This window comes from Buteo buteo, chromosome 8, assembly GCF_964188355.1.
Source record: "Buteo buteo chromosome 8, bButBut1.hap1.1, whole genome shotgun sequence".
NCBI classification, from domain to species: domain Eukaryota; kingdom Metazoa; phylum Chordata; class Aves; order Accipitriformes; family Accipitridae; genus Buteo; species Buteo buteo.
Window position 1 is genome coordinate 17,321,597 of NC_134178.1, and position 119,605 is coordinate 17,441,201.

The 119,605-nt window shown below is 41.5% G+C and overlaps 3 protein-coding genes across 6 annotated transcripts in view; 1 reads left to right on the forward strand and 2 right to left on the reverse strand.

The window, feature by feature from the left end:
* The window catches only part of HUNK (hormonally up-regulated Neu-associated kinase), a 59,065-nt gene extending 24,667 nt beyond the window's left edge, over nt 1–34,398 (reverse strand). Inside the window, exons 1-4 of the mRNA XM_075034801.1 lie at nt 33,851–34,398; nt 14,123–14,415; nt 5,119–5,174; nt 3,314–3,443 (exon numbers count right to left, since the gene is read on the reverse strand). Coding sequence (XP_074890902.1) covers nt 3,314–3,443; nt 5,119–5,174; nt 14,123–14,415; nt 33,851–34,117 — 746 coding nt within the window. The 5' untranslated portion in view covers nt 34,118–34,398. The remainder of the gene's footprint in view (nt 1–3,313; nt 3,444–5,118; nt 5,175–14,122; nt 14,416–33,850) is intronic.
* Nucleotides 34,399–60,595: 26,197 nt separating this feature from the next.
* On the forward strand, nt 60,596–108,670 carry SCAF4 (SR-related CTD associated factor 4). Of its 4 annotated transcripts, none has more exons than XM_075033830.1 (21): nt 60,596–60,878; nt 72,555–72,638; nt 73,248–73,292; nt 74,185–74,346; nt 76,680–76,815; nt 79,281–79,420; nt 79,975–80,151; nt 80,518–80,615; nt 81,104–81,151; nt 82,307–82,415; nt 82,759–82,926; nt 84,306–84,391; nt 85,815–86,005; nt 86,957–87,057; nt 88,112–88,225; nt 88,943–89,099; nt 90,600–90,754; nt 96,742–96,904; nt 97,038–97,118; nt 97,218–97,406; nt 105,801–108,670. In XM_075033830.1, exons 1-21 carry the CDS (start codon nt 60,849–60,851, stop codon nt 106,640–106,642), a joined length of 3,276 nt encoding a protein of 1,091 aa, XP_074889931.1. In that variant the 5' UTR covers nt 60,596–60,848; the 3' UTR covers nt 106,643–108,670. The 4 variants fall into 4 exon arrangements, with proteins under 4 accessions (XP_074889931.1, XP_074889930.1, XP_074889932.1 ...); XM_075033829.1 differs by having other exon boundaries at nt 60,597–60,878; nt 80,515–80,615; XM_075033831.1 differs by lacking the exon at nt 81,104–81,151 and having other exon boundaries at nt 60,597–60,878; nt 80,515–80,615.
* Nucleotides 108,671–110,151: 1,481 nt separating this feature from the next.
* SOD1 (superoxide dismutase 1) lies at nt 110,152–115,667 on the reverse strand. Its single transcript, XM_075033833.1, has 5 exons — nt 115,466–115,667; nt 114,532–114,625; nt 113,976–114,045; nt 111,631–111,745; nt 110,152–110,719 (listed from the first exon to the last, which is right to left on the reverse strand). The coding sequence occupies exons 1-5, from the start codon at nt 115,538–115,540 to the stop codon at nt 110,609–110,611; spliced, it is 465 nt and encodes a 154-aa protein (XP_074889934.1). The 5' UTR covers nt 115,541–115,667; the 3' UTR covers nt 110,152–110,608.
* Nucleotides 115,668–119,605: the final 3,938 nt, after the last annotated feature.

The following is a 119,605-nucleotide window of genomic DNA, read 5'->3' on the forward strand; positions in this document are numbered from 1 at the left end:
CTCTAAATCGTGTAAATGAGCCATCAGATTCAAGGCAGGAGGGGGCGGGGGGTGTTGCTTTCTGGGACTACTGTGGCGATGCACAAATGCACAGGGTTGCAGAGTCAGCATTTCAGCTCTGAAATAACCCAGGGAGATCTTCGAGCAAGAAAGGGAATGTGTTGATTTGGCTCTCCCCTCCTCAGCTTCTGCCTTGAATTATTGTATTTCTGGCCCCTGGGTATATCTGACACTCTTTTGCTGGCAATAATAAGGGACTGGCAAAGGCTGGCACCACGAACTGATGGGAGACAAGAGGCAGCCTCTCTGCACCAAAGGAGTCTGCAGTTTCCCAAGTGCTCTCAGGCAACCCAAGCCCAGGCTGGCGCCGAGGAGGGTGTTCCCACAATCTCTCCCTCGTCTGCTCCAGTGCTGGTATGGCTGCAGGCTGAGCTGGGTTTAAGAAAGGGTCTTAAAAATTAAACCACTAAGCAAGGAAAGAAATGCAGACAGAGTCACACCAGCAGCAGAAGCGGCTGAGGGCAACGTGCAAGCCCACCCTGTCTAGTGGTAGCCCGTGCTTGGCTTGGGAGAAAGCAATTACGAAACTACAGCCTGACAGACAAGATGAGAAGGTGAAGAGAGGTTGCAAAGGGTCTTGAAAGTGAAGTCAAACAACTTGATGTGATAAAGGGAAGAAGCAAGACAAGCTTGCAAGGAGGATGATGACATGGGCAAAGCTGACAGGCTGGGAGAACAGCCTGTGCTGCAGGGCAACATATCCAGGAGCAGCGGATCTAGAGAGGTCACAATCAAAGATGCTTGCATTTATTAATAACTTGTTATTGATGACAGCTGCAACAACAAAAATACTGCTGTTAAGAACACTGACATCTGGTTTTTTCCTTTTTTTTTATCTAGTCTTCTTAAAAATTCCCAGAACGCATGCACGTTTAAAAGGAAAACTGTCTTATACATAAACGAGGCAGTCAGGAGAAGCAGACTGCTGAATCCTCTTCCTATAGACTTGTATCTTGCATCCATGTGTCTTGTAAAACAGCGTATTTCTGGGTGTGCTACCCACCTGCCTTGGTGAGCTAAAAGCATCACACCTTGCAGGCCAAATATAGCAGGCAACTGTTGAGCCCATGCAATATTCTCTCTCCACAGCCATTAATTTGGGTCTCTCTCCCTTATCTGCCTACTTATTTGCATAACACTTGAAGTAATGGCCTGTCCTTTAGCTTTTACCCCACCTTAAATTTCAGTGAAATCAGACAGAGTTCTTCAAGGTATTAGAAGCATCCTGACAGGGCAGTCACATAAGCCTGGTTCCCTTACAAAACCAGGAAAAAAATATAATGCTTACAAAAAAATACAATTATAAAGATGACTATGTGAGCCAGAGTGCCCAAATGACTGCACGGGGCTTTCCACTCAACTGGCTGCATCTCTGAGAGCGAGACAAGCACAAGAGAGACAAGAAGCACCGTATTCAACATGCAAACAAGCTGAAAGGGGGTTTGCTGGAGAACATTGTCAAAACTGAATGAGGATCAAGACAATTTCCTTGCCTCTAATGGAAAACAATTGTCTCTGGACACTGCTTAATCATCTCTGCTAGATAGGTATTATCCCTGGGGCTTATACAAATAATTCTGAGGATCCATTTCCTTAATTAACGTATTTATTAGCTATGCCCCGAGATGAGTTATGTCAATGGCAAAATACTTTTTAAAACTCCTAGAAATAATATCTCCACACAATATTATTCATGGTCTTTACCCTACTGTGTCATACCACCTCAAAATAACTTGACTGTAATATAACACTTTACAAACAAAATATATTAGGGTTACATTCTGTGATAGTGTAAATCAGTATCCTTTTATCATTATCAATGGAGGTATATTCTAGTGGAGGTTTTAATTATCTTATTTGCTTAAACTATAAACATCTTATTCATGTTTTTCAGCTCATTCATTTAATCTAGGCAGGTATAGTCTTTTTTTTCTACTGCCTGTTGAAATGCACAATGTGTGCAAACACATGCATATTGGGGACAGGGATTTTATCACAAAAGAAATGGGAATATTGTTATTAACGTTGTGGCAGCACATTGTGATCGCAGTGTCATTTTTATTAAGGATGCACTGCTGATCTTGATAAGAACAGCATTACCACCAGCACTGATAATTTCACTGCCATTCCTGCCGCTGTCTTGGGCTTCCTTTCAATAAGCTGAGCTAATTACAGAATTCAGACCAAAGGCCACACTTGGTTTTCCAAAGTAAATATTATGACATGGAAACTCCACCACCCCCACTGTTCGTACTATCGAAGTATCGCATTACGCTACTACTCTTTAACGCCTCCAGGAAATCAACATTAAGCTATGGATATATGGCTATCTCCAAAGCTGTGACAGTTGGAAATAACAGAAGCCTTAGCACAAAGCTCATGGACAAGTTTGACCAGCAGAGCTCCACAGAGCTTGGCAGAGCTACATATCGGGAGGGTCCTTTGGGTGCCACAGGTCCTCGAGCAGGACGCCGAGGACTTTGCATGGCCTGTGAGTGGCTTTTCAAAGCATCTTTATCAGATGCCTACCACCGTGGGCTGGTAGGTGAAGAGAAGTGAATTATTTCCAGCATTTCCAATCCTGATGTTCTTAAGATTTAACAGACAGCTATGAAAAAGTCCACTTAACACAGCAAAGGGAATTTTTCTAATAATACTATCTAAGACCATATTATAAACCACCTTAGCACATACCTAAAAAGAGTAACAAAAGCAAGGTGTCATTAAGCAGCTGGGTGAAGAAAGGGGCTCAAGGGATTCAGTTCTCGCTGAAATGCATGAACAAGCAGGGATTTCCAATGCCACTTCCTAGTATGTTTTTAATCTTCATTTCACCTTTTCTTTTTCCTTTATGGTGGGTTTTCTTCATTTCACAGTTATATTACAAGAGCAACATTTTTTATTAGGTACTAGTGTGTTTGCTGCTGTACAAGACACAGAGACCAAACTCCCACCCCAAAGCAGTTAACGTGAGCTGGTTTTGTAGCTTAGAGTCTCATCTTCTAAGCGTCGAAAGCAGCACGTAATTCCTCAAAACATGCTCTTTGCTATTGAAGAGCCTTCTTGGTTATGACTATGTAATGATGCAACTGATCCATCACATTTCTAGAAAGACAGGCTACGTAAAATATTGTACTAAGCACTGAATGAGCTGAGTGAAGGAACAGGCAGGGAGGAGGAAGAGGGGTAAATTATTTGGTCTATGCCACCAGCCACAGACGGGCGCTGGAAAATTCTCCTTGTCCTGTGAAACCGTGGTGGCAACGGAAAGCTGCGCAGCAGCTGAAGCACTACTTCTGCTACCACCTGGAAAAGAGGTGTTGGTGAGGAGAGGTTGCCCAGGGACCTGAGGCCGGTTTCTGCAGCCTCCGCTCCAGCTTTTCCTACAAATGCAGCAGACAGAGCATGAAGAACAGAGGCACTGCTTCTTCAGGGTGAAAAAACAGAGATCACCAGCATCACTAGCGAGATATGGCATGAGCTGACTGTGATATTAAATCTGTTTTTACTTACAGCAAAATTATTACTAATAAAGCAACCTTTATTTTTCTACAGTATACCCAGTTGGACAGTGGGATTTAATTGCTTTGTTTTAAAATACACACTGTGCACAATCCACTTTGCTTAAAACATCAGGCTGCAGACCTGAGGACAATTTATTTCAACACTAGTAAGGCTATGGAAGATCGAACTGTCTCTTTTCTTTGTTCTTCCCACACCACCCACTGCGAGGAGACCCTTCCATGCAACCGAAGCAAATGAAACTGCAGGAACAGCTCTGAAGTAATTTTTTGGCATGTGAGTTTTAATTGTACACATATCATCCGATTAGGTCTGGGTTTGGATGTCAAGTTCACATACTGTTGTGTAATCAAACACCCAATAACGGGGAAGTTATAGAAATTCTTTAAATCTATCAGATGTTCATATAGCACTGTTGCACACCATCTGGTCTCACTTATCCGCTAAATCAAGATAATGGGTGGTATCCATCATTACTGATGAATGATTCATGGTAACATATCGGTATCCTCTTGACCCATAGCTGAGGTAATGCAGAGTTCTCTTTTGCTGTTATTTTCCCAGAGCTGGTTGATTCGATACAGAGTGATGACTTAAAGTCAGGGTAATATTTCCAAAGACTGAATTCCTTAAGTAAATTTTGAATATTTCAGATTTCATTAAGCATCATCCTCTTGTTTGTTTGGAGATGCATGTGCTTTATATGTTACAGCAAGTGTCCATTTGACCTGAATGTTAAGTGGTTTTCATCACTTTTCAGATCATGAAACCTTTTGAAGAAAGTAAGTCAGTGGAGTTTTTAAGTCTGCAACCACAGACACTGCTGTTGGCAAAAGTGTAGGCATGGAGATAAATATAAACAGATGTTTGGGGTTTTTTTTTTGAAGGGAATATTTTCTTTTCAATGCCCACATTAACATTAATGGGAGTTACGCAAAGGCAGTGAGAGACTATACCCACCGATGATTAATCTAAAATGTCTGCACAACTTGAATGAATCAAGCACTGTGTACAACTGATACCCAAATACAATCAAGACTATCGCTGATCTTTTTTATTTTTTAAGAGCCCTCTAAACCAATTTTGCATTGGGTGCTGGAAGCAAATTTAACGAATATAAATATAGGACCAAATTTTGCCAGCTGCTAAAAATGTGTGCAACTCCCACTGACTTCAGTGGAAGCATATGCCTATGGGGGCAGAATCCAACCCTTAGTAAATATGAAATTATCAAGATAATAAAATAAATTACTTCTGTGGTGTCAATTCTTTAATTCTTTACAAAGTTCCCAATTTGAATATGAAAGCTGTTGGTTAAAAGATGTAGGATTATTCCCATACCCAGTTAAAGCTGAATTATTTGGAACATTTTTTTCACAAGATGCTCTCAGGAACAGCTTGATTGCTATCTATACTCTCTCAGCTCCTCTCTGCAGCAACATTAGCAGTTGTCACATGGAGGATTATGAAGTCTCAAAAACTCTCTTTATAAAACTACTGATTTTAATTACTGGAATTGCCAAACTGGTTTCATACCGATAAGCTTGATATTGTTGTCTTCATCTAGCAACAGATTTTCTATCTTCAAGTCTCTGAAAGAAATAAAATATTTTGAGTGAGCCTCCAAAATAATGAAGCAGCTTCCCATCACTCTCATCAGTGTATTTACAAGATTCATATATAACAACAACAAATATAATGAAAGCAGCGCACACAGTTCCACATTCAAAGCAGAAAGCCCCATGCATTGTATCCTCTACAAAATTACCAATGCTTTCACACAGAGTTTCACACCTGTTCTTCAGGCACAAAATGACTTTATAAACATTTGTCAGTACATCCTGTAATTAATCAGGTTTGTCAGATTTCTCACACACTTAAAAGTTTGCAGAAATCTTATACACCGGAAACATTTCAGATATATGGTTTTGGAATTAGAGGTCACTTTCTCATTACTCTTCACAACCAAAGGCTCTTCACTGGCCACTGCTGAAGGATAAACCATCTTCTGCAGAGATCTGACGAGTCAAACGTCTGTCTGCTGCTATTGTCTGCAAGGGAGACCAGAATCAACCTGCCCTGGGGATGAAGCATCCAAACTCCTTATAGCGGTGGTCAGCATTGGTAGTCCCATATTGTAGAGGTGAAAACTGAGGCTGAGGGATTGAAATGACTTGCTCAATGCCATCCAGAATGCCAGTAACAAAGCCAAGAGAAGAAGCCACACAGGTTTTCTGAGTGCCATGTTAGTGCTTTCTCCACCATGCCGCCCTGCCTGACCCACAGATCCACTGCACAGATCAGGGCCTGGACCAGTTTTGGGAGAGAGAGGATAAAATGAAAGCAGTCCCCTTCTACAAGACAACCAACCCTTCTTCTGATATCTACGTCAGCACATTGTTCCCTTTACATGTGCCCTTCGATCACTCAAGAACATGGCTGTGCTTTCCTAAGCCATGTTCTACATAAGAAAAATATCCCAGAGATCACACACACATACAAAACCACCCCAAAAGCCCTAACTGTACAGACTAAGCATTAAGTATAATATGAAAAAATCATTTAGGTTGCTACACAACTTGTCCATGACTTCTAGCAGTTGCTGTGTCTTTATCACAAGAATTTTTCCCCCATCCAGACATAAAATATTTCTAACAATCAGCATGCCGGGATATCAATAGCTCAGACAGGCAGTGATGCTTCTCCCAGCACTCTTTGGAAAAATCTGGATAATAAAGCCATCAGCTATAATTATGGGAAGTCAGTGACGTCCACGGTATTTTGCCTTTGTAAGGCAAAGGGAGTAATGAAGGATGCCTCTATTACAGATGAAGATATAAGGCTTAATAAAATAAGACAAGTAAACCAACCAAACCAGACAAAGTACTTCCACAAGAAAGGATCCGGGAAAGAAAGAAAAATAGCTGTGACCAACTCCAAGCCTTTTTTAAAACGTTCCTCTCCATTTCATTTTATGTCCACGCTGTGTATCAAATAAACCTGAGGCAGAAGAGTACTTGCAGGTAGGATGCCACTCACTTCATCAATATGACCACAAGGATCTTCTCCAGACAGATGTTTCTACTCCCCAGTGAGCATTTCTTGCAGATTTTCCTTGCTTCGTGTGTGAAAAGAAACAGAGGAAATACTGTATAAATCTACCAAAAGAGAGTATTTTGCAAATTTCAGGTATTCAGGGGCAATATCCAGGCTTTCCTACGGCATCCAGCCAAACACTTCCTGAGGAGAGGACTGCCCTCTGCACCAGCCCTCTTCTCAGAGAGGCAAAGGAACTCCGTCAGTAAAGCACCAGCCTGAGAGACAGGAGGAGGGGATTATGTTCCCTCCTCTGGCAATAACCCAGTATGTTAACTTGAGGAAAACAGCCACGTTAAAAGTGACAGCTAATTTCAAATACCGTGGCAGAGATGTAACCACATTTGGCCGTGTTTTGACCAAGACGCAGCCTACAAAGAGCCCACTCTCCAGCCCTGCTCCCACTCCGAGGGCGAGCACCAGCTCCGGGCGGTGCATGCCATCGGCCCGGCTGGCATCCATGGCATCCCTCTCCTCATCCGCAGGAGACTCCACATGCCGTGACGGCACTGCAGACCCACCACCCCGTGTCCTCCAAAAGCAGCTTCCCTCATAGGGCAACCGCTGCCGCTGAGAAATGGCTTGCTATATGAGGAGGACATGCCCTGCCAGATGGATCCGGATCAACTCAACTTCCCTTTACTGCCAAAAAAGGACTTATTTCTTCACGTCTTTATTGCTTGCAGGTGGAGGTTTTCACAGACAGGGCCATTAGCCTCTAGAAAGATATCAGGGCCGGGAATTTAACAGGAGAGACTGCCAAAAAAACAGTATGGGAAAGAGGAAAAAACCAAAAAAACCACCCCCAAACCAAAACTAAACTGAAATCAACAGAAGCACATGGAGCTTCGGGTCATACACTGCAGTGCTTAGTACAACGTCCCAAAGGAAGGAGAAAGACCATTTGGAAGCTCTCAGTATATTAAACATTAGCTAAGAAGAGGTAAGACTTTTAAAAATAAAGGCAAGGGAATGGAAAGATGAAAGCTCTAAGGTTGAGGAGAAAAGACACAGAGGCAATTAGAATAATAAATAAGTGATGAGAGGGGTAAACATAAACACAAGAAAAGATATTTAAAAGGATTCAAGGTTAAAAAAATAAAACTAAAGGTAAATGTTACAGGGCATTTTAAAGCTATCAGAGGAAAAAAAAAATTAAATAAAGCCTCAGTATAGAATGCAATCAGACCTGGTTAATTAAAGATGTTTACCTATATGTCTATTCTCAGCAGATTTGCTGGTAAGTGGTAACTGATCTAATAGTCCATATGCACCACATTTTTGTCAACCCATATCAATATGAAAGCACTTTTCTTCGGTGTGACACTGCAAGCTAGGACAACAAGTTTTTACTCCTTGATACAACCTAACGAGAAGATTCCACATGAACCAGCCTTAGAAATGCGAAGCAAAAGCCATACGAAACCAAACCAAAAATCCCCAGACTAAGCCGTACTTGGAGAACCACTACTATGCAGATGTGGACCCATGGGTGGGCACCGGGCAGGACCCCCGGGCAGCCCGATCCCCGGCAGCAGGCCGGCAGCAGGGCATAGAGATGGCAGGACAGCAGAAGTGCAAATAGAGGCTGCGTGTCTGGACAAGATCCGGAGCCGTCAGGACAGAAGGGTTATTCAGTGAATGCTTTCGGTAACTTTAACAACGCACCAGATTATCCACTATTTCTTTCTGACAAAAAGTGCAGTGGTACAAGCCAATTACATATCTGCCTTAGGCTCATCGTGCAGACAGGACCGATTTCCCCAAACTTCTTAAATGCTTTATTACGTCAGTTCTGTCCGATTCAAACTGTAATTATTTTTTACAAAGAGAGGCTTATCTGAGTTGCTGCTTTGTTTGAATGTTGACATTAATTCATTGCAATGGAAAAAGTAGCACCACTGCACCCAAAAGCGTTAGGGAACCCTGAATTTCATGCACTATATTATAAATGGTTTAACAAATAAAAGTAAACATACTACCTTATTTATTTTAGTCAGTGGAGGTGTTTGTGTGTTTTTAATAGCTGCATACTGCAAGGGAGAATGTGAGTTACCAGCTACAACACACACAGCAACTGAAGTCCTTGCTGAAGTCATTGGAAGACCCAGAGCACTGAACATCAGGTACACGTGCTGGTCCCTGCGGACTCAAAGGTCCTCATAGTTTCGCATATGGCTTGCGCTTCCTGGTGGGTTCCTAGAGCTGGACACAGCTGCTTTGCGACTAGAAGGGCTGGGCAAGCACTCCTTTATGCCAGCAGCACGTGCCATGCTGCATGTGATTGAGGTGGGGAGAAGAAACACAGTTGCTGGAGACCTTCAGTTTCCCTCCTTGAAGTAAATCTGATCTTATTCCTTACTGTCGCAAAAAATGGGACTAAAGGATATTTTTTTTTTCCCCTTAAGCATATTTTCGACATTCATTGCTGAAAAACTTCAAAATACCCTCAGTAATTAAATATTAAAGAAATAAAAAAATTTACCTTTTCCTGAGGGGTTAGTTCCATGATGCTGAGAGTGCCTAACTATGGTACGAGTCAGTCAAATCTATGACTAATGACGACACTCAAGAAAGACCAAGCTGCACTACCACAATGTGGAGAATCAGCATATATTTATGCCTTGTCAGCTTGTGAAGCTAGCAGCATACAGTCAGCATTCCCCGTATTTGAAAATACGCCTTCTTCATTGGATGGTTTGTTTGGGAGTTTGTTCTGCTGTTGATGAGGCTGATATGTCTCTGGCTTTGCTCAGACCTTCACAGACCACTTTGGAAATCCCAATTCCAGCCAGTGACTCCACCGAGCAACACATGAGCCTGCTTCCCTGAGTGAGCTACCCCAGGCTTCAGCTGTCAGCTCAGTGTGCTTTTGAAAGAAGCTTATTCAGTGCCATTGCAGGCATCAGACAGCAAAACTGAAGTTTTTGCATTTCACACTTTATTTCTTGTCTGGGGGAGGAGGGATGAGAAGGAAGGTTTTACCAGCAAGCAGCTGCAAAGCAGCAGTGGTTGCTGCTGTCTCCTGCATCTTATTTTTAATCAGTACAGCACCATGAAAAATCGCTCCCTAACTCCCACCCCACAAGCCCACTTTCTAGCCCTATGCAAGAGCAGGAGGTGAGCTGGAAAGGTTGCAGAGATTTGAGTCCATCATCACATCAATATACATTTCAAAGGCTTTGTTATCAAAATACTACTTATTGAGCCTGATTCTTCTATCAGTCACAACGTCACTGAATTCAATGCGGTTGCCTCTGTAAAAGAGGAATTCAGTCTATTGTCTTCACTAAAATGATGTTTACTTTGTTTACAGCAGAGTACTCCAAAAGAGAATGCCCAAAGGTAATTTTGAAGTCTGACATAAAATAGAAAGACAAACCAGCTTTGCACTTCAAAAGGAGACTTTGTTCTGTAGTGCAGAATCTGTCATAAATATTGCATCAGCAGCCAGACTACTGGCACTTAAAATTAATAGATGGAAGTTATCAAAGCCAACACGTAAAAGTAGCAGGTACCAAAGCAGGAATCCTGTAGCACCCTGAGCAACTTGATTGTATGGCACCAACTTAGTCTGCTAGGGAAAGAGATCATGGAAAAATATATAAACCCTGCTCAAAACCTCAGGGTTTTTGTGTGTCTTTCAAACTCCTGATCTGCTTTTAATTACAAAATGGCAGTGGAAGGTATGAATATGTTGCCACGAAGACAGAAAAAGGGGGAATACAGAAAGCTATCTTTGCTACCAATACATTATTAAATTCTTTTCTTTGACATCCTGACAGTAATTGCACTGAATGGGATTGAATTTTGTTAAAATTACTTTAAAAGGGTTGTTGAGAATTTCCTGTGGGATGCAGTGGCAAGCACCGAGGCTTTCACTTCATTTTCTCTGTTGTCCTTACAGTCCCAAGGGGCTTATTGTTCATCCTGCTTTTTGACAGCATGAAGGCCTATGTAAACACCCTCTGAAAAGAGAAAGCTTCACCAGATACTGCCATTTGGGTTTGTTTTCCTCTGTCAGAGGGAAAGATAAATATTCCTACCTGATTCACAGCTAAGCTTGTCACAAGTATATTTTTAGCAACCAACCAGCTCTACTGATAGAAGGAATGAAACACAAATGATTACATGAAATTATACATAGCATAGAAGCTTTTTTTTTTTTTTAGTGAGCAGCCAAGGAGTTCTGAGCCCTGGACACCCCTCACTGAAGATGTAGCTCCTGCACTCAGGAACTTGGAGTCTTCATCCATCATAGTAGATGAAATATTTATAATTTAAAATACATCTATACAGTCAAAGATGAGTTTTGGGTTTTTTTCACCTCTCTAAATAAAATTCGGTTTCTTGAAGTATTTAAATTTTAGGCTGTTCACTCATCAATGCCTCTTAAGAGAAGCATTTCCATTGAGTTCTGGGTCCCAGCTCTTGTCCAAAGATCAGAGTGCTTTTCTGCCATGCCAAGTCTTGATTGTAAGTAATGAAGCTTACCAAGTAATATTCATCAAATAATGTAAGCAAATTTCATGCAACTTATTTCATCTGGCTTTTTTTCATCCTGAGTTATAGAACAGGGTAAGTCATCTATATTATTCCCTGAATAATGCAGACAAAACAAATGATTTTTTTGTAATAAAATAGTCAGTGAACACTTTTCAATGCCCTGCCCCATTCAATGTGAATGATGAAAGCATTTGGAGAGAAACAAACAGTAGACCGCTTTCTGGCCTAGGATGCCATGTTTTGTTTCACATGCAGTGAATGCGAACACCCACAGATCACCATGTAGATGAAAGTGCTGTTATTTTTATCTGCTTTAAAAATAACAACAATAACAACAACAGAACATTGCCATTTCATCCAGGGTGAGAATGAATCAGACTTCTGCACTATTTTTTCCCGCTCTTCAGTTGCCGATTGAGTAGTCTGTTTCTAGAGTTGCCATGGTCAAAAGCCCAAGATGCTGAAGGACAACTCCTGGGGTAACTATTATTCTTTCTCCCTCTCTTGCTCCCAGAGAGCCAGAAGAATAAATCTGGATCACACCACCAGTGTTTTTCTTGCATCTCTACACTGCTCTACATACTTTTTTTGCAGAATAAGTCAAGACATTGAGTGGTTAAGCTAGAGAAAATACTTGCAGATACACTGCCTGTGATTCTGTCAAATTTTATCAGTTTAAGCAGAACCGGACCTGCTCATTACCCAGACAGAAGACTCCCAAGAACAAGCTCAGTGCCACGCTGTGATTTGAGAAATAGAGTGGATAGAGTACGCTGCCTTTGGGGTAAGGATTAATCCAACGCCACGGGGCTGGACAGACAGAGCTCAGCTGCCAGATGCAGCAGAGCATGTCAGTATTTCCAGGGCTGCTTCCTCTCTCTGCTCACAAAGGTCCCTCATGCTTCAGTCTCTGTGAGCTGCGCTCATGTTCACAGAGACAGCAGAGAGAAAGAAGGGGTGAGGGCCAAAACTGCTGCGAGTGTGCAGCATCCAAACAGGAACTCAGGCTCCTCAGGCTCATGTCCTCTCTGGACTGCAAAGCCTTGCCTTCTTGCCACCACAGTAGCCTGCTGATTCTAGCTTGTACCTAGTGGACAAGCTATTTTTGTACAAAATATGGGTTTGAATCCTCTCTGAAAAAGAAGGGAATCAAAGCCAAGCCTACCAACCCCCCATAAGCACTTCAGCCGCTATGCAGAGGGTAAATTTTTCAGGGAGAGGAACTGCTGCTGCTGAACTCAATACTGCTGTTAAAAGCTAAACATGTTCATCTGTTCCTGCCGGGTTTTCCTCTGCCCATCTCAGAAACCTTGACCTTTTTCCTTCCTCTCTCTCTGTACATACTGGATATCAATTGATCCCTTAAAGCAATGAGTAGACTTCTTCCTTGTCCATGCTCCAAACTGTGGGGTTAATAATTTAAGGAGGTCAGCAGTTTAGCTGCTGATAGAGAACCTGCAGAATAGACCTGGTGGCTGCTCAAATATTTGTTGGCGATACCAGAAATTTAGCTCAAGATGAGACCTCAGTACACCCGAAGTTGTATGTGCACATAGCATATATCCCTAATGGATCACAGGGAACACGCAGAGAGACTCAAACAAAAAAAAGAAGTTTTCAGAGCGCATGGAGTTCCACCAAGACAGATGCACCCAATGGCATTACACAGTGGTAGGCAGCTCAGCGCACAGCTGGGCACAGCTGGAGGAGGGCTGCCTTCAGGCAGTTTGCCAGCTGCCTGCACAGCAGCCCTGTGGACAGGTATGTACAACAGCTCTCCATCTTCTACAGAGTGAGTGCAGCCAAGGAAATTAAGACCCAGATCCTCAAAACTATTCAGGTATCTAGCTCCTACGATGTGCCTACATAATGGCATAGAGTTATGGGGCCTACACAGCTTGCTCAGCATCATTTGGGAAGTATGTGGGAGTCCAGACTTAACACCAGTTGGCCCAAAACTAGAAAGCGGAGTCTACTTCTTAGACAATACCCTATAAATACACCTAAGAACAGAAGAGGAGACATACCAAAGGTCCACCCAGCCCACTGTCCCCTGTCTCCATAGCAGCCAAAAGCACATAAGCGGAGAAAGGTACAGGGACAGGCAATCTTGTGCGATACCTCCACCTGCACTCTCCCAGCCTCTACCACTTGCTGCTCAGGGACTTCAGGCAGAGGTAGCTACTCCTTATTCAGACTCCCTCTGCAGACTCCTCTCTGATGAACTTGTCCCATTTCCCCTGGAGCCCAGGTAAACTTTTAACTCTGTAGCATACTCCTGCTTATAAACCGATTGAACAAAGGTCCTAAACAAAGAAAGGGATGTATTGCAACAGCTCTGGATCTCTCCTGAGAAGACACTGCGAGATGAACTGAACAGTTGCATACTCTGCATTGTACTTCACCGTCTTCAAACTTGTGAGGTCCTGTTGAGGCAATACAACAAACTGAAAGAGCAGAGAAGCAGAAAGGGACTTCTGTGGTCCCATTCAGGCTTCGTCCCAGCTGTGTCACTGCGAGGCTTTGGGCAAATCAGTTTGTCTCCCTGCATACCGCTGCACTTCCACCAGTAAAAAAACCCAGACACAACCACCTCCTCAAAGAAATAGTGAAATGATTCATCAGTTAATGTTGGTACAGAGATTTGAAAAGGCAAAATAGTGCTTGCCTACTTTTCCAAAGCACAGGCTTATCTTTAAGGACATGGAGTCAGCATGGTTCTCGTATGCGAGCCTGCAGCTACACACTTACTTAAGGCTTTCTGCAGATACTTTCTAATTTGTAAAATATGAGCACCTAAACAATGTAATGAAGATTAGCCAAAAAAGCTGTTAGGAATATGTTTTCGTAACAAAGTCTCCTTACTATACAAATAAATGCCAGAATACCACTTAGAAGCTCTGAGATAAAATTTATCAGAGAGGGTTTTTAAGATTACCTGTGAACTACCCCTGCCCGGTGAAGATGTTCAACTGCCAGGATAAGCTGCCGGATGTATTTGCGTGCTTCATGCTCCTCAAGTCTTTTTTTCTCATAGATCTTGTGCATCAAGTTGCCACCAGGGCACAGCTCCATGACAAGGTAGTAGCTGTTTTCAGTTTCCAGTATATCCAGCAGCTGAGCAATATTTGGGTGGCGGATCATTTGCTGGATCTGCCCTTCCCGTCGCAGATTCTTAGTGACATAGGTGTCCTTTTTGGCTCTTTTCTTGTCAATTACTTTCACTGCCACCTAATGAAAAAAACAGAGGAGAGGGGGTTGTTAGTAGTCACACCAATGATTTATTGCTTTAACCTTGCATAAACAACCTCAAAAAAAAAAAAAAAATCAAAAGAATGTCAGTCTCAACTGATACACCATGGTTTCAGGCACAACTGCCCAGGTCAGAGGAATAGCTGTCTTTCTAACCCCACTGACAATTTCTTTCTTTATTCCCTTGTATGACGACGGACAAAAGTTATTGCAAGGAAATAGCTAACAAAGGAGAAGAGACAATCTCATTAACCATACCCAAAAACTTAGCACACTTCATGCTGGGCATTTATTTTATCTGTTTTCCCAGAAACTCTTCAGGCTCGTATTCACAAGCTTTAGGTGTCATTTTTGGCTTTTCCTGGCTTGGATATATGACTTGAGATGATAAGCTTCCATGACAAGTTTCTTAAACTATAGCCAAGTGTTAGTTTTGCATGATTAAACAGAATAGAAACATACTATGAAAACCAAAATAATTTTGGTACCACTCCCTTGGCACATTTCTTTTTCACCTTTTAAAATGTACACGAAAGATGATCCTCTTGTGACTTCTAGAACCGAGCCACTCTGCAAAATCCAAGAAGGCAAAACTTTTTTTTTAATGCAAGTTCTCAGTGGCACACCTGCTTGCAGCTGTCCAAATTAACTGAAGCCCATCATGAAAGTACATAATAAAACTAAGGAGACTGTACCACAATCTATTACGCAGCACATGCTAGCGGCTATCCAAGTGCTTTTCCTCTCATTGCTGGTGCAGAACACCACATGAGAACAAAAGGATGGGACCGACTAGGATATCGTTCTGTTCTACGCCTAAAGAATCTGGTTCCTTTTATTGTTTTAATGGATTCACTAAATAGCCGCGATAAAAGTATCTGCCTTTTTCTACCTCAAATTTATAGACACTTACTTATTTATTGAGATTTCTTATTTAGATTGGGTGCTGCAGACTTTCAGGTCACCTGCACCAGACAAAGATTTAACAGCTTGTGCCAGGCTGAGCAACAAAAAGCACTGCAAAATCCTCCTCCCGGGCTCCTCATTTCCTCAGAGCTCTGCCACTAAGGAAGTCCTTCACGCACCTGGACCCCACAGCTCGCCCATCATTACCCAAGTGACAGCTGCTTGTTTGTCAGGATGAGAGGGGGGGAAACACGGTGCTTGGTATTGCTGTGTGACACTGAATTTTACATGATGCAGAAGAGTCTTGTTTGCACGGGTACAGGTCCGACAAAACACACACAAAATGCCGCATCTGCCCCCCCCCAGACAGAGGCACAAAGAAGCTGCGTCCGCACCTTTGCTGTCTGCCTTGATTTGGCCTTGGAGGATCTCCTGCACTACCTTACTCCTACAGTGAGAAGGAATAACAAATGTGGGGAAAACCTCAGAGTTTTATTTACCCTAGCCTTAACACCCAGACAACAGCACAAGCTCAAGAGGCTTCCGTCCACCTCCAGCTCGTACAACATCCCTCCTCACGGCCGACAAACTAACTACTCAGCAAACTCACTTTCAGCCAGGGCCAACTACATCGTGACAACCCACAGCACTGCGGGCTGATGGGCTTCGCCAACAGGGAGACAAACTTATTCAAAACATATCTGGCCGCCTTCCTAGCTTGAGAAAGTGCCAAGCACACATCAAGCACATGACAGCTTCCAGTCTCACTAGCCGCACCTTTATTTTTTCTGCAAGCAAAGGAAAAATTAAATTAGGGAACATTTTGGTTTTCCTTTAGAGAACAAAAGCCACAAAAAATATGGTCTGGAAGTATGACAACAAAAATAGATCCATACCCTTTGACACGAATGCCTTGAATCAAAGTCAAATTTTATCAGCAGAGGAATTGAAGAATAAAACTACAGGAGTTGGGGCTTCATAGTCTGTCCTAAGAGCCAGAAGTCAGTATTGCTGAGTATATTATTAGCTGGATACATTTCTGCTGCTAAAAGATCATTCTGATGAAATACAGTTGATAAAGAGATAAGGCTGAACACCACACACGAGACAGCTGCCTGGGTGAAGCCCAGCAGCATCAGGACCGTAAACACCTGGAAGCTACATTCCTGACTAGTCACATTAAAGAAAGATCATTTAGTGGTAAGATAAAACAACAGGTAAATCAGAGCTTAACTTGACCATTTTTTAAAGGCTCAGGTGATTCACCAAGGAAACAGTCTTAAATTAGTACGTTCTTCCATCTAACGAGATAGAACTGAGAACACAGAGGCTTGCATGGATTATGTAGACAGCAAACCACAGAAGTTATTCTGGTGAGGACAAACAAATTCATGGGTTACAGAAACATGAGATGCCAGATCATTTGCTGGCAGCACAATACAATCTCTGAAAAAAAAAAAAAAAAAAAAAAAAGTGCTGATATTTTCCACAGCTGCAGGATACAAAACATGGAGTATTACAGTACGGAGCAGTAATCTGTTACCCATATCAGTAAGTCATCCCTAATTCATTGGCCAAAAAAAAAAGCACATTACTACACATGTGTGTATCTGCTGCCCAGGCTGAGCATGGCTGTGGAGACAGGGGCAACCACCTGAACCCAGGAGACAGAGCCAACTATGTGACTACTTGATGACTTTTTCACTACCACAAAGATTTAGCTTTCTGTGCCTTATGGACAAATTTTGTCCCTGATTTTGACAGATACTTGGTCAGGCACCCTACCTATCCCAGCAGACAAGCAAAGCTGCTTTCAGAGCCACCCTTGACTCCGAGCTACCATTCCCCCTTTAAGGCCCCTTGCATGAGGTCTGAGAGATCCACCAGCAGAGCTGACAAAGGTGGAAACAACAGTTATATTTTGGCAATAGCTTTGCACGGGGGAAAGAGAAAAGTAAAACACCAGGTAAGGCTATGGCAGGCTTGCATCTCCGACACCAGGCAGGAAACTAGCTTTGGTGTGATACTGCTTGCTCCTGGGACAGATGAGCATGGGACCTCGTGTCCTCTCCTAGGTCCATGCTGCAGCACAGGGCACCCCAGAAATACCTCAGACAGATGACCCCCCCCTCCCCTCCATCTCAGGGACTATTCGAAAGTCAGGGTCTTTAGAGAAACCTCTATATATCTAAAGAAAATATTGTAGCTGACCCTAACACACAAGCAGCCTATCAACTTTCATATGGATGTTCTCCATAATAGCTTCTAGCTTTTGTTTCTCTCTGTTCCTCCTGGGTCTTCTTCCTTACTACTCCTTTCACATATTCTCCTGTCCTCCTAGTCAATGTCCTTTCCCTTGCACTGCAGTTCTTTTTGCTTTTGCTTTCTTGTAGGACCACTTTGCTTTCCTAAATGAAATGCATCCCACAGTACAAGGGTTGTGCAAAGGGGTCAGCACTCTCAGGCAGAGCTCCAGTGGGGTTTTTTCACTTGTTTGGGTTTCTTGGATTTTCCTCTGATTTACAATTTCCTCTGAAGCATATAGAGGAAACCTAGGGATCAAACTCTGCACTCAGTTACTCCAGGGTTGACTTAGCTAAATATCCCTGATCTTGAGTTCATCCAGCCTTAGACCAAGGTAAGTGAAGACCGAATGTGCCCCAACACATTTAATATACACAGCCTCCCATACGGTGTAGATGAATGTGCCTACACCTGAAAATTTCATTCACGCAGAACGAAAAAACATTCAGTAGAGAAAATACTGTAGATGTTAGATAACCATAAAATAAACACATTCGAGCTTTCATAGCCTACTCAAGACATGGCAATTATTCAGTTTTGCTCTCCCAAGTTTCAAGTAGGGGCTCTTTGTCTCTGCATCATGCCTATCTCCTGACTTGAATTCTTGGCCAATACTGGCACAGAAGTAAAAAAATAAACGATAAAGCAAGTAATTACTCCGAATATGTAGCAACAGTGGCTCTTGACATTCAACACTTTGCTTTTGGCTAAACCTTTGCTATGTAAATAAATAAATGGTTTAGGTTATTCTGTATTATGAGATACAAAGATGAGTAATAGGCCATATTTTTGGTTCCTGAGTCCTAGAATTACACTGTTGGAATGAATTACTTTCCTGAAGTTTATGGTGTGACACATCATATGAGCAATTGCTGCTTCTCTCGATCGTTGCACTAAAATAGTTCAGGTTGGGCTAAAGCGTACTGAAGCGGAGGTGAGGGGGAAGTGCAAGCACCACTCTTCTCCACAGATCCTTGGAGAAGACGGTGACATGGCTTACAGAACCAAGCAGCTAAAGCACCATCAGCAAATACAGGCACGTGTCACCACCCAAACAAAGGCACACGTTTGACACACACGGGTGGAGGATTTTTGCCAGCTAGTGTTTTAGGAGGGTTTGTGAATCTGCAAGAGGGAGGTGGGGAGGTGGAGCTGACTGGCACCAAACTGCACAAAAACAGCCACAGCAAGGCGCTGAGAAAAAGCAAGAGACAGTTTAAAGGACTAAATCTTGCCTGGAGAAATCTGGGAGACAGGGCTTCAGTTGCTATATTGCTGCTACATCCAGAGAAAACACATTTTGCATCCTCTTTGTAAACAGTCATGCCTTGACATATGAAATTGCAACGAAGCATGGAAGGTGGCTCACACACATCCTAAGCATGCCCCAGCATAGCGTCCATATGTCCACGCAAGAGGCACATTTCATGTCGGGCAGCTCCCCAGATCTGTGCCCCGACAGCACACTGAGCCCATGGAACCAGTGAAGGGTCTGCTGTGCCAGGCAGGAGGAACCTCCAGGTGCTCAGTGTGCAGAAGTCAAAGTCATCTTTTCACCCTCCCCTTCTGCTGGCTACTTATAACCCCGCCAGTGACACTTGGAAAAATCACGGGTCAAGAAATAGTGCCTTTGTTAGGGAGGGAAAGATGTTTGCTTACCCAGTGGACATGCAAAGGTCTATTTAGATCATTGCCTGACTGCTCTGCAGCAGTGTCGTTTTGCCAGACTGCAGCTCAGTCTAAGAGATTTTTTTCTTTGGACCAACCCTCCATAAATACTCCTTGATGTTGGAAGTCTGCTTTGAAAACTCGTATTTTTCAGCTTCTGTTGTGCTTCAATAAGAAATTCAAGGCATGGTATGCCTACAGTGTACTGCTGATGGGAAACCAAAGGTTAGATACCAGGATGAAGCTGAACACAGAAACGTAATAATATTGGGGGGGAGGGGGAATCCAAGCCTGCTGTAAAACCTATTTTCAACTACATATAGAACTGATGGAAGGTAGTCAGGTTTCTGGTTTTTTGTGTGGTTGTTCCCCCCCATCCCAAAGCTGCAAAGAGCTTTATTCAAGCCATGCTTTTACAGTAAAAACTTCTATCCCTCTGCCTAGCTTTCCCTGGTGAATCTCAAACTTCAAAGACACATCATGATTCCACCAGAATAAAAACCAAGTAACAACCATATGACCAGCAGTGACTTCAGTCGCACAATATGTTAGCACTCAGGGAATCCAGGTCTGAGTTCAGCCTTGGGTTTCTTGCTTGCCAGATCAGATGTCTTTGCACAGGCTGTCTCTTGGCAGAAGGATGCACCTCAATGGCAGCAAGCCTTCCTGTTTGCCAGAAAACAGGTTTTCTCAATGCCCTGTTTGCTGAGTCAAAGTCAAGAGGTCTTGAACAATACTCATGTCAGACACTTGCAATAATATCTAGAACAGTTTCATAGCAGTGGCCCCAACTTGGCAAATAATGTTATAACATGTTTAACTTCACAGAGAACAGAAGATTGCATGTGACCTTGCAAAATCAGGGTATGACATTTTGAGGACTTTTTAAGAGTTTTCCCCACTTACCCACACACTTGAATTGTTTCCTTCTGCAAATTCTCTCCTAACTTTAAATAAGAGGAAGGCAGTTCCTGCATACTTCTGCCAAACAGAGCTCCAGCTGAATTGAGAGGAAACTGGTTTGAATAAGAATCCAGCAGGCACTGTGGGATTTGGCCAGGAGACCAACATAGCACAAGAGCAGCAACTTCAACTATCGGAGGGGCTATTCAACTACTAGAGGGACACCCCCCCCACCTTTTTTTTTTTCCCTTCTTCTTCCCCCACTCTTTTTTTTGCCAGAGTCTACTCCTGTCAGACCTGCTGGAGATGATGCCAAGCCAGGCAGCAGGGCTAACTCTCAGCACCATCCTGGACCATGGGCTGTGAGAGGCTTGGTGCACCCTGACCATTCAGATGAAGTTCAGAGCCGTAGGCTACGGGGTGCAGCTGGGGGACAGTCAATGGGACAGCCTGAGACTTGGACTTCTGCACCTAAACCCACAAACCTTTACTGCCTGGTTTAAGCTTAGCTAGGAGAATGAGACAAAGAGCCAGACCAGGTAGATATTTTACAGCCATCGTTAGTGCAAACCCATCTCCAGCTCTTTTTGAAGTGCCCAAGAAGGCTCATGCAATGAATTAATCTTCTTTTCTTTCTTCCTTTCAGCGACAGCTGTCTGGCATGACTTGTAGCTTGCTTTGTATTTACCACTGTTCTCACCACAAAAATCTGAGCTTAAGTTTTCAAAACCGACTGGTGATTTTGGGTGGCCAATTCAAATCATATTAAACAGACCTAACTTTGAAGCCTGCACAGTTGTCAGCACAGTCCTGAAAGCAATCCTTTCAAGGGTATCTCAGTTTGGGCAACCAACCAGCTTTTCACAACTGAATTCAAGGATTAGAAAATGCCTACTTCATTCATTGGGTAGAGTTTATTCTTTCTTTTAGAGGTTACAGCTTAGCAAATTTTACAGTACAGCAAAGGAATAATTTTTTAATATAGCAAGTTCCAGTATCTTAAGAAATAAAGCATTAAAGAAAAGGATTATCCAAGCAAATGCATACCAGAAATCAATAAACTGCACACCTTCAGGAAGGACCACACATGTCCCACTCAGGACAGAGAGAAATCACAGCTCTTCCGTTAGGACTGTCAGACACAGATGAGTCTAGACACCATCACACAAACACAAACTTACCTTTCACCATGGAACTAAACACAACAAAACTGTAAGAAAGGTAACATGCTTGATGTTAGGCATTTGCCAAATTACCTTGCAGCCCATACCACCCAATTCAGAAAATCTGTCTGAAGAAGCTCCCAAGGGTGGCATTTTTGGTGGAACTCCCTTCGGCTATCCTGCTTGGCTTCCCAGTTCCCTAACAAATGTTAGCATCTATTCACGTTTCAAAAACTGCTTTCAAAGAAAACCACAGAGCATTTCTGAAAGTATCACAAGAAGGTAAGCGCTTGTTAATCATTCTGCTTACAGCTTAGCCATTCACTCCAAGGAAGCCAGCAATTGTCCAAACCCACAGTGATCTGTAAAGGCAGACTCTTCCACAAGAATAAGGCCTGTCCCATTTATCAAGGATAGAAAAGGACAACCATTCAGTGATGGCCATCTGATACCTTTTGTATTTGCCCTGTATGCTTGCTACAAATGCAACAGGGGGGACAGAGGTCGAGTTAAACACGTGCATGCATGTGCACATATATGCACTGTGAAAAGGCTGCTCAGTAGCTATACTATCAGAGATGCATTGAGGTTTTACGTTAAACAAGCAGTATCATCTCTTTGCTTCATATTTGAGTGGTGATGTTTGGTCTTCGATACTTTTTGTATCTGCTCTTTGTAGGACAGCTGAATATAGTTTTTCTTCTGTATTTGCTCCGACATTAGTAAAATCAGCAATCAAAAGAGGTAGAGAGGAGTCACTTCTGTCAAAGTATTCTCTTCTCTTCTGAGTCTCTGGCAGCATAAGCCAAGAGTTTTGAGCTTAGCAATACATAAAACCAGCTGCTGTAAAGACGAGTACAGGATAAATGTCTCAGTAGGCAGGAGGCCACTCTCTCTGTTGGCAGACCAGATACAGTTAGGAAAGCTTGAAATCAGCCCCTGAAGCTGATTCTAAACTCTTCTAAATAAGAAAGTAGTTCCAAGTATGCTCACTTGTATATTTCAAATTCAAGGTGGCTTGAACAGAAAGAATCAAATTGCCAGGGGATGAAAAGAAAATCTTACCATTACCTACAACCCAAAGACAATAGTATCCAGCAATGCAGAAGAGGATTCAGGAGTACTTTAGATAAGCGAATGAAAATAAGCCCCCTTGATGCCACAGCCAACTTAAATATAATCCCTAAAAGCATAAGCAGCATGTATTTGTTAAAATAAGAAAAGTATTAATTACACCTGTCCAAGGCACTGGGGACTATTATTAGATTACTATATCCAGTTCTGGTGCCAGTAATTAAAAAATTATTATTAAAATGATTAAAAATTTGGAAAGAGTTCTGAAAAGCACTTCAGGAACAGTCTGAGGTCCAAAAACTGTTTATTGTAGTAACTGACTGAAGCTCAAAATATTTAATTAGGAGAATGTTAAGCACTGACTTGATGATTGTCTGCAAGTACCTACAAGAGGAAAAGATTTCTGATAATAGAAAGCTCTTAAATCTAATAAAATAAAAATCAACTTCCCAAAAGGTAAATTGGGCAAACTCAGGCTATAAACATGATCCATGTTTCTTTAGGTGTGGTGAAGTACTGACAGAAACATCTTATCCTACAGAGATGAATGTAGATCTTGAATTTTCCCCCCTTCTCTTAAAAGTATGCAATAGCTCAACAAAACATTGATACAGATACTCCTGAAAAGAATACTGGGGCTTGTCTTCTATAGTCAGGCTGTATGATTGCTGTGATCCCTTTGGGCTTCAGCGCCTGTACATATGCGAAGAGTCTCTCGTCCCTGCAGAGAGTGGCGGGGGACAAGGCGCGACACAGAAGATGGGGGTTGATCTAGGCAAGACGCTCTGGGAGCCGTCAGCAGTCACATCAAGGGATGCAAATTTTGCAAGCTCTTTCTGACATCCTTGCTGGAGCTCCCCAGCGCAGAAGACATGAAGTGTCACGAGGAGTCATGCAAATATTGCTGCTGCTGCAGACAGCCCAACTCACCCACGGCTCTGCTGCTGACTGTATCGGCACAGTCAAATTAGTGTTTCCACGGGGAGACAGAGTTTTGATGTGTTGAGGCACTGGTGTTTGTAAGGGCATACTACAGGGTTGCTCCCACTACGCTAAGAGCAAGGGCAGACCACACGAAGATTTTAAGACTGTCAATATCACAAAGCTGTGTGCACAGATTCCTCAGGGCTTCCTCACGTTCTACCTTAGTGCCCTTCCACGCAGTACGGCATTCCCCATATTTCTGCAGCTCTTCTTCCCTTTTCTTCTTACTTCAGGAAGGAAGGAAACAGTGGAGGCAATTACTGACTTAACACACGACTAACGCCTTGTCTGATGTGGTCCATTTCCACAGAGCAGCTCACCTTCACTGGAGGAGAGCCGTTCTTGGCCATATTTCTCTTCAATGTGCTTTTTACTTCACATCATATTTATGGGTAACTTCAAGCCATACTTCACGGGCAACTATAGCTACCTCTCCTGGACATGCTTCTGCACCACTGTTTCCATAAAGCCAGCTGGCCCCTTCCCTGTCATCTTCTGCTTCACTCCCTTTTCAAATGACTGACAGACAGACATACTCCTACCTGCTAGCAACTCTGCCACCTGAAATGGCCAGGCCTTCAGAGCACGGGGACCAGCAGGAGATGGTTTTGAGGCAAGGAGGATGCCATAATTCTGCCCCTGCCCAGACGCTCTGAACAGAAACCCCCACAAATTACATTTTTCCTTGGTGCTGTATGTCCAAAGCAGCAGAATTTGTACAACACATGGATGCCACAGCGTCAGAGCACAGCCTGGGAAGCAGGAACCTGTGTGGCTACAGCACAGCCCCATCCATGGGAAGGAACGCATGGCTTGTCTTGAGTGGGTCATGGAGGGGATCTATCTCCCTTCTGGCAGAAGGAAACCAATTCCAGTGACCTTTCACTGCTCTCCTAGTCAACTAATTAATGGGGTAGTCATAACTGCACCCTCCAAGGGAGAGGAGCACATTTTTACCTCCCTGGCCTCTAAAGATATTTACATAAGTCAAGAGAGATTACACAGAGACTGATGGAAGTAGTGGTGGCATAAAGCCAGACACGGAGATACATGAGGATGCACTAAAGAGGTTCCAAAAGAAATCCTTACGAGCTTGTCAAAACTGGCCTCCGGGCCAGAGACATCCCCTGCAAGGAGAAAGCATGTCTCTGAACGCCTGGGGCAGCTGGGTTTGCCTTGCCATTGACAGGTAAAATACTCGTCAAGTATCACTTTCCAAACATTAGCTGTTTTTCAGAAAAGGGCTTTCTGACTCCCATTCATAAGGTAAGACTGACATGCTGAAACACCACCCAGCACTTAACGTGAAAACTCTTTGAGCTCAAGGTATGACGAGCTAGCGGAAAAGACATTTTTCAGGGCCTGTCATACAAGCGCACGGGAAGCCTGACGTGCAGTCACTGCGGCAGATGGAAAACCCACTCAGACCAGCAAGGTCCTCATTTCACATCGACGGAAGCCGATGGCTCCTCACAGAGGAAGCCAGCCTGACAACTGCTGCGAACAGAGGTCCTCTCCAGCCAGGCCCAGCCTGAAGAGCCTGTCAGGACAAGAAGCAGCCACCGGAGCTGAGGCACAGCAAGGCACAGCTGACGCCTCGGGTCGCAAGCAAAGCGCGCCCAATCCAGCTGTTTCTGATAAACCATAACTTGCCTTCCTAATGCTGAAAACTCCTGCCACAGTGAGATGGATGAAGATCTCGGGTTACATGTGGGGAAGCAAAAGGAGAGGAGCAATACCAAATGACGTTCCTCCAACGCCAATCCCTGCGGGAGAAACCTGGTGGCTCGTGCCACTTCCCATTTTCCTGATCATGGACTCGTAACGTGTTTCAGATTAAACAGTCCCTGTTTCACATTTTAGTGATCAAATGCATAACTGGACTTACAGAAGACTAAGTGTCCCTGACTTAAGCACTTTAATACTGATATAGCTTTATGGCTTTAAGGAAGAAAAAAAAAACAACCAACAAACCAAACAAAAACCCATGAGCCACTGCTTTTGAGGCCCAGGTAATACCCTCCTTTGTAGTGATTTAAAACACAGCAAATAAAACATTTACAATTGTTGGGAGCCAAGAAAAAGGTGTCTCCAATAAAGTTTTTATATATAAATAATATGTTCTCTCCCTTAGCTCTATGGACATTATTCACAGAAAAGAAATTTATTCTGTTAAAAAAAATGTTTCCATGACAATCTTCCACAACAGGCAGAGAGCAAAGGAACTTTATTATATATAACTTATCTTTTTTTAGTTCTCTTTGTTGCAATGATTTTTCTCATAGCACTAGTAGCACTGATCTTGCACTGCAACTGAGAAGAGCCCTGGTGGGCCTAGCATTAAAGGTGTTGGACCTAGAGCTCAGCAGCAGTGCAATAGCAGAGCAAAGCATTGAAAGAAAAGGAAACTTCAGTCAGGGCAGCACCAGCTTTCTGTTCATTTTTTTGCAACTGGTCTCCCTGGGGGACCACAGTAAATCCTCCCAGGCTCTTTCCATGAGGATGAGGTTTGATCCTGCTCCCTGCAAGCACCAATCCTAAGTGGAGATCAACACACAGGTTTTGCAGGGATTCACCTTATCAGCTTCGAAACAGGTACCTCCGTCCTAGCGTGGGGTGGGCCCCAGAGCTGTGCTTGTGATGGTGGCTTCTCTCTTACTCCAGTAAAGCTTACTGGAAAAACCTACCCGGTTCTCTTCATCAGCACGACCTCCATCACGACATTGGCACTGCTAGATTCGCGCCTTCCAGGAGATCAGCCACCAGACAACCCATCAGAGAAGCACAGCAGAAGAAGTTTCACAGAGCCACAGAATCAAAAGGTTCAGGTCTTTGGTTCTTCAGCTTATCTGAAAAGAACAGCTAAGCCAATCTGGGGCTGAAGTAATGCAAAGTGTGGCTATGTGGCAAGCAGAAGAGTACTCGAGATGGTCTGAATCTAGCCAGTACTGGTTTGCTTTGGTTCAGTTGTATCCCATGCTGCTAGGTAAGCACCAACACAGCAATCCACCTAATTCTTCTGGCTGGTATCTACCCAATCAACCCAACTTTAGGCAGTTTTAGATGCTTCTCCATAACCTTGAAGAGTAGTGTCAGCATGTAAACTCTCAGCTAATTTTATATTATTGTTCAGTTCAGTTTATATTATTGTTCATACAACACAACAGCTTAGGTTTTAGACAGACTGTTACAATTCAGTTGCCAGGTGATTTGTCGCACCATCTCATGACTACTTTCCTTCTGGGGTTATATCCTTGTGAAGAGTAAGTGCTGCTCATTAATAACCTCCATTTTCCCGACTGCAGGCAAACAAATAACTCATGAGGGCAAAGATGCCTAATGTGTCACATCCGCTGAAATATATCAAGCTACAGTAGCATTCTCCAGCTCACTGGTATAAAAGGAGATATGGCAAACTGCAAGATGTAGAAAGCAAGACGTGTTTTAATTACCAAGACATTTACAGGTAACACATGCCTACAAAAACAGGCACACAGCTTTATGCGTCATTAAGTATGTTAAAAATACAAAACTTCGAAGAACAAATACAAGGATCCAGATGTGAGCATCGCATAAGAACTACACCTGGTGTCAATTCAACCTAAACATTCAGCTTCCCTCAATCCTGCATATGCCACTAAAAGTATAACAGTCTATACGAAAAGCAGCACATTGCTGACATGCACTGTTAGTGACGTCCTTAAAACTGCTGAATGTAAACTTGAAAGCAGATTATCTCAAGAGGATAAGCACCTGCCACATATGCATGAATTCAGCTCATTGCAGAACAAGTTGCAAGCTACAGCTGAAAAATATTAAAGCAACCTTCCTGGAAGACAGACTGCATTAATGAACAGGCTATTAAAAGCCTATTCCCACTTACGCCAAGTATGCAACATAGAAAAGGGTTAGAGGGAACAGCATGGCTTTATAACAAGTGCCTGACGCAACTGGTTGTTCTCCAGGTGAACAAACTGTTAGCAGGTAATCATATAGCAAACTGAGCAGGTAGGTGCACATCAGCAGTTTCTGATTAAGGCATTTATTCTGCCTTATGCTCAAATTCTTGCATGCTTCATAACACGTATCGGGGAATGCTATGCTGACACAGCAACTTATCTTCTGGTCCTACTTCCAGCCAAGTTCTCACTGATGCCACTGCAACCATGACACTGTCCTTCAAATAATTTTCTGAAGTATCATCTGTTAACAAAACCATATGTTTAGTAGCTTCAATACAAATTATGCATCTGCACACATACACACAAGCCTCTGTAGAAAGAATAGTGTCAATGCTGTGGAAAAAAACACTTAAAAGCAAGGAAATGTAAAAAATCAGGCTGCAGAAACACCCTCATTTCATTCCCTTGGTGCATATAATTAAGAACAGCATATCATCCAGGTACAACAGGTGGCAGCTGTTAATAAAAGTGAACAGCATCCTAGGAGGAAGCCACTGTGCAGATATGCAGTAAGCACTTTTGAAAACAACCTTTTTTTGGATAGAGAAAAAATTTAAAAATATGTAGAGAAACAGGTAAGAAGAGAACTACTAATTAAATACTCACAGTGAGAGAACAAACACATCTAGGAAACTGATATACAAGTATCACTGTAGGACGAACATAAAATAACAGATGAAGTTTCAAATTAAGATCCTGTGGCTTTACCCTCCGAGCCACTGAAATCAATGAAAACATTCCAAGTTTCACAGTTTTACCTACAACCTCATGATATTTGGGGGACAAAAAAGGAAAGGATTGTACTGAAAGACCAGTGACCACCTTAAAACCTCAACTTTTGTTTGCAATGAAGTAACTTCCTGGCCTATTTAGTTGGCAAGATGGTTTTGCAAGTGAAAGTGACCCACACAGACACAGTCATGACCCTCAAACCTCAGAAATTAGACAAAGGTAAAGATCCGAGAACTATATATGAGCATATACCAAATTTCCCAGGTTTTAAAAGCCAGTACTACTACTTGAACGACCCTGGATCTTGAGATGTGGACAAGATTGACAATGGCAAGTCCTGGCACAGAAGCCCTCAATAGGAAGCCTCCATCAGTGTTGGTTTCCCCAATGAAAGCAGAGATGTCACAGGGGGAGACACGCTTACCAAGGGCATTAACGGGGCAAGAGCTCACTTGCCAACACACCCAAAGGCCTTTGGCCACCAAGTCTCCATTCCCTGGAGTCTATGGTGGAAGACACAGGGGAAAGGTGAATTATTTCCTCAAGGCAAAATTAACACTGTGACATGTGAAAGTGTATATGGCATCATAGCACCTGCTGTTGTCTACTGGAACCACTTTTGTCCATATTTACCTGCATCCATCTGCCTATATTCTCTTAAACAGACAGAAATTGTGTGAAATGAGGCACTCCAGCCTTTGCTTCAGGTAAGAGGTCCTGATGGGCTCAGATGAGAGCTGCCTCCTCCGTCCTACCCAAGAAGAGGACAGAGGGGTCTGCAGTAGGAGGGGGCTTGCAATGGGAGAGGTGGGGCGCAGGGCCAGGGACTGATGCCACCGCAATATGGACTTCTCTATACTCTCACGTAAACGCTGCTTAAACTCACAGCCGGTGCCTAGTCACAGGAAGCATTTTAGGAGACGGCTGCCTCAGCTGGTGTAGAGCAGTCACACAACTTGCACGACCTGCATCTCACACAGACTCCGTGGCAGGCAGCCCCAGCCCCAAGTCGCTCCACACCTACCGAAAAGGCTGGGAGCTGCACCGTTCCCCCTGTGCTCATCGAAAAGCGCTTCAGAAGGCGAAGGCAGGGCATGAAGTTCGCACAGAAACACGCCTGCTACGCCAGTGTATAATTTTGCATAATACACGCAGTGCAATGTGCCCCTAGCAGGCGACAGCTGTGCAGGTGCCCTTTGGAAACACTTCATTCCTCCGAGGAGGGCCTGCCAGAGCAAAAGATGCATTTCCAGCTCTCTGCAGGGAGGCTGCTCTGCCCACCTACCCACCCCAGCACCTCCAGGGTGCCCAAATACATCTCTTATTTTTTTTACCTCTTTAATACAGAAATACATCCTGAACATGAACTCTTCTGTGAAAAGGCCACTTTTAATATTAATTGCTTTGCTTCCATAGAAGAAACTGGTAAATTATATTTTTAGCCACTGCTTCCCACTGTTGCAGAAAGCCACTCGACTAACTGCAACTAAAAATGTACCTTTTTCGAGCTTAACAATAGCGCTGAAGGAAACGATAAACAAATCTTTTGGTGGATGAGAAATCAAATGATTCAATTTGCCTCAATGACTTTTTTGTAGTGCTAAAGGTTATACCTAAAAGTAGGTAAATGTAATCCCAGTTCAAGTTTGTTTATAAGAACTTTGGCTCAATATATTGTCAATACATTGTCACGCCGCAACGCCATATGGAGTTATTCGGACATTTCATCAGGGTCTACAGCAGATAACACAGTCTATTAGGTCTATTAACAGAGCCTCATATCACCCTCACCGCAGTGATGGCAACGTAATCTCAGCTGTCTAAAAATGCAAAAAATCATTATCTTGTAATATCTGCCTTTGCCCAATTCCCGTTGCCCAGCAATTGACCCTTCAGAGCCCCAAGCAGAAGGCTTGAAACAATCCAAGAGTATATTGTGCACAGGCTCACAAAGTTAGCTGAATACAGCTAACTCAGCAGGTTTTCAGAGCCACAATTTAAAGCTAAATTGGCTTGCTCTTCATAGAGGAACTATGTTTCCTTAGGATTAGCAATAAAGACTGCCTGAGCTGATCTGACAAATCAGCCTTTTACCCAAAAATGTCAGATTATAGGCTGTGATAATTTTATTCAACAGCAATGGAAAGAATAATCTGTTCGACATTCTCCTGCGCTCAGCTAAAATACACTTAATTGCATCAGGCACTACCAAACATTTTTCAAGCCCAGAAAATAATAACATGCCTGACACTATGGCAACATAAACCGCAAGAAGTACCATAAAAGATTTGATTTAAAGTCCAATGCTAAAGACGTTCACAGGGAAGGTTTAAAAATCTCACCTTAGCTCACCCTCTCATGCTTGGGCGTTAGTAGGGGCTGCTGATTCCTGTCCCACACAGGTCACTCTAAAGGCATTGTCTATCAAGCTGTCCTCGAAGCAGCTGGTAAAGCAACTAGAGTTTGGCCCACAATATATAACATCTCATGCTCTCTTGAAGACCTCTTTAGCTTCTAGCAATTTCAGGGTGAGGTAATGGCAGATTTTTGGCATCCATTCTGTATTGCCTTGATTCTGTACAATGCATTGTGTCAGTGCGATGGATCTGAGCCTAGCTGGGGACTCGTTAATCCACAGATTTCATTTCTAAACACACAATTTTCTGAAACAATAATGCGCATTAACTCCTCTGGAGTTGCTGAAGTCTGGTGCAAATCAAAACCTGTTTGGTCCCCCCTTACTGAAGTTAGATGTTTCAGTGACCATAAGGGCCCGGGCTCTGCCAAAACAGCTACCAGACATTAGTAGCAAGACTTCTACTTTACACTATCATGGCAATTTTATTGAAATTTAGGCAATGCCCTTGCTCAACCACAGCTTTACGAGACAAAAATCAGATGTATTTTGAAAGCAAAAAAAAAATAAAATTGACATGCAGGCACTAATCCTGGAATAATAGGCTCATAAAACATCAGCTTAGAAAAATGCAGCAATTACACTGATCCAGTGAGCTGTCCACGGGAGACAGCTTTGTTTCCACATTTTGTTTTGCTGAACTCCACTTGTGAGCGTATTAAGTGTACACTGCTGCAGATTAACTTTTCTTCTGCAAGCAAGCGGACTGGAAGACTATACATGTCCAATTCCTGGCTCACGCCACGGACGGAGTGACAGCATCAGGCCCTTACGGGGAGCTATCTTCTCTTCCAGCCTCTGGAGAGGCACGGTGTTGCTCTTGCGGGGATTTTCCCCCCAAGACAAGGCAAGTTTAGGGACGGAGGTGGCTAGGGAGGGACGACAGGAGGTAACTGCCACGTGCGGCTACTGATGCCATGTCTCAGACAGCTCCATTAACTCCAGCCTGACTTTGGCTGTCTGATGTCTGGAGAAGGAGGTCTGTGAGGTCTGAGCATCGGTGTCACCCAGGCCCAGATGTGGCACTGTCATACCTAACTCTCCAGCACCTGGTCTGCTGTTCACTGAGATTTCTCAGAAGGCACAAATATAGCTTAATCAATGGATCTGGCCCTTCATGTATCAGAATGCTTTTGCGGAAGTACTTCGCCATGGGGATAAACCATTTCTTACGTAAAATGTCCTCTTCCCACAGAACCTCCTCCCATGACCTGCTGCCGCTGGTCCCTACTCTCACATGGCCTCACGCTTTCGCTCCCGATCCCATTCCCACCCTTGCCAGCCTCAGCCTCCTCTCCGACACAGCCTTGCACTCCAAAAGAAAGGAGTTTGGGTAAGCAGATGTTTTTCTTCTCCTCCTCATATCACAGGCAGAGCTCAGTCACCCATGGTGGGCTCCATGTAGGCAGAGCTGCCAGCAGCTGTGAGGCAGAGCCAGTTTGGGCATGTTTCAGCTGCCTTTGGCTGGAGGCCACGCGAAAGCTTGGCAGAGGAATATGCCCAGAAGAGCTGAGTGTCCATCAGCTCTCTACTCGGGGTGAAATTCTCCCACAGGGTCACACGTGGGACAGAAAGCATTCACCCCTCGGGTTAGAGGGAGGAACCTCACTGAGATAGGACCTCACCTGAAGCAAATAATTAATTACTCTTATCTCCTATCCATTAACTCAAACAGCTTATCCATAAATACCTGGAATTAAATAGGTGGATTTTCTGGGAAGATGGACCTTTGATTAGTCAATCTGAAACTATGCAACTGATCTTTCACCAGCTGAAGTTGAAAGCAAGAGCTTCCTTTGATCCCATGGTACAAGATCAGGTCAGACAGAGCTCAGAGATCATCATGCCTGGCCACAAAGGCAGACACGGCAGCTCAGCAGGAAGGAAGTGCGATTCTCCTAGAGTTTCTGCTTGTCACTTTGTCACAGTGCAAGTTATTCAAAACATGGAGGGGGGGGCGGGGGGGAAGCAGCAGGCCTGGGAGCTGAGACAGAGGGGCGTGTGGTGTATCTTTTTATTTTTTCCCCTCTTAACAGACTGAGATAAATGTAGCAATCCAAAAAGGTGGAGGTGGGAAGGACGTGTGTGTGCATGTGCCTTTTTATCAACTGGAGGATCATTGGATGTATCTGTTACCAAGGAGAAGCACATGCTTGGTAACAGAAGAGAGCAAAATTTTATTTTTTTTCGCATTCCTATATGATAACAATCACTAACCTTATCATTTTTCTCATGATGAAATTCAGAGCCCTATATTAAATTTCACTCCGTGACAAATTTACTGGAATGAAAAAAAAAGAAAAAAAATTATATCTGAGAGTGCAGGAATGCAAGCTACCAAGATGCAATCTTAACAGCAGCACACTTACAGTGCTGCTGGAGCTGGAGGAAATTACACTCTGCTTAGCCCCACTGGTCCAAGGAGCTCTCAGTAACAATAAAGCATCCTGCTTTGGGTAGCCCTCTATTAAGCATCTGATAAAACAGAGGCAGAAGTCAGATAGCTCCAACAATTCTTTATCGGGGGGCCCTAGCAGGCTTCTCCTTGCTCTGTTTACCGCCCAGCCAAGCCCCTACTAGTCTTTTTAAGGCTGTGACATATCCTGATTGATGGCTAAAAGCCTCCACTGAAGGGTTCTGGATAATAAACAAAAAGCAGAGACCCACCACGGACTTTTCTTCCCAGCACCCTAGGAAAAAAACCCCAAAACATCCAGGGTGCAGCTCGCATCTTTTGCCATGCCGCGATATCAACAACTTCTAATCGCTGAACTGTACCCCCTCCTGCAGGCACACGCAGCATCTCCCATCGCTCCGATAAGCAAGAAGTACCTGTATGTACCTACACGTGAAATGTCACGACTAGACGGCACACAGTGGTGACTGGTCATCCGCAATACAAGTCTCACCATTAAAAACACATTTCTGACCAAAAAATAAGCAAACAAATAGAAGAAAAAAAAAAAAAAAAGACAGGTCGAGGCGACCGAAGTATTCCAAGAGGAAAGCAACATTACAGCCACGGAAATCTGAGTACGCGAGGGAGAAGCGCCGTTTCCACGCCCGCAGCGTGCGGCAGCGCCGCGGGGAAGTTGGGAGGGAGCCCCGCGCCCCCCCGGCTCGGCGCCCCCCGCGGGGTGTGTGTGTGTGTGTCTGTGTGTGTGTCTGTGTGTCTCCCCCGGGGGCTCATCCTCCCGGCCGGCAGAGACCCAGCACACTCATCTCACACACCGCCGACCTCCCCAGCCGCCCCCCGCCCCCCCCCCGAGGGGCGCACGGCGGCCCCGGCCCGGTGGCGGTACCTTCTCTCCGGTGAGCACATGCAGCCCCTCCCGGACCTTGGCGAAGGACCCCTCTCCCAGCTTCCTGCCGATCAGGTAGTTGCCGACCCGCTTGGTGTGCTGGAAGTCGCGGAGCCGCTCCCGCGGCGCCGCCGCCGCCGCGCTCAGCCAGGCGGCCAGGAAACTGCCCTCCGCGCCCGCCGCCGCCTTCCGCGCCTCCCCGCCGCCGCCGCCGCCCGCCACCGCCGGCGGCTCGCTCAGGAGCCCGTCGCCCGCCGCCGCCGGCATGCCCGGCCCTGCAACTGCCGCTGCCGCTGCCCCTGCCGCTGCCGCGCCGCCTGCCCCCGGCCCGCGGGGCGGTCACCGGGCGGGCAGGAAAGTTGCTCGGGGGAGAGCGCCGCCGGCCAGGCTGGGGCGGAGGGGCCGGGGGGCGGAGCGGGGCCGGCGGGGGGCCGGGGCTGGGGCGAGCCGGCGGCGCGGTGCCCCGGGCTGCCGCCCCTCATTGGATCCGGCGCCTCCCCTCCTCCTCTTCCTCCTCCTCCCGCCCGCCGCTGCTCTCTCTGCCCCGCGCCGGCAGCGGCTGCGGGCGTGAGGCTGCCGCGCCGAGCGGGGAGGAGGGAACCGGGGGAGGGAGGGACCGGCGGAGGGAGGGGGAAAGGGCTCATTCAGTTTGAATTTGCGGTAATTTAATCCGCTCGCACGCGGCGGGAGCAGATGCGATCCCAACCCGGCAGCCTGGGTGTTTTCAAATCCGGCTGGCCCCTCCTCCCCTGCCCTCGGCACCCCAAACCGGGGGTGGCAGCGCACCCCTCTCCGGGCTTGCAGCAGGGGACCCGGCTGCCGGGCAGCGCCGTGACTCTGTCTGCCTGTGGCTCTGCTTTATCGCTGCCCGAGAGCATCTTTTGTGCCGCTTTTCCCCACCTTCCTTCCCGAGCGCGCCTGAGCCCTCCTCACTCCCGTGGCGGGGAAACGCGCTACCGCGACGCGATCGCTGCCGCTCCGGCGGGCTCCGGTCCCGCTCCCCGCCTCGTTCACCACCCGCTTCTCCATCTTACGCCTCCCTCCCGGCCCTCTGCGCTCCTCTGCCTGCGGCGCCCGCCTCCTCCTCCTCCCTCCTCCTCCTCCTCCTCTTTTGCAGCGCGGGGGTCCCGGCCGAGCACCCCCCCCTCTCCCCGCAGCCTGCATTCCCCAAACGCTCTCTGGGGCTTGGTGGAGCGGGAGAAAGGAGGCGACCCGGGCGGCCATCTGCCGCAGGCTGCTGCGTCCAGGGGACTGTCATTTCCCTACCCATCTTCCCCACCTCGCGGAGAGGGAGAAGAAACGGGTTTATTGCCATTTTCACTGCCCAGCCCCCCGCTCCACCTAGCTGGAGGCTGCACTGGCAAACAGGAGGGAGAGGGAGAGCGGGGACGGGGGATGAGACAGAGCTGGCAGAGCTACCCTGCTTTGAGTTTCTGATGGTCAGTGATGCTAGCAACCTTCAGTTCGTGCTGTGGACGATCTAATAAAACAGTTAATTCATCAAAATGCTTCACGGCATGGAGGATTTTTAACTTAAGACCTGTCTTTAGCATGGTATCGGCAAAGAAGTCATCAAGGACCCCTGTTTACACTTAGGCTTAATCTACGTTTTCAAGTTTTGCCCACGTGGTTGTGTTAGTTAATGCTTTGAAAAAAAGAAATCACGCGCACCCTAACAGATGCGAGCTATGTCAGCAAAACCTCCTGTAAAGATGCAGCTGTACCTGATAAAAACCAGTTTCGAGCTTTGCTGCAATCACACTCCCGCCCCATGTGAAGCTGTTTTTCCCACCAGAGGGCTGGTGAGCACAGCTCTCCCCGTGCACACGCTGCCACCTCTTTTTAAGCTCTTTTTAAGCTCTTCTTTTACTCCTTAAAAATGTCAAGCCAATTTTACACCACGCTGCTGCCCATTGGCCTTTGCTTCTGTCTCGACTCTGCTTCTATCACTTCGCTGGGAGAACTGTACCCCTCTGGCCCCTTCCTCTGGAGCAGTCCAGCTGAATCACTAACCGGATTTTGGCTGGCACGGGTGTTGATTAGCCACACCCTCCTTCCACACCACCTTGCTTTGGTAAAACTTCCCAATTTAAGCCAGAGCTGAGCAATGTCATGATTTTACTGGGCCGACCATAACGGATAACAATTTGTAGTCTCCCCCGTGTCGGTCCAGGCTTCCCAAGCCATAGTTAATCAGATTAAAACATACCCAGGTCTGGCTTTAGGCAAAAGGTGGGCAGCTGCCCAGGGAGGCTGGAGGCAAGGAGCTCTGGGCTGGCTGTGCGGGACGAGGCATTGCTGCCGGAGGCGCTGAGCCCTGCCACCTCCTGATGACCCCACGGCTGGGGCTGGTGAGGGTGCAGCTGGGCTACGAGCGTTCTCCACGCACCGTGCAAGCAGCAAGCTAAGCACTCTTTGTCAGCCCTCTTGGCCCAGTCATGTCAGGAGTCGTGCCAGTCTCTTCCCACACTTAGGAGCAATCCTTATCCAGACCCCTTCTCTTTCCTTGCAGGGGTAAGAAAGCATCTAGTCTGCTGGGAAAAGAAGAAGAGATGGAGGGAGCAGGTGCCCCTGCTGCGTGGAGCTGGTGGCTGATAGCTGTGTGGGATGAAGGCCCTTACTGCAAGGCAGAATACGGGGAAAGAGAACTGGGGAAGCAGACTCGCAGTCCTGATTTTTGGAGCTCAGCTGGCCACCTTCCACTATCTGACTTTGGGTTCCCTGAAACTTTTACTGACCCCTCCAAAATGTATTCCCAGTGGCTAAATACAGCACGGTTCTAGTGCTGAGAATCCTGGAACTGGCTCCACACCACCACACTCAATGAAATATATGTTTTCAGATGAAATTTCAAACAAAACAGAAATCCAGCACTGTCACTGTAGGCAGAAACTGAAGAAGGGAAAGCTCCAAAGCCAATAAATAACATTTTGGTTTTAAAATATACACTCATCCCACGCTCTGGATACATTTACAAATATTACAGCACACAGCCACCTAAAACAAAAGTCTGCACATTCTCTGACCTACCACTGTCCTGGGAGCAGTTTGGTCCCCTGTGGGAAGGTGTAGGGACACAGGACCATGACACGCTGTTTGAACTGATGGCTGCTGTGCTGAAGGTGTGCTCCTCGTAGCTGGGGTGCACTTGGACATGACACAACCCTAACAGCAGAACTGGTCCTGCCCCCGCTCTCTCCCCCAGTGCAATACTGTGGCAGCATGTTTTTGCTGCTGTGCTATAAACAGGGTTGGTGAGGTGATCCAGGCTTTTTAAAAGTGCCCAGAAGTTTAAGACAAAACTCCTCTACTGACCTGACCACCAGAGAAATATAAGTGGAAGTGCACAATGAGGCAGTGCAGGTAACCTTCTACACACTCTGCCATGCCAATGTCATCCTCAGACAAAAAGAAGGTCTGTTATCAGACCTTCGTCACCCTCCTGAATCAACTGGGATTGATAAATCTGGTTCCCAACAGAGCTGAATTGTCCAGGAGAGAACTTCATTGATGTTTCCTAAATCAAAGCCAGAAGTGGGAAGGTGCCAGGAGCATCCCTCTGTTTGCAGGGAAGGTGACCCAATCCTTGCACAGGTCAGGACAGCGGCAAGGCGAGGTTGTTCAGTGGTGAGTCTGGGTCTACGTCACAGACTTCTCTGGTCGGCATGATATGTGTGAGGTTTATAACAATATTGTTGTATGGGAAAAAAAAAAAAAGGAAAAAGCTGTACTGAAGATAGTTACATTGGAAGAATAAAAAGTACCAATTGCTTTCCAGTTGTGGAGAGGCTATATTCTATACTATTTAAAGATATTAGTATGCTAAGAGGGTTTGCAACTATATTTGCTGTATAGCTGTTCTTGTAATGGACCAATACATGTTTCAGACAGACAATGCAAGAATTCCCAAGTGTCTCCTATGCAGAGAATTTGAACAAGGAAATAGGAAACATGGCTGCCCAAGAAAATGCTGGAAGACACGCCTGGATGCAGCTTCTGGCTAATCCGTATATACGCAGCGATGGAGCGCAGAGGAAAGGCGTAGCCCTGTTTGAACAGTGACAGCATGCCCTTGGGCAGGAAGAGCTGTAAGGTAAAGAACGCATTAGCTAGCAGCAGGAGACCAGCTCATAGTTTAAATGGCAATAAGCGCTACGCAGCAAGAGATGCTTAACATGCACAGGCCGCATCCTCCGCTCCCTGGCTTTAGAGCTCGGCTCAGCCACCCCATGCCGGCCTCAGCATCTGTAAGTATGGATTCCCAAAAAGGGATGCACATCAGTGTCAGTAAATCCTTACTGGCATAGGAGAGGTGAGCTGAGACCACATGCCTTCATCCTCTGCTTCCCTGCTGGTGTCACCTGGGGAAGGGGGGAACCTCACACACTGCAAAACAAACTGGACCCTTCCCTTGCCCAAAGGAATATGCTTTCACACAGACAGAGGTACGTGCTTTTGTTTAGGCTCACAGCTCCCATTCAGCTAACAGAAACATGGTTTTGGCCACTGTGATGATTAAACAGATGCTGACAGTATGTTTTTCAGTCAAACACCTGAAAATCAACTTCTTTTAAAAATAAAAGTGGCAAGAAATGGCCATTGCAGCAAACATTAGGAGAGCTCTGAAAGAACCCAGTGAATATTTTTTTTTTTTAATTGACTCAACTTGAGGACTTAATGAGTTAACAGTATCCTTTTAAAGAGGCAAGACTGCTGCCTTCTCACGATTTCTATCCTGTCCAGCTGTGCCCATCAGGGTGCAGTCTGGATGGAAAGGGGATCAAAGGCTGCATTCATTTCTGTCCATGCTTTAATTTAAATTTAACTCCAGTGTGCTTTATTTTGAACTGCAGTCTTTCTAGGTAATGACATTTTCTGATTAACTGTTGAAATTACTGATGAATTAAAGGCAGTGTCTGTTTTCAGGTTGCAAAAGCTGTAATAACAAGCTACTAAAAATAACTTAGAGCTTGATTTAAACCCATGAAAGCAAAGAAATTCAGAGTTACCCTGACAGTATTGTCCTTTGCCATCTTCAACATTTTAAAATATTGTAGTAAAATGTATTATTGGCTTGCAGACTGGGAGTTTTGCAGCCACGAGGAAGACTGAGGCGCCTGGGACCAATCCCCAATGTCAAGGTCTACCTGGGCTGAATCCTTCAAGGGGTCAAACACTACAGCCGAATTCCCAGGCTGCAGTACCATGTCCAAGGAGGATGTGGTTGAGGACAGAACTGGAAAACGCTGGTCCAGCACCAGAACATGGCACTGCAGAGGATACATTTGTGAGCCTGAGAGCCTGTCAGCAAGATGTTTTGCCTTACCATGCTGTTGCCTCTTCTGGTGCAGCTGGTGGTGGCAGCTTTCCAAGCACTTCTCGTGGAAGCACAGGGCTGTCGCCTGGGATGTTCGAATTTTCCTTACACCTCACCTGCATATGTGATTCACACTAATTGCTCTCACTTGTCCTTCTGAAGAGATCTGAGGTCCTTGAGTGAAGGAATGATGAAATCTCAGCTCTTTTCAATAGTATGATGGTAAATGAGGAAGCAGGTAAACTCATAATTATGCTGCACAAGAGCAACAAGTAAATTCTGTTCTAGTCAAATTAAAAGTGGGTAATTTACCATTTACCTGCCACATCACCAGGCCTTTTGATGTCAGTGGTTAACTGCTGACTTCAGTCAGGTTGTAGGAGAAACCCTGACTTCGTACTGATGTCTGAGGTTAAAAAAAAAGTCAAGTCATCTTGTTGTTGCTTACTTTCCCTTTGGTATTTTGTTCTGCTTTAAAATAACTTGGGTTTTTTTGTGGTTTGTTTTTCTTTTTTTTTTTGACAGCTGTCTAGTTTTATAATATTTGGGTTTCAGATATTACGGGGATATTAATTTAAACCAGTTGCCTTTATTACATTTTTTGAAGTGAGAATGTATTTTTATTTGTTCTTAAAGAATTTATAAGACGTGTTTTTTTAGTGTTTAAATCCCTGAGTTCAGACTGACAAGAACCTAAGTTTACTGGCACTTCCACAATAACAGATGATGTACCCTGTACAGCAAGGGTGCCCTTTCTCCCCTGTCGTGCAACATGGATAGCAGTGAAGAAGACAACTCTTTCAGTATGACAGTGATGACCAGCTGATAATGTTATGACTTATGTGCCTACATATGGGTATGCAGATACCATTCAGCTGACAGTGACAGTGGTATTTCTAAATCCATGTAGTCTTGTAATCATAGGGAATGAATTTACTTCACCTTTCAATGGCTGCAGGAAGAGGACTTCATAAGCTTAAAACTCGTATTTGAAAAATATTGAACAAACTTTGTCCTAAAAAATATTCAGAATATATATATATGCAAAAGTACCTAAGTAAGCATTGAAACTATTTGATGAGTTTTACAGAAATATGTTGGCAATGGGGTTATCTGTCACAGTCTCTTCAAGCACCAAAATCTCTACTTTTCCTGTGCTCCCACCAAAATCTCCAGTATGCTCTCTGCCCTGCCATTTCTGTAATATAGTTCTCTGCAGCCAATATAAAAATTGAGAGCGTGCGATGACTTGGAGATATCATAAACCAAATTGAATTTAATATCAAAGTAAACAGCAGGGGTGTGCTGTATTGATGTTGTTACTCTCTTTAACATTTCATTAATTAAGAAGTTCAATTTTTGAATTTAAATTAAACCACTGTGAAACCCTCCTTGTAGTGCATGGTGTCATAAAATTTAGGACCTTGAATTTAAGTTTCATTTACATATGGGAGAACACAAGAGTATTGTATAATTATGCCCATGTGAAATACTTTGTATTTGCAAAAGCCTTTAGATATCAGTGATGGATGACACATAAAGAAAAAGGAAATCAAGACTTTTTTGAATCTCTGGGATTAGTGTTTCATGCAGAAAAAGGTGTAAGTATTACAAATTCTGACAAAGCCCCTTCAGTGGACTTCTTGGGTCACTCCTTGGTGTCATGCTGGCACACTGTCATTGTACTCTAAGAGTGATTTAAATGCATAATGAGAATGAAGATGAGTGTGTATTTGAAATACAGCTTTACATTCGAGCAGGGACTGATGCTAGTCCAAACAATCATGCCAATGTCATGCCAGACAACATTCAAGCAAGTAACCTGCCACAATGGAAATTCAGAATAAAGATGCCCTCAAGTAGTGTTCCTTCCAGCTCCTACCTGACAACCTGGGGTCCTTCCTTTAAGGTACATGAAGACTGCTGCACAGAGGTGCACAGCAGGAGCGGACATGCAGGGTGCAGTGAGCAGCACTGTGTCAAACACCTGCTTACAGTTCAGCTCAGGCCGGCTTTAGCTTGAGTTACCTGGATGTTACATAGAGGAGCTCTGCACATCTCAGCTCTGGCCCAGGCTTCCTTGGTTCTTAACAGATGCAGAGTAACAGCTCCTCTCCATACTGTCAATAAACAGCTTTCCATAGGCTCATAAAATACTAGATATGCAGCCTGTTAACTTGGGTAACACTTCACCTATGAAAAATATAAAAGGAATGTTACCTCTTCTCGATTGTATAGTGTGTCAAGGAAAAACAATAAAAAAGTTCAGCCAGCCATCATTCTGACTGTTGCACACAAATCCCATCATAAAACCGCTACAAATACAAATTGTGTTAGTATATTTAGTGTTAATTAGAATTTGGGAATCCTTATGCATTTAATCAGATTAAAGATCTTGAATTGAATGCAGTCCTATACTAAGCTACGAAAATTCAACTTGGTGCTTTGCAACTGAAAGCATTAGTTTTCCAAGTGTTTTCCTTTGCATACGGATAGACTTGCTGCATGATTATTGCAAATCTCACTTGCAAATCATGGTTAACTTGCTGCAGTCATGTCTCTGTATGCAATTTCCCTAACTATTGAAACCACATCAAAAATTCAGAGCTGGGAAATCCAATTATCAGGTGCACAATTTTTTACAGGTGAATACTTTGGCATACATTCAAGAGGACCTGGCATAGCCCTGAAACATTTCCAAAGTTATATTAAGCTTAATAATAAAAGAATTAAATAATAAATTATGAATCCTGTTTGTGTGATTTTACCTAATGGGACTTGGTATCCGAAATCTGTAACAATTCACAATTAGCATAAAAATCTATACGGGATTATTCTTAACTCACAAAAAGAAAGGGGTGCACAGTGTTCTGCAAACATGAAAATAAGTATGGGACCAATTCCCAGTTTCTTTATTTATAAGATTCATGTTTTAATAGGACAGGTCATGCAAGTAAAAAGGCAGAGATCTGGCTCTTGATCCTTGCTTCTAGAGCTTTGCAAACACTGAAAGGCTGAAGCAGGTGTAGAGGATGAGCGGTGGAAGCAGAAACAACGTACGGAAGGATGTGATGCTGCTGCAGAGGAAGCAGGCGGCCATGCTGAGCATAGGTGAACGGAGGGATGACTTGGAGAAACGCATCCGATTTCAAGTGGAAACAGATGATTATGCAGAGTCAGAGCTTTTCAGTTGGAACATAGTATGATCCCTTTGTGATCTAGGGTACTTTCTAACAGGTTTTTGACATCTGCTTCCCACCAGGCTTTATATCTATGGCAAAAGCCTCTGTGAGTTAATTAGTACCTGTTTACCACCCTCCATTTAGTCCATAGATACTTCAATCAACAGGTATCTCAGCTTGATGCCAGACTTACAGTTTTTTCCTTTGCATGCTTAAAAGAAGGACTAACTGGACTGAACTCAAAAAAGAAGAGAAATGTGTTTCTTTGTTACCTTGAAATTCTTTTGGTGTTAATAAGGGCTTCCTCTTACATGGGCTTCTTCTATTTAATGATTCAGTGTTGGTTTAATCCTGAGCATATAATATGTGCCAGGCTATTGTCATGGAGGTAGTTGTGATACACTTTCTTTGCAGGATCAAGAATGGACAGCCTGGGAGAGGTCACCTTCTTGCCTAAGCGTGAAGAACCCTCATAGCACAGTTACCAAAATCTGAGGTGTTTATTTATTTCAATAAATTTATTTATTGTAAAACGCCTGTAAGGTAAAATGATTTTGTTTAATTTCCCTGTAAAAGTCTGGACACATATACATTGTTTAAAAAACCAGATACATACCAGGCTGGCCACTGTTCATCGCATACACACTCCCCCAGGACAAGTTAACCGTGAGCCTCCCCGCCAGACCCTCAGGCAAAAATTTGAGAAAACAGATGGGCCTTACATTGTGCCCTGAAGGTCAATGGATGCTGGCTCTGCTAGGCCACTGGGAGAAGTAAATTCCTGAGCTGAGGATGTTTCACAAAGAAAGCAGAGCTTACACTCTCCAGATGTTCAAATTCAGGGTGTGTCAGCAAAAACTCTCTGACTGGTCTCAGCTGTCAAGATAGAACTTAGAGGAGGAGAAGAGGAAATTCCTTGGGCAGCCGCAGTCCAAGCTACACCGTTTCACTGGTCCAAACTGGTGGTGTCGGATTCACATCATCAGAATCGACACAGGAACCGATGCCTGGAAACAAATACGGTATGCAAGGACTGTGTATTTCATAAGGAACCTCTCTCTCGATAGCGTAGCTCATACGTGATATTCTTGTGTAATTATTTCGTAAATTACCTGAAAGTTTCCTGCGGTATGAATTTTTTTTTTCTGGTCAACTGTATTGTTTTGGCTTTCCTTCCAAAAGCTTGGGGACACACTGTGCCAAGCCTTCCTTCCAAGGCTGATTTGCCTCCCACCTGTGTTTTAGTCCACAACCGAATCTCTCAACATTGCACGGTTCCCTTTCCACACAGCTACACATCGCCCTCAAATCCCAGTTTCTGGCTTGGGCATCTGAGACTGCGACGCCGCGGCAGCAAGCAGCAGCTCCTCTGGAAGCCGCCCCCAACTCCCTCACAAGGAACTTGGCCAAAACCAGCCTATCTGAATGATGCTTCCTGCATGCTCAAAGGAATGTTTGCTCTCATTTATTTTCTGGTTCTCCCCAGGTTATTTCTTATTTCTTGCTTATTTTTCAGTCTCAGAAGTATTAGCAACAAGCCCAAGCCTGCTATCACGTTGATTCAAAGAACACAAACCAGTAGGAGCTCTGGGACAACTGATGGCTTAGACCATTTGCTCATGTCTCTAATTTTCCCATCAACAGAAAAACAAAACAAAACAAAACAAAAAAGAGATGTTGGTGAATTAGTCTTTTCCACGAGATTTTCTTGCCCTTTGTCTCACTGGTCTCCTCAGTACAGAGGCAGGTTTCTTGCCCCCAGCTCCCAGTTTGGCTGCTGCTGCGGCCACTCAGGCTCAGGTCCTGCTGATGCCAGGGGAGGATTTGCTTCAAACGCTTAGGGAGAGAGGATGGGAGCTGGCCAGTGTTAGCAGAAGGAAAGTTGCATGGACTGTTAAAGTGGCTGGCAAACTACCAAGAAACAGCAGTTTCTTCAAGAGCGGCCTGCCTGGCAGCCGGTTCGGCAGGACATGGTGCTCAGCAGCTGGCACCGCACAATGCTCCCCTGCTACAGCTACGGTGTCTGGATAAAGCGTCCAAAATGCCCTAGATCTGGCACCACCACCAGATGCGTCTTTCCAAACCCCTCAACAACGGGCAGCTGGCTCCACCACCAGACAGGGGCTGCCCAAAACATCTTCATAGTCCTGGGCACCCCTGCTGCAGGCCTGAACTCCTGAACTTCGAGTGTACTGAGATGAAACTCCCGAACCTCAAGTGCACTGAGGTAACAGTTTTGGAGAGGGTTTTGCTTGGCTCCAGCCTTGTCTCCACGTGAAGATCCTGAAGCTGCAGAGGGCTGGCTTTTGGGCTCCCACCCGATTCCTCAGCCAGCTCACCTGCAGAGCCGGCGCTGAGGCGGCCCTCACTCAGTGATGCTAATCTGAGCATCTAAAAATCATTACTCACGTCTCAAAAAAATCATGAAGCTGGCTTGAAAATAAGTCTTAGCTTTTTTTGTCTTTCTGTTCCGGTTTATGTTTTTTTTAGGTTAGTGTCATTTAGACTAACTCTGAGGATATGTGATCTCTCAAACATTTCTTTTCATAGGTAATCTGTGCCCAAATGAGCACTCTTGTTTAACAAAATCAGACTAGTCCTAGTGAGGAAGTTTTACAAATTAAGCCCTAAATATGTGTGGAATGACCAAATCCATTTTGGGTATAGAAAGTGCTACTTACAAATTTTCTGCAGAGAGCTTCCAGTCAACACATCCTTGTAAATCCTTCAGTGGGAAACTGGAAGCCAGTTCCCGCTGGGTCCAAATAAAGCTTTTACATTTTTTACTGGTAGACTTTCTAGAGAAATGGAGGAAAAAAACCACAGAGAAAAAAAATAGTTCTGGGCTTTTATATTTACATGATTACAGAATCACTCAAAGATGTGTTTGAATATGTCAGGATACCAGGTTGATTATTACAAAACCCAGTAGGTTATTCATTTCTGCACCTGTTTCTTTAGCAAACACATACTTTCTCCCTTGAATCAGCACTGATTTATCCACCTGGCTGATGAACACTAAGTATCATGAAATACTTGGCAGGGAAGAGGAATTACTCATGAAAACTTTGGCTTTGATATCACTTTCAGACCCTGCTACTCCCTGTCTGCTCTTAACTTAAACGGACAAAAGAGATAATGTGACTCAGGCACTAGGTGGGTATTTCTGCCTATCAAAAATAACATCTTAGTCCATTTAAAACAAGGCCCATAAATGCATACACAAAGGAAAAATAAGAAGGAATAAAGAAAAAAGCTGCTAAATGATCAGAGTATTTTGCACTCCTGTAACTCCATCTGAAAAACTGCATCTGGTTCTGTTCATAATTCAAGGAGTAAGTTGGTAAACTGAAGAAAGTTCAGAAAAGAGCTATGAGAGTGAAGAAAGACCTAAATAATACACTTTACAGTGGAAGAACTTGGTCCTTTTAAGCCCAGCAAAGGGAGAGGTGATTGCTCATAGTCTGTATGTCTAAGTACGAACACAAGCTCACAGACAAAGCTATAATGAGATCCAGTGTTTGGGAGCTGAATCTAGACAAATTCAAGCTATAAAATAAGACACATATTTTTAACAGTGAGGGTAATTAACCACCACAGCAACCCAGTGAGGCATTATGGCAAAGTCTCCTGCTTTGGAATTCTTTAAATCAAAATCAGATGTTTTTATAAAAGACATCATATTTCAAACAGGAAGAAGCCTGATGCTGTGTGTCAAACAGGAAGGCGGGCTAGAGCATCGCAGTAGCCCATCTGGCATTACAAACCATAAACTAGAATTATTGTTTTGTAATGAACCAGATTCTCTGTGGAGAATCGAAATTTTTGCCATTGGAGCTGGAAGTTACGTTGCTGCAACAGGGAGAGTGCAAAGGTAAAGCAAAGCATCATTTATAGAGAGAGACACTATCTTTCATTCAATCAACTGATAAAGTTTGATCAGCTTTCACTAGCTTATCTGGAATTTTTTCCAGCTATATCCATTCATCTAATAACATATTTTATCTCCTGACAAACCCAGCTTCATTTATTGTGGAAGGTGATTGAAGGACTAGTCACAAGCTTGTCATTAGGAAATGCAAAGGGAGAGAGAAGCAGACTTACAATGAAAATAAGAAGCTGCAAAACATGGAAAGGTGAAGGACAAATGGGACAAAGTTGTGTTTAGGTGATGAATCCAGGGATATATTTAAATACCTAGTGATTATGTACACAGTCAAAATGCAGAAATTCTTGGTTTACTCATTACAAAAGTGCTGAGCTCCAGAGTGTGTGTGTAATTTGGCACAAAATGTTAGAAAAGTGACTGGCTCAATTGCTTCACCTACCTTTCAATTAGGGGTATCTATCTCATTTATGGAAAAGAAGAGATTGAACCTCTGATGACCTTGTGCCCTTCTTCTCTTTACTTACATATATTTTGTATGGCACTGGGAGGGTCCTGGCAAATTGGCTACTCACCCTCTTGGTCATGGAAATGAAATTTCACAAATCCTTAGATGTAGTGACTTCTGCAAAACGAACCATCAGAGCATGGAAAAGTGTTAGCTGAGTGGGCAGCAAAGAGATAAATGATTTACAAAGACAGAACTATGGATGGCTCTGTTCAACATAAGGCAGATCCTATTTTTCCAAGGCAGACCATTCCCACACTTGCGTTATATTGTGTAAAATTCCTAACCCTTCGGAATAGAGACTATCACTGCTTAAAATTGCTGCTCTGGTACGAGGCATCAGTAACAAGCTTGATTTTGCAGGAATGTTCAGTTGCAGGACTTGGGGCACTTCCAGCTGCTTGCTGGCCCCTGAAGGAGTGGAGTTGGGGCAAGAAAAGCGAGTGTGATGAGTGCCCAGTCATACTTCTCATCCTCAGCTTGCTTCTGATGCCAATAATGCTACAAGCCCCTCACATAAATAGCAGTGTTTTACTGTGCCAGACAGTCAAAGTGGGTATGAAAAACCAATCAACTGACTGACAGACAGTGAAGATTATGTAGCAAGAAGATTGTAATGAAATACCTAGTTATTAAGTGCACTGCGGCATTCTGAATCACTTACAGTTATGATTTAAGTACTCCTTTAGTCTGTCCCCTAAAATACAATAATACAGGATAAGAAATGACAGATGAAAAAACCAGATCTTTATCTTGAAACAAATAGAATAAGTAGTTTTAAGTGGATCAAAGCCATACATAAATATATTTAAAGCATAATATTAAAAGTGAGTCCATTCTTACAAAAGTTTATTTTTAGAAGTAAGCCTATTGATATAACAGGGTGGTTTTTATATATAAGGATTACTACTTGAGGGATTTAAAGGTTTTGACTCTCAATAGCCAAGGTTTTACCCTATCGGTTAAGCAATAACAACAAATATCAATACGTCATCCCGTGACAGATTAAAGCCAGGTTTCTCAAAAAACCCCAAATGTGTACTAAAAGCACAATTACATGAGCTTCATTTTCTTAGTACTCTAAATAAAGTGTTAACAAACTTCATGGTCTTTCAAAGCATAATGCACATATCTTCATTGTAAATGCCAAACATATCTCATTTCCAGTTGGTTGATTTCCAAATAGTGTAATATCAAAAATACAGAACAGTTCAAACAATCTTTCCAAAGCGTCAGAAATAATTACTTCTGAAGTAGTCTCAGTCACTACATTCGAGTAAAATATCTAAATAAAAATCTTATTTAGAACTACATGTTTCCAACTATACCTGTATGCTTATGACAAGATATTTTTCCAGAATCCACTATAAACTTACTTATATTTTTACAACATATCTTGTATTTGTGGATATAGATTAATTACAGGAAAACAGAATAAAGTAATGAATGTATCGGAAAATACCTTCACAATGTATGTTTCTCATCACACATAAATCCCCAGGCATGTAAACATTAGTAAAATTAAACACATGCATAGATAGGCGCAGGACAAGGATCACACTAATGAAGGCACTGAGGCTGCAGCTAATTTATCAGTAGAGACCTTGCAAATGTATTAAAATTAAAAGACAGAATTATCAATTTATTCTGGTTTGACTTTAGGATAACATGTTTTACGTATTATGCTTCTATTTATATACCCACTTATACGGTACATCAACGGAAAACAATGCACTGATCTCAAATAAATAATTCACTTCAGCTAATACATTAAGAATGCTCCTCACAGAAACTCCTTAGTGGTACAAATGGAACCTCTAGAAGTACAAAGGGTATTGAGAATGGTCTGAAAAAAGATGCCACAAGCCAGAGCCCACTTGGAAATGCCAGGCAAAACGCTTTGCTCGTGGAGGTGTGTGGCAGTGCCAGGGAGGGAAGGTAGCTGGCCCACAGGGCACTCAGTGGTGCCTGTCCCTACAATGCCAACCAGTGCTTTCCAACAACACTGTTCTGGTTTGGAAAAAAAATACCAACACAAAACCAAACAAAAAATCCCCCTGCTATGAAAGAGACTTTTCAGAGGCAGGTACAGCCATCAGGTGCTAAATTGCCATTGACAGTCAATAGGAATCAACTGCCTAAGTGCTACTTCTACCTCTGAAAATCCACCCTGAGGATTGTGCTACCACTCAAAGGATGGCCAGAGAGTTTAACCTTTCCCAGGAAAGGTTTCCTTACATGCCACAAAAATACACTTAGTTTTCACAAGTGTTTGAATTGTCCATCTAGTGTCTCAAAGATAATTTTTTTTTAATGAGGCCTTCTAACTTTCAGTTGTGTATAAGGGCTTGTTGCACAAACCTTTGGCCACACTGTTATTTTCTCTCCTTGAGTGTTTTTTATGTTTTCAGTAAGTGAGGATGACCTCATGGCATTCACGTCCCGTTTCTGTCAATATTCAATTCTTACATGCTACCCAATACCAAACAACATAGAGTAACTCACTTCCAGCAATACCAGAGGCAAGAGGTAGGCAAAGAGGAGAAGGCTGGTTGCAAATGGTCTCATCACCAACTACAGCTGGCACTAATTCCTGCATATTAATATCATCCGAAGAAAGGGTCAGGCAAATTGCTGTTGGTGGTTGGTCGCATAGCAACAGCAGAGCAAGTGCAGAAACCCAAATATTGTCAGACTATAGAGCCATGGCAGCTCTCGGAAGGCAAGATAGTACAAATATATATTGAGTCTGCAGAGCAACAGGACAAAATAGAGGAACACTGCTCTGTTTAGCAGGAAATTAAAAATGAAAATACTAAAAAACCCAAATGACTTCTTCCATGAGATGTGGGAAGGTTTGGGGCTAAACACCATGTGCACCCAAAACCATGGGATGAGTTGGGCTGCACCCAGCCAGGAGAGCGATGGAGGGACTCTGCAGCTGCTCTCCCACTTCCACACTGCACACGGAGCTGCTGGTGGTATTAGCAGGTGGGTGGCATTGGGACATCTGACCAGGGTCCCTCCCCTGGATGCCCATCTCGCTTCCCCATACACAAACCTGGGCACAGACACTTGGACATCTAGTTCCTGTGGACTTCTGTGGGGGACAGTCTTCTGAGTGCTTTTGCAGCTTTGGGAAATGCTTTTGCATTTCTAAGTCTCTGTTGCTTTCTGAAGAGAGCTTTGAGACTGCCCTCGAAAGTAAAGTTTGCCATCCCCATGAATAGCAAGCACAGCTGAAGGACATCCTCCAATGTTTCTAGCACCCTGCAGGAATTATCATGCTTGAAAGCTTAATGTGCTATCACTCAGGCCCGGGATGGCTGCCTGTAGTACCTCCACAAAGTAACCAAGGATCACGCTACATTCACAGTAGGATTTCAAGAGTGTTCTTCAACTATTTTAGGAGCTTCAGCAACCAGAAAACCACCTCCCTAACTAGAACCTTCTGGTTGTCCCAGCAAAGTACATAGGCTGAATTTCCCCCTCAGCCATGGTGACAGGACACCTAGGTGTGCTGTGTGACAGACTGGAAGGAATTTATGCTGACACCAAACAGTCTACTGCTTTTCTGCAGAAAAATACAGGTCTTCCATCTGCAGACCTGATTGATGAGCACCCAGCAGGAGCAAGCGCTAACTTCACATGCACACAACAGGATTTTTTTTGTGCATTTAAGTTAAAACAACCTACACATGCTTTGTAGGAAGCTATACAATTAGCTGAAAATTTCACCTCAACAGTATATTGCTATTTTGATAGACTTAATTTGAGTTAATGGGTTCAGAAGCTGTTTTTCTCTACCCAATTAAATGTAAACATATCTCATGACATATTAAGCAGAGTCAAATACAAACTGATAACATATTGATGTTTCATGTCCTCTTGTTTTGCAATGGACTGTATAAAGTCCTTTACTTGCTTCATAATTGCTAAGCCACCTGGGACCTCAAAGTGAGCAATGACTTCTCCTGAGGGGCACCATCGCCCGTGTCCGACAGAAGGGGTGCCACAGCCAAGTGGCTGAGCAGCAACACAAGGATGCTGTAGGATGGCTACAAAAAGAAGCCAGGTCTCCCAACTCTCACAGTACCTTATATCCAGATCTCACTTAACATGCAACTTAGGCTCTTACAACACCGCTGTCTTGGTATTACTGTTAGAGTAGCATGTGAAATAACATAACCATCATATAACTTGTTTTCTCTCTTTAAGCAGGGGAGATTCACACACGCAGAGTAATGTTTATCTTGGCGGGGTCTGTTTTGCTAATTATTTATATTTGAAATGACTGTATTTCTTCTTTCCCAACCCCTCCCAGTGAATTTTGCAAATGAAGCATGTAACAGCTTGGCTAACAGTTCATGGTTAAAGAAGGCATGGTGTTACCCGTGCATTTAGTAGCAGGTATGCTTACACTGCCAAGAGCTGCTTGAAGCCTGACGCGTGCAGTCAGACAGTGCAAAACAGCAGCAGCAGGCTTACATCTCACTGCCAAGCACCTACAGCCGTCCAGTAAAAGACGTACTGAGACCTGGTTTCCACACGCAAAAATAAAAAAAAAAAAGCACGCAGTCTGGATAACGACTGTGCCTCATTCCAGCTAAGACCCTGTTCCGGACCATTGGCAAGCCAGGACTCCAGCACTTCGAGCACAGCCTCCTCACGGCCGGTTCGGATGCAGCCAGCCAGCCCACCCCTAGTGCTCCTTGCAGCCCTTCCTGCTTTCACAGCTCATAGTCTTTTATCTCCTGCCAGTGGTCAAGTATTTGATGTTGGCATACAATTAGACACCAGAGATATTTTCTAACTGCTTTCCCTTCCCAGACTGTTGATTGCAGTCTTCAGACTTCACAAGGCCCAGGAGCCCTTTGGATTGTTTAGGGGCTTAGCACTTGGATGTGGATCTTCAAAGACTGGGCTGGGGTTTGATATGGCTTAATTTGGTCTTGAATCACAAAAACTACCACCAGAGCCAGGGGAGGAACCGTTTGTTAGTGGCCATGGTGCAGCATGCATGTGTGGGGGTATATATATATATTTATATGATTTTCTTACCAAGAGACATTTGATGAGAACATGAAACACGTTTTCAAGTTGTTCTCACACTTAGTTTTCTGACTGAAACAGGACTCACAGGCTGGGGAAGTTTGGATGCCAGCCAGCACTCTCCACTACAATGCTTACTGCTTTTATGGAGAGCAAAGCAAAAGGTCTGGAAGTGGATCCTGAAAATAAATCAGTGGTAAAAAATGGTAGTGGGAAGAAGGCTGCAGGTAATGGCAGGTGAAAGGGACAGAAGGTCATGAGGGGTTAGCGACTGTGTCTCTTGGTGTAATGAACTGACAACATCATCAAGCCCCTGGCAGACCCTGGTAAAAGGTTTATTCAAAGAGCAGGGCTATAGGGAGGCTGGATCCTGACTCCGTGAGAGTGCCACATGCACAAGTCCAGGGATTTTAGGCAGCACTACCCCATGCACAGCAGGCCAGACAAACCACTCCAGTTTCTGCTCCAATTTAGATGGGCCCTATGATCTGCACAAAAACATGCTGACAGCCTTGGGAAACTGCCTAGATGAACTGCAGCCACTTTATAACCTTCCCTCACAATCTCTTACCTACAAGTTCAGAGCTCCATCCCTTCGAACTTGGCTACACAGAAGAGCTGTATTGTTTTAACAAGACTAGTTTAGAGCAATGTCCCTGATGTTTGACAAAGTTATACTGGGTTAAAAAGGTTCATGTTGGGATGGCTTATCACAAATGGGTATGGGAAGTTAGTTATGCTGAAGAACAGCACAACTCAGTTTCCATGGCTATAAATACCATAATCTGGGGAGGAAGGGCAAGCAGAAGTACAAAAACCATAGGTGATAAAGCTATTTCAGTAGAAAATCATCTTTAGACCAGGCCTTAGCGTGTAGCACAAAATCTCAGCTGGAATAAAAAAAAAAAAGAGCTAGAAATTGCTTTTAGATTATTCTCCTTAAAAAACAAAACAAAACAAAAAACCCAGCCACAACACACAGGATTTTTGTTTGATGGTTGCCTTCTGAATTCAGGGGCATATGAGATCCTTATTACTGATTAAGGAAATAAAGAGCTTCTATGTGGAGTAACAAGTTCCTGGACTTTGTTCTTGAATCTGTGCCCCTCATGTGCTACGAGATCAAAGTGATCTTTTATCCCGTGAGTTATCATTTGCCCAAGATATTTACTGCCATTCCACAAACACAATTTCAGCAAAGATAAACTGTATTAGCCTCATTTACCCTTTCTTAGTGCGTACATAAGTGCCATCTTCTGGCCATAACAGGGACTGTAAGAGAAGTGGTAACCCCCCCCCCCCCAAAAAAAAACCACCCACAAACCAAAAACAAAACCAGTTTTAAATCTAAGGAGTAAAGTCCGTGAAGAATTATTTGCTCTAGACATAGTAGTGGACAAAGAACAAGTGCCTACAGATTTAACGTGAAGAAATTTCATCTGGAAGGCGATAGCTTCTTCCTAAAGTTCAGAACCATCACATTTGCAAACATCCTTCTAATGTTGGTAGAGCGGGGAAGGACAGACATAAAGCTCTGCTTGTAGGTGCATCTTAATCAGATAATGTCATTCGCCTCAGCTGGAAGCAGCTGCAGCCAGTGGCCCAGAAAGCCCTTCTTAACCTGTGCTCACAAGATCAACATGCTGAAACCTGAAAAGCTAAACAATCACCACAAATGAGGATTGTGCCACCAGTACTTCAACAGTACCAAGGGAAAGTGTTCAAATCCCTCTTAGGGCACTTTAGCAGAATTCCAGAGAACCTGATATTCATCACCCCTGTACTGTGGTGTTGGGCTGCAGCCGCAGCACAGAACTCTGCTGAAAATATGCACTGGAATCACGTAAATCTCAGCAATCTGTCCACACATCTCCCATGAAGACTGAGACAACTACCTATTGCCACATTTTATAAACTTGGGCCTAAGAATTGCTGTCTCTTGCGTAGGTTTTCTTTCTCCTCCCACAAGTATAATCTGACTAGAAATTTCTACCAGTATATTGCAAACCCAAAAATGCTTAAAAGTTAATTAGTTACATATTCCTTCTTAGTCTTAAATACTTCATGGTTACATCCCATAGTAAATCAAGTATCACTGATAGTACCCAGAATTTTATTGCACCCCATGACACTTAGCTGCCTTAAAAATCCCACCTTCTGAAGTAGTGACTACACAATGACTACATGAACATCTTGATGTTAAAGAAAAAAAAATATCTAACTTTCTCATCAGCATGAGGAAGAAACACCAAAAAAAGACAACTTCCAAAAGCTAGAAAGCAAGTAATTACAAAACATGTCTACTGTTCTTGGTGATTTTTAAGTCTCACTCATTATGGGGGAGGAAAAAAGGACTGAACGTGTTTTTTGAATGCCTAACCCAGACAATATAAAACAAGGCACTTTAAGGCGGGTTCAACAGAATGGGTTACTGTAAACACAGATTATAGAATATACTGCAAACAGATGATACACAAATAGAAATTACTTCAAAATCCAGAAGCCCCTTTGCCCTAGATAATATAGGGAGGGAAGGCGAGAGGCTAAAAGGAACAGTAGGGAGTTTGTTATTGTTTCTGCACAAGATGTTCGGCACAAACTCTTTTGAGACCTGAAGTGAGCTTGATGGGTTTTGTGATAATCACGAAGGACAAAGCCCCCAGTGGTTCCGACCTACTGATGCCAGTAGGAGGTTAAGTACAGAGTAGAGGAGCCAACCAAGTACAAAGTACAGAGCAAAGGAACTGAGCCCTGCAGTAATGTATCATCCAAACCCACTGAAACCTGTGGGAGCTTTATGTCAGTGAAATTTGGAAGCACAGAACTTAAATAAGGACATCAGGGTTTAGGACTATTATTTAGAACTGATTTGGCAAAATAGATACCAGTGCTGGAAAAGGTGAATGTTCCCAGGCTTTACTCACAAGAAACACAGCAAGCTGAAAGCTGGTTTCACACAGACAGCATTTTCTGCTTCTGTTGACTGTGTAATCTGTTTTGTTTTCTCTTAAATAAACAAACACAGAAAACAAGAAATAAAATTCCTAAATTGGACACAAACAGTGTTTTTGCTTCTTCTCACCTCACTTACGGAAGGGGTGGGAAAAAACACTTTGAGGTCAAATTTCATGGAATCAAAAATTAAATACATTGTTTTAAAATACCTAACAAGAAAGAGGGCAAAGAACTAGGACCACAGAGTTACCAGAAGGAGACAGAGGTTGTACAAGTGGTGAACAGTTTCACATTTCTAAACTTTTTATTGCTATTGGCTTACACACATGCCTAGAAATTGACTCAAACTCAGAACGGTGGCTGCCTTAGAATTGTGGGATTTTTTCTCAAATAAATGATTTACTAAAAATGTCATTTGTGATTCTTAATTAAAAAGACATCTTGCTTCCTATTGTGCAGGTTTTCTAAAGCACTGAATAATTAATTTTAATGTGACTACATGAGCACATTCATTACAGTTGTTCTTATAAACCCCATAATGTGCTAGAAAATTAACCATCACATATAACGTCCATTTCTGTGTTTCCTTGCTCTGTGTCCTAAATTCCTAAATGTTCATATCATCTCTTCAGCCACAGTTAAACACTGAATTTTTCAAAAGAATTAATTACTTTTTATTTAATGACTGTTAGCTCTCAGCAGTCTCTGTGCCTCTGATGGACAGCAGGAACAGCAGCACCACAGTATTACCAGAGAAGGAAGTAATTTCTGATATACTTTGATCTTCTGTCTTGCATGTACAATAAAACCTTGCCTAGTGTCATAATCTTGCCAGCCTCCACATCAGACCAGAAGTTGTTGGTGAGATAACTATGGAGGAGCAAAGTGGGAAGCCTGTTCTCATGTGTCCACCCGCAAAAGCAAGTCTCGATTGCACAGAAAACCTAACCGGCACTTTGTCTTCCACCAAGTTAATACTCTATCCCATAAGCTTTCAAGTGCAAAACCTCTGTTTACTTAATAAGGAGTTGCACAGAGGTCTTGCAAAGTGAGCTCATTATGATCTTGTTGTATGATTTGGAATCTCTGTAAATACTGGGGTAATATTCAAGACCCTCTGGAGGCAGGGGATTAGTGGGCAGTCCCATTTCCATACTGTTATCCAAGATATTTTGTTAAAAGGCAGAGGCTTCCTCCTGTCTGGAAAATATTAAAATAAATGGTTATACTAAGCATCAGATATAGACAAGCCACACCCTCAGCTGTTAGATATCCATCAAGAGCAGTTTTAGATATTGTCTCATCAGCAGTAACACTAAGGCCAAGTCTACAGCAGTAACATTATGGCAGAGCATAAAAATCTAAATGCTCACAACAGACAAAATCCATAAATTCCCCCTGCTCCAACTTGCCAAAATAAGCTCAAAAGTAACCCCCTGGCCAGAAAGAATTATTTTACACCACGCTCAAATATTGGTATTCATTTGAGAACACAAGAGAAAGCCCCACACGTAGAATATCTTAAGTGCAAACATCAGATGCAGCTGTCTGCATCAGAAGGCTGCCTGCAGAATCACCTTGTTTCACTTTGGCCACTTGTATCACTCCAACAGTGCAAAGGCAGAGAGACAACCTCTAAGGTGACCAGCTGTTAAACTTTACAAGGTCTTCTAGGTTAGAACCCAGGACCTTAAACTATACCTGTGTACTTATGGTGGAACTTAATTTGAAAGCTAGCTCTGTACAAAGCTTCTGCACACTGCTTCACTCCTCCACTAAGCAGGCAGGCAAAAACACTCCCTGTCCTACGAAGTTTCCAAAAGGCTTTCAAAGCACAGGTCCACTACAGTCAGCCTTGTCAGTAATACTTAAGTTTACAAACAGTAGAAGAACAGCTCAGCATCCATTTAACTCTGCAAGTACAGAGTCACGGTGCCAGGCCTGCAAGTTTAATCCTTCCACAGTACAAACAGTGAGGGAAAGACAAACTCTTCCCTCAAAGACCTACTGATTTCAGGGATCTGATTTTAGCATGGCCTATATTTGATGCCAACGTTTAGAGAATGGTAAGTAAAACCCTCCCTGTGATGTGAGGTAGAGCTACCCAGAGTGCTAATCACATTGCAAATACTTATAAATCATGGTAAACATATACAGTATTATTTTAATAAAGAATATAAAGCCACAGCAATGTATTGAACATTGCAGGAAAAAGTTTTGCTTTCTGCAGAACATGGGATTCCAGGAAATTCTAGTTAAAAAAAAAAAAAAAGTTGCTCCATAGGTTAAATTACAGCAGTAAATTAAGAGAGTGATAATGTGCAAGTGATAACTAATCCTTATCAAATGAGTTAGAGAAACACTAGTAGGCCAACACAGATAATCAAAGGACAGGGAATATGACATTTCTATGGATGATTGTTGTCAGCCATTTTCTTTGTCAATAATGATGCACAATGCCAATAATAATTTAGGAGACTGACCAAAATTTAGGACTCTTAACATCTTCAAAGATCAAGACTTAATGTTACTGGAAGAAAAAAAAATGACAGACATATGATTATGTAAAACTTTGAATGCTTAAGCTAACAAATTCAGTTAAACTTGTATTTCATTATGTATAAAATGACAAGGACTATATTCAAAAACATTTCAGATTTCAACAAGCTTGAATAAGACTTGCACATGTATTTCATCAGCTTGTACAAAGACAAAAAGAATCATTACTTCAAGTAACCATCATTTGTTCTCAACAGCAACTTCCATACGTTGGTGTGGACATTTATTGCCCATCTGTCAGAAACAAAAGTAAGCAAGCTGAACAAACTAAACCCGTGCACCAACACAAGTCAAAACTGTTGAACATAAGACATATGGAATAATATGGATCAATATTTTAAAATATGTGTTATATGAACAATAAAGAATAATACTAAATGGTGTAGGAGCCACACTGGATTACATGGTCTTTGAGGCAAGGACCATCCTTTATATTGTACAGATATGTAACACAATGCTGGGCATCGTACACCATATATTCATACAATGCCTAATGTTGTTATAAAAGCAACTTTAAATAATAAACCTGCTGCGAGCTCAAGTACCTGCAAATGTAAAATTGACAAAAGTATAATGAAAAGAATATGCTTTTCATTAAGAAGTTATATGATTGTCTCCTCTCTCTATAGGTAGTCACAATACAATACAAGCAATGGCAAATTTTACTTTAAAATTACTGAGCATATTATCTTGATGAAGCAGATCTGCTTTGAATAGACAAGTCATAGCCTAGTAAAACCCAGACTTAAGTCTAAAGCTGCAGTAATTAACCTACTTCACCCTTTCCCACCCCAAAATCCTAACATTCAGCCCCTGAGGAATCAGAATTTAATTTTCAATTAACAAAAGTAGCCAGGGATAATTCTGCAAACCCTAAGGATTTGTCTATACTGCAGGCAAAACCAGAACCACGTTATAGCACAGACACAACCACACCAGACTTTAGCTTGGTAGGGGAATGGGCACAGAGCTTAGCACAGCAAGGTAAGCACTAACGCAGCTAGCCCATCAAGCACAGAAGCACTGCAGCTACCAGTGCTTGTATTAGACAATTCTGAAACACACTGGAGTACACTTACACTATCTTTCCCCCCTGCAGGTTACATAAAATCCGATTATGCATAAGTCTGATTACAAACATGCTACAGAGGCAGATTTTTTTTTAAAAATAAGATTCATAATAAAACAATACTCAGTACATAGACAGCAACAAGTATTTAACACTCAGTTTTCAGAGGAGTCACCTCTAAAACCTGTAGTGACACCCGATTGAAAGGCAAATATATAATATAAAAAACTTAAAAGTTTTAATAGGCAAAAGAACTCCCAAATTTACTGTGAATTTCCAGAATCACTGGCAGCCTTCCCTGTCCTGGGAAGGTTTTGTTTTTCTGTACTATGCATAAACTGTTAACAGTGTATTGAAAGCACTGCATTTGTATTATCAAGTACGTACTGAAAGGAACATAATGTCAGGTACTCAACATTATAGAAACAGCTGTCACCATTTAACAACTAGGTTTCAAATCTGAAAATTAATCACCAATACAGGAAGTCCATTCTCACTCATTCTTTCTCCCTAAGGCAAGAGCCCTCAAAGAAGTCATTCTTACTTCTCAGAAAGCTTCTTAGCTGATGCAAGAACTGGACAGAGGTAATTTGCATTTTTTTAACCTCTCATCGCTCTACCTTTGCTGTTCATATTTTTCAGGTGGCAGAACAAGCTACCTTTTGTGAATTTTTTAACAGTGACATGAACAAGAACAGTAGTAAAAACTACATGTGAAGTAATTTACCATGTCGAAACTGACAAAAATCACAAAAAAGCAGAGACACTGACACTAAATGGGCAATATCATCTTCCCCCCCCCCCTTCTCTAGCTTGGCTGCTTTCTTTAAAAAAGAACTAGGAAAGCTAGAAATTTTTTCTGATAAAAGATGAGCCTATAGAAATTCATGACATCTGGAAGAGCTTTCCATTTGCCACTAGAACCTATTTATTTTAAAAAATCCTCTGAATATCAGCCATATAACTGTACACAAACTCCTCCTTATGCATTTCATAATCCGAGTAGAACAAGGGTTCTTGTTACTCTGTCAACTTTCCTTGAATTTCAAAATATTTGCTTTTAAGGAAGGCTAATTGCTGGACAGCCATATATTGATGAGAGGGAGAAGAGACTCCTGAGAGTAATTTGCACTTAACAACTCAAGCGCTAGGCACAGTTTAACAGCAGAACACAAAATAAAGCCAAATACACTTTATGTGAGATTCCTGTAACATTCTGAGTCTCCTCTTTCCAGTTTACTACCTTGCTGATGTACCGGACTGGAGTTAAACAATGAAACTCGAAGTTAAACAATAACATTTTGAACATACCATATCACACAACACTCCACAAACCTCAAATCGCTATGATTTAACACCGGCACCAACACATTACTATAGCATTTAACAGTGCTCTTGACAAATGGGCTCTTTAATTGATGTCAGTAGCCAGCTAATGTCCTTGAAATTACACTTTGCAGCGTGCGTGCAGTTTTCTCACGAACATTAGCTCCCATTGTTAGCGTGAACGTAGTCACTAACCATCTTCTTCACCGGTGCAAAACACTTGACTTGCAGTTTTGCTTGCTTGTATTTAAGCAAGCAGCAGTTTCCTCCACCGTGACGGTATCGGTCGTGCTAGGTATCACACTCCAACGCCGGTCCATTGCTCCACTCAGAGCGGGGTTTAGCGTGTGCTCTGTGCCACCCGCGGGACACGATTACAGCGGATTAAAAAACCACCCATTTTTAAGTGTGAACATGGAAGCGGGTGCCGCTTTCTCGCCAGCGCCCCGCAGCTGCCCGCCCCAGACGCGGGCCGTGCCCCGCACCCTCCTCACGGAGCCGAGTCAGGCCCGTGCCGGCGCATGCGGCCCCGGCGACCCCAACAACGCCACAGGAGCCGCGGCCTCCCCCGAGGGGAGGAGCCGCGGAGCCTCCGGGCTCTGTCCAGACCCTACTGCCCACCCAGCGGCTGAGGGACGAGACCGCCGGCCCGAGGACGCGCCCGGGGCCGGGGCCGGCCGGCTGGTGACGGGCGGGCGGCGTTAGCCCCGCCATTTCCCCTCCCCGGGGGCGGGGCCGGCGCTGACATGGCGGGGCTCGGGGAGTAACCCGGCCCCGGGTCACGTGGTGCCCTCGCCGCGCCGCGCGCGCACTCCCTCCCTCTTCTCCCCCCCCCCCCCCCCACCCCCCTTCTCTCTCCTGTGGGTGGCGCGGGGCCGGGAGGCCTGCACGATCCCAGGGTGCTGTGCGCGGCGTGGGCTCCGCCATCCCGCTGGGAGAGACGGTCTGTGCCGGGGCCCTGCCAGCGAGACGCCGCACCGAAGGAGCGAGCGAGGGACAGGGGAGAGCGCGAGCCCCGCCGCCGCCAAACGGCCATGTCCGCGCGCAGCCCCTGAGCGGGACCGAGCCGCCCCTCCTCCCCCTCCCCTCCTTCCCTCCCCCGCGCGGGCGCCCGCCCGCAGCAGCCGCCGCCGCCGCCGCCAACATGGAGGCCGTGAACGCCTTCAACCAGGAGGTGGGAGCCGGGGAGTGGGGGGGAGGGGAGCGCGGGCCGGGGTGCCGCGCCGGGCGGGAGGGGGGGAGGTCACGGTGGCCGCCATCGCTCCCCCCCCCGCCCCAACCCGCGCTCGGCTTCCGGCTCTGGGCCGCGCGGGCCCGGTGCGGCGCCGCCAGAGGCCTGCGCTGGGGAGGGCCCGGGCAGCGCTCGGCCTGGCTCGGCCCGGGGCCTCCCGCCGGCCCGACGGGCGGGGGGTGGGGGACACCGGGTCTCCTCAGTAAAATGGAGGCGAGCGGGGTCAGGCCCGCCGCGGCAGTTGGAACGGCCTGGAGCGCTCCCCGAGCGACGCCGCAGCCCGGGATCCCGCACGGGCCGGGGCTGGGGGTGGGGGGGGGCGCGGAGGGGATCTGGGGGCCCCTCTCTCTGCCACCCCCCCCTCCCCGTTTCCTCCTCACCCCACTGGAGAGCGTCCGAGCCGGGATCCTTGCTACGAGGCGTTCCCACTGCGTGCGTGTTGTTAAGGAGGGGGAAGCCGCGTTTCAGGACGCGAGGCACTTTTATTTCCTCGCAGCGGTTTGGCGAGAGACCTGCCATGTGAACAGGCGGCAAATAGGATAGGCTGGAGGTTGAATAGAGAGAGGGAAAGCTGCGAGGGGGCTTATCGCTGTATGGAAACGATGCCTGGGGATGGGACTAAGGGATCGACCCCAGCACTAGGGACATGGGAGGTAGGTTGGAAGGCGTAAGGCGTTCAGTCTCATTCCGTGGTACACAGAAGGTCCACGTCTTCTTCAGATGACTTTTTTTTTATTTTATTCCTTAGTCAGCCAATCGGAATTGGGAACAAAATGGACCGGGATTGTTTTTTGCATAATATCTAACAAAATGCTTTAGTCTCTACTTTATAAAGTTTTTGATACATGATATAAAATGATTGTTAGATTCGGTGATGCTCCCGCCCCAGTTTGACGATTTGACTTTCGCAGATCCTATATGGGCTATGCATATTCTTCTTGCAGATAATCAGTTAAAGCTAAGCCAGAACCTATACCAGAATGTTTAATACGTTTTGAAGGTTAGGTTGCTGTGCATGTTTGCTGAACAGAAACAGGAAAAATGGCAGACTACTCTCATGTGATGAAGTCATGCTGTGTAAAGTTCACTCTCTGCAACTGCTTGTCATATGCACACACACAAATGAAAATCTACTCGTCCTTAACAACATCATAGAAGTACAAAGTGAAAAGTAGATAGTATACGCCTCCTGTTAACGGTTTTATTTTTATTTATTTGCCCGTGTTGTGGGTGTATCATGCTGTCTTGAACCAGTGGTATGCAAGGATACAAAGCAAGTTTCCCAAATACATTAAAATAGAATGGCTTGTATGCAGCATTTTCAATTTTCGTGTAAACAGAACAGAAATATTCTTACCTGCCTAAATATAAACAAATTCTAGCAGATGATTGCTTTCAGTTCATTCATTTCAACATGTTGCTACCTGATAAAACTTAATTGTACAGACAGTGCTTAGTTTTTCTCAAACAATAAAAAACAATTCTTTTGCTGATCTGGTGGCGAAAGGATGTGTGACTTTAGAATGAAAGCAGTGTTTCTTGGTATTCTGTGACTAATCGTTTTAGAAATGGGCATGTTTTATTTCATACATAGTCCTCTCAGATGTAGTAAAAGCATGATGCTTTTATTTGATACAATCAGAAATATTGAGTGAAATTCTGACGGCTGGCTGCTGAAAGGTAGTAAAACACTGGATTTCATTTGAAGATCAGTTATGGGGAAGAAAACTATACTTACTAAAATCCCTGTTCTGCAGTCATTTGTATGTTTGACTAGGAGTGAGTGAGCGGCTGCGTGGTGCTTAGTTGCTGGCTGGGGTTAAACCATGACAGACTAGTTCCCTAGGACTACTTATGTGTGAAGCTAGCATGTTAATAAATTCAGGGTTTGTGTAATTACTGCCCTGTTCTCAGAAGGTGTGTTTATGATAATAGCTAAGGACATAAAGTGTGGTTCTCAAACTGTTCTCTTAACTTTCCAGCATGTGTTGCCTGAAGCTGTGCATGCAAAACAATACATACTAAAATAAAGTGTGAAACATCTCAAGACTTTTTTGAGGAGGGTAAGATTTGCAGTCAGATATTGTTCCATTTCTGGCCTTTCTCAGTGAAAGCGGAGAAAGTGAAAGAGCTGTTTTACAAAAGGTCTCTACGTTATTCACAGAATGGTGGGAACAGCACAGGCTAGTGAGTGTATGAGAACTCATTTTGTCTGTAGGACTGTCATATAATGCATGGGCGTTGTGAGGACTACAGAGGTACCAGTCTCTGTTCACTGAATAGTTATTTTATTGAGAGTGGAATAGCTTCAGCAGCAGAGATTGGGGTATCTACAGAATGCCCTGTAGGTCAAGAATTCCTGAACTTGCTGGCTGTACAGTGCCATTGTAGACAAAGAATTGCAGTTTTATAATGGCAACTTTAACTGCAGCAGCCATGAGTTTTGTGCTGGACTTGCCATGTGTGCTTCCGGCTTTACTGTCTCTTCTTCTGTGGAGGTGGCAGCTGTCAGCTCTTTGCCAGTCTACATGAAGGAAGAGATGCCACTTATTGCTTCAGGTGATATGATCATTTGGGATTTTTTGGAGTGGGTTTGGTGATTACAGCAATTTCTTGAATGGTGGAAGGTCCAAGTTCAAATCATGGCTGTAAATTAGGCATCCTCTAAGCTATTAGGTTGGTATCCTCTTCTCAGACAAAAGAGCTTCAGGAGGAAAAGAAAAGCACCAGCAGCACCTTTATTTATGGAATTTGAACCGTTTTGTTTTGGCTGAAGCTGTTCACCCAGTCCAGTAGAAACCATTAGTAGTTTTGGCTGACTTAGGCTCCAGTTCTACTCAGAAGTTCAGTTTCTGCCCTTTGGGTTATAGGCTTCTGACGGTACATGTGATTACATTGCAGTGAAGTAACAAGTTTCTGCCTGTTGTGATAAGTATGTGATCTTAACTGCCCATCTGAATTGCGAGGTAAAACTTAAATATAGAGGTTTGAGCTAGCATGTTGCACTTAGCAATTGTGGCAACCTAGGAAAGAACACTTAGAGTCAATTAGTTTGGCTCTGGCAATGGGTGGTAACTTACACGGGTTGCGTAATTTGATCGTATTTGACTGTGTTGCCCATTCCTTTAGTCCTGTTCTTTGTACCTATATTTTGAATGCAAGTTTACCAGTATATGTGCCTCTTAGAAATTCTCATTTTTCTACAGGAGCAAGCACATTTTTTGTATTGACCAAACACATTTGCTGCTTTATTTTTATCCAGCTGTACTCTGAGCAGATATTACTGACTGAATAGGTGGGATTTGACAGTTATGTAGTATAGTATATTTTCCCTGAGGAAATTAGTTCAAACTGTATCCTGGAAGAATGAGTTAGAATTCATCTACTGTTAGGTGTATATGTTGTGTTAAATTAATAGTACAGTGTAAGTAAATCACAAAAGGTAACTTGACAATGGTGCAAAACTTTGTTATGTTTTTAAGAAAATAACATTTTTCTAAAAAAACCCCCCAAACCCCAAAATCACACATCGGCTGTGGTTTATAAATGTTTTAATACTTGTCAAGTTTTAATTTAGGGGATATGCATTTCCTTTTTTTTTTTTATCTGAAAAATTTGAGGTATATTTTACTGGTTATAAAAGTTAGAAATAGAGATTTCTTCACAGTCTTGCTGCTGGAAGTAGAATAAAGCCAAGTTTCCTATTTTGTAATCTTATATTTGTATTGAGTAATGCAGTATATTCACTTAATCGCATCTCAGGTTGATAATAGTTAATCTGTACCGCTGAAACAATTGATATCCCACTTAAGTGTGCCTAGATCACAAACAGGATAGATATTTTGTGGGCTGTTTCTTTAGGGCTGCAGCTTTCTTCTTTACTATTTATCCATATTCAGTGTACTGGACAGTTGTATTTTTGTTCTAGTATAGCTATCTTATGCTAATGGTAAGACTTCATTTTGCGTGTTCTATTAGAATCTGTTGCTCCCTGTTCTTCCCCTCCCCAGGTCCTATAAATAGAGGTTAGCAGGATATCCTTCACAGTGTTTCTTCAGCAATTACTGGAACTCATGAACCCCAGTTAGATTCCCTCTGTTGTACAGCAAAGCAGCAAGGACACAACTACTAATATCTGTGGTTGGAGGAAAGATTAATGTAGTTTTTTGTGTATTTTGGTATCCTTTGTCTCTTTAAGAAAACAGTGAAAGCTGCTACCTGTTGTAGCTGCCTAAAATGATTCCCATATTCCAGTAGGTGCAATAGGCTGTATTTTTCAGTCAGTGCTGCCTCCCATATGTCCTGGGAGAGTGGTTAAGCAGCAGTTCAAATGCTGGGGTAGAGGGAGAGAAAGATAGGAGAGTGCTACTAGAGTTTTAGAGTGAATTTAGTCCCTTTTTCAAACTGTGAGACCAGACTGAAATTATTGCGAAGTAGTGTGCAGCTCTTTTGGGATGGAAGTTGCTTTGTTGCTTTTATGACTGTATCACAGTAATTGAAGGGTCATCATCACTGTGATCCTGAAAGAACTGTGTTTCTTCTGGACTGAACTGTTTCCAGGAAGCTGTGGCATTCTAGTAGAGATTCTCGGCAAGAGAAGAAATGAGATAAACAGCTTTTCAGGAGACATGCTGGACTTCTGAGCAAAGCTCTGATTTTAAAAGGCCAATAAGTTTCAAAATAAAATTCTATTCTGTGTACTTTTATGATGCCATTTTCATATGAGTGTCTTTTGTAAAGGTGTTTCTCCCCAGTGATTCAGGAGTTGTGAATGGTCTTTCTAGGCCACAGAAATAGCTTAAGTTGATGAAGTGATTTATCTTCATTGCCTGGGGTTCATATCTGGTCAAATTTAAATCTCACTTTATTTTCCAAAGAATGTAGCCTGACAGCCATGAATTTTATGGTGATCTCTTACCTTCAGCAGCACCTAATACTTGGTATGCTTCACAGCTGATGGTCAAGAATTTAAAACTTAACATTAATCCTCTGAGACACCACTTAGCGACAGAAATTTAGTAGACATCAATATCTTCTCCTTTTCTTAGCAGCTCAAGGAAGAATGGGGACCTGAAGAGGACAGGAAGCAATTAGTTCTGTAGGGGAAGGAAAACATATGTGGCTAACAGTTTTTCTTTGGACCTGTGTGTATTTTTTTTAAAACATCTGACCTTTTAAAGATCTGCTCATGCATTAATAGTAATGGTGTTTTGTTAACAAAATAATATGGTATCTGTGCTTGTTAGTCACGTCTTCCATCATCCTTTTTCTTCTGTAGGCACATGAACAAATAACTACAATTACATGTCTATAAGTGACTTGTAGTTCAGCTGTATCGGGTGGTTTCTAAATGCATAAATAAAACACATTCCAAAAAATAATGAATGAATGTACAGAGTACTGACTGTGTCATATGTGTGTATGGAGCCTGCTTAGAGAAATGTTCTTGGACATGTGAGACTTGATGAAACTGTTGAGGGTGTGTTAGACTGCTCTGTGAAAACTGGAGAAGGAAAGATTGAACGAGAGTATTGTAACAATGACCTGAGTGCTTGATATCCACTAATCACTAAACATTGTGTTTCTTTCAGTAGATCATGCTTCTATCTGTGCTGCTTCTTTTCTGTGGGTTTTGTTTAGTAAGTACATAAAATGGAGCCATACCTCTTTGTTTGTAAATAGAGACCTCTTTATGGCAAAGAAACTTCAGCAGGAGAGCAAAGCCAGGGAAGTCAGTTGAAGTCTTAAAAGGTATTTTTAGCTTCCTACTATGTTATCTCATGCTTAAAACAGATAAATAGACTTTAAGATCATACATCAAGCTCAAGACACCCCAAAGGGTATAAGCCTGATCTTTTTCCTTTTGTGCCAATGGGATAAGTCTGGATGACACTGTCTCACTTCTTCCCTAGTAGTTTCAGGTTTGGAAAGTGTATGAGCTGCCTTTTTTATCTGACCATGTGTCTTATGTTTTTCCCTTGGCACCCCTGTTCCTTCTTTACTGGCATGCACACATCACTATCTGGTTTTGCTTTTCTTGTAATGAATTCAGTAACGAAGTGAAGCTGATAGTATTCCTACATTTCAACTTGCTCTTGTTCTGAAGACATGCTGTGCCTAGACATGCTGTCTTTTTAGGATTCCAAGGTAGGGCTGTAGATAAATTTGAAAACAGTGATTCTCCCCTCTGCTTCAAAAACCCATAGTTCTCAAGTTCCTGTGTAAAAAAGACCCTCAAAGGGCATTAATTGTAGAATGGCAGAAATTAATAGTTTGCTGCTTGAAAGACTGAAAGCTAAAGGCCATCATGCTATTTCTTCTCCCGTTACCCCACCCCTCCTAGTACACCTCACCTAGCTCTTATGAACTGGAGCAGATTCTACAGTTTGAGTTGGAAGGCCTTCTTAGTTCACTTCTGCCGCGTGTTTCCTATAGTACTTCTGTACTTTGCATTGGATTTTAATTTGGGGGTGGTTACTGGCTTGCTCTTTAAATAGCAGGCAATATGGTTAGTCTCCCTTTTGCTATCTGTTATGGGTTAACGAGAGGCTCATCTTTGTTATTTAATTGCATTTATTAGCCTGAAAATGAGGAGGTGATTTTTCTGCCTTTGAGGTTCTTGGCTTTATAGGTATTTTATCCTGTACTTCTGTACTGTTGTGAAAAGTATGCAGAAATACTCTTGAATCAATATTTTGTGTTGTGGCTTGAGTTTAGTAGGCTCTTTTAATATCTCCACCCTTTTGTAGTACATGGGTTGATACGGAGCAACAAAGAAATATTTCCTTTTAAAAACATTGCGCTTTTAAAAACTTGTGCAGCTACAGTGCACAGACTTAGAGATTTAGGGAGGGAGGTTCCAGAAAAGTTTGGAAATTCCTAAATTGAAATTGCATCCTAAGGTAGAGCTTGTGTAAAACAAAAGGGTGGGTTTTTTTCATACTACTTTCAAGAGGTGAGACTACTATAACTGAAATAGGAAAAGTTTTCTTACAACTTCTGCCTTAATGATTTTGATAACATTTTGTAGCTAAGCCTTTCTACTAGTTTTTCTACATTAGTTTTTCCTTAGGTATGAGAGAATCCACACAGACAGCAGGAGACAATTCTTCTTAAACTATTGAAATTATCAAAACTGAATAAAGATACAAGTCTTGAATAGTCCTTGGATTAATTATTTGTTATGTAAAAATAAAGTTTCACTTAATTTCTTTGCCCCTGCCATCTCTTGCCCTGTGGTACTCCCCCGTCCTAGTGAACGGGATACCCTGGGTGGTTTTCGTTGCCAAATGAGTGGATTGGGGGCATTGGGGAGTAGAAATAGAGGCAGAGCTAAACTGCATTTTTCTTTAGCCAGTGATGTCACTATATGGGGAAAGAAGGTAGGGAACAACCAGGAGCTGTTTTCTTTTCTCCAAACATCCAGTTACGGTTGGTAAAAGCAGCAAGTCGTTTCTAGCAGGTCAAGCTTTACAGGGCAGAGTATTCCAGGGACAGGCACCTGTTGTGAGGCAGTACGTTGGAAGTACTCTAAAGCTGCAAATCATCGTTGCTTTTCTTATATCCATCACATTTCTTTTATTTCTTAAATAAAGTGTAAGTTTTTGTGTCTAGGTTGTTTCTTGAGCTGATCATGGTGCCCTTTGAGGAATTAGATGTATTATTGAAAGGACAGTCCTCTGAAAATAGGGGGTTTGGGTTTTTTTTCATATATTGGTTTGGGATATGTGTATGAAAGAAGATCCAAGTCTAATTGAATGTATGCAAATGTGAAGTACATGGGCGTCTTACTGAACAGTTTCCCCTTCTAACAGTGAAAATCCATGAGGAACTAGTAAGGTTGTTAAAATTTAGATTTACCCGTCTTTAAACATGGTTTTGACACATGTAACTACGATACTGAAAATTAAATAAAAATCAGCTTTAAAATAGTCATTTGGTATTCTAAAATCTTATGAAAATTTAAAAAGGCAACAAAGTTTTGATGTGCTATTCCAAGAGGTAGTGGTGGGGAGGTGTGTGAAGAGAGAGCAGAATACATATATATATGCACACACACATATATATATGCATATACATATATGTATATATATGTATGTGTGCATATATATTTCTATATACAAATGTTTGGATCTCAGTTTGATGCATGTTTCAGCTGTAGTTCATCCTAAGCTGGAAATAGCTGTGTGTACTGACCTCATTGCTTTTACTATGTTTTTGTTGCTGTTGCCCAGAGTGCTGTCTGTGACAGCAAAAGAACAATTTACAGTGATCTGCTCAATCCTGTTCTTCTAAAGCTCTTGTGTATTCCTGCCTTATTAGCCTAAGTTTCAGCCTCTCGTGTTCTTTATTTAATGACTTCTCCAAGCTACTATATTCTTTACTGCATCCTCCCTGGCTACTTCAGTGCATCTAGCTGATTGCCCTTTTTCCTGCCCTCTGGCAGTTTCTTTCTCCTTGGATTTCCCCCCCCCCCGCCCCCCCTTGCAACGTCATTCTTGGGATACCTTTTAAGATACTTCTTTTTATTTTTTGCTGCCACTTGTTTATTGTCATCCTCTGTCCTGCTATGAGCTCTCTCGGTTTCCTGGTTCTCTCTGGTTGTGTTCCTGAAATACGAACGCTGAAGTGCTACATTCACACTGGCTTCTTTGTTCTCGTTATATGGGACTGGCTGCTTTTTCTGGAGGACCAGTTGCTTGTTGGTGTGTAAAGGAAAGGATATGGAGTGCCTGTCTTATTGTTGGCTCCGTTTTTCTTCCTCCATCTCATTTTTTTGAGCCTTCTGGTGGTTTGTTTGTGGGTGTTGGGATTTGGAAATTTTTGTTGTTGTTGTCTTTTATTACGTCTTAAAACAGATTTTCCCGAGTTTTAATAATAGCACTGACTTTGTTCATCAGTAGTCTTTGCACTTATTCTAAAGGAATATAATTCAAAGTTGCAATTAAGCTTTTTTTAAAAAACAAGTCTTAACTCACAGACACCTCTCTCTTTCTGTCTTTTATCTGACAGTTTTTATTTGTCTGTACTGTGATTTCTCAGCAAGCATGGATGTTAGCTGAAGTATGTCTTACAACTTGAATAGCTTTAAAAATTAAACATTCTGGCACTAGAGCTTGTGTTTTATGGAGATTAGTAATGAAAAGTCATGGTCTTGACTTAGTGTTGGTGTTGGAAAGGTTATCTGGCTACCACTGTCCTGAAGGACAATTTTTCTTCTTTAGTATCTCCTGGAATAGGAATCAAATTAAGGAAGTAAATACCTTCTTGCGTATTCTTTGTATTTTATTGAAGTAGGGCTTTCATTTTGTATTGTTGAAAGTCTTGTTATCACTTTACTTGCATTTTAATATTTGGCCAATTTTTTTTATCTTCTGCACTGTTTTTTTTCCTTAACTGAGACAGTGGATAAATCTGTGTAAGTTGGTTGTTTCACAAGTATCTTGGAACTTTAAATTCATAGAAAAATAAGAGGTACATTTTTAAATGACATCTTACTTTCCATTACACTGTCAAATGAAGATACTTTTATTCTCTTATTTTGCTTTGTGGCAAACAATTGATTACATTTTTGACTAGTATTCAAGGGCTCTTTTTTCTTTATTGTGAGAGCAAAATCAAATTATGTAATGCAAAAACATTTTTTTCTATGATTTGTGGGGAATATTTCAAGGTAAAAATGATTATGTGTGTGTAGGAAATGTTGAAGATCTCCATGGTTTTTTGCACTATACAAATCATGACAATATAATGATTCTGCCTTTAGTAAGCCACAGCTTAAATAGGAAGTTAAGTTTATGGGAAGAATGGAACATAATATTTAATGAAGCAGAACACCTAACCATGAGCTGTGATATAGAAGGAGGAATTAAAAAGTAGTACTGGGATGTCCTGGCTTCTTTTTCTGCTTGGAAGATGGGAAGCAAGATTGGAGTAGAGAGAATGGTCCTGACAAGCCAATGTGGATTATGCTTCCAGGTCTAATGACTAGTAGAAAAGAAGTGTGCACAGTTTGCCATGAAAACATTGTGTAGCATATGGTGTAGTTTTTGCAACTGGTTGTTTTACGATGTGAAATTACAACAGCAGCTTATGGAGTATACAGAATTCACTGTAGATCCAGAGTAGGCAGAGTGGTCTGGAAAGTGGTGAAATGTGCATTGGATTTTGGTGTCTTCTGGTATGTGTGCATGCCTGCCTATGAGTGCCAGACTGTAGGACTGTTATGTAAAAACAAACCTCCCCCAATCCCTTATTTCCCTCTTCTCTTAAAATGCTCTACAGGAAGCAAAGTACAGTAAGAATGTCACACTGTTCAGGTGGTGCTGGGGCCCTGAGGAAAATGTATCCCTCTTCCCTCAGCTTTCTGTGTTCAGCCTTTCATGGATATTTCATCAGCTCTGACAGTTCTGTGTGCAAGTTTTAGTTTCTCTCAGTTTCTGAAATGTGAAGCTAATACTTGTTTTCAGAGTTATTGATACTGGAAGACAGAGCAGTGTCTTCTGAATGCCTAGGTTCAAGACTTTTTGAAAGTGTTTTGCAATAAATTTCCTCACACATGAGATGCAAGTCATGGTGATGCTTTTTGTGAAAACTAAGTTTGCGGTTTCTTTGCTTAGAGTCACACTTTCAAATTTGAAGAGCTGAACATCCTATCTGTATCCTACATGTTTTGAATATAGAATATGCTTTCTGTGAATTCAGACTTCAAAAAAAAAAGGAGTATTTAAATCTGGCACTGCAGAATCCCTTTTTGTGCTTAATGGTCTTAACAGAATAGCACTCTTCTTAACTTCTGATATGATTAAAACTCTTTGAAATAGTGTGCCTGGGCTATGTTTCTAGAAATGAGATAAGAATTATTCTGTAAGTCGCATTCACAGAATGCCTCAAACTGCCATCTATAAAAACTAGTAACTTCTGAAAACTTAGTTCTTGAGGAATTAAGTTTTCCACTGGGTGACATTAGTATGGAGAATAGTGCAGCGGATTCTCCAAAACAGTTGGTGCAGTTAATTTTAATAATAATACAGTGTGGTCATAGCAAGCAAAATGGTAAACATCTCCATTAAAGACATTTGCAATGCCTGTATATAGTGGGATAATTTGAAAACTTACTATGGATTTGATCACCTTGATGGATGAAAGTTGTCATACCTTTATGCACATTATTTTAAGATTATAGGATTATGTTAGTCTAGTTATCTGTAGGGCCATCCTAATATTTCTATTTGGTAAGCAGATACTCGGGCTAATTTAAATCAAGCCGCACTTATTTCTGTCTTATATTGCTTTTTTTAAAATTGCAAGTTCCCATACCATAAGTTAGCAGTGCTGGTACCATAAGCAGATACTAATTTTTAGACACAAATGGGACTTCGACAGCAGCCTTATCAAAATCTGGTAAATTAGTGAATATGGGTTAGTTCACAAGGAAGATCGCTTTGAACATTGCCTAGAAAGATCTGCCTGTTAGTATCTTTGTTTCAAGGGCCAGCCAGCTTTGTGGCGATACATAGTATGGAATGTCAGTAATCAATCAGTTGTCTGAAATGTTTTCTTTTTGGTTAACTGCTTAAACTTCAGCATACATTTTTAATATTTGTTTTCTCTGTTTAGCTCTTTTCACTGATGGAGATGAAACCTCCTATTTCGCGAGCAAAAATGATTCTCATCACAAAAGCTGCCATTAAAGCTATTAAGGTAAAGTACAGTAGAATAAACATGAAACTGTAACATGAGCAATGTTTTATTATTTTACTTCTAAGTAAATGTATCTCTGGATTTCCCAGTCAGCTTCATGGATGTTTTATTCTCGTTGGTGTTAAGAATGTTATAGAAACAAGGGGGTGGTGAATATAATGTCTTGATTTTAGAGTAGTAGCATAATGCCAGCTTGATTTTTTTGAATCATTGCTTTTTAATGCTACACCCACTAAGGTGTTGTGATTTCTATGCAATAAAATTTTAAATGTTGCAGGATGCAACTGCACCGTAGCATATTAAAACATAGCGGACTTGCTTAGAAAGTAAGTCCAGAAAGCTCTCCCTAATGCTCTGGAAGCCCTATGTCTTTTGTGTACACACTGGCACACTTCTGACAGAAAGGATGGCTTGTTTCTGTGTTACCCCATGAAATAATTTTCTCTGTGCTAGATTAACTTAGCTTGATAATATACTACTTTTTAGAATATGACTACAATATTTTGTAGTCTTTCCTAAATGGTAGTAAGCACAAAGAGTTAAAATACTTCTAAAATGATGTGCCACAGTTGAGTAGATGATAGATTAATTTATGTATTTATTTTCCAGCTCTACAAGCATGTTGTCCAGATTGTAGAGAAGTTTATCAAAAAGGTAAAAAATAATCTACTGATACAGATATTGTCTGCATCTGTTACTAGGTATTATTTGTAATGCTAGTAAAAAAACAAAAAGGCTTCTGCTATTTAGGGATTGAGGGAAGAAATTCTGTTTTATTAGGATTTTATACATTTTGGTATCTCTTTGTCTATATAATCTCATTTTAGTTTTCCTTACTATATTAAGAAGGGGAGGAAAAGAAAAACTGTGAAATTTCCCCTTTCTCCTCTACCCAGCAACTGGGGAGGAAACTGGAGGTATTGAACTTCAAATTAATTTTCACTGGGTAAGATAATACATATTTTCAGAAAATACAGTTTTCATGCTTGGCTAGGCATATAGAACCACAGGCTAGAATGTAACACTAAAACCAAACTATCATGCTGCCTAAAGTAAGTTCCTCTGAGTAAACAGGAAAAATACTCTTTTCATTCAGAGTTCTTCAGAGACCTCCAAAGAGAAGGACTTTGCGTTAAATTCTGGAGAATAGAGTTGGTGGAAGTAGTTCAGTGCATTGAGTGGGAGGTAGCTTGATAGCAGAGTTGTGACAGTCTGAACTGTATTGTAGTAGACCTGTTGTTGTAGTCACATGTTGTCAAGCTAAATGTACTTTAAAAGCAGTGATTGAGAAGGCAAAGGCTGCTTCAAGCTATCCAGGTATATTTACCCTGTCCCAAATGTGAAAGCATGTTTTTCTCCTTTTTTTTTCCATTTCTATAAACAAAACAGAAGTAAAGCACTAAGAGAATTCTTCATAAACCAAATTAATATATATTTTTTTTCTACCCAAGTATACTAAGTATATATTTTGTGTAAGGATGTAAGGTGAGTGCATGTTACCTTGTTAGTATCACTGCATAATGGAAAATAATTTTCATGTTTTCAGTGCAAACCGGAATATAAAGTCCCTGGATTGTATGTCATTGACTCTATTGTTCGTCAGTCTCGTCACCAGTTTGGAACAGACAAAGATGTTTTTGGGCCAAGATTCTCTAAAAATATTACTGCCACATTCCAGTATTTGTATCTCTGTCCATCTGAAGACAAGGTACAACTATCATTTCTCAAGTGTTGTTGTGAATTGATAACAGTGCTACCTTGGTGTTTCCACTTCTGTGATAGCTAATTCGGTCATTCTCTATGTTCATGGTAGTGAATGTTATTATATGAAATGGTAAATCATGATGAGAAAGATTATCAAAGGTGGTAGTGAAATGAAAGTTCTAGTTAAAATACTTATTTTACTTGTCTGCATAGGCAAAACTAAATTGATGAAGTTATTTCTACGGTGTGTGTGACTATGCCAAAATTTTTCTTCTTGAGGCTTCTTCAGGAAAACTTACTATGGAAGGTGGTGTCTCCCACAAAAAGGAAGTGTTATAGGAGAAGCTCTGGTGTTCTAGGCAGTGAAGGTTCTGCTCCCAAATATTTTCTAAAAAATCATCATGTTGATTTCTTCAGTCTTTACAAATCCCATGCTTGAGAATTTCATTGCTGCTCTCCATTGTCAAGACTAGTTTAAGGCATGGGTTTCCCTAGTTTTGTACTTGGTGATAGAACAGAGGCTCAGAAAGTTTCCTGAATTCATGATGGTCTGGGTTGCTACCAACAGGAGATGACTTTTATGCCCTCTGTCAGAACAATTTCAAAAGACTCCCAAGATAAGTGTGTTTTAGAAGTTGCCAGTTGGTTTCCAGAAAATGCCTACTCTCTCTTTTTCTTAATTGTAGTACTGTAAGAGCAAAATACTCTTTTTCTAACTGACTTTTTCACTAACTTTCTGACTAAGATTTTGAAAGGCTTTGATGCTCTGTAGTTTTCTAATGTGGAACTTTTAGACCTTTAGGGCTTGAATTTGATCTTCTGGAGCTTCTGGGTTAATACCTTGGTGAAATAGAGCAGTCCCTTCTTTCTGTCTTTGTGGTTACCATTTTGTTCATCTAAATGAATTAGACTATCTGTGTCCTTTATGTAACTACCTGATATCTCACTGCTAAAATAATTAAGATGCTTTTCACTAGGGGAATAATACTATTTATAACATGCTTGCTTTAATGAATGTCCAGTACCTAAACAAAAAACCTGATCTGCAGATACACAGCAACTATGGTTGATTTCCAAAGAGAATGATACTATGATACAACTTTTTTTTTTTTTAAACAGCCTTTCTGTAAGATTAATATGTGACTGAAAACAAGAGTATTAAATTTATTCATTTTTTGGCCTTCATATTATTTTCAAGTCTTGTGGAGAGATAGAATACCTAAAGCCAAAAAATGCTGTTGTTTTAAAGTTAGCTGTTTTTCAGACCAAAATCTTATTTTAAAATAGCCATTTCAGGTTTCTCTTTAATTGATCTTATTGTAGAAAACATTTTGTGAAATTCTTTAATCGCTTATCTTATATAAGTATAGGTCAATTTGCATGGGTGTATATAACTGAGTCACAGTAAGACATTTTATTGTTGCAACAAGAAGGAACAGAATCGATTCATTCTTAACAGCTACAGTAGAAGTAAAAAGTACTTAAAATGTATGTGTGTGCAGCTCAGATGACGATACAAAAAAGACAGGTAAGACAGGTATGTCAATATAACATGTATTCTGACTTTTACCTGCGTGCATGTTCCAATTGAAGCAGCACATCTAGTTATATATTATTGTTTAATACTGGGATAAAGAAGGAAAGACTAATTTCCAGCTTGTTCCTGAAAGCTTCATTGTTCTTAATGTTAAAAAAAGAAACAAGCTTAAAATAACAGCTGACAATCAGAGGTTCTAATTTGATCTTTCTGCAGTGATCAGAATATTTGCTACTTGCTTTCCTGATGTTCTGAATAGTGATGGAGATGGGTTTTCTGGTGTCAACATAGGATTGGTTGGGTTAGTAGAAAAAAATGCAAGCGAACAATCTTCTATCTAACTTTAAAGCTTTGTTCTAGCGTTTTGGAATAGCACCCTAATTGCCTAATCTTTGTTAGGGTTTTCCAGCTCATCTTCATTTTCTCTGTCTTTCTAGTCACATTTGTTGTTTGTTTTACCCCTTTATGACTATATGTGAGGAAATGGTAGGGCTGATGTGACTTCCTCTATTGTATATCAAACCTGGATTTTCTGACTGGCCAGAACAGTTTTAGAAAAATGGTACAAGTCACTTTTTATTAAAGTGGATAGTAAAATAAGTTGGCAGTTTTTATCTTCGCAATGTAAAAGGTCTTGCTGACCTATGTGACAACATAGGGAGGTTGTTAAATAGGTATGCCTGATTATGTTGAACTTGTATACTGTTCAAACCTTTCTTCTCAATGTACGGAAGATAAATTTGGAGTTTGTGAATTAGGAAAGCTGTGTTTAGCACTGATGCTTGCTTTTGTTTCAACAGAGTAAAATAGTACGTGTCCTGAACCTTTGGCAGAAAAATGGAGTATTTAAAATTGAAATAATTCAACCTCTTCTGGATATGGCAGCAGGAACTAGTGCCACTGCACCAATGACAGAAAATGCTACTAATAATGAAGGTATGAATGACATTATAACTTCTTTTAAAAGGATGAATGGTAATAGCTTGTTTGCTTTCACATTAAAGCGCCTATTAGTAGTTTCAACAGTAGCATATTAATAAGTTCGATTTTGTTGTCACAATTATGTGGAACATCTGAACTAGTTCTAAATAAATGCTGATACTGTACATCAGAAATTATCAGCAAGTGAACACGTATTTGGAAAATATATGAAATTTGTATCGTGTATGCACACATACATACATATGTGCACACTTCACTTACGGATGACTTCAATGTCCCCTCTTAAAAAAATCTTTTCTTTTGGTCTGAAATATTTTTCTTTTGTTTCTCAGATTTAGAATTCTGATGTAATTTTTTTAATGTTAGTACCTGGCTAAGTAAAGCATGATCTTACATGTTAACAGCTTCATCTTTCTTTGAATCAACTTGATACCTGAAAGCAACAGCTGTCAGTCTTTTTCAATATGCAGCCCTGAAACATTTAAACTGGTGTTTCAAATGCAAATTCTTGAACAGTAAATGTGTGCCCAGCAGTAGACTTTTACACAGGCTACTGGTTGAAAACCACTGACCTAAAGACTAAAGTAATGACAGCCTACCCACAGTATTTTCACTGACCTATTTTTATGCCACATAAAAAGCTGGTAGTGAGGTTACTGAATCGTGGATGAGAATATGCATGCCACAATTCTCTCTTTCTCTGGAGGGCCTTCTTTTTGAGTTTGCACTCTATATTTTAGACTTAGCTTTGGTAACCTCATTATTTATTGCACTTATGTATGCTGGAGTAGGACTGGCAAAAAATGTAATGGAGTGAGTGAAGTGTGGTGACAGACAACAAAATAATGATGCACAATAGCATAAGTGAAATAGTCTCCAGTGGTGTTTAGGAAAGTGTATCCTATTGAAAAGTTTTATAAACATGGCAGGGCAGGGGGAGGGAATGTCTTAGCACCTGAGCTTGGGTGCAGACTGGTGGCTATACAGTTTCATTCTGATATGACAGGTGAGTGGCACTATTTTTCCATCTTTGTCTCATCACTAGTAGCTACTGGGTTGGGTGCCTTCTGCATAAATTTTCATGTACAGAATCACTGATTTCAGTGAGATATTCAGATGCACCAGAGGGGATAATTTGGCCCTGAAATAAATATGCTAATGAATAATAATAAATATACTAATGCATTATGTGAAATAGAATCTGTTTAGTGCATAATGCTACAAAGTCTGTTTAGCTAAAAAAAGAGAGAGAGGGAAATGCAAATTTTCTCCCTTGAGCAAGCAAATATCCTTCTGAATATATACAGGAGATAATTGGGGAGTTAATTTATATTTAAAAACAATCACGTATCTTTTTGCAGTATTTTTTTGTAGCATCTGACTTCTGGGAAAACATTATTCAACATGTTTGTCTGCTTGCTGCATGTCAACACTGCAGTTATTTAAACTGCAAACAGATGAGTGGCCTTAAAGAAGTTGGTATTGTGAGGCAAACATACTTGCTTAGTGTCTCAAACTAAAAAATATTTCTATCTGTGGCGTTTTTTAACTGTCTCTTGTTGTACAGTTTTATAATAGTCTATTAAAATATGTTTGCTAAAGAATAGTTACTTGCTCACAGCATGTAGGAATTGATGGTATTACTGCTAATTTACTTTGTACTGGCAAAATGTTTATTAAAAAAACCCACATTGTAATCTGAAGCAAAGAGAATGGGAAAGCTGCATGTGTAGACAAAGCTAATAGCATGTCTTAAAATGTGATCTGAGTTTTAGTAAAGCTCAGTGGAAATGGGAGTCTTTTCCTGGAAGAATTAGTAAAAATTCTTTTTATGGTAGGATTTATCTATCAGATGCAGGTTTGGCTTGTGCCTATGCAAAAGTGGCATGTGAACAAACCTCATCAAAGAACAAGAGTTGCTTGTGAAATAATTTTTAAAAACCTTTAATTTTTACCAGACATTTCAGCAAAAGTTCAGTTACTGCTACAAAATAGAAAATATTAAGAGAAGCTCAGTTGTTCTTAAAATGAACCATTAGATGATTGATTTGTAATATTCATCCAAAAGAATGAGTTCAGAACTTTGTAACCAGAACTAATATTCTACGTGTTTTGATACGCATTGCTTAACACTGAGTAACAGTTTTTCTCTTAACTTTTGTAAAATTGTACAATTATAAACATTGAGTTGTGCTCTAAAATACCATGCTGGACTAGCTTTCAGTTAGGCCATTTTTCTTTGTTTTCTTTCTTAGTGTATATAATGCACAGATGTGAGCAGTGAATGGAGCAGTTAAAGGCAAAATGAATAGAATTGGAGTAGTTTAGGTATGACTTTTGGGGTTAAATAGAGTATTGTAGATAGACACTTGTTTTGAAGAGGTAGATGTACGCACTGAAGAGTAAGATGAATGTTTTGGAGTAATGTAGCGCTTTCTCAATTCCTATGAAACTCTCAGGTTCGCCGCCCCCTCCAGTAAAGGTTCCTTCGGAGCCCCCTCAAGTTACTGCTAACTCAGTGCCGACTGTGCCACAGTTGCCCAGTTCTGATGCCTTTGCAGCTGTAGCTCAGTTGTTTCAAACAACACAAGGACAACAGGTAACCTGCTTATATCTGGTTCCCTTCTAACTTCCGTTTTTATGTTAAATGAGGGGAGGGAAAAATGATAGAAGTAATATCCTTGATTTGAAGCAAAACAAAAAGCCTCCCTAAGGTCTTCAGCAGAAAACTTCTAAAAGTTAAAGTCAGTATTTGAATGATCTGTGACCCTTCTGTCCAGTAGTTATGATATTTGAGAAAGGTTCAGTTATATATTCCTAAATAACTAGTTCTGAATTGATGCAGTTACAAAGTTTCAAGAACAGGCAGAATAAATCAAACAAAATGTTGAGTCTTACTGTTCAGTCCACTTAAATGTTTGCAGTGTTGAAAGGCCTGAATACTGAAATCTGGGGTTCTGTTGAATTGTGCCACTTAAGTGTTTAAAAAGTGACCTTTGGTCTTGCTGAAAGTTCTCCATAGTTTAGTCAGGTTGTTGTTACTGTTCATCCTGTGCCATAGTCTAGTTTGACGTAAAATTTATACCCGACAACTCTTTCAGTACCATGTGTTTATATAAGAATATATAATTAATACTATATCTGTTTTTGTAGCTTCAGCAAATTCTTCAGACTTTTCAACAGCCTCAAAAACCCCAGTCACCAGTCATAGATAACACTGTGATGGCTCAGGTTCAAGCTATTACTGCTCAGTTGAAAACTACAGCAGCACAACCACCAGAACAAAAACCTGCTTTCCCACCACCTGAACAAAAAACATCATTTGACAAAGTAAGTCTTTATTTGTTCTTTGTGTTTAACTTTTTCAGTTCAGCAGAAGACTGTTTGATGGATGCCTCAATGTCCTCCATTTGTTAGGAGAAAAATGATGTAAATTTTGTTTTTTCTCTTTCTGTTTGGAGGTCAGCTTCCTGTTTTTATACCCTTTCATTTTCTGAAGCTGAATAAAATTGGTTTTGGACAGTTTCTGATTCTGTATTAGAATATAGGTTTGTCTCTTTTTTTCCTGATTCAAACCTTGTCTTTAATTCCAGAGCTGTTAGATATATAGTAAGACTTCGATAATAAGGATATTTTGGCTGCCAATTATATAAGATACAGAAAAAATAGTTGGCTCAATGTCATTTCTTTCAGAAGCTGCTGGATCGGTTTGACTATGATGATGAACCAGAAGCAGTGGAAGATGCAAAGAAAGAAGATTCAGCTCCTTCTCCTTCAGTTTCTCAGCCAGCTTTGTAAGTTCTGTGTCATAATAGAATTAGCAAATCTTTGTTCTAAAAAATCTGTAGGTTAGAAATTCCAAGTTACTTCAGTTAAAATGTTGTTAACAACTTCTGGTGTGGTTTTTTGGGTTTTGTTCTTTATTGTCTTTTTACTTTGGTGATCCAGTGTAGGTTTGGCATGTTGCATCATTGATTGAGGAATGTGTTCTGTAGAAAAAAGCTCAGTTTTGTTTTCAAGATGAGTTCTGTGTTTTTATTGCACAACTGAGTGTGTCAGGGCATTGTTAGTAATCAGCTGGATTGCTTTGCTGACTGGGGAAAAGGTGCTACTCCAAACATTGTGATAGTTTTAACTATTTAAAAAATTAAAATTGGCTTTGCAGCTTTACGTTCTCAAATATTAAATACTCACGCAAACTAACTTAGGATCCTGTTTCCCTTTTGATATGCATTATGATAAAGTCTTAAATTACATGATCACATACTAGTTTTTTCCACAGGACCTCTCTCTCATTCAGTGCACAGGCTGGATGGTGCTCAATACCTGGGTTAGTCAATATTTCTTTTTTCCCTGCTTCAGTATGTGGCCCCATGTCTTACTTTCTGTATATGCCATCCAAACCCTGCTCTCAAAAACAGAATCACTAACTTTGTCATTAGCTTTCTTACTGTGTTTATCACTTTGAGCACTTTAATGTTCCACAAGTATTAGTTAATTAAAATGCCTTTTAAGTAAATTGGTAGCATTTTCCCTATAATACAGATGGAACTCTGGAGTACAGAAAAATGAGGTAGGTCAAACATAATCACTGCTTGAGTACGCCCAACTAGAGATCATTGGACTAGGCTTTTCAGCATGTTTATGTTCTGTTTGTAGCACTTCAAAGCCTCTGTCCTTACTGCTTTATAGTTGTGTAACATGCCTCTGAAGATTGGATTCCAGTAGTCTTATTGTGGGCACACAAAATCAGTAATACTCTGTATGAAAAACTGATCTGTGCGGAATCATCTAAGAATTATATGGCACCTGTGTCTTAAAATACTACAAAGTTCCATTTCACATCACCATGAAAGTCCTTTATCTTCCTGAAATCCTGTTCAGTTTTTTACACAAACTGCATCCCGTAAACAGGTCTTATTAACTGCACAGACCTCATTAAGTCCCTGAGCACTGTCCATTCTGTGTGTTGAATCAGGAAGTGAATGGCATTACTGTAATCCTTGTGTGATATACATATCCCTTTCTCCTCTGCCCTAAATTCCTCCCGACTTGAAGGTTTTTTCCCAGCGAAAGTATGCCCAATTTATTTTCCTTGAGGAAAAGGCTTACTTCTTTTGTTTCCAAAAGAGGAACTGGAAATGAAGAAAGTTAGCCTAAGGCAGACAACCTTCATGAAGAATTTCCATAGACTGAGATCTTTAGCAAGATCATACAAGTACAGGGGGAAGAGAGGCTTAAACCTTTATGTGGCATTTCTTTAAATGTTAAAGGACTACTCTTAGAGTGGAGAAAAGATAAAGAAGCCACTCTGTCTCTTCTTTTTGTTTCCACTTTTTAGAGAGGAAATGGGATTATAATAAAGATAATTTTTCTGTCTAAATTTGAAGAAAGAATGTGTAAATGTACATAGAAATATGTAAAATAAAGGCAAAAAAATGTGTGTATCTATTGACTTGTCTCACCTAAATATTACCGGTTTTAGTGGATTTCCAGGAGAAGGTATACAACAGCCAGTATTTCCTCAGCTCCCAAATATGGATCCTTTTCAGCAGCGAATGATGGGAATACAGCAAGATCCAATGCGTCACCAGGTAACTTCAGGGTTTTCCCTTGTCCCTCTGTTATGTTTTCTATCTTTTGTTGTTTTCTTTGGTGCAGAAGTAAGGAAGTGGTGTTCCTATGGTGAAGTGTGAATATGGCTTAGCCCTCCAACTTTCCTAAGAAACATATTTTTGTTCTCTGTTCCAGTCAAGCTTTGAAGAACAAGATTTTTATTTTATACACCTGAATGCTTGACCTACTTCATCTTTCTCGGGCTTCTGGTCTTTTACTGTGACTTTGCAGCAGAGATGCAGTTTTACTTTAACAGACTGGGAAAGCTGATGTAATTTTTTTTTCCTAACTGGAAGTTTTTGTGTTTTTTCTTCTCAAAAGGTTCCACTTCCTCCTAATGGGCAAATGCCAGGTTTTGGTCTCCTGCCTACGCCACAGTTTCCACCCATGGCTCAGCCTGTGATTCCGCCAGCAGCACCTGTGCAGCAAACTTTTCAGTCTCCTTTTCCAGTACAGAGTGAATCACACATGCAAAAAACACATCAGCAGGTGAGGACCCCTTGCAGTAAACAAACTAACTTAAATGCTCTAATACATGTCTTTCTCAAATGTGTATAATTTCTTCAGGAGAGGAAATTTCATGATAACCATGGACAGAGATGGCTGTGAGGTTAGCTCATCTGAAAGTTGGATAGCTGCAGTGCTACATGACAAGTCTGGTATTTCAGAAGTCTAGCAAAACCAGCATATGTATGCTTTGCACCTCCTTTTGTGAAAGACTTTGGATTGCATTTTGTCCTTCCACTTATCACTTTACCTCATCCTCCCTTTCCTGTACCCATCATGCTTCAGGAATATTTTGTTCCATGGAATTCTAACAATGCAATCTCATTCTGGAGAAAAACTATCTGGAAGGGTTAATTTTTAAGGCCCTGGTAGATCACTAATATAGTGGAAATGGACTCAGAAGTCTGTAAAAGTTTTAAAAAATCCAAGTGTATGTAAACAGCTCACTCTTGTTCCTAAGATGTTGGAGGATATTGTTGGTTCGGTAACGGGCTGCTATTAAGAAGAAATCAAAGAGCAAGTCTATTTATGAGCCTGTATTAAAAAAAAAAAAAAAAGTTGAATATATTTGCCTTTTGTTCCAAGGAAAGGAAATCCTGAATGAGAAATAGAGATGGCACCAAGCTGTCTTTGTGGTGACCTGTGATGTCACAGATTCTAGAAAATTCTTGCTTTCCACTTGGAATAAAGGGACAATTCTTAAGAGTATCTTTGTAATTGCTTTTTTAGTCTTGAATTCTGTTGAATCAGTACATTCTGAGAGGTTGCTTGGTGGGAAGCTGTAGAGGATTTGGGCTAGGAAGGAAGAGCTGTGTTGAACTTACTGGGTGGGTTTTTTTAAGCAGGTTCTTGCATTTTATGTGTTGTTTTGATGACTTACTGCTTCATTCTTCAAATTTATTGTATTGTAATTTGCTTATATATATGGCTTAAAGTAGTTTCCTATAACATCATGGAGAAGAGTTTTCTAGTAGGCCTTCCTTTGCCTGTGATTTTGATGACAGAGCAAGATCCACTGACTTGACTTTAAGGAAAATAACCATATTCTGTGGAGATATATGTGGTGCTGAGATTGACTAAAATGTGGAAAAACAATAATTTGCAAATTGAAAATGAGAATTTTGTGTAAATTATTATGTTCTTGCAGTGGTTGTATTAAGTTCATTTAATACTGGACTGTCTCCCTGTTAGTGACTACAAAGTCGTGGTGAATCTTCTGAGGAGAGTTGCATTACGTTTTAATTTCACATATGTAAATATTCAATATAATTTTAGTGCTGTTACATAATTTAGTGTAGGCATAAAATGAAATAAAACACTTGTGCTACTCACCCGTAACACCAGTCAACTTAATATTTTAGGATATGGAGGTGGAACAGCCACCAATTCAAGAGGGAAAACGACATGTTTCTGACAACAGAAAGTCAAGATCTAGATCCGCATCAAGGTAAATTAGTAAAAGTTCTTTTAGTGAGGGTATATATATCAGGTATTGGATTTTAACATAAGGAACTTAAGTGTGTCATGTCCAAAGACTTGAAAACGCTTTACTAATTCTGTACGAGTACTGAGGAGAGTTATGCTGATAATCTGGAGCTTGGAGAATCTGGTGCTGTGCTGCCAAATCTGCTGTGGGGTGGTAGCTTCTAATTGAGATGGTGGATAAGTAGCTGAGAGGTGAGCTAACTCCTTGAGCTATTGGTGGAGCTCATTTTCAGTGCCTTAGGACATAGTCCTCTTACTTGTATTTCAAGTTGGATTCTTGGGTGCCTGGCTCAGCTTACTTCCTCTGTGGTCATTTCTTGTAAGTGCCCAGTTGTGCTGTACAAGTTGGATTCTATGACTAAATGCCAAAAGACACATTTAGCAAAAGAGTCCATTTCAATTTAATCTAAGGATTAATTACAAGAAATTACTGTCTGTGTATTATTCTCTGCATGGACAACACTAGTGAAATTTCTTGGTAAAGTCAAAACTGTCAAGGGCTTTATTTGAATTGCCCTTCTGGAAGAGAGGAAAAAAAGAGACCCTTTCAATCTCTTACCTCTGACGGAGCTGTGTATAAATACAGCTAAATGTTATATGTGCTTCAATGCAGTGGTAATGAGAAACAGATTAGTGACTTAAGACTTGTGAACCTCTGAAAGTCGTCTACTTTCTAAGGAAAAGTGGGTATCTATAGAGTTCTCTTATTGGTAGAGAGTAACTTCTATGCCTGTCAATACTGACTAAATTTTAGAGAAGCAGAATGTGATAGCTTAATTTTGTCTGTGCTCTAAAGACACACAAAGAAATCCAGCGTACTATGGGACTTTGCCTGTCACAGACGCAGTATTTCACATGTCTCAGCTGACCTAACAAATCTGGTTCCAGTATTAAAGCAAAGCTATCTACTTTGTTATGAGTCTTCTCCTTTGCCAAGTTTCATATGATTTCTTTGAAGTTTTACTCTGTCTTCTAGACCTTGAGTGGTTTAGAACTTTAACATGATGTAAAATACAATTTCACTGGCAGAATTTATTTTTAATCTCTTTTTTTTAGCCATTCTTTTGTAAAAGCAATAAACATTTTCCTCATTTAAGCAGATGTCATTTTTTCTATGTTAATGTGGACATAGTTTTGATAGTCAACTTCAATACAAAATTAATAGAAGATAAGAAATTGAAAAATAATCAACTGTTTAGCTGGAGTGCATTAATGAGCTACTGTAATAATTTATCCTTGTTCTAAATGCATGTGAATGAGCTTGGATTTTTTTTTTTTTGAGTGAACTCTTGCCCGATTATTTAAATAGATATCTGAAATAGTTATCTGTCTGTCAGTGTCTGGGTCAGAAAGATTGAACATAAATGGTTGTTGGATTAAACTAGGTCACCTAAAAGGAGACGTTCAAGATCTGGCTCCCGATCTCGAAGGTCACGTCATCGCCGATCTCGATCTCGGTCCAGGGATAGACGCCGACACTCTCCTAAGTCTCGGTCACAAGAAAGACGTGAACGTGAGAGGGAGAGAGAACGCAGATCAAAAGGCCTTCCTCAGATCAAGTCAGAAACTGTTAGTGGTAAGTTTATTCTTCCTCTTTATTGTTGATGTAACTCTGTACATTCTTGTAGTACCATTTTTCAGATGCTCAACATCTTCCTTGTTTATATATGGAATTGTTTTGTCTGTACCCAGTATTTTCTTTAATGAATATTAGAGCTCTGTGAAGTTGAAGATATTACAGTAGATACTATGCCTACATAAAATGGAATACTAAGAAGACAAACAGGTGTTTTAGAAAAACTGTAAATGTTGAAGAAATACACTTTTTGTATCTATTAGACTTTTTAAAAAAATTTAACATTGACAAGTCCACTTACTTTCAGTATATGATATCTGCTCAGAATACCCCAGAAGAAAACTCTTAATCTGATGTGTGTTATTTTTTAAATTTTTTTGTTCCTTCTTCTTGGGTTTAATGCTGTTTGTGGGTTCCAAGACTCATCCAAACAGAATAAAAGTAAACAGTACTGTGATTTATTTTCTGAACTGTTGTAAAGCTGGTAAGAATTAAATCCACCACACATCCATGTACTTCCTTTACTCATAGTAGACTATTTGGCAGTTTTGGAATATCTCTAAGTCAGAAATATTTTGGCTGTAAAATGGGGAAAGAAAAAGCTGAAACACCATGATTTTCTTTTCCTTCCTGCAAGACATATAAGGTAAAGCAGGTTGAGCAACAAGAAGTTGAGCACATTATTATGATTTTTCTAGTGATTCAATGTTGTGTGTCTTTCAAACCAGGACCGGAGCTTTGACCTGGAAAACACACAGGCTAATGTTCAGATTTCTGAAATAATCCTGACTTTGCCTGTGTTAATAGACAAAATGTAGTAGTTGTCTTCTGAATATGCCTGGGGAGTGTGGAATCTTCTCAGGAGTTATCATGTAAAATGAGAACATTCTTTTTTATATACATGTATATTTCTAAGTGCTCTTACAATCTGTGTTAACTCTTTAATTGTAGTTTGTAGTACTACGCTTTGGGTAGGACAACTTGACAAAAGGACAACTCAACAGGATGTTGGAAGTCTTTTGGAGGAGTTTGGCCCAATTGAATCAATAAATGTAAGTATAAATGATGCAGTGTAAGCTACTTTGATGTGCCTTGGTTACAAAAAGTCTTTTCAGTCTGTTTTAAGACAGCTTTATTTTTGGTACATTGAAAAGAGTCAAGAGCTCTCATTTTCTATATGGTTGTGTTTTCTAAGGTGTGAACTCAATTCATTTGGCTGCTGTGTAGAAAACCAAGAAGGCAGTAGCTTTAGTTTCTTGAAATTTAAAAATGTGCTTGGGGTAGTACAGAAGATTATCCCATTTTCATAAAAAACATGCTTTCTCTGAAGAGAATTGAATGAGAAAGGGCTATTGAGGAGATGGGTACAGAATTACATACTGTGCTACTAATTCCTTGACTGCTCCATTTTGTTTGATTATAGAAATGTGGACTCTCAGCTGGTGTTCTTGTGTCTTTTGCTCGTTTCTTTTCTGTCATTTTAGTCATAATCATGGAGAACTATTGTTAGGCTTTGCTGTATTTTAAGGATATTTTTATATATAAATGGTAGCTGTTCCTGTAGCTATAAAATTTCACTTAAACAAACAAACAAAAAGAAGTGACTGTAACTTTCTTCCTATTCCCAAATATTGTAAAACAACACAGAAGTTTTTTCTCAAATGCATTACAAATAATAAAAATTATTACAAAACTGCAGATAAAACTGAATGTGGAGGTGCAGCTGGCAGCTTGTGGTATATGGAATGAAGTGGGGTATTAGTGCCTTGTTTCCTCCAACAAAGTAACTAATTGTCAGACCACAGCATTTACATAAATACTACTGTTTAACAATTTAAAGGATTAAATATACAAGTCATCCATATTCTCACATGGAATAGAGCTTAAAACTTTCCACATAAGAAGTTGCTTTTAATTTACTAGAAATGTGTACCAGAAGATGCTGGCTATCTAAGCCTCGTAAAATAACAGTCTCTTTCGTACTTCCATAGTCCTTTTTGAAACACCTGCTGATGTTCCAGCTTACTGTAATTGAACACTTGTATGTTGTTCATTACTTTGTTAATGTGCTAGCAAAACCAGTTTTTTTTCTGAAAATACAAACAGATGATACCACCTAGAGGATGTGCCTATATTGTAATGGTTCACAGACAAGATGCTTACCGTGCCCTACAAAAACTGAGCCGAGGAAACTTCAAAGTCAATCAGAAATCTATAAAGGTACTTCTTGGAAAATGTCAAGCTGTTCTAAAGTTACTGTAATTACTGTAATCCTTTTTAATCTATTCTAGACTTTTGGCTATTTTAGACTTTTGTGTATTCTGCATATGGTATTCTGTAAATTTATGTGAATGGACCAGTTTTTTTCTTGATAAGTATTCTTCCTGTTCTGTAATGTGACTAGTAGGACTTGTATCAGTTTCCTTGAAAGATTGCCAATAATTGTCTATTTAACCAACAAAAATAGTGTCCTTTTAGACATTACAGTGGACTGTAACTATGTTTTTCTTATTGGTGGTTATTTGTCTTACAACTGAGTTTAATTATATGTGATAATCCTATAAAGAGTACTAATAAGTAAGGAAGAATGCATTCATTAGTGAAATTTTTCCTTTTGTAGAACATCATATTAGAGTGTGACACTGTCCTCTGAAGGGAAATAGAATTAATTTTAGTGACTGGGGAACATTTGAAGAAACTACCTTTATACACTTTTACAAATTGAGTGCAGGAGTCAAGCCAAAAAATAAGAACTGAGGCTGCTTTAGAAAAGTCTTATTTCAGTGATTCGTAACTAACCTATTTTTCCTGCTGTTTCAATTACAGTATTCTTTTTGCTTTTTAGCCTCAAATGGTAGTGCTGTTTTGTGAGAACTAAATATTAAATCCATTAAAATGGAAGCATTTTACTGACTATGTATGTTTTCCACCCCCAAGATTGCATGGGCTTTGAATAAAGGAATAAAGCCAGATTACAAGCAGTATTGGGATGTAGAATTAGGTGTTACTTACATACCATGGGACAAAGTGAAACCTGAAGATCTTGAAAGTTTCTGCGAAGGAGGAATGTTGGACAACGAAACTCTTAGTCCAGGTAAAGTGTTGGTACATCTTCAAATGGTTTTAAAAAAATTGTCCTTTGTGCTGGTGTATTGAAGTTGGTGTGGCTGACTTTCATGACGCTGTGGTGCACATAAAATCCTTGAAATGGCTAAGTGCAGCATGCATAGCGTGTAAATTGGAGAGAGTTTGTAAGCAGTTAATGACAGTCCCTCATCAGGAGTTGTGCAGCTGTGTTTCAAGGGGCTGGGCTAAAAATCCATGCGGATACCAGGTGACCTGTCAACTGTGCTGGTATTTGCCCTTGATGGTAAGGCATGATTCAAGTGAGTTGCCCTTGTTAGTCCCAGAGCCACCTTGCCCACCACCCTGGTTTATGAGAGGAACCCCCTAGGAAGGGAGCCTGCCTTTGGAGTACTTGTGTGGCCACTGAGCTGATGGCAACTTTATAATTTCTAAAAAAAGTGCCTATAGTTTTCATGCTTGTGACATTTTCAGTTCCTTTAGCAAGTCTTGTATTTATAGGGACCTAATAGATTTCTTGTTATTTTGGATGTAAGCAGTGAAAATATCAGGCTTCTATGGTTGTGTTAAGAAAATGACACCTGCTATAATCAACAGCTTCAAATCAATTACAGGCTTCAAACCAATATAGAGTCGCTAGTGTGTTGGCTGTTGTGATTTTAAAATTAATATTAAATGAATGCAATACTTAAAAATTGGAATTGCCTTAAGTTCTTTGGATTGCTGCTCCAGACTACTGTGTTGGTTTTAACCACTGTGTGAAGTGCTATCTAGTTATTGAAACATTATTTCAGGGTTTTGTCATTCTGTCCAATTTGCCCTAATTAGGTGGTGGTTATTATGAATAGTAGCATCTCTTCATGATAAATACACAAAAATAAGTTGAGTGTGTATTTTAAATGAAAGTAACGAATTATAAACATAACCTCAATGTGTTCCAGTCTTCTCAATGCTTTTCTCTTTCCCATAATGCCTCTTCACTGATCTATTTTTTTCTGCTTAGCTGTCTTTTCCCAGGAAGTTCTGACAAATAATAGGAGCCATATTTCTTCTATAAAATGAGCTTAAAGCTATTTTTGATGTTTCTCTTATTTTGCTGTGATTCTTTATTGTTGTATTCTCCTTTTCCTTGTTGAAGACTTGAAAATGTTGTTTTCTCAGAAATTACTTCTCGAATTAGTGAAAAAGCTGCTACCTTCTTGCTTGAGAGCAATGGAATGAATCTGTTGAAAGCTTGTCCCAAAACAGCCGTACTGTTTTTGTTACAGATAGTGTGTTTCAGAGTCCTGGGCATGTATAAATGCTGTCAGTGCAAAGAATTGTTAAATAACTAATGAAAGGAATAAATTTACTTGCTATGTTTCAGTGATTTGCTGTAGTGTGTTTGAAGTAATTTGGAATTTTTATTGGCAGAAATATGTTTAAATGCTTCTTAGCTCTGTTCTTCGACTACTTGCCCACTTCTACTGAGCTGATACATGTATGTTTGGGTTTGGTTTTTTTTGTATAGAGTGGAAGGGGATTCCCAAGAAGTCTGAAAATGAAGTGGCTCAAAATGGAGGCGCAGAAGCTACACATAATGAACCAGTGTCACCTATTCCTAAAGCTTTACCTGTTCCAATTCCTGTTCCTATGCCTGCACCAATAACAGTACCTCCTCCACAGGTAAGAGTTGCTTTCTCATTTGCTCCGGATGTCTAAACAAAGACTTACTTTAAATAACAATGCTGTATGGCAATGCATAAGTTAAGGAGAGGGAGGAAATACGATGAATGATAACTAGTTGATTTTGTGTGTGTCATGTTGTTGTCCCTGGTTAAAAATGCTCTTGTTAGCAGACTTGCTATGCTGTCAGTTTATGAAGATAATTCTCCTGTGCCATAAATCAAGTATGCACCTGAAGTCCGTCATTTGAGCTTCTTCATGTAAAAAAGCAATACAGTCTCGTAGAAGAATATTCCTTTTCTGCTAAGCCACAGTGGCAATGGAGGACTTGAAAAAAACCAAACCCATTAGGGTTTGAAGCATGTTTTGTGCCCAGCAGGAGCAGAGCATCTGGTTTGATTTCCCTGAAAAGGGATGTAGTTTGCATGTACCAGAACAGCCCTGGAAACTGAGTCAGCATGTGGTTAGTGGGAATGATAGAGGATTTGCTCCAAAACCTTGTTGCTGCTTTAATGCTTATGTAGACAGAGTGTATGTGTGTCTGCCAGATTTTTATTTGATGTATTGTAGGACTGTACTTTAATATCTCTTCTCTCAGTTCTGAATAAATTATTGCAGTAGATTCTTCTTATTAATGGGCTGAATTGCATCCTCTCAGTTTTATGATTGCATTTTTTTGTTTGTTTTCCTAATTAATTTTCCTCACTGTTGGCTTAAATAAGCTATAGACCTTTTAAAATATGCACATTGCTTTTATGTTTGTTCATACTGTGTATACTCTCTTTGAAAAGCCTTTGGGAATTTAATATAAAAATTTTCATACTCTTCCTCTGTTGTTTTAATGGCTTTTCAGTCAAATCTGATGTTGTAAGTTCACTTGCTAAAAGAACACTCTGAAATTTTACTGTTAGTTTAAGTAGTGTGTAATAATAATTACTCCCTCCAGGGTTTTATAATCTGTATTTCTTTTAGCTTTACTTATTGACAGACATGTTACTACTTTTATAGTAATAGTTTCTTTCTTGTCACTGTTAAAATAGTAGTATACCTCCTCCCAAATGGGAGGAAGTCTAAATTAAACTATTTTACATCTTGAGAAAATGTGTTTATGAACTACAATATGGCAGACACTCAGAAAAGATCAAGAACTCAAATTATTTGAAGACATATATAATTTAGCCAATTATGTGATTTGAGAACATAATATGTTGAATTTTGTGTTGTTTTGACACAGAATTCCTGAAAAGCTGTAAGGTATTATTAGTGAATGAACACCTAAGTCAAATTTCTAATTTCAGAGGGTTTTAATAGCCATTAAATGTAAAAAATAGTAGTGATTTTGTTTATTTTGCAAATCCATTCTGAAAAAGAAAATGTAAAGAAAAAAAACCATCTAGTTTCAGAATATATTGAGTGTGCTGATTGCTTGTCTCAGCCTCATCAGCTTCAGTTTTTTACTATGGCAAAGAAACTTGTGTCTTCACAAATTCAGGCCAGGATCAGAGAACTGTATTTAGTCTTCGTGTTTGGTTTCACTATGAACTTTTTTTATGCTGTTTAATACTGACCAATTCAGTTTTCTTCTCTGGCCATAAAATTACAATAGTTCAGTAATTTGTAAATAGTTCTTAAAACTTACAAATTAAGTTCAGCTGTGATGATGTTAGCAGGCTTACTAAAAGTAACATGTTTTGTAATATGCAAATGTGACCTAATGAGGAAAAAGCTCATTATATTCCACTTCTTTTGTTTAAATAACTTTGTAGAGTACCATAGCATTTTAATTAACTGAGGTATTTTTGTCCTCTGATACAAGCAGAACTTCTTTCATTTGTATTTGGCTTCAGTGTTCGGAACTGTAAGAGGTGGGGAGGTAGTTATGAGTGCTGGGTAGCTGCTCATGCTGCCCAGCCTGGAATGGGCATCAGTGCACTGGTACCAGGTTGCTCGATCTGTCTGTCCAGCTGCTCCTCTGTTAGCCATGGAAAGCACCCCGCCCACCCTGGTCCCTCTGACTGGAGAAGCAAGTTTGATGCGTGTGATATGTCAGAACAGGCTTTATGCATTGTCCTGATTCAGGCTGCAGTGATCAGGCATAGGGTTGCCTGGCAGATAACCCCAAACAGCTTTGACTACATGATTCCCATAACTTACTCCCTTTTTTTTCACTTCCTGACCTTCCTTTTTGTTGTGCTTTCGCTTCCCTTTATCTACTCCAATCTCCTCCCAAGTAAACAACTCTCCCATAATTATTTTTTTCCATGGTGGTCCCAGTTTTGCTGCATCCCTACCCAGATTTGCTATTTATGGTACAATTACGTAAGTAATATTGTCATAGTATGGTATTCCTGGATATGATTACTTTTGCACTGTTGGCCTCACAAGGAAGGTCCTTTTTCCTGTAAGATCCCCAGTGCTCCTTTCTGGTTATCTGTGAAGTTTGGCTATTGTTCACAAAGCACCTTGTTAACCAGCTGCAAAATCCAGCTATCCTTTATGCCACTGTCTGTAACTTGTCAGCTTCTCACATCGTTATCTGTCATGTCTGGCAGTTTCTCGTATTGTGTCCAGTAGCTTCTCATGCCCGTAATGCCCTCAATGCCCTTTCTCATGAAGCTTGACTTCAGGCCAGGGCCTAGTCAGCAGCTTTGTGGTCTGCCCACAGCGCTGACAATCCCACACTTAAAGGCAGGATGGGAAGGAGCTGCATTACTCCTTTCTCTGGTAGAGCCTGAATGGGCCTTCTGTGCTAGCCCCCTGCATGGGCTGCACACATAGGGATAGAGCCCTGGTCCACTGGACGTTACCTGTGAGCAGTGTAACTAACTGCAGACTGACCTCCTGTTACTGCCAGTATCACCTTGACCCATGAATGCAGTCTCTATGTAGTAAGGCACTTAAAATCGGTAATGTCCTTTTAAGAGTGATAGCATGCATAGGTAAGTCTGATTCTTTGGCCTCAATAGCACACACAGCCTTTTCTCAGCCACAGGGTCCTGGGTTGTTGACAAGATAGGTGGAATACTTCTGTTGTGTTGCGCTGCTGGAGTGAGCCCTTTTCTTGCCTATAGATTCAGGTGTCTGAGCTGTTGCTGAATCTGGTCCCACTCCTGCAGGTCTGAGTAATCCACCTCAGTGGTCCGCTCTGAGGGTACGTCTGTGTTTATTTTTAAGTCATATTGCAGTGTCCAAGATCAGCTTAAGTCTGTTTCTTGGTTACTGAGAGTCAGTTTCAGTTAATAGCACTTGTGATATCACTTGCTTTGCACATTCATTGATGAGGTTTTGGGCAATTGGTATTCCATTCTCCTGGCAAAGCTTGGTATTACCCTACCCAAACTGTCAGGCTTTGCCAGGGTTATACATTGCAGTCCAGGGGGATTGCTGTGGCCACGCTTTCCATAAGTTTCCCAATCCAACCCAAAGTCCCTTTTCTTCATTTAATGCATTTTCAGCCAGAAACCGGAGTTCAAGTTGAGTGTGTACCTCCCAAATTTCCTGATGTATTCATCAATCCCACGTGCTCCTTCTCCCTATAACTAGATGTGGGAGTTGTGCATTGGTTCAATATCCATCCTGTACCCCTCATACTGAAACTGGCAGACTCTTCCTTTGCCATCTTCCTGCTGGAGACTCCAGGTGTGCTTAAATGTATATTTAATTGTTTTGGAGCACTGTAGGTAGACTGTGCTCCTTTAGTTCACAGGGCCAATGATTCTCCTTCAAGTCTAAATCTGAGAGGTGTGCAGTAAGAAATAGTTGTACTTGAACACAGGCTAAACCCCAAGACATGTTTATTGAGATGCACCTGGCAGTCTGCATTGCAGTTATTGAGAGGTTAGTTATTCCAGTTTCCACTGTTGCTAGTAAAATACCAGGTTTTCCCAATATTTGTCTCCCTAGTAGCATTTTTGTTGCTTTGTTATATCCCATTCATTAGCTATTATTCTGAAACTATTCACCAGTCCTCTGTGTTTGTTATCTGTCAATGTTTATTAGCCATTGGTTCCATCTCTTTAATGAACAGAAACTTTATACTTCAAACTGTATTTTAAATGACATGTTGTGACATTTATGCACAGATTTTTACCGCCTTCCTTTTTTCTTTCTGCTTAAAGGAAAGGTTTTAACATGTTACTTAGAGGGTTAACTTAGGAAAAAAATTAAGTACAGTAGTTAAGCTTGGATAATTAGGTGTGAATATCCTCTAATACATATCTAAATCATCTTCCTTTGATGTTACTTTTATTCTGGTTCCATCATAATATTTTACTATTCACTGTACCATCTCAAGCCATTGTGTATACATGCTTCATCCACAGTTTTCTCAGCTTTTAACTACTTAAGGACTGACAGCACTTTAGCAAGTTTCCCCTCAAACCTTTTTGCCTTCTTGATACCCCTCCTCAATTCCTTCTGCTATGTACACACTCTGTACATGAATGCTTGTTTCATAGAACGTTACTGCAATCAACAGATCTGTCACTATGTCTAGCTAATTTTGTAAGTTGTTCTTTGAAGGAGTGCCCTGTAAAAGAAACAGAAAGACCTACCGAGACTATTAGGTTACTGTGGTCTTGGAGCACTTTTTCTAAAGCTTTAATTAATGGACAGCTTCATTAATGTGATTAATGGACACACCTCTAGGGTTACTTAGTGTTCATCTAGGTAGTTTTGGCCTCCTATGGTACTCCTAGGTGTGCTTACCTGTGTGTGCACTGTTGGCCTTGCAAGGCCCTAGTCCCCAGAAGGTCCTCATTGCTCCTTTCAACTTCTCTCTGAAGTTTGGCTGTTGTTCACGTAACACCCCCTAACCACCTGCAGGATCCAGCCATGCCTCATGGTGCCATGTGTAACTTTTGTCAGCTTCTCACATCGTTATCTGTCATGTCTGGCAATTTCTCGTGCCCCATCCAATAGTTTCTCACATCCTGCTCAGTTAGCTTAACTTCAGGTAGGGCCTAATCACCAGGTTATTATAAACCAGTAAATAACCAGTTTAAAACTAAAAATAAAAAGTGGTGGTCTACACTAAAGCCTAATGAATTAAAGCCTATTGTAATTAATTGATTTTAAAATTCTAATAGCATAAGTTTTAATGTGCCTCAGCTCACTAACCTACGCATTGGTAAAGATCTTGCAACAGAAGTTTGAAGTGGTATCAGCTGTTTGGCAGCTTTAGCATCTCCTCCAGTTTTAAGAAGAATATTTTGCTTACTTTGGTTTAATGCCACTTCTTTCAGTTCTGAGAATAAAACAGTAAAGGCTTTTCCTTCTTTACTCTAGAAATAAAAAATGAGTTGTGAAGGGTCTTGGTGTAGTAGTTCTGAAATTTTGATGGTTGTGGAGGTGAGTCAGTTAGGATCACTTGAGTACACACCTCTCCTTTGCTTTAGTAAATCAATTTTAAATGCAGAGCATATTTTGATTAAATTTTTTTCTTTTGATTCCCACACATTCAATATAGTTTTTATAGTAAGCTCATATTTATGAGTCTAAGGATCAACTTTGTTTAAACCAGTTTTCATTCAGAGCTTGATATAAATCAGATTTTAAAAAAATAGAAGTAAGGAAACAATAGTCACTCTAATATAATATACAAACTCAGGTAGCGAGAAAGTTTTTAATTGCTCCAAAGTTGTGTGCATTATAGTGTATCATGTTGGATAGTAAAATTAATTCCAGCTACTGTGTAAAGGATATATTTAGATGAGTTACCAGCATGCATTAATATCAATTTACCACAGAGAATAATTTTTTCTTTAAGAAAAAAGGCAAACAAGATCAATGTTGATATGTTAAGTTGTAGGAATTCTTTGACTGCTAATTAGATCAGTTACGTGAGTCAATTTGTTGTAGAGTAACTTAAGGTAGCTTAATTTTTCTTGTTTTGATGGACAAAGCACAGAAGACAGCAGTCCACAGCTGAGCAACAAATAATCCTTTCAGTCTTGAGGTAAACATTTTTCCCATTCTTTTTTTCTTAGGTTCCACCACATCCATCAGGTCCTCCTGTGGTTGGTGCACTCCAACCACCTGCTTTCACAGCACCTTTAGGAATCCCACCTCCTGGATTTGCTCCTGGAGTGCCACCACCACCGCCGCCTCCATTTTTACGACCTGGTTTCAACCCAATGCATTTACCCCCAGGTATATTTATATATTCTTAGGAATAGCAAGTCCTTTTTTTAACCATATAGCAAATAAAAGCATCTGCCATATAAACTGCACAAGTACGTTTTGGTAAAGTGATACACAGTGGTAATACATACTTTTTTTATAGGCTTTCTTCCTCCTGGACCACCACCACCTATAACTCCTCCAGTATCTGTTCCTCACACTCCGGCAGTAAACATCCCAAATTGTAAGTGTTTAAATCTTGGGCAAGTGGCAGTAGGAGGAAGGTATCATGCAAGCAGAAAAGCTGACTTTTTTTTTAATATGTCAATGCATTGTTTCTTAGCTACAGCAACTGGTGTGAATGAAGACACTACAAAAGATTCATCTGTAGGAAATCCCATCCCAACAGTGGTTTCTGGATCCAGAGGGAATGCCGAAACTACTGATAGTTCCAAAATGTATGGGACTGTTCCACCTCCTGTAGCACCTACTAATGTACCTGCTCCTGTGACCCAAGCTATTCCACTTCTTGGTAAGTTCATTTTTTGTATATGTTCTTCAGTTTATTGTTCCCTGAATTTAAAATATGATTTTGATTTTGCTAGTGACGTACAGTTCATGGGAAAGTAAAGCAGATTTTCCTAAACTTATTGAATTTTGTGCCCTTCTGTTGGCTTTTAAATCATTTTTAGAGGCTTGATTTTGCACAGAAGGAGCAGTAATTTTTTATTATTGAAGATCTGTTTTCTGAAGAAATAAAAAAAGCTGTAACATTTAAGTTAGAAATTCAGAACAGAATGAAATGCTGTCCCCTTTTAACAAACTGAGGCTTATACCATATAGAAAATTCACTTGCAACAAAACATCTTTATGACATATGAACAATGTTTCAACTCAACTATTGCATGTATAAAACTAGCTTACAGAGAAGCAGTATTTTTTATAGTGTATTTCTTAAATCTGAAAATATGGTATACTTCTTATGTATGGAATAAATTATTTTAATAAAATGATGAAACAAAAGCTTTTATTTAGCCCTGCAGTATTACAGGTTTTGAAACCTTTTTAACAATATGTTGCCTGATTTCAATGTTACAAAATGGTATTTTGACTAGCAAAACCAAGCTAACTTTGGATATCTTACGTAAATTACTTTTCACAATACAATACAAACTTGGTCAAACTTTTACAGAGTGTATACTGTTTAATGTTGCAGAGGTTCTGCTAAATATTTATTTTAGGATGGCCTTTCATGGGTCAGTGTCAAGAATATACTCGGGAGACTTATTTCCTACAAATTTTAATAAGATTTTTAAATTTATGGGATTTCAGACCTCTAAATGAGAGCCTAAGTGAATGAAAAAGATAATTTTGTTTTAGTGTGTTCTGCCCAGAAACTTACAGTTTATGCTGAAAAAATCCAAAGATTTGTCTCCCTGAGAGCTTACTGCTCTTATTGGATTTGACGGCTACATTTTCCAGCTGTGACTAGTGATTTTTGGATCCTCATGTTGGAAACCCAAAATGAGACCCTTTTAAAAGGCATTTTTCAAAAAGTGAAGAGCTGTTTCTCTCTGAAAATCAGTCTGCTGATAAAAAGTATCAAAGCAGATATGCAAAACCAGAAGCTAATTGTTTTAGAGTATCTTGGACACTTGGCAAACAGAGAAAAGCTTAAAAAAAATTCTGCAGTGACACCATGGATTGAGAGAAGTCTGTAGTGATACAGATTATCGGACTATACATTTAGGACATTCACATCTTAATGATGAAGTTACACTTTTTGTAATTGTAAAACAGTATTACCAGGTTTTTGAAGTTTCATGGTGCTATGTCTTGTATGGCATAACTTGAACTTTTTATTCCAAGCCTTTAGAATGTATTAGGTTACTCTGGAGTTACAAGAAAAAGGTTTTAGAAAATTAAGATTGAAGTGAAGTAAATTACATACCCACATTAGTTACTTGGACAGTAGCTTTTTTTAATTCTTACAAATTCAAGGAAGCTGAATTTGAGAAATCGGAAGATCAAGAACTTGCCTTTGTTTTTACTAACTTGTTTACTGAATAGTTGAGGCAGATAAAATTGTCCATGTGGTCAGAATGACTTCTGTCAACATTCAGTCTCATCAACAGGGGGATAGGAGAGTTTCTTTTCATAAGATTGCATGTGTGAGCTTACAGAGTAGTCCTGAAGAAACAGCTTAGAGATCTGTGTACTTACTTAAGTAATAGCATTTTATGTTGATAAGTGTCTTATTTCAAGAAGTTATTTATAATCAAGGAGTTATGTAAAATCATTCCATCCTGACATTTTGGAGTTAAGGGGGACTGTCCACAGTCTGATATAAGATACAAGAAAACTAGAAGAAAAAGATTATAATATTTTACATGATTCAAGATAAAAAATTAGTATCAGTTGTCTTTGCTTTTAAAACTTTTCAGTAGACTTACACAAATGAAACTATCTTCTTAAATCCACTTTGATTCACTTATCAATTGAGCTTAGCTCTGCATGTGAGAGTCCAGATCTGGTCTTCCCTTAGGCTGGAATAAAAACATGAAAGAGGTCCTGTTTTCTACCACTCATGCTGATCTAGATAGCAAAGAAGTGTCCCTTGAAGTCTTGCCCTCCCCATCCTATGAGTTCAAGAGCTGGCCAGGCTGCATCGTCATTCCTTCCTTTTCATTCTGTGTGTCAGGTTTCACTCCTAGGGAAATCAAAGCATGGGAAATGGAGTGTGCCAGGGTTTCACCATGTGTGCGAACATGAGATGCAATCTACATATGCGTCCTGGTCCCGGAGCCCAGAAGTACTTGCAGGCTTGACAGTTTAAATGTAGCCTTAGTGTCTGACCTACAGTCTTACACAGGTCAGAGGCAAATGAACTGGACAAAATAAATGAGTAGGTACAGCATCACCCTTGGTTAGCCATGGGAAAGTGCAGGCAAGGGAAATCAAATGCTTCAGACTGAAGGACCTCATGTTCACAAGTACATGGTTTAGTAATTTGAATAGGTGACTGATCGTGTGACTGGTTTCTCACGAAGTCCTCAAACTGCTTGTTAAACATTCCCATGATGTGGCTCTCCAAGCTGAGATAAGAAGGTGGAAAAAAGATTTGTTTGACAGCATCATGAAGTATGTCATGAGGACTCTGCTTGGGGAAATAGGCATGAAGGGGCTCGAATAGTGTAACATGAAGAATGAAGAAGTGTCCTTCGGATATTTGGGCAGTATAGAAGAACTTACTCCAGCAGGCTGAATTCAAGGAAAGAAGATTTCTCTGAAGAGACTGTCATAGAATTCTAAACTTAACCTTGCTTGAGAACACCTTTTGTAATCTGTACAAATGCAGGAGCTCTTTTCTAATTTTTGTAACTTCAAAATGAAGCTTATCTATCTGTTCAGTTTTTATATGGAAGATATGTTACAAAGTAATTCTAAATTGATTATTGTAAGATTTCATATGCTTTCTTAGTAATGTAAGTTACATTCTGTTTCATCTCACTAATTTCATTCGTTCCTCTAATGTAATTCTTTCATCACTTCCAACAAAGACATGTTTGTGCTTCAGAGGAGTGATCCCTTGTGGACATTTGTCTGAATTTTTTTGTGCTTATTTCTGAAAACCACCCTCAGGTTGTTCTGATTTAGTTGTATCCTTGATCATATTCACTGCTGTTATAGTTTCTTGTTCTTAATCTGAACAAGATTATCCAGACTGTAACTGGTTTTGTGAGTGTGTGCTCATGTCATTTTTTTAAATGATCTGCAAAGCAGATATTTTTAGACTCCTTTTACATGTGCATATTGCAGAAAGTGACAGGCTTTTAAATAATTTTTGATTTGCCAACTTGTTCTTAGTGTTGAGCAAATGCTGTAATTTGGACCAGTAATAAACTGCTGTTGTAGATGCTATGTTTTAAATATTCAAATTCTGTGATCTATTATCTTGATTAAATACACCATATTGCAGTTTGTAGGTTCTGGTCTAGTGCTCTTTTTACCAAAATTCCTACAATGATAATTACATATTATCAAAGATTAATTATACTGTAGTTCTCATCGAACTTCGTATTCATTTCCTGTTAATGCATGCTGAACTATTACTCTTTTTTCCCTTGCTGGTGTGTTCTTAAGTAACTACATGGTCTTTTTGTAATCTGCATTAAATTATAAAAGACAGAATACAATACTCTCTGAGCTCATCAGAGTATTACTGTATTATAAAGTGGATACTTCCTTCACAGGAAGGATGAACTTTTTATTAATACAGGATATGAACAGTGATAAACCTAATACATTTCTGAATTTCTTGTGATAGCCCATTTTAAAAACATAACAACCACTGCATGTTTGTTAATGATATATATGACTGTTGCTTCCATAATACTACCAAAAGAGAAATCGGAGGTAAGGAAACATGAACTCTCAAGCACCATTCATGGAATTCAGTTTTGCCTTGATGATTCCCTTGACCTGGATCAGTTTAGTGTTTATTTTGATAAAGCAGGAATTTTAGAAGTCTTAATACCAGTAAGCAACACTGTACACATAATGCAGTTTGACTCTTACATCCTTGTTTAACCATCTTAACATGAATGGCAGCAAGCTTCTGCTGGCTTCAGTGATGGACATTGACTACCCTGAAAAATGTTGGTATTTATGGCAAGTTATTTAAGCTCTGAATTGATATTTAGGGTCTTAAGTTTAGGCTTCTTTACAGTCTTGGCCTGGTCTAAAGGATTCTTCTGTATCAAACACCAGAAAAAGACACAAGACTTACAACATTGTCCCTCTTTCAAGAATTTCCTGGTAGTATTTAATGTTCTAGTTTTAAGATGCAACATTCCCCACTGGAGAGTGATCTGAAAATTTATGTATCATGCTACATGTTGCAGAACATCAGCATCAAAGTGTAAACTTTCAGCCCATTCTGCTGGAATTGTAAGCTTTTGACTTCTTGTTCTCATACATGTTTCCATTAGATTTGCAAAGGAGATGTATTTGAAGCAGGATTGCTGTGTCAGATACAGAAAACACCATTCCTCCACTTGCTTTCTTGTAACAGGACAGCTGAGACGTAATTTAACAGATTATAAGAAACACTGTAATCACTTATTGAGCAGAGTTCAGTTAAAAAAAAAAAAATCAGATGCTACACTTCTTGGTTGTGTTAGCATTTGTAACACTGGTAATTATCACAAGGGAACATGGGATTTGTCCAGCCAGAAGAAAAGATAATCAGAAATGGAATTACAGTGACACAGAAATCTGGCTTTTTACCTAATTTATGAAAATAGTAAGGGTGACTCCTATGATCTCTCTGGATAGAAGACACTTCTTCAGGACAGCTATAGCATTTTGGCTATGTCTTACAAGTAAAGTGAAATTATGAAACTTGGCACTGTGTGATTGTTCTTGCACCTCTGAAACAACACTCATGGTTGGCGATGGGTTTTCCTAGTACACTTGCATCTGCGTTCTTCATAGTAAACACTTCGCAAGTTCTGAAGACCTTTCACTGTGCATCACTGCCAAAAGTTACAAATAAAAATAAGTTGTGAAAGCAATCTATATTTTTACACATTTGAACAGAATAACATATTAGGTGTAAGGTCTGAGGATTTTATCTCCAGTATTAAAAGCCATGTCTTGGCCAAGTTACGTAGAATAAGCAATTGGTGAAAGGGATGGCTGTATTTCATACCCATAAGCGAGAAGACAAAGTTAGCTCCTACAAAAAGGCTTACAGTTGTGAACAAATGAATAAATACAGGCTGGGGCAGATAAATTCTGTCACTCGTCTGACCAGGTATGAGATGGTCATTAAAATCACTTCATATTGTTTCTCTAGGAGCTCTGGTACTTCTTTTCAAGTTTGACAGACTATTTAAATTTTACATACTGTCTCTCCCTAGACAAGACAACAAAAGGCGCTAAATTTTCCTAGACATTGCACGTGCAATCTGTACCACTGATTTTACTGAGCGTTCTTAGTAAACTTGGATGTGTTTCTGGACACCTTCGAGAGTAAATTGTTAATTGGTGCCTGATTTGTTAGCACAGCAAGGAAGCTCTAATAGTTCTTTCTAGTGTACTTCAGCCTCAACATTTGAGTGGGCTGATTTAAAATAGTGTTCAGCTACCCTGCTGATGCAGTCCATATTGAAAGAGTGAGTTTCAGCTACCATTATGCTGCTTCTATGCATGAAGTATGGTTGAGAAATTAAATTACTCGTACTTGTTAAATTTAAAAAAGCTTTTCACACTTGCCTCATGTTCATGCTGTTGTAACCCACATCTACTCTGCTGATGTAGAGCAGAAGCATATGCTTATCCACTCCAGCTCATTCGATCTCAATTATTCTTTTCTGCCTTATTTTTAATCTTCTGTGGAAGAACTTACTTATCAACAAAAATACCCCTGAACCTCAGAATTCAGGAAAATAACATTCTTGGAAGACATCATTAAGCCATATGTTTGTCTTGTCAGATCTGTAGTACTAAGTCATGGGAGGAGTTTAAACTAGGTGACTTACAGCCCTGATTATGAACAGGAGGAGGGGGAGGGCTGTGCATTTTGAAGTTAAAAAGAAAAAAAAACCCCAAACCAGAAAAAAAAAACAAAACCAGAAAAAATACGCTGTTGCTGCTGGAACATTTCTTTCAAAGAGTGTGACCTATCAAGCCGTATCTTAAAAGTGACTGCTTGGAGGGGAAGGTAAGACAATACCATGGACTGGAAGAATACTCACACCTTTGTTACCTGAGTTCTCCTGATAGGCAAAATATAATTTCCTTCTAATATGAATATGAAGAACACTCATAAAAAGGTTTCTGTTGGAGATGTTAAGCAGAAGTGGTGTGGTGAAAGGGCAACATGTATGTTCTTCAGAATTGGGATAGAAATGCTAACTAAATGAGATGGAGGAAGAGGGAAGCTATGATAGCTGAATGGAAAGTTATTTGGGACGCCTGCTCCATTGTGCTCATGAAGCTGAAATCAAAGTGCAGTTTTCACTGATGACACTGCCAAGTATTTAATTCTAGTATTAATTCATACAGCTATTTCACATTGTAGTTTTACCTAGGGCAGGAGGTACAAAATTTTACGTAACCTGCGTTCTTAACTTTCATTTTTGTTAGTATATAGTTTCAGCAAATTTACAAAGGAATGCAGGATGGATTAGGAGAGATTTGTGCTTGTTCTGCTGGCAACTGTTGATTCCTTTAAATTTCAGTTGGGGAGTTAAAAAACAACACATACTTTCTCGGATACAGAGCTTATTTTCAGGTAAATAACTGCTAGTGAGCAGAAGGAGCAGGTAGATCCAGTATAAAGGCTACAGAGAACATGAGACAACAGTATCACTAGTTCAAACAAAAGGAGACATGTGAGATGAGCTGGCACACGTATGAAGTCCTCAGCTGGAGCTTGGTAATCCTCGTTCATTTTGGCTTGTCACGTTGATGTCAACAAGCTTTGGGCTGACCTTTCTCAAACAGTATGTTTTGAGAGTTAATTCTTTTCATCTTGCGAATACCATGCTAAAAACAAGAGTCCAGGAACAAAAATGGAAAATAGTTGGTGTTGGATTATGTGCTATGAAGGATGGAAAACCATATTTAAAAAAAAAAAAACAGAAATTACCTGTTGCATTTCCTTTTGGTTTACATTGCAAGGTTTATTCTACTAAAATTAAACTTTGTTGTATCCCTTTTCTCTGGAATGGTAAATTGAACTGTCTCTGATTTTCTGTTCTTACTCCAGCCCTGCTCTGACCTTGCCTCTCCCTTCATAGCTTACTGTATCTGCCGCCTCTTCTGCACGTTGAAAATCTTGTTGATGACCAGTTCAAATCTCAAGCATTTTAGCCAGATACAATTTCATTGACGTTTGTAGTTGAGGAGAAAGGTTTTAAAGCTGACTACAGGAGGTGAGGTGTCTTTAATTAGAAGCCTAGGAAGCATAACCTATTAGGAAGGTGTTTCGTCAGCAGTCAGTTGACGAAGCAAGACACTGAGCTGGAGATCAGGAGGAGCTCTGACCTGCAAAATGGCAACAGCTTCTTCACAAAAGGAAGCCTTTAGGATAAGTAATTAGTTACTACCATTGCAATATTAATTAGTTCTAGCACAACACAAACTTCTGTTTAAAGACAATGCTCTCTTTACAGTATGCAGATGTCCTGGTTTCAGCTGGGGTAGAGTTTATTTTCTTTCTAGTAGCTGGTACAGTGTTATGCTTTGGATTCAGTATGAGAAGAATGTTGATAACACACTGATGTTTTCAGTTGTTGCTCAGTAGTGTTTAGACTAAAAGTCAAGGATTTTTTCAGTTTCCCATGCTCTGCCGTCAAGCAGGTGCACAAGCAGTTGGGAGGGGACACAGCCAGGGCAGCTGACCCAAACTGGCCAAAGGGGTATTCCATACCGTGTGACATCATGCCCAGTATATAAACTGGGGGGATCACTGCTCAGGAACTAACTGGGCATTGATCGGCGAGTGGTGAGCAATTGCATTGTGCATCACTTGCTTTGTATATTCCAATCCTTTTATTATTATTGTAATTTTATTATTGTTACTATTATTGTTATTAGTTTCTTTCTTTCTGTCCTATTAAACTGTTCTTATGTCAACCCATGGGTTATACTTTTTTTTCCCCAATTCTCTCCCCCATCCCACTGGGTGGGGGAGAAGTGAGTGAGCAGCTGCGTGGTGCTTAGTTGCTGGCTGGGGTTAAACCACAACAGTAAACCAGCACAGGAAGCTTTGCAGGCTGCTCCCCCCCCAAATTTTGGTGTTACTCATTTCACGAGATAATTTCAGAATGTTTTTGAAATCATGAAAATGCTTTTATTTCCCTCCAGCCAGCCTCTGATTTTACTTTGTGTGTGTGTGTATGTCTGTTTTTTTCAGGCACTCAAGGAGTTGCGCCGCCCCCACCAGCCCCTGTTGTTGGGTTGCAGACTCCATCCACCGGCCTCTTAGGTGCCCGGCCTGGTTTGATACCACTCCAGCGACCGCCAGGAATGCCACCCCCTCCTCTGCAGCGGTTTCCCTTGATGCCACCGCGACACATGCCTCCTCACATGATGCACAGAGGGCCCCCGCCGGGGCCAGGGGGCTTTGGGATGCCTCCCCCCCACGGAATGAAAACCCCCTTCCCACCGCCCGGTCACTTTGTGAGACCTGGGGGGATGCCGGGAAGCGGGGGGCCAGGCGGACCCGAGGATAACAGAGATGGGAGGCAGTTTAGGAATGACAGGCAGACGTTCACGCCTAACAGAGACCAGGAAAGGTTTGGAAGGAGATCTTTCGGAAATCGGGTAGAAAATGATCGTGAGCGCTATGGTAACCGCAACGATGACAGAGATCACGAGCGACTTGGTAATCGTGACAGGCGAGACTGGGGACGAAGAAGCCCTGAGCGTGATAGACACAGAGACTTGGAGGACAGAAACAGGCGGTCCAGTGGCCATCGAGACAGAGAGAGAGATTCGAGAGATAGGGAGTCTCGTAGAGACAAGGAAGAAAATCGAGGAAAGGAAAAATCAGAGATGACAGACAGGGCAGATGGTGACAAAAACCATGAATCTCATAGCGGCAAAATGGAAGACGCAGACATTGTTTCAGAACTTGCTGCGGGAGAGTCTGAATCTACAGGTGTAAAACCTGTTGAAGAGTTAACATCCGAGGCTACCTCATCTGTGGAACAAGCGGAAAAGGATATGGGCTCAGTGGCGGAGGCTCCTCGCTAGCGACTGGAAGTTGTCGAAAGATGACAGTGACATTTGTTGGAGTGTAGAGCTTTAGAGTTGTACAGTCTGCTGTATTATATTTGCTTCTGCTTATATCACAGCCCCTCAGTAGTTGGTGGGGAATTGTAAGCAATTTGATTGCTTCCCTTCTATTTAAAATAGCCACAACATAACATGAAATACTGAAGATATGATTAAAATATTACCCATTTTTGCTGTAACTTTTTTAAAGTTTTGACTTTAAAAAGTTTACAAATCAGAAGTAGAAGTGCTTTCTATTTTTTTTTTAATTTAAGAAAAGGTAACGGTGAAAGCTCCTCAAAACAATAGGGATGTGTTTTTAATAAACTCTATTTTCGTAACAAACTTTAACGTGTGCTATTCTTCCTACACTGCACTGAAGTGGAAAAGGAGTGTTCAACATCTTAAAGTTTGAACTGTTAATGCTGTACTGGAGTCTAAATTAGACTGTTTTGTTTATATTTGTTGAAAGAAGTACATCTGTTTGTGTAGCTATTCACAGAAGCAAATTTTATTTGTAATAGTCATCTTGATTTTTAGATTGCTGCATTTTAATGATCTACTTGACCATACTAGGTAAAAGTTAGTTGTTTTAAAATGTTAATTGAAGAGTTAACTGTTTAGTGTTTGCAATGCAATCAGTTTTTTTTCTTTTTTTTTTCTTCTTCTTCTTTTTCTCCCCCTCCAACTGGTTCTGTGGTAAATGTTGCCCTAATTAGCCTTTTTTAAAAAAGTGGACACCTTCAGACATACTTAGTCTGCTCTGCTTGTGATGTTATAAAATTACTGTGTGTGGTGGGCTAGGAAGCACACCAGTTCAGCATCTTTTGTACTTGTTATTCATTGATGCTTTTTGGAAAGCGGGGTGAAAGAGAAATCAAAGACACCAAAACACAATATAAAATGCTATTTTTTTTAAATGGGGCTGGGAAAAGGAAGGGAGGCGGGAGGGTGCGTGAGGATTTTAAAATGCTGCCTCTTCATTCAGACAAATCTGGGCTGCTACTGTTGTCTGTGTTAACGATGTCTACCTCCTGTAATCCTGCAAGAGGTAGGTTTAAAATTTTTACCCACCTAGTGTTGTACCTATCATCAGACTGATGGACAGAGTGCATTTTCTTGTATTTGTGTAAGTTTTGCCATCTTCTCTCCATATCACTCAAGTAATGTTGTCAAATGTTAAGAGGGCAAAGACTAGTTCTTGGTGGTTGGCCCTTCAGGCGCCAACAGCGCTGTACTGAGCGGAGTCGGAGCCCTGGCAGTTCTGCCCCAAATACGCTCACCCGTCGATCAGCCACACACCCAGCCTTCAGTTGAAGCTTGTTTAACTCTAGAAGTGTAGTGGGAAAATTGTATGAATCCTGTGCATATTTAATATTTTTTTTTCTCCTTGATATAGGTGTGTTCTACTTTGAAAGTTGGGTTTTTTTCCCGAAGTGAAGGGCAGCTGCTTTCTTACATCAGTACTTTTTCATAGCTGCTCTGCGGCAGAGGGAATTTTTTCTGGGGGAGGGAGGGGGGTGGGAAAGCAAATGTGGAGTTATGGACTGGGGAGAGGACATATATTTTTATGTTCTTGCAATAGCAGAATAAAGAGAGAAAAAAAACTGTTTACATACTTGTAGTGAACTCAACTTCCATGTGTTGCAACTTGTGTCCTTAATGTTTGTTTCATGCTGGGCCAGTGGAACTAACTTTTTTCATACAAAGCCAGACATTTATGTCTTATGTTTTAAGACCTGTTTTAGTAAAAACTGCCATAATTCTATAAGGAGGTAGGATTTTTTTTAATGAATATACTTTATTAAAAAGATTTGACAACAAGAATGAAAGAGACAGAAGGCTTATCTGTTCACACAAATGCCACCTCACATTCTCTCCATTTCCCTTATTAGGAATTTGAGGACAAAGCCTAGGAAAACCTTGGATGTCCATTGCAGAACAATTTCTTACTGCCTTCTGAAGCAGTGATTGTGTAATAAACCTACTAGCGATGCATCATCTTTACAGCATCACCAGTGTAATTTTATCCTACCCTTCTACAACTACCAGCTTTCTGACTTTAAAATAAGACAAGCCAGAAATTTGTATGTAAAGATTAGCTCAGTGCAAGCACCCATTACTGATAAAGACAATACACTGTTAGCAATTAACACCTTGGTGATTGAGCCTGTGCTTGCCCATTACAATGATTTGTAAATAAACAGAGCATTACTTCTACATCCTTCAATACAGCAGTGACCTCTAGGCTAGCGTGATGTCAGACGTAGAACCCAGCAAAACAGGTTTGAAAGTCAAGATCTGCATGTACCAGGCTTTCAAAGCAGCAACGTTCAGCGCTGAGAATGGCCGGGAGAGGAGGCAAGCGATAGAGCTGTCAGAGCTCCCCTTCCTCTACAACTTGACCTACAGTTGTTGAGCACTTGGTAGTTGTGGGTGTGCTCGACCTCCCCTGATGCGTAAGGAGGGAACTGAAAAGTGCAGTCACTATCTTAATTCTGCTGCAGCAGCTGAATCAGAGCATAGACTAATCCACTGGAAGAGGTACAGGTGGGTAGAGACTGTACACACAATTGTTTGCCACCTGCAATGAATGTTAAGTTTAAAGTGTTTTTACAGTATTATTGCTATACTACCAAAAGCCATTCTGTTTGTAACATGCTACACTGGAATCTGGGTGTCTAGAACTACAACCAACTACTTCCATGAATATCTCTTATGTACAAGAAAAAGGAATGTTGATACAAGTCTTCATTAAAATTAGTAATTTTCTCTATTAAAGACTTGGAAATCTGTGTTTAAGAGAAAGAAAAAGACAAAAGCTGGCACTAGTATACAAGGATTACACTGCTGAAAAGCTTTATGGAGTTAAGTACAGAACTTCTGGCCATGTGTATCCTTTTTAAGGAAAGACCTATTCCATGCTAGACACTCCTGCACAGCTTGAAGAAAGGAGTTGTCTTCAACACATCCAGACTTTCACTGCACACCAGCCCAGCACAATCCAACCCACACAGCCAGAGGTCCAGGTGAGGCACAAGGACACATGCTGGAACCAGACCATTTTATGGGCTTAACCCTTCCCCACCACATGCACACACACACTTTGCAGTCATGTGTGTGTCACAGGTGTCATGCACACCCCATTACATTTTACAGCAAGAAGGTATTTCTGCAAAGCAGCATTTGTCCTTTGGCACATAAAACCCCTGGCTGTAACATGCAGAGGGTGTCAGGTTACTACCACACAACATGGGATTCTGTCACAGGGAAACACATGACAATGCAAGAAACAAACTGATGGAGCTCAGGTCTCAGTTGTGCCAGGGTGAGTGGCTGGAAGCAACTTGTTGGATGCTGTTGGTGTCTAGCAAATTAACTACTGACACTGTGGACTCCAGGCTGACTTTTCCATGTTAGCACATCAGCAAGTAGAAGTCTGGTGTTTGTTGTTTGTTTTTTTTTTTATAGACAGCAAGACCAAGGTGTATTTGCCCAGCATGTTTATTACACAAGTTTGAAACCTACAAATGCTGCAACTTTGCCAGGAGGAAGCCCTGATACATAGAGTGCCTACTGCTCTTTGGTGAGTAGTCTTGCCAAAGCTCATAAAGCTAATCCTCCAAATCACACAGTACACTATTAGTTTTGGTGTTCAGGACTACACATCTTCCATTACACAGAACAGGCAGTGCAGTTAGTGAAGTTATACTTAATGGTTACAGCAGATGCTTTAGCAGAAGACTACAGAGACATTCCATCAGGGTCACTTTAATTGTAATATACATAATACAAAATTAAGTCAGTTTAAGTGATACTCAGAATGCAGAGTAGTAATGGGATTAAATGATAGATCTTTTGCTTCACAAGGAGGGGCAAGTACAGCATTTGCAATGAAATACAGCCCATTCATCACTGTTGTCTTAAGGATCTCAGGTACAATACTTAACTCTTTGCTATTCCAATTACACCACAAGCTAAACGAGGGCCAGCATTTCCAGTTAATTTGCTCTCATTATCTCCCCCTCTACCCAGGTCATCACGTTTTTCATGGACCTAAAAGAGAATTGAAGATATCTTAATTCATGTTATTGCATAACTAATCAACATTTTTCACTACTCACATTAGTAGCAGCAGTGACAAGCAGTATTGCCAGCTACCTGCAGGGTGTTACACAGAGAACCTATTGTAATTATGTAATGCTAAATGCCAAATTGATAGTCACACTAAAAGACTACACTTGTCTAAAAAGATAAGTTGCCTTCAGCTGAATTTGTTTGAACTGGAAGTCAAAGTCATTACTAGTCCAAGAGCAAGCTTGGGCTTGACATTCAAGGTCACCCTTACAACACAAAGGCTGACCACTGCACTGCAGGCACAGTGCCTTGGCCACACATCCAAAATGCTACACTACACATCTCCCCACTCCTTGGCCATCAGCCCAAGCCTGTTGCATGCAGGAGTACGGTGATTTCAGCACACACTGGGTTCCCAAGGAAAACAAGGCTGACAGTGCTCATGGGTAGCCAAGTCCACTCAGCCTCTGCCTTCCTCCTTCCCAGGGAGGCCACAGCACAAGTTACACCAGCAGCTACCAGACCAGTACTAGTGAACAGTGCCCCAAAGCACCCATTGCCATGCCTTTCAGTGACAGCATTTGTGCCAGACTGCCAGTTCCTTCATCAAATCAGGTTGCTTTAGTCACTCACAACTGAAGAAGCAAAGTTAAATGGAACATCTTCAGAAGGCAGGCAGAAAATTAAGATCTCATGGCAATGATGTGCCATACTAATACACAGAGGACTTCAAGGCAAGGCTTCAAAGAACTCCCCACATTTGGAAATCTTGCACCAGAAGTTCTATAACAAACACCAGGGACTGGCCTCCAGCATCAAAAACTCTCCACTCACTGTCAAAACTGCTCTAGAGTTCCTTAAAGCATCCAAGTAGGCACCAAGACACTTACCACCATGGTACGTCCAATGATGCTATGTGGTCCGCTAAGAGAAATGATGGGATCTTCTATTTCCACTTCTGCCACTCCTCCTTTAGCATTCACATTGCCAAGGTCTCCCACATGCCTACACAAAGATGCAGAGAAACACATAGAAAACTTGGTTAAATGGAAAGCTCTTTTAAGTGATGGCCTGGACAATACAATACCCATAGTTACTAGACTCAAGCAGTCCACCTTACTGTAACAGCACATCCTCATTTGCCACCACCAGTCAATCTTGAACACTTCCACTATTTCAACTCCTTTAGTTCAAGGGATGATTAAAGTTCAGTCCTAGGTAGAACTTGAAACTGGTAGGTTAATCAACTTTGCGGAAAGGAATGCCATCACTCCCCAAGAAGCCAACAGTGCACAACTCTTATAGCCAAGAATTCGTCCATGCTCATGGCATCTTCCTCTGCTCAAAGAAAGTCTCTCAAATCAGGTGAAATAACCTTTCCTGCATGTACAAGGTTTGGTGTAAACACTGCCACTATTCTTAAAACCTTCTAATGTCTGTCACACATCAGCTATTCCACAAGCAGCTGCAGGTTTTAGGTTTAAATACGATTAGTAAAAGCAGTTTGTCAAGTGACAGGTCAAAGGGGATGCATTAAGTGCTAGCAAAGTTCTAACTGGTACCAGACATGACTATTTTGAGTTTACTTGGCATTTTGCCATATACTTGGCACAGTTTTTACCAGAGCTAGATCTCTGCTAGGACTTTCCCTAAGAATTAAGCCTCAAGCACTTCAGTCTTCACTGAACTTCTGGACATTCCAGCGTATTGTTTCCTACACATCTGCCCCAGATAAACTATTCACTCAAAAGACAAGTTGATGATGTTCTGCAAGACTCTTCTACCCAGATTCAGAACCTTGAATACCAACTCATTTCTAAAACTCTCCATGTATGCAGGGTAACCAGCTCAGCTCCCTGAATGCTGACTACCAGCTTAGCATAGCACCAATTTCATATTTTTAACCAAGTCCTGCAAGATCAGGTCAAAGGCAGTTTTCCCTTCAGGAATTTGCTTGATTTAAGCTTCCAGGAAGGAAGCTTCAGTCCAATTGTTTCAACTCTACACTGATAAAAGCATGATCTAGTTCTCATACCCCCCTAAGGAATTCCCCAGCCTACAGCTGCCTGAGCAGGCAGGTTCCACCAGAAGCAGGATTTGACAAAACAGAACCAGCAAAAGCCACACTGTTCATGCAACTTTGACCTTTAGCACTGGAGCAGCTGGCTGCCAGTGAAGCCTGTGAGCACACCATTTCATGCTGCTCTGTCATCCAGACAGCTGGCTAGCAGCCAGCTTGCTTGGTCTGGCATGCAACTGATCACTCAGGTATGAATTATCAGCCACAGAAGGTGCAGTTATGGACATAAACATGAGCATTTGAAGGCTAACCACAATGCCAAGTTGGTGCCAATGCTAGTCAAGACCCTACCTGTGCAAGACCAGCCTATCTTTTACACTTGCTCCTAGCTCCACTCACTACAATATTGGCCTTCAGCTCCTGTGCAGCCCCCTCCCAGTCCCCAAACCCAGTCAGCATACTATTTAAAACCAGCCATTCAGACTTCAGGTGTCAAACATGCAAGCATTTCTTGAAGGTAACTGGACTATGAAAACTGCTTCCAGGGGAAGAACTAGGTCTCAGCTCCCACCAAGGTAGAGATATTCAGCATAAGCATCACACCCTGTACTGACACACAGCCCCTGAGTATGTACTGTTGGTAGTACAGTACATAAGCTAACAGGCTAAGAACAGCCCAGCAGACCCAATAAAAAGCCACCATGCCCAGGCACACACAGCTTTGTATTCACCTTGCAGTCTCCCCTGAAGCCTCAGCACCTTCCACTGATGATCCTGATCTGCCACATGACAGGCCTGCATACACCTCAACAACCAACAGTTTAGGGCTCCTGTTGTCAAAAGCTGGCCTCGAAACTGAATCGGATAACCACTGACCACATAAGGCTTTAACACATGAATTGCCCACACTCACATCTTGAGAAACCTTCACTCAGTAAAAGCCTTTATTTCCCCTTCTTCCCAAGCTGTGATAAAACCAAGATTATGACCCAAAGACTACATTTTACCCATACTCTTGTCAGACACCTTGGCTTCAAATTGCTGTACAGTTATCAGAGCCTTTAAGTGACTCTAGAAGTCCTGCAGGAATTACCAGTTGTCTTCTGGTATTGTCCCAGCATTATTTATGAAGTGGCCTCCCAAGCACAGAGTGGCACTTAAATGGCTACTGCATGGAGGAGCTACCCAGTAAGAGGCCAGGCACATTAAACTCACCTTTCTGCATCCTTTGGTCCACCATGCTGCTTGCCTTCAGGATTGAAGTGAGCACCTGCACTGGTACACCCTGAAACAGAACACAGCCATCAAAAGTAGATTTTTTTTGCAGCAGCCAGTTTAAATCTGTTGCTTATGCACTACACCAAAGCAGTCCTCCCATAGCTAAGAGAAGTGAAATAGCTACTCTCCTGTTACATGTTCTACTAATCCTTTAGAGGTGAGTAACCTACTACACACTTACAAGTTCAATAGAGTAAGATTACTCATTCTAGAATACTCCAGGCTCAATTGAAAGCTTTCTTCTTAATACTAGGTTGTCAAAAGTACTTATGTTACTGCTTGATATGTCAGATTTTGAACACCAGCCTAAACATGTTCAAAGTATTAAATGGGAAGCAATTCCTTAGGAAACATCATCATTTCTTAACACAGACTTGAAGTCATGAGACCCAAGTACACCTATACTAGTTGCTGCTGCAACACTAAAAGCAGATCTTTAAAGCTGAGCAATCACATTACAGCTGCAAGTCAAAAGCTTGGATAGACATCTTACCATTTGTATTATCACCAAATTCATGGACATGGAAGCCATGATCTCCATCAGTCAAGCCACTGATTCTTCCAGTAACTTTTACTGGTCCATTACCCTTTAATGGAAAGAATTTATGATCAGGAAAATGACTATGGCATTAAATGGCCTTCTGTCAAATGAAGCTTCCTAGTCAACAGAACACACTGGAGACTCCACTACAAGTTCAGCTACCGAGACATCAACAACTACCTTACATTAACTGATTCTATATGCCAATACAGTATGTCACAGACTGTTTGCATTTATTTAGCCACCTAAAATGTACTCTTCCTATTATGTATCAACAAGGAAAAGGAATGCCTTTTACCAGATTGCTTGCTTTTGAGAACAATCATGCACTTCCATTTGGAAGCACAAGTAACCCCGAAGTCATTCTTCCCCTACAGATACAGTACTGCCTGTACGCAGCCCCAACTTCCTCACCGACTATAAATGAGCGAGCGTTCAAAACGGCTCCGGCCGTTCGGCAGCTACAGCTCCGTTCAGCCCTACTCCGATAGTGGTAAACAAGCTCCGCAGTAAGACTAAGGCCGGCTCCAGCACCGAGCTCAGCTGAACACCCCCGAGCAGGGCAGAAGGCCCCCCCCCCCCCATCACTGCTCCCCGCACACGCCTCCACGCCGGGGCCCGCAGCGCCCGGGTCGCCCAGCCCCGGGCGGGCCCAGCCTGACCCGGGGACACAGCAAGAGCAACAGCCCCGCACCCTCTCAGCATCGCGGGATCGCGGCCCACGACGAGCCGGCCCAGCGCAGCTCCCACCGGCCTCCGCAGCCGCCGAGGTGGGGGGGGGGGGGGGGGGGGAGAACCGCGCCACTGCCCGCCCCGCAGGATGACTCAGCACTGCGGGCAGGCGAGCCCCCGGGAGAGGTGCAGAGCGACAGGGTCACGCCGTTACCTGCTGCTGGAACTGGATGACGCCCTGCACGGGGCCGTCCCCCTTCATCACGCACACGGCCTTCAGCGTCGCCATCTTCCCGCGGCGGCCGGAGAACGTCACACCCCCCACAGCCCGCGTCCGAGGACTAGGGGTCGGCCCCTCCCGCGGCCCTTATATAGGGCGGGCCGTCAGGGCCGCGGCCAATCGCGGCGCGCTCGCGGGCCTCTTCGCGCAGTTATTACGCGGCGTTCGGCCAATTGAGGGGGCTGAGGCGCGGCAGCGCGCGGGCGCACGCCAATCAGCGGCAGCCGCCTCTCAGCCTAAGGGGAGGGTGAGCCGCCGCCGCCTCGCGGTGGGGCGGGTTGTGTAACGGCCGCGGCCGCCGCTGTGGGGGGAGCGGGCGGGCGGGCAGGGGCGGAGCGGGGCCTCGGCGGGCAAGCGGGGCCCGGGCCTGGGCAAGCTGGGCAGCGGGCGAGAAGGGGTCAGACCCCGCGACGTGGCCTTCTCCGCGTTTTCTGTCGAGAGCGTGAGGGAATTTGCGCCCGCGTTCCGCATCGTGGTGGCACTTGGGCCCGGAGGAGGCCCTGTGGTTCAAGCAGTCTCACGTTAAAGCCTTCTCTCCCGAGTGTCTCGGTCTTCTAAAGTTGGGATTTCACCCAGGCGTGCGCCACCTCCTTCAGGCTTGCCCTGAAGTAGTGACACGGGGAGACGCAGCAGCAGTGTTGTTTTCCTTTTCTGCAGATGTTTTTCTTTTAGTATCTGCATCATCTTCCTTCCACTGGAGGCTCTTTTCCAGTATTGCTGTGACTGAGGTGTGCCGCATCCTGAAGTCTTGTCTAAAATTGGAATGTCGTTTTGAGGTTGCCTCTGAGTGGCTTTGCATTTCAAAATAGTTGCCCTGCCCAGAAGATATTTTGTACAGAAACCATCAAAGTTACAGTCTGAAGCTGGTGCTGCTCAGCTGCTGGCTTTTCTTAGAGACACCTTTGCACGTAGGCTATCCGTGGCAACAGGCTGGGTATGTAGTATGCAGCTCGGAGCTCTGCTTAACATGGAAAGCATCTTGGTGTAGCCATGGACCACTCCTTGTCTGAGGGCTGTGTAGGGGAGAGATGGCAAAATCGATTCTCACTATGCTCATAGCACCAGCAAACCTTAGACTCCAAGGGAAGGTTAATGCCAGACTTGGGGAGCATACAGCTCTGCAGTTCTGTTCCAAGATCTGCAACCTTTGAGCATTTTAAGAATTAAACATTGCATTTAATTAATTCCTTTGGCAAAATCACATTGCTTGTTTTTCAGCTGCATTATTGATGGAGAAATAAGAAGCACAAAATGATTTTGCAGTACCTAGGACTTTGGGTAATCTGTGTATATGACTGAGGTATAAATGACTTAAAGCCCAGGGGTTTTAAGTCACATGGTTGAGAATGCCATATGGTCAGGGAAGGATGTACATGGTTTGTTTCACATATCAGACTCAGCCATGACACCTGAGTCATAACTCAGGTGACATTACTGAAACAAACAGGGATTTGTTTTCTTGAATGGTGTATTTGCTTGATAAAGAAGAAACAGGGGGAAAACCCCACATAAATCCATGGAGATTATTTGTCTGAGAGACAGGTGAAGATTTGTAGTTTGATCCCGGAAAGAAGCTGAGAGAGAAGGAGAGCTGGGCAGCTTCCTATCTAGGAGTCACCTTGGCACTGTGAGTTAAACTCCCTAGAGTTTCATTCCTGATGTACCTGGAAAGAAGAGGCTCTGTAAATTACTTGTGAGCAAGCAGGTCTGTGCTCATGGCACAACATGCAGCACCCTGAGTGCTTGCTAGATCAAGAGGAAAGATTCCAGTGACCTCGAGGCAAATCTTGTTTGATTCAAAACAGTTTGTAAACTTGGAGGGATAGTAGTGACTCATTTTACTTTCAGTCATCTTTGGCTTCCCATATCCCTATCTCTACTTGTCAGTGCCCTTTCATAAAGAGGGGCATCTTGAGTGCTGTGTTATAGTGCTTTCTCTTATTTTTAGGCCTGTCTCCAAATCTTCCCATGTTTTTATCAGACAGGTTTTCCTTCCGTCTTGGAAGTAAGTTTTCAAGATCTGCCCTTCTTCATGCCTCTACGTGAATGTAGGGCAAACAGATGGGTAAGAGCCAGATGTGTCAGGCTTCTTAATATGTGAAGTGAAATAATCTGAAGTAATGATTTCAGAGATTAATCGCATTAGGCCTCAAAGACAGGTTACCTGTGAAGATAGCCTGAGGTGTCTGATGCTTAAGTTAGGCAGTATGCAGATAACAAAGCTGATGTGCTAAGAGACACTATGGTGAAGAGATCAGCAATAGGAGGCTAAAGGAGATATGTGAATTTCAAAGACTAATATACAAGAGTTTGTATGGTGCATGCAGAAGGATATCAGTAATCTTATATAGGTCATGGCCTTACCCTTTAGAGTATTTCCTGTTATTCTTTTTTTTCACAAGTACAATAGAAATACAAAAGTATTAGTTTAAGGGTGTACTCTTTCGCAGAAGTCTTACATAAGAAGCCAGGGAAAGGTTTTTGTTTTGTTTTCTTCCACACACTTCCTTTTAAGTAATCTATTTTCTTAAATCTCACCAGTAGGTGAAAAAATCCACCCCAAAGAAGCTGAACAGGGTGTTTGGCAGAAATACATTATTTTGTTATGGGCAGTATCGAAGTCAAGGCAGAGAGGAAAGAAGAAAAAGTGCAAGGTGGGATTACAAACTTTGATAGTAAGAACTACAGTAGGACAGAGGATCTGGCAGGCATCAGAAAGAGTGGCATCTCTTGCAACTCTGGCACCTCTTGTTTGATGTCCCCCTTTGCCCTATACCCTGGTTCTGCCATCCCATCTTGGAAGAAGCCTAGAGCTTGGGCCTAGCTGTACTTTTACAGGTAAACTGGTGGTAAAGTGGCTGATCTGGAGCCCAGAGGGTTGAAACGAATACAGGAGGGACAAACAAGGCTGGGTGACACAGCTTTGTCTATTTGCCCTGTTCTGTAGTTGCCTGCAAAGCATATCCATTGTAGTAGGGGAGTGAAGCAGTTTTTAGTGTTCATCAAAAGGGTTGCTCTCACTATGTAAGGCTAGACACACATTCAAGATGGTCTTGGTTATTTCCTAATTTGCCAACTTAAAGGGCTAAGAAAATAATTACTGTGTGATATAGGTTCACAGAAGTCTAATCTATGTAGACAGAAGCTAATAAACTTGTAAGCAAAATATGCAAAAGTAACAAAAAATCCCAAACCCTTATGTACTGTAAAAATATGGCATATATCAAGCATAAAGCCTGTGCAGCACATTAACATGCTTTCTGATCAAGATTTTATATGGGTTAAAAAATTAGAGGGAATTTTGAGGGTTGTGGTTCCCATGGCAGCCATACCTTTGGTGCCTTGTGCAAATATATAGTATTTTCTACTTGTGATGACTTCTGGAAAAATACAGAGTGAAACTAAGATTACAGTGGTAACATCACTCCAGATTGCCTGAGTCTGTGTGCATAGGTGCTCACTCATCAAGATCACTGTCCACAATCTGCATTAATGTAGCTTTTTATGTTTATTCTCTTACATTAAGAAAAGCAAACAGAAACAACATTAATTTTGAGTAATAATCCTTCCTATAGGCCTATTACCTCCTTGGATGCATGTCTCTGGAGGGGAAACTGCTGGTGAGATAAGTACAGGCGTGCTCATCCCAGCATGCAGGAAAGCAGACAACTGTCTCTTCTCTGCAACCTGGTGCTCTAGTGACTGAGAATCCCAGTGGGGCTGGATCAGAGCAGTCCTTCCTGCTGCTCCTGGAGCAGATCTTTTGCTATTCTTAACCTATTTTTCCAGCTCAGCGGCTGCATAACCCTTGTTACACGAAGGTGATGAGCAGTGGCTTCCCGGTGTGGTAATGGACAGGTTGCATGGTCTTGCCATCTAGAGCTTCTCTGTGGAAAGGTGGAAGCTGCATTTCCAACGTTAGTGTGACCTTGTGCTGTGGCACTGCAAAAGACTTGCTGCATTTGAGAGTCACCTAATGCACAGAGAACACAATATACACTTGCTAAGTAAGGAGAGTGCTGCACCACATGTAGATTATTCTGTATTTTGAATGGTCTAGAAGAGGCTTGTGGG

Bases quoted from the DNA above. Each gene is read 5' to 3' on its own strand.
- SCAF4 (XM_075033829.1), top strand. From the start codon at position 60,849: ATGGAGGCCGTGAACGCCTTCAACCAGGAG. The intron at 82,416-82,758 runs GTAACTTCAGGG...TCTTCTCAAAAG, and splicing joins AAGATCCAATGCGTCACCAG to GTTCCACTTCCTCCTAATGG. The intron at 90,755-96,741 runs GTAAGAGTTGCT...TTTTTTTCTTAG, and splicing joins TAACAGTACCTCCTCCACAG to GTTCCACCACATCCATCAGG.
- SOD1 (XM_075033833.1), bottom strand. From the start codon at position 115,540: ATGGCGACGCTGAAGGCCGTGTGCGTGATGAAGGGGGACGGCCCCGTG. The intron at 114,046-114,531 runs GTAAGATGTCTA...GTTCTGTTTCAG, and splicing joins ATTTGGTGATAATACAAATG to GGTGTACCAGTGCAGGTGCT. The intron at 110,720-111,630 runs GTAAGTGTCTTG...ATTCTCTTTTAG, and splicing joins TCATTGGACGTACCATGGTG to GTCCATGAAAAACGTGATGA.